General features: G+C 37.6%; 8 protein-coding genes and 1 long non-coding RNA gene across 14 annotated transcripts; 4 read left to right on the top strand and 5 right to left on the bottom strand.

Moving 5' to 3' along the window:
• The first annotated feature begins 17,917 nt into the window (after positions 1 to 17,917).
• LOC119772954 lies at positions 17,918 to 33,388 on the top strand. The gene is made up of 3 exons (XR_005279321.1): positions 17,918 to 18,139; positions 25,506 to 25,692; positions 31,132 to 33,388. It is a non-coding gene; the product is annotated as an uncharacterized LOC119772954 (long non-coding RNA).
• Positions 33,389 to 44,547: 11,159 nt separating this feature from the next.
• On the bottom strand, positions 44,548 to 45,551 carry LOC119774347 (C-C motif chemokine 20-like). The gene is made up of 4 exons (XM_038271808.1): positions 45,301 to 45,551; positions 45,080 to 45,185; positions 44,882 to 44,956; positions 44,548 to 44,754 (listed from the first exon to the last, which is right to left on the bottom strand). Exons 1-4 carry the CDS (start codon positions 45,377 to 45,379, stop codon positions 44,736 to 44,738), a joined length of 279 nt encoding a protein of 92 aa, XP_038127736.1. The 5' UTR covers positions 45,380 to 45,551; the 3' UTR covers positions 44,548 to 44,735.
• Positions 45,552 to 50,844: 5,293 nt separating this feature from the next.
• Positions 50,845 to 51,792, bottom strand: LOC119774338 (C-C motif chemokine 4 homolog). The gene is made up of 4 exons (XM_038271797.1): positions 51,635 to 51,792; positions 51,420 to 51,528; positions 51,270 to 51,344; positions 50,845 to 51,149 (listed from the first exon to the last, which is right to left on the bottom strand). Exons 1-4 carry the CDS (start codon positions 51,708 to 51,710, stop codon positions 51,095 to 51,097), a joined length of 315 nt encoding a protein of 104 aa, XP_038127725.1. The 5' UTR covers positions 51,711 to 51,792; the 3' UTR covers positions 50,845 to 51,094.
• A 5,168-nt stretch (positions 51,793 to 56,960) lies between these two features.
• On the top strand, positions 56,961 to 57,875 carry ccl20a.4 (chemokine (C-C motif) ligand 20a, duplicate 4). The gene is made up of 4 exons (XM_038271988.1): positions 56,961 to 57,145; positions 57,312 to 57,423; positions 57,513 to 57,590; positions 57,705 to 57,875. The coding sequence occupies exons 1-4, from the start codon at positions 57,085 to 57,087 to the stop codon at positions 57,715 to 57,717; spliced, it is 264 nt and encodes an 87-aa protein (XP_038127916.1). The 5' UTR covers positions 56,961 to 57,084; the 3' UTR covers positions 57,718 to 57,875.
• A 1,074-nt stretch (positions 57,876 to 58,949) lies between these two features.
• capn10 (calpain 10) lies at positions 58,950 to 74,125 on the top strand. The gene is made up of 13 exons (XM_038269668.1): positions 58,950 to 59,243; positions 59,524 to 59,709; positions 64,083 to 64,214; positions 64,319 to 64,515; positions 64,675 to 64,907; positions 64,989 to 65,130; positions 66,590 to 66,756; positions 66,844 to 67,100; positions 67,171 to 67,373; positions 70,399 to 70,654; positions 70,840 to 71,033; positions 72,640 to 72,685; positions 73,366 to 74,125. The coding sequence occupies exons 2-13, from the start codon at positions 59,578 to 59,580 to the stop codon at positions 73,393 to 73,395; spliced, it is 1,989 nt and encodes a 662-aa protein (XP_038125596.1). The 5' UTR covers positions 58,950 to 59,243; positions 59,524 to 59,577; the 3' UTR covers positions 73,396 to 74,125.
• Positions 74,126 to 76,921: 2,796 nt separating this feature from the next.
• eif4e2 (eukaryotic translation initiation factor 4E family member 2) lies at positions 76,922 to 82,539 on the top strand. 3 transcript variants are annotated; one of them, XM_038269655.1, is made up of 8 exons: positions 76,922 to 77,048; positions 77,801 to 77,903; positions 78,545 to 78,679; positions 78,793 to 78,897; positions 78,996 to 79,148; positions 79,224 to 79,360; positions 81,416 to 81,493; positions 81,581 to 82,539. In XM_038269655.1, exons 1-7 carry the CDS (start codon positions 77,029 to 77,031, stop codon positions 81,462 to 81,464), a joined length of 702 nt encoding a protein of 233 aa, XP_038125583.1. In that variant the 5' UTR covers positions 76,922 to 77,028; the 3' UTR covers positions 81,465 to 81,493; positions 81,581 to 82,539. The 3 variants fall into 3 exon arrangements, with proteins under 3 accessions (XP_038125583.1, XP_038125568.1, XP_038125575.1); XM_038269640.1 differs by having other exon boundaries at positions 77,021 to 77,159; XM_038269647.1 differs by having other exon boundaries at positions 77,021 to 77,159; positions 79,224 to 79,364.
• LOC119772911 (phospholipid scramblase family member 5) lies at positions 81,034 to 93,495 on the bottom strand. Of its 2 annotated transcripts, none has more exons than XM_038269628.1 (8): positions 93,272 to 93,495; positions 91,261 to 91,609; positions 89,687 to 89,764; positions 89,397 to 89,589; positions 87,661 to 87,772; positions 86,201 to 86,300; positions 85,318 to 85,380; positions 81,034 to 82,720 (listed from the first exon to the last, which is right to left on the bottom strand). In XM_038269628.1, exons 2-8 carry the CDS (start codon positions 91,598 to 91,600, stop codon positions 82,704 to 82,706), a joined length of 903 nt encoding a protein of 300 aa, XP_038125556.1. In that variant the 5' UTR covers positions 91,601 to 91,609; positions 93,272 to 93,495; the 3' UTR covers positions 81,034 to 82,703. The 2 variants fall into 2 exon arrangements, with proteins under 2 accessions (XP_038125556.1, XP_038125547.1); XM_038269619.1 differs by having other exon boundaries at positions 85,322 to 85,380.
• Positions 93,496 to 96,299: 2,804 nt separating this feature from the next.
• chrng (cholinergic receptor, nicotinic, gamma) lies at positions 96,300 to 105,751 on the bottom strand. 3 transcript variants are annotated; one of them, XM_038269589.1, is made up of 12 exons: positions 105,657 to 105,751; positions 103,012 to 103,148; positions 102,886 to 102,930; positions 102,683 to 102,807; positions 101,236 to 101,391; positions 100,109 to 100,206; positions 99,808 to 100,008; positions 98,829 to 98,943; positions 98,634 to 98,748; positions 98,316 to 98,529; positions 97,169 to 97,302; positions 96,300 to 97,025 (listed from the first exon to the last, which is right to left on the bottom strand). In XM_038269589.1, the coding sequence occupies exons 1-12, from the start codon at positions 105,718 to 105,720 to the stop codon at positions 96,837 to 96,839; spliced, it is 1,593 nt and encodes a 530-aa protein (XP_038125517.1). In that variant the 5' UTR covers positions 105,721 to 105,751; the 3' UTR covers positions 96,300 to 96,836. The 3 variants fall into 3 exon arrangements, with proteins under 3 accessions (XP_038125517.1, XP_038125534.1, XP_038125526.1); XM_038269606.1 differs by having other exon boundaries at positions 100,003 to 100,008; XM_038269598.1 differs by having other exon boundaries at positions 103,012 to 103,145; positions 105,657 to 105,750.
• Positions 105,752 to 107,119: 1,368 nt separating this feature from the next.
• On the bottom strand, positions 107,120 to 119,427 carry prss56 (serine protease 56). Its single transcript, XM_038269576.1, has 14 exons — positions 119,079 to 119,427; positions 116,749 to 116,907; positions 116,400 to 116,654; positions 116,117 to 116,306; positions 115,062 to 115,170; positions 114,813 to 114,969; positions 114,029 to 114,171; positions 113,695 to 113,854; positions 113,401 to 113,589; positions 113,137 to 113,316; positions 112,787 to 112,986; positions 109,142 to 109,679; positions 108,941 to 109,047; positions 107,120 to 108,861 (listed from the first exon to the last, which is right to left on the bottom strand). The coding sequence occupies exons 1-14, from the start codon at positions 119,179 to 119,181 to the stop codon at positions 108,688 to 108,690; spliced, it is 2,664 nt and encodes an 887-aa protein (XP_038125504.1). The 5' UTR covers positions 119,182 to 119,427; the 3' UTR covers positions 107,120 to 108,687.
• Positions 119,428 to 120,970: the final 1,543 nt, after the last annotated feature.

The raw sequence follows: 120,970 nt of genomic DNA, 5'->3' as shown, positions 1-120,970 counted from the left end.
TTAGGAAAAAAAAAAAAAATGTTGTGCAAACGGGAACAACTCTCCAGTCACGTGGTTTCTGACTATAGGCGACAATGCACGCGTGTATTTCGTTGTCTTAGCATGCATGGCTTCTGGTCGTGGGAGAGAGACTGAGGGGGGTCACAAAAAGAGGCTTTGGGGCAGATGAGTGAAAAGGAGGCCCTTTCTTGGACAGGGACTGGGGATTAGGATGAAAGACTTATGAGTGGGGGATGCGCTCTCCTGTGGCACCCGCTTGGTGCATCTCTCAAGCACATTCTGCACATCCATTGTAAATGAGCAGCAAGAGACAGAGAGGTGCTCAATGAAAGATGCAGAGGAGGGGATGAAAAAAAGATCAATGCCACACCGCAGTAAATCGGAAACTTTGATAAAACGTGTCGGGATTTCAGGTGGCAGACCTGCACAAAGTAGCACATATGGGAAAGTCACAGAAAGCCGATTAAAAGAAGACTTTTACGAATCACAAAAAATCAAAACAAAATGTTTTAATTTCTTAAAACCTTTCCAAAGACTCAAATGGAAAATATACATGCACGCATGCAAGCATCCACAGAAGCAAGAGCATTGAACCCCAGCGCCAACATTTTAAAGGACACCTGCGGGTCAGTTAAATGCAAGACGACACAAAAACGAAATGTGTGCATTGCTTTAATAAGACAGAGGTCATCTATAGACACAGCTTTGGCTATCCTAAATATATTCATACAAGCAGAATGTGGCAAAGCAAAAATAATCTACGATATCACGTACCCAGGCTAGTTTATGCTGTTGACAAAGCCGACCAACAGATTTGAGCTAATGTGACAGTTAACTGGGATTAATTCAGGAGCCAACGTAAATGAAGTGGGCCTGCGGACAGGACAGGGGAGGGCAGAGGGGATGGGAAGACGTGTGTACTGTACCACACCGCAGCATGCTTGGATAAGCATGTAGGCCACGCCAACAACAACGCATAATACAGCCTCTGGTGATGGGGGGATGGAAACACACACATGTGCGCACAAATAAAAACTATCAGCGTTTCTACCTCGTCTCACACAATCCAACACACACACGGCTCTGCAAACACACAAACTCACACCCATGCGCAGACATTGATGGTGATGGGGCATGGAGCAGTTTATGCTCATATCAAGGAAAAGTCTTTGATCAGTGTGACAGGAAGGGCACTCGCCCCCGAGGAATTAGCTAACTCTTGCTTTGAAAAAGCACATCCACAATAAATCAGCCATGCCCAAATCTGCAGCACAGGGGAAGAGGATGTCTGATATTTAGCTTCATTAATATGCTAAATGTATGAGTATGATTTGTTCCAGTTCAGTGTCCAGAGTGGTACGATGAGCACAAAGAGCAGAATGTGCAGAAATTCCCAAAGTCCCTATGATCTGCTCAACTTAACCATCAATTAATTAGCATGCAAACCTCATATGTATCCTAAAATACAAAAAAAAATGGCATGTTTATTGTTGTCATTACTTATAGAAGATTAAATAGGACTATTGTATTAATCAGAATGGTCAGCTATGTGGCCCGTCCCTCACAGTGCCTTTTAACTGCAGTTGATATTATATTATGTTACAATATCAAATATTAGAATGTGTAATTAGAGTTTATAGACCAACACAGTTTAGCCATGTTTTGGTAGGTTTATTATAATATTTTTATATTTACATGATCGTTTGAACAGTTTGAGAAATGTTCAAAATTTGAAATACAATTTTTTAACCTAAACTTGATTTAAATTTCATTTTTCTCCTCACTCCATCCACCTTATTTATTTATTTTTTATAAGATGCTTTTCTTTCTCTAACATTCCTCCACCAGACCTCTGGCAAGTGGACCAATAATGCAGTTTGATGCAGTGGATTTTTTTCAGGGATTATCAGACTAAAACGGTCTGAATGCAAAAAAAAAAAAAAAAAAAAAAAACAATCAAGAGATTTTGTATATCTAGATTTTAACACAATTTCACTTTACATCAAAGCACTATTTTTTTGAAGATCTTCAACATGAAATGCTGATTAAATCCATCAATGTTTCCTGTTACAACAAACCAAAATGTGGAAAAGTTTAAAACCGGGTTCTGTACATCCATACTCTTAAACTTGTGTGTTCCACATTACACTGTTTACAAAGAATAGAGCAGTTTGGATATTTCAATGTCCCGTGAGAACAGTCCCTAGTTCTGTATCTAACCAAGCAATTCAATCAATCTCGTCTCAAAGGAGAAACATGGGAAAAGCATCTAATTTATTGATCTGGTAACAAATTGATGCGTGACATAAAAAAAAAATCCCAGGATGAGCTGGAGTCACAGGTTGCTTTGCCTAATACGTTTAACTCCTACATGCTGACTGCTGCCCATACAGGGTGGAGTTCATTACGGCACACTAAACAAATCAGTGAATGAACCAAGAAGAAACAAACGGCCTCATATTGCAAAGAAGAGTAGTAAACATAAAAGACAATCCCTGTTTTGATAAAATTAAACCTGAATCTACATTTCTGTCACGCTCCGATGAGATGTTTAACGATGTGAAACTTTCCGTTTGCTGAATTGTCTTGTTAGGCATTTGAACTCCGAGCTATAAATTAGGGGTTGCACAATATCAGAAAAAACATCTAATAAATTGGAAATTGTCCCTGAAAATGATACAACATCTAATACATAGAGAAATAATTAAATAGTCTGCATGCATTTCTACTTTGCAATTAAAACAAAGATAATGAGCGGCCTTTCCAGTAACGGAAAAACACTCAAACTGATTGTTTTGATCTAAACAGCAAAGGATTTATTGAAAAAGTTGCTTTTGTCATGTGTCAGCCGTCTAAATTAAACAAATTAGTAATGGCTCCTTTAGAAGTTGACTACCTTTCTCACTTTTTCTGTTATTTTTATAGACTTTTTAAGGTCCACATTTGTGTGACCACTTTTTTGCTATAATATTTTGCAGTTGTAATGCCTAAATTTCCCCATTGTAGGACAGTAAAGGGATTTTCTATTCTAATCTATTCTATTCTACTGTACTCTAAATCTTTACCTTCTGAAACTTTTTATGCTGCACACAATAGTTATTGAAAATATAAAAGGCAGAGATAACCTGAATATAGGACTTAGATAACTGTTTATCATTTAGTGCAGGTTAGAAACTTCTTTGCAGTGTTTATATCGTATACAGTACAGCTATGATGCTTTAACCTCTTGGACACTAGGCCTGTTTTTGAGAAATATGCTTGAAAATAACATGCCCAAAATTAATTGAATATATCTCAAGAACTACAGAGTTTATTTTAATTGTTTTGGTATCAAAATAAAGGCAAGACCCCAGAGAATATGTTACAGGTCTAAAAACCATCTTGGGGCGAGTGCTGAGGACCTAAATTTGGGTCCTCATGTCATGAAAAGGTTAAAGGTATTTTTGCATCATTTTGTGTAGCTTTACTGCACACAGACGTGTCTGCTTTTAGGGTTTATTTTTTATGTTATGCTTAGAAATTCCATTTTGTCAGAAACCTTTTTTTGTTCTCCTAACCATCACCTTCAGCTTCTTTCAAGTCTTAGCCAATATCTGGATTTTAAAAACTCACACAGACTGAGAAAATGCGTGAGAATGAATATAAACATGCAGGACTAATCCAACTCCAAACACCACATGGGCTTCACGCTTCAGTCCAACTCTGAGATGTTTGATTTAATCGGATTTTTGGGTCCAACAAATACAGCATTCATATGTAAATAAAAAGTCAAGTTTTTGTGAGGTTAACACATCCAGTGGATTTCTTAACATCATATTCGGCATCCTATGATTTGTCCTTAGCATAAATTCATATTTTGCTGTAGGAGGAGTTTGCAAAGCCGGCTCGTGTTGATATATACAGCATATGAAACCCCACAGTAGCCCCCACACTGGAGAAGTGGCTCCAACAGATACCTGGAGAAACATCAGACACCTCAGTCCAGAAAGGTTCAGTTCTAGGGACAGCTAAGATAATAAGAAAAACCCTCATGCTCCAAGGATGACCCGCTCTTAAAATGAAGAAGCCAAGCAACCTTTCAAGGATTTTGATCAAAGGGTTGAAATACCCAGAGAAGAAGAACCAATGAAGAATATCAAACATCCCGCTCACTCAAACAACTGTTTGTTTTTTCCTTATTATAGTCCTTATTATAGTAGTTTGACTAAGAGAAAATAATGTTTGTGAGATGTCCTATGGTGTTATTACAAAATGTATTTTTATAATATTTCACAATGTAATACAATACACTGATTGAGATGTGTTAAAGAAGGGATGTATCAAAATGTGGCAGCTCTTCAGGATGTGACAGTTCATCAATGAAAACACTGTATTACGCACTTAAACACAACTTGATTTACCTAAGAGAAGTGCATATAAAGAAATGATAACTATGCAGTTACAGTTATTTGACAGTAGAAGTTACAAAATTTTGCAGAGGACTTAGACTTTGAATAACAACATCTTGACATGTTTGCCACCATCTAAGGTAGATTAGTCATGATTTAGCCTCTCTCTACATTGTAACTGTAGTGGCGACAGTGGCGTTGGATGTAGGAGTTTGCCCTGAAATCGAAGGGTTGGCGGTTCAAGCTGACTTTCACCGTCATTGTGTCCTTGGGCAAGACACTTCACCTGCATTGTCTACTGATGGTGGTCAGAGGGCAGCCCTGCTTCTGTCAGTGAGCCCCAGGGCAGCTGTGGCTACAATCTAGCTTGCCACCATCAGTGTGTGAGTGTGTGTGTGAATGGGTGAATGAATGTAGTGTAAAGCGCTTCGGTCAAGTCTCCTGACTTGAATAAAGGCGCTATATAAGTACATACCATTTAACTGTCATCGTTTTGGTTCTTTTTGAGTTTTCATTGGTTTCATTTCCATTTGTGTTGTTTTCTGGTTGTATTTGAGGTTTTATTTATTTCCTGTTTGCCCTCTGTCGCCCCCTTTTGTCGGTCTCCTCCCCCTAGCTCCCTTCTAGATGCTTCCATCCACACCTGCTCCCTATCAGCTCTTCAGCCCAGTCTTTGTTCAGTTTCCCATTTATACCCCTCTTTGGCAGTTTCCAATTGCTGTTTCTCGTTGTTTCTTGGCTCCTCATATGTGTTTTCCCTGACGTCCCCTGGTTTTATGGTTTTATGTATTTTGTGTTTGGACTTTGCTTCTCTTGCCTTGGATCTGCATTAAATCAGCAATCTGCCTCCTTCTGTCTCTGCATTTGGGTCCTCTTCAAACCTCCACACAACCTAACACTGACTCCTATTTCTATATCTACTCATTGTCCATCAATAAATGCCCTTCTGTTGGGATCTGTGTCTTCTGGAATATTGCAGCACCTCTTTTTCTCCTCCTTTCCAACATATTGTATATCTAACAGAGGCCAAATGAAGCGAAGTTATGAAAGCGAACCCAAAGTGAAGACTAAAGGAAGTGTGGAACTAAGAACGTGGAGTACAGGAATAAGAATATCAATTGTATCAGCAATACAGACAATCAAGAGAATAAATGGGCCCATTCTGGCAGCACTTGGAGCTGGAAAGGCTGCCCATCCAAAAGCCAGAGCCCTATCCACTGTGTCACTTTTGTCCGTTTCCAAGCTCCACGGATGCTCTGCTTTTACAGCAGATGCGCAGAACCAAAGGATCGAGGCATGAAAGCAATGGGAAATTCATTACGTATTCCTACCCCCCTCCGCTCTCCATAATCACCACAATTAGTAGACATCTGCAGTGTCGCCAAAGCCGGGAGTGCATTCAGGCAATCAGAGCAGCTTCAGCGACAGCACTGACTGCAGCCCCCTCGGAGATGGGCCTCATCCTGTAGGGAAGCATTCCATTAGAAACCCAGAGATTAATTGAGACACAGAACTTGCTTCTGGCATCCGGCAAGAATGAAACCCAACGGGCGGCATCCACCATGTCAGAGCTGAGCGCAGGGGTGGACAGGGAGGAGGAGGTCCAGAGTTGGTGGGGACTCACACCGGGTCCAGTAATTAGCTGGATTGGAATAGTTACCAGACGATGAGTATGTGAGGAATATCTGACCCATCAAGTAAACAAAACCTGTGTGTGCCTAATGATAAACCAGATTTTATAGCTGCTTAAGGATATTGCTGTTCTAACTCTGTAACAGTTGATGTCTGGATTCAGTAATTACATCAGGGCCCTTAAGCTGATCGAGAGGGTTGCTATTAATGTTTTCAATAAATTCTGCTTGTATAAATGTAAAGAAACTGTGTTTTTAAAGCAGACGAGCTCCTTTTGTCTGCTGTTTATGGCTTTTTTCTAGGTTGGGCTTCATCCTCAATGTGTCCTCTTGGTGTCACTTGGAGGATTCGCAGTTCTCAGTCTGATCCCACAGAATATTAAATATCCTAAAAAGAAAAGCCAGCAATGCTTATTGGGAAATGTCTTCAACTGTAATTGATGCCATCCTGGAGTTGCCATGATATTAGACTCATGTTTTTTTTTTTTTTTGACAGAAAATAGTGAACATTTTTCTAATCATCATTTCTATTATTGTAAGACCTACATCATCTATTTTATTTCATACTTGCAGAGATGGGAAGTAACAAAGTACCAATACTTCGTTACTTTACTCAAGTAGATTTTTCTGATATTTTTACTTTACTTTACTACTTTTTTTTATGGGGACTTTTTACTTCTACTCCTTACATTTTTACACAAATATCTGTACTTTCTACTCCTTACATTTTAAAAAATTGGCTCGTTACTTTAGTTTTGAATCATTCCAATGGAGTTACCGTTATTATTTTTCACGTCATCAATACCAAATTCAATCTAATTGGATGGGAATCTACGTTGCATTTGACGCACCACTACAAGATGAATCGACAGATTCGGCGGTATTCATTGGCGGCGAATCATTGCAGCTTGGTGGCGGTGGCGTTAGCATAGTAGTATGGACAACAAGATGATTGAAAATGAACACAACGGAGATCTAGTCCTATTGGCAGACATCCATTTAAAATGTAGGCAACGGCATGAAAAAAGTGGTTTCTACTTTAACTTTTATACTTTAAGTAAATTTACAAGCCTGTACTTTGTTACTTTTACTTGAGTAAAGAAGTTTAATCAGTACTTCCACTTTTACCAGAGTATTTTTTAACACAAGTATCTGTACTTTTACTCAAGTACGTAAAGTGAGTACTTTTGCTATCTCTGCATACTTGTAACCTAACCCTGTTTGCTGTTCCTGCTGTTCACAGCTGTTAAAATAATCAACAGGCCTTGATAAACCTTTAGCTTTAGGTTTAGTCTTTTTACTTTAATAAAAACATTTTAGGTGCACCTTGCTACTACTGGATTGGATCTAGGGTCTCATCATTGGACTGAGATGAGATGCTGAGTGGTGAGCTTACTGGTTTATTTAAGGAAGCAGCTTAGGATAATTTAACCGTTGTGACATAGTGCAGATTCCTGCTGAACCAAGACGAGTATTCATAAATGTCTGGATGTGGTCAACAACATACCCTGTCAGGGTTGGTGATCAAGTGATAGGTACAAATAGTAAAACACATCCAAAACCATTATACCACCACCACCACCAGTATGCTGAGCTGTTAGTAGAAGGAAAGATGGATCAATTTCTTCAGGCTGTTTCACTAAAATCAAACCTTACCATCTTTACCCATTGGGCTGTTGTTATAATCAGTTTCTGAACCATTTTGGTAATCAAGAGGCAAGCGCCAGTTGTTGCCGCCTGTTTTTGGATGACAGGTGGAGGGGCCTTCTGCTGCTCTAGCTCATCTTCTTCAATGATAGACATCCTGTGTGTTTGAAGGTATTAAATATAATTCAATTTAATTCACTATAAAAATACTTTTATTAATCTAAAAGGGGAACAAAATATGTAGGTAGGATAAAAAATAGAAATATTAAGATATAAAGATAAGTATTTCACCTTTTGTTTTACACATGTTTATTTTATTTTTTATTTGCGTTTATTCAGCTTTTATTTTATTATCTAATTCATGTAAAGCATGAACTGGATTGTGTTACACAAATAAACTTGCCTTGTCTTTCTTTGGTGTGACGTATTTAAGTTTTAACTTCCAAAAATATTCTCATGTTTGGTGAGCTGTTGTTTTCTGTGGTCATTGTGTTGTAAAAATATTTCTGTATTTCATTTATGTTTCTAAAACTAGATTTCGTAACGGTAATTGCATTGATTCACCAAAAATAGGAGTGAAACCATTTTTTTTTCTGTGTGTACAAAATTCTTCTCCCACAAAGTCAGCTTCGTCCTGCAATATCGGTTCCAACCAGATAACTACAAAAGCTTTGAGGGGCCCACTGTACGGCTGTGTGTATATTCTCCATCTGTGGAAGACGACAGCATGGTAGACAGCTCATTACTGGAGCAGTTGGAGATGTCACTCTGACTAGGCACAGTATGGCACAGCCATGAATTTAAGCCTCAGCTTAACACGTTGTCATGGAAATTAACAGTAACACATTGTACACTTATCGTTTGTGTAGCGACCGGCGTTGGCAGGATTGGGATCGCACATGGACACGAGAGTGAATCCTCAAATCAGTGGAGCTTACAGGAGCTTTGCAGCAAAAGAACCCCGGCCCCAGTTCGCCAACTTTTTAGAAGTTAAACAGAGATGGTTGTTTGCAAACTAAAAATCTAGAATTAAGTAAAAATTTCTTAAATTAAGTGTATTTAGCCTTAATTTTAGCAGATAAATAAGATTATTTGGCAATGGAATGAGTTTTTTTAACTCTTAAAATAAGATAATTAGATAATATGCACTTAAAATAAGAGACTGGAGCTGTTTTTACCTTTTTCAAATGCAAATTGTCTTATTCCATTGGCAAAGTGTTCTTTTATTTAAATAAAAATTGACTTAATGAGATTTTCATTTTTTGCTTTATAATTGTTGTCGAATCAGTTTCATTTTCCAATAATAGCTTCCTTTTTGTGTTGGGAAACAAGGAGACGATTTATTCTAACTATTTATTCTTAATGGTTGTGTTTAGTCTTGTTTCTTTTTGAGGAAATAAATCTGTAAACTAACTCCCATCAGAAAAGGTTTTAAATGTAAACCAGACATTTGTCTCCAGCTTTTGCATTGAGTCTGGCTTTTACACGTTGTATATGGGATGACTTGTGAGTCATGATGGGTAAAGAGGGCTTTCTTTGTTGATAAATACATTTAACATCAAAGTCTCCATACAGTGGGGAAAATTACAGGGTCGGAGCTTGTCTGCAGAAATAAGCATTGGTTGAAAAACCAGCCATGCTAGAGTCACTTTGGGTCAGAGAGTGGTAGGGACACTCCGGCATAAATGAATAAATTTATGCCAGGAAAAGAAAAGTTCATTTAAAGGGCATTTCCTGCCCTGAGATATTACAGTCTTCTGTGACAAAAAAACAACAAAACAAAAAAACAAGAAAACAACTCAGTATAATCAAAGCTTCCCCTGAGTTTCAAAAATATCAAATCTAAGAAAAAATACACCTGCGCATGTCCAGCCATGAAATAACTCAATAATACTCCCTTTAAAAACCACTACAAAAACAGGAACTACCAAAAATAATGTTGAAAAAACAATCTACCCTCATGTGCAATGCACCCCTGTTTCTTACAAACCCGATTATATCCTTTGATGCATTCGGTAGAAGAAATCAGCCCCATGATTTCTACACTTTCTACCAAGTCATGCATCTTATAGCTTTATTAAAAGAAGATGTAAACAAATCTTTTCAAACCAGACTTGAAAGCAAATCATTAATGAACCAGACTATGACATCCTAAACGTGATAGCTGTAATGAGGAGTTTATATTTGTTTAAAGGAAATGTATAGTTATGGGTCATAGCATGATATAATGTGATGTGGATAAGGGTCTTCAGGCCTCCTTTTCTGATAAAGTGAGAAAAACGATAAGGCTCAAACGATCTCACAGACAGATGCAGCCGTGTGTCATTTGCATAGGAACAATGACGTAAACCAAACTGAGTGAGAGTTAAAAAGACACACATAGAGGCATGCTTTGGTGGCGCAGTGGTTTTTGCCTATGACCAATGTACGGAGGCCTTAGTCCGCCACGTGGCCGACCTGGGTTTGAATCCGAACTGTGGTCCTTTGCTGCATGTCTCTCATACCGCTTAACTGTCAGCCTTTTGTCTAAAAGACGAGCCACTAGTTCCGTAAAAAAAAAAAAAAAAAAAAAGAAAACAGATACACATAAATGTCATAATTCAAGTGGGACAATATGGAGTTATCAAAGTCATCCTTATTATCTCAAAATGATGCCAGAGAATAAAGCCTCATCGCTGTAGCTTTGCTTTAAAATATTGATTGTGCCTTTATATGTCTTACTATACAAGTTTTGTGTCCTTTGTTATTCCCTTTGCATATGAGTAATGGAGCCTAGGTGGAAATTCAACTGAAGAAACTTTTTTATACATCCACCTGCGACACAGCCAATCAGCTTTGAACCACGCCTCCACAAAAGCCAATCGCCATCCAAAGTTCATCCTAAAAGGCCTCCGATACACACCTGTCTGCTCCTGTGCGCTGACAGCGGTTGCGCTGTGATTTCATTCAGATGACACAGTTTCGACCCACCTCCAGCCCCTCCTCCACCATCGTAGCTAAAGCTTCATTAGAGTGTCATTCCTCCCGGACTCTTACTGCATTCCCTGTGTCATCTTAATCCGTCCAGCAGAAGGCCGCCAGGTTAAGCCAGGTTCTGGCAAAGGTTTCTTCCCAACGGGGGGGTTTTCCTCTCCACTGTCGCTTCATGCTTGCTCATCATGGACAGGTTCTCTCAGCCTGTGTTATCCAACTGGACTTCCATCTTCCAGGTCCCTGAGTGAAGCTCTAGTATCAGCTCACGCAGTCCATTGGATCTCCCCATAAAGCTCAGCACTCGTCTCACTAACCAGCAGTCTACAGACTGACCAACTTCATCTATCTCCACTCAGCCACCAGTTTCAGGCCTGGGGGGAAACAGCCCTATTCTTTGTTCCTTTTCATGCATATCTATCAAAATTAAGTGCTATGTTTCCTGTCGAGGTCTGAGCACCGAAGACAAAGTAATTGTATCAATAAATTTCTCCTAATTGTCTTTTCTCTTTGTGTGAGTTTTTCAGATTGAATTGAACAATCAAACTATATGCAGCCTGACCTGTAGACACTGTGGTGAAAAACTCTTTGCCCTTCTGTGCCAAACACCAAGTGACATTATTGACACTTTCTGCTTCATAGTCCTCTGCAGATAAAACTAAAGCTCCTCTTAGTAGTGAGTTACTTTATCTTATCTGACAGATTCTATTTAAGTTATTATCTGGTCAATAGATGCTATAAATGGGAAAATGCATTTTATGAATTACTTCTGAAAGGATCTTTTTTAATATCTGGAGTACACTACTGTTATTAAACTTGGGTATTTATCACAATGAGAAAAATACAGACAAACATTAAATCACAATTTACTTGATTTACTGCATTCCATTATTTGTCATGTGTTTGAATTGAAACATCATACATTTTTATTTATGTATTAATTCAATGGGACAAGTGTTGGTGCTAATCATGGCAGCTGGGTGGGGTGTCCCATGGAAATTTAACAGAATCTTGTGTCTGTATTGAAAGAATAGACTCAAAAGACATCGAATCAAACATCCCTGTGCAGAACATCTTAAAGTAAGCCTTCCTAAGGAAGAAATAGAGGGAGTATTTAGAGTCATAAAGACTGTTACACCGGCCGGTATAGATGAACATTCATACAATGTTTACTCTGAGCCCTCCATCACAAACAGTTTTCTGGATTTTATTTAAAGTAACACAAGTAATACAGGTTCTATAAATTGTTTAAGCCGTTCATGCACAGTGAGGGGCCTAAAAAGTAGAACTCCTCATGAATATCAAAAATAATGGTAATATACAGTAGGACTTATATGATTGTTAAACTTTTGAAGTTAAGACTTTGGAGAAGAAAAAATAGAAAGTGTCGAAAAAGGGCTTTACTGGGTAAAGTTCGGGCCATAGTTATTTTTATCCCCTGCAGATTTAGGTTAAAAGTTAATCTAAATCTGTTAACTTGTTTAGGTTAACAAGTGTTTACCATCTTGTTTCTATATCCTGAAGGTGGTGTTGTTTAGGAATCACCGACCCAGAGTCTGGAGTCTAACAGAAGATCCGTTGGGGACCTTAAAGATAAAGTGATGGCGAGGAGGCTTACAATCTCAAAGAATTTAAATCCATCACTAAAAATAAATTTTCAAAACACACGAGGAAACATGAAAATGTGGCAACAATTATAAGGGTTTCATTTCTGTAATGCAAAATAACTTTTTCACTGATTATTAAAGTGATGCCCTCTTTTCATCATTTGAAAAATCTTTTTTCAAAATTGATAATATTCTTATTTTGTGAAATAACTAGAGCCAAACTATAGCTAATGACTTTTTTTTTTTTCATTTTTATCTGCACATAAGACAATTATTAAAAACAAACATAGAAACAAAAGGAAAAAGAAACAACTGAAAAAGAAAAGTATTTGTGCAAAAGGAGTAGGAAGGAGACAATGATTAATATATTACCTGGGAATTTGACCTTAAATTTTGACTCTTGGTGTGAAGATGGTGTTCCTTATTAAAAACAAAACTGATTAGCACTTTATTCTGCATCCAATGGAAAATATAATGTTGTCAGATTGCAGTTTTAAATCTTTTAGAAGAGCCAAATTTTTATTTCATAAGGTTGATGTACAGAGAAGAAATAAAGACATTTGGGTGGGTAGTTGACCTGATGGATGAGTCAAATAAGGATGCTGAGAGTCACGGGGCAGATGAACATCTCTGAAAAATAACTGGGATATAGATGTAGTCAGAAATTGATAAAATTACACTTAAGTAAGAAAAACTGTCTTCTACAGCAAGACTGAGTATTTGATAAGAAGTTACTCAAGCATCGAGTAACTTTTAACGTTTGAAAGATGTAATCCGATGGGCAAAATCTACAAAGAAAATTACATTATTTCAGAGTTACAAATTCAGGCGGATGAAACACATGAAACCAATACATACAGCAGTTTATATAGATTTACACCACATTGCTATAAGTTGGTTGAGGTGCTTTTAAATTTACATGAGCGGTGATGGTTTCCTAACTGGGATCCTTTGTTTATGGATCCCAGTTTTAACAAATACAAGTTTAAGTTTTCTGTATATAAAATAACAAAGCTGGTGCAAAAAGCAAGAAGTCTCACTTGAACATAAACTGTAGGGCTCAATTCTAAACCGGCCCCTTAGCACGAGGGTCTGCAATATTAAGGACCTTCCAAAACCTTACAGTAGGTTGGGTGAGTCGGCTGTTAAGCCCTTAAATAGCGAGTCTGCATCAGTGTACGCTAGTTGGAATTTAGGAGAGGGTAACCTGATGGCAGAGGAAAAATGCATTATAATGTACGTAGTTCCGCTGGTTTGCTGCATTTTCAGCACACAGTAAAATCAGATAGGAAAAAAGAAAAAAAAACGTTTTTGATCCCAAAAGGGATGGTCCTCATTGAAATGGTTTTATTTTACCATATAATTTTTTTTTTTAAGTAAGGAGTAAATTTTGGATTTCATGTCAATCTGTGCCACAGAGCCAAAGCCATGTGGGGCGTCACTGTGCTGTCACGGCAACAAAATTGTTTTGTGGCCATCCCAATGCTTCAGTGGGATTTTTGGGGTGAAATTGTTGTGTAAAAGCAAAAACCACAATTTGGAATAATTTGACAAATTTGGAGAGGTTTGGAGACACTGGTGACACCAGAAGTTAAAAGTCCCATAGCTCTGGAACTGTTATACCTAGAGGTCTGAATTTTTCTGCAGCTGGGGTTGACTTAATTCAGAATAAATGTAATACAATGAGATATGCCTATTGTCAAGTATGTCTTTGTTGCTGCTATTCAGAAAAGACCCTGCAAAAAGGTGAGAATTACTTCAAATTAAGTTGGTGTTAAGGCTTAGTGGTTAGGGAGCAGTTTGGGATTGGGCCTATGTGTGTCTCTGTGGTGCATTATTCGTTAAATCAAGTCTGTTATTTTCTTTTTTTAGTTAAGTTTCTCAGGAGGAGTTTCCATAAATTATACTCAAGAAAGAGTGATGATAATTCTTCATACTATTAGGCTCTATATGAAAAAACTAAAATTAGTAAAATAGTTGGCCTCGGCAGATGGTCGCTCACACTGGTTCTGCTGGAGGTTTCCTCCTGTTTAAAGGAAGTTTTCCTCTCCACTGTCGCTACGAACATACTAGATGTGAGGGATTGCTGAAGTCAATGGGATGATGCAATCAGTTTGTTTTTCATAAATGGAAAAGTCTGAACCAGTTTGACTGTATGATCTGCTTGAATTGTCTCTCTAAAGTACCTTGAGATGACATATACTGTCAATTGTCACCAAATAAATTGAATTGAAAATATACAGTACAGCAAAACTACCCCTAAAAGTACATTTTCTTTCAAACAGTTACTCAAGTATTTGTAACTGAGTAAAGTGTGTTTTCACCTCTGTTTGTAGTGATGTTGTAGCTGAAGACGTTGACAAAGCTAAACGCCTAGTATATGATGCAGAGGAAGCTGAGAAGTTTCCACCCTGGTAGAGCTCCAGAACAATTTCTATATCTATAAGGACAATATAGTATGTAACACCTTGAATATAATTTACTTTTTCATTGATTCACTATGCACAATATTTCAAATGGATTTAGATTTTTGCTCATGAAAACGTTTCTGATACGCGGCAATGCTAGAATCAGATGAATGCATGTAGGTACAAATGCATTTTTATTAACTATGCAGAACAATGTCAAAAAACGAGTGTTAACCTTATTTTATTTTTCTTATTTTCACTTCATTTTTATTGTCAAGTACGTACACATTTCAAACTCTAAATACATGCAGAAAATACTTTGTTTTTGAAAATAAATCTTCAGATCTTCTAACATAGCTGGCAAGTTTTGCAACATCAGGATGCAGAATGGTAGAGGAATGAACGCAAGGAAATAAAGCCTTTTTAAAACCCACTGATAAGTGTGTGGTGCTAGAGCTTAGAAAAAAGAAAAGGAAGTGCAACAGTTTGAAAGATACATATTTTTAATCTTTAGCATTTCTTTAATAAATGCTTAAAGAAATTAGCATTTTTGTGCCTCCATAAGAAGTACAGTGACGTTTCTAGTAGGCAACAGAATAAACACTCACCTGGATTTCAGATCATCAAATAAACGCTTAAAGAGAAACAGTGAATTTAAAGAAGGTGGGGTAAAAAAAAAATGTATTTAATGCAGGCAGATGGAGATTAGATTTAGTATGAAATTAACTACAAAGTGCACCAGCATGGAATTATGAGATTTTCACAGGATAAAGGTCTCACACATGAACACCCACTCGGTCAGATTTGTGAAGGAGCTGTGATTGAAGCTGCCGGCTAAATTAAGAGGAAAGAGAGATTAGAGGCTTAAAGGAAATCAAGCCAAGGCTGTTGTTCCCATTTTGGGCTGTTTGAAATTAGACTGAATACTCAATGAATCTAGGTGCCATACTTCTGAGAGAATCAGTCCCACAGGTAATGCAAATTAGCCTCCACATTCACACAATAATCAGATGATGTGCTGCTTTTTTTGAAGCCAGAGCGTGCAGTTGCTGCTGCTTTTTGCAGCACAGAGCATCTTGTGTCTTAGAATAAAGAATTCATTTATGGTTGACAGCATTTTTGGGTTGTTGGACGATTGTGAAATCAAGTATGATTCACATTTTGGGGATTTATTTCCGACCAGTTTGGGGATTATTTTAATCAAAGAAAAGATTTTCTGTTTAGAAAGAAACAAATGTCTGCTTTCTGACAATCTTTCTTCATTTATGCCATAAAAACTCCTGTAGCAGTTATTAAGATTCATCTCTGCTCAGGTTCACTATACACTGTCTATATCATTAGAGTGAGTAATGGAACCTACACAAACTTATAAAAGTATTCATTTCCCCCTGATCTTTTTCTTGTTTCTTTTTCACGTTACAACCCAAAAACCTCCAAGTATTTTATATACTGTATCTTTTACATAAGAAACCACAACACACAATAATTAGAAAAATAATTGAACTTTATTAATCTCACACTGGAGAAATTAACTCTCTGCCTTTAACTCATCTCCTTGGGGAGTAGTGGGCTGCCACTGTGCGGCACCCGAGTAGCAGTGTGGGGTTAATGGTCTTGCTCAGGGACCCAGGGTGGCAGTCCGTGGGAGTGGGGCTTTAACTCAGAACCTCTGGATCCTAAGCGTAATGCCCCAACCACTAGACCACCCCTCCTCCCATCATAGTGCATCATTATGAATACGAAGACAAATTATATATTGTTTTCATATGGTTTACAAATAAATGTGGGTGATGTTGAGACACCTTAAACATAGAGCTTCAAGTCTAATTCATATCTAATATGGGTCTAATGCATATTCCCTCATGTATTACTAGTAGCTCAGCCTGTAGTTGTAGAGAACCTCCACCATCTTCTAAAGACTCTGTAGCGCCTTATGTTTGGAGTTTTCTGAGAGCAGCTCTGACCACCTTCAAAGCCACAGCCTCTTTGCTGAAGAAAAACATAATGCAGCCTCCACTATTAGTCTCCAGAGTCATGGTATGTTCATCTAATGTCTTCTTGTCTCATCTCAACCAAAAAAAACAAAAAAAAAAACAAACCCAGAACCTATAGCATATTTTTTTTATAATGCACCTCTAAAGGTATTCCCATCTCTGAAGCTCCTATGGTCCTCTTGGCTAATTCTCTGATTAGGATGATGCTCCTCTTACCCCGTCGGTCTGTTTAGGTGGAAATTTTTGTCTTGTGAGGTTTGCAGTCACATTTTCCTTTGATTGGTTGATCTGGCTGCATGAGGCATGCAAAGGTTGCTGTTTTATGATCCATCTATGCTAATTGCAAACTAAATGCAATTGGTTGCTCAGGATTTCATTGAAGGGTATTTTATAAAATAAAACAATTTATTTTCTGCAATATGTGCTGCTTTGTATAGCCTTACAGATAAAAGAAAAAAAGAAAAAACAAATAAAACTGTAAAATAAATGAACATTTGTTGCAGTAAGAAGAAATAATTGTGAAGGTAAAGGACTGAGCACTTTTCTGAGGGTTGTTCATCCCGAATAAAGAACGTTTCAGAACATTATTACCTAAAATGGTTCTCCTTGGACTAATGTAAGAGTGGGAACATGAGAAAGCTTTGAGCGGAATCGATTCAGTCAAGTACTCTCAGAGTGAAGATCTGACGAGAGAATTATCCATGCACCATTTCCCATCCTGCTCCTGTTTGGAAAATGTCCGCAGCTTCAGCCCCCTGGTAGCTTTCATCCTGCAAAAAACAAACAAACCAAAAAATAAAATAAAAAATACACACACACTGTTCTGGGTAGGACGTTTTTATTGTAATTATTCTACATCTGAATGTTCCTTTTCCTGTCAAAACAGATTACAGGAATAAAAGAAACAAAATAAAATTGTAGAAAAATGCATTCCCTAACATTCCCTGAGCTCACACTGAACATCCTGGGGGTCTCTAAGAGCTGCCATAAAGTTTAACTCTAATATGACCGTTATTTCTTATGAGGAGATTATCAGAATTAACATAAAAGATGAATAATAAAAAAAAAAAAAAACTGTGACACATTGCATTGTCTTCATACGCGCTCTGCCCTGGGAGGACACTCCTCCTCCCGTTTCTCCGCACCCGAGTTCTCCTGAATAATATAGGACAACTCCCCAATTCCCTCCCATTCCCACACGCAGCGGCGCCTCCATCCAATGGCAAACAGACCTAGGCCTATTTTTTTTTTCATCCAGCTATCCCTTCAGAGCCAATCCCCGTTGCTCCAGTGATCCCTGTAAACCGGATGCCCTTCCCTTCGGCCCCTCAAATGCAGCGTAATCAGTGGATCAGATCAGGGGGAGGCAGACGCACACAGACCTGGTCTCAGATCAAGGTGCTCAGGAGGAAAAAAGAAGACATTGCATCAGTCCCGCCTCGACTGGAAAGTGAATCCTGATGCGTTAATGTCAAAAGATGAAGGAAAAATGATGTGAGTATGAAATCATACCAAAAAAGAGAAGCAACCCAGAATAGATAGATTACTTTAAATGGGGGAGAAAAGTCCAAGGAAACAGATGCAGCAGTTATAGAATATACTATTGGTAATTAAAAGATGTATAAAAGCTTTGGATATGCGCGTAAAATGAAGGTTAATCTCTGTGCGGCTTTGGCGCTCTAACCAGTGCGTTTCTATTTGTTCCACCACCCTTAGTTTCTAGTATAACCGGGAATGAAAGCTTTTCTACGTGCGCTTAACTTTTCCATCCTTTGTTTTTTAAAGATGTGTGTAGACGTTGCGGATCTCCCTTCTAAGGCAAAGTTTTTTGCGCAGCTTCAGAAGCAAAGAGCAGGTCTGATGGCTCCAGAAAAATCTAACTTTGATTCATTCTTTCTGCCAGACAGCGTCATTGTTCCACTACTTGGTGAGGGCTGATAAATGGTGGCTATCATATTTTGCTTTTGAGCTGAACAATGCGCACTGGCTTTGTGTGGACCATCTGTCATTATATCGACATTACAGCACCCCCCCACCTCCATCCTGTTCCCCTCATAGACACCTGAAGAGCTACGGAACAGACAGCCATCATTCAGAGCCACCACCGTCTCCCTCCCTGCCTGAGTCATGATGCGATCCGGCTGGGGTGGAAGCGTGCGTAAAACCCGGACGGAAAACCCCCAGAATAGACATTCCTCCGAACAAAGTGGCGAATGAAGAGATAAATCACAGATACATCACTCGCAGATATATTCTTCAACAAAAGGTTTGGAAGAGGGCGAGCAGCAGGGTTTTGCGCATCTTCAATTCTCGGAAACGATCTCTGCGCATCTGACTTCCTGCACGTTCTTAAAAAAAAAAAAAAAAAAAAAAAGGAAGAAAAAAAGCCAGACTGCCATTTTCAGGATGGGCACTCAGAGAGGATGCAAACGCTCTAAATAAACATACTTCAATCAGACGCGCAGAAGCTCCAGGGGAAACCAGCCCACTTTAAAGTAGCTGAGACATTATTTTTGTTGCTGTTAAAATTACCCTGCTTGGGTTCTCACTGTGCAGTGCCAGGCCCTAATATGCTCTAAGGTTAATGAGGCAGTCTCCATTAATTCTTCTGCCATCTGGATACATTAGATCTAGTTGCTTAAAGCTGCACTAACAATGAAATCTGTTGTGAGTTAGTAAAAAAAAAAAAAGAGGTAAAGTGTGTTCTTTTAGAAGCAATTCTTTTTATGTAAACATCTAGAACCATTTATACATATAAAGCATGTTGAAAAATGAATGATCTAGAGCCAGCCCTGGGTATAAGCAAACCTAGCTGCAGTTTGGGGGGCCCAGGCCAGCAGGGGGCAGCCAAAAGCAGGTGCAACAGAGTTGATGAAAGTAGAAACGAAGAAGTTAAAATACATAAATAACATAAATAAGCATATAAAGTGCTATTATATTGTAATTTTTGTGAAGAGCCGTATAAATTTGCTTTAAAGGTTTATAAACAGTAAAATGTAAGATGATAGATAGATATGCATCTGTCGATATAGATAGATATAAATTGCAGTTTTTAATGTTTGTTCATAAGTAAATCAAATTAAAACCTTTACTACTGAACTAAGCCTTTATTGAAACTTACTATCTTGAACATGACTGACAAAATGAATAATTCAAAGAAATAACGTTTAATTCAATGCATATTTATTGTTCTGTTTATAATCATGTTATATGATGACTTACATGAGGGTCAACAAAAATATAACCTCCAGATATATAATCAGTTACACAATGTATAAAAGGCATAATCTCTTCAAGCTTGACCTAAATAAAAGAGATTGTATGGTACCAGGGTGGCTGAATTGGGGGCCGTTATTATATTCTGCTTAGGGACCTGAACTTTCTTGGTTCGGCTCTGGGCCCTGATGTGATGCAGACTGATGGTTTCCAGTTATATCTCCTCCATGACCAAGTTCTAAATACATAATTTCAGCTTAGTTAAAGATCTGTGTCTCCTCAGTTTCCAGTTGATCAGATGGCGCGGTTAGAAAGAAGTAAATTAACAGAAAAATCACATTTCCTTGTTGCTGCTTACATGTTGGAGAAAGGACAGTTTGATGTCATATGTTCAGCTGAAGCTATGATCATCATTCCTGTGTAATTCACTATAACCAATGATGACGAGCATCGGCTCCAGTCTGCAATTCTGTGTGACTACATGGAAGATGCTAACATCTGTGAATCGCTGCTTAATACTGAACTCTTGAACATCGATTGATGTTATACCTAATATATGCTTTATATTATCTCTATGTTGAAAATGTAAGCAACCTCAAAGCAGCCTTTGTATTTATTTAAAGAAAATCTAAAATGCGACAGTCTTTTTTATAATGATCTAAATTTGCTGTTTGCATGCATATCAAGGCATTATGCAGTTATTGTTTACGTATTTTAAATGAACTGAAACATTTCAATTGTGATTTCATTTATGGACAGTAATCCTCTGAATCCTCTTATTTAGAGTTGCCCTCTCAAAGAGATTGAGATTTTCTCCACCTTTAAGAGGAACGTTGATCTGCACACTGCTGATCAGCTGGCAGAGAGGCCTGCCCTTGTTTTTATGGAAGACCAAATCAGCTAAGAAATAACAAAAAAACAACAAAAACATAAAAAAAAAACTAGTAGTGTGAAAAGAACATTAAATGGTGCACTTAACAACCGATTTATGCTTTTATATGGATTTAGATTACTACTGATATTGCTGCTGGTTAATGATATTAAGTCCACCAGCTGGATTCCAGCATATTTATCTGCACCAAGCACCTTTATCACACAGAAGGTTTAAAAGCTTGCAACAAGTATTTCTCCTGTTATTGAAAGAGAAAGCGTTGCAGGGACCCCAGCAGCAAAGGGTAACGTAGAGCTGCCTCTTCCAAACTTGTTTACTGTGCATTGCTAGTCAGCTTTATGAAAGAAGATCACTCTTTGTTTCCCTTGCTTTTAAGAAAGGAAACTGTACCTGCTTGATGTGGCAGCTTAAAACCAAGATGCCCAATTTTAGCTAGAGTGCGTTCTTTATTTTTGTTTCCATGTATTAAAATCCAAACAAAAAACTAAACACAGAAGATTGTTTCATTGTTATACCTGACATATTATTGCAGCAGTATTGTAGTTGCTTTCTGTCTCAAGTAAAACAATTCAAACCTCCTTAATTTTTAAATACGTTTGTCTAAACATGTTTTTTTTAAAGCCTTGTTGGCTATATTTTTGTGACGCCTGGTACTTTCTTGTTTTTGCATCTCAAAATGCACTTCATATAATTTACAATATTATTTTTTTACACATATGTGGATCAAATGGATCATAAAAAAGCCTGCATGAATACACAGAGGCAGCAGGAACCGTCGTGGGAGTCGTTGTGTGTTTGTGCTTCCCTGTGCAGCCAAGGGTAAATGGAAAGGTTAGGTAATGGAGACCCCTGGCCCCCGCCTCGGGCATTGCGACATACTGCCTATCTAGATGAGTGGTTGACCTCTGACCCCCCGTCTAGCCGAGGGCCCGGGTCTGTTAGGGTCAAGCCAGGTGGCTTTCAAGAGCCTATTGGTCCGTTTAGAAGCACATGGCATTTGAACCCGTTGCACTCTAGAGCCAAACGCACTCCTCTGGTTAATTAGGAAACCCTCACAAAGTCTGTGTGTGTGTGTTTGAATGTGAGTAGGGATATTTAAAGATAATTAAAGATAATCTAATTGTATTTTAGCCTTTTTATTAATGCAAATTGTTTTGTTTTTTTTTGGGAAATATGCAAACAGCAAAACACCACTTGCTGCAGGGCATACCTTTGATCAGCACCAGGTTTCATTTAGTAAGGCTCCTGTCTTCGTGCCTTTAATCGCAGAATTCTTGCACTTGCGCTAGCTAGCGCCGGTTATGTCGCAGCTGAGAGAAACAGCCTGTCTCCATTCTGTCACAACATGCTTTCTTATTGTATCACCGCGCTAGACACTCCCCGTGGAAATTTTGGAATCTTTCCCATTGTCCCTGAAGGAAGGGGGGGAGGGAGTGGGCTTTCATATGGAAGTGGGGAACGCCAGGAAATGACAGGCATTCTTTGTGGACAATTTAAAAAATAAACTTGTGGCTCTTTGCCTCTCTCCCTACAGCTGAGTGAATAATAGAAATTAGAGGAGAAGCTTGAAGATTAACGACGCCTTGGTGACATTTTTTCACTTTCTTACATTTTATGCAACAGTCTGCTCTTAAAGTGTATTTTTCTATTGATCGAACCTAAAAGAGGGGCCATCAGAGCCTGCAGCTTTGGAAGCTTTTGTCATGAGATTTTCACTCTTTTTTCTGCAGGTTTTTTGAATGAATGGATTGCATTCTTTATTTTCCTCTTTATTTGTCCTTATTTTACCTCACCTTCCTTCCCCCTGACTTTAAACTCAACCCTGCAGCTGGAACTTTGCTTTATGAGGTGTGACAGTGAGGCGCGGTTGTTGGGACAGACTGCTTGGACTGGAACGTATGGCTTTACATTCACCACACTTTGAATTTACTTGAGTTTACCGTATACATTGGCTTGCATGCAGGAACTTTCCTAGTTCTGCTGAGCAGGCATGAAAGCACAAACTAAGAAAAGAAGAAAAAAAAGAGTGTGAGATAAAAAGAGAGAAGGGCTTTGTTTAACCTTACAGGCTCTTACAGCTGCAGATAGAGTGGGTACATTTATATAAGAACAGCTGCAAAAATAAAAGGCACTTATAAATAGACTAAATTAAAGTTAAACAAGATGTTATTTAAGTTTTTTGTTGATAATTAGAATGGGCTGGTGTAAGATTATTACTATGTAATAACCTTGTAGTAGGAGACCAAATACAAAATGTTTAATGTATTCGCTTTTTTACATTTGCTTTTCCTGCACCATTTGCCTTTATTTGAAAGTAAACAGGAAGAGGGTGAATCATTCCAAATAAGTTGAAAAACAATCCACTGGACTTTGTTTCCATGTTTGAAGACGTTTCGCTTCCCGTCTAGGAAGCTTTTTAAATTCAAAATGTCAGAAATAGCGTTGAGTTCAAAGCTGTATAGAGTGGACCAAGAACAAAGCCTTGTTTTGGATTAGAAGAGGGTGAAGAAATGCAGCACACAGCAACATGTGGGGCAGGGGCAGCCCTCCATTACTCCATGGTCCCTTAAAGCCACTTAAAGAGCTAATTTTATCAGCATTTTCTCTTTCAAATCCTTTTTTTTTTAATCAAATAGAAAACAGACTCTCATACACTGTCCAACTTGCAAAAGAGCACATTTATTTGCCGCGTTTCGGTACTTCATCAGGCACTCACTCTTTCATCTTATCAGAAATACTTTCATATAAGTTTATTTTGTGTTTTTAAAGCAGTAATTGTTGAATAGGGTAAACATTTATACTAGTAACTACTTCCAGCTAACACAACTCTCCTACTAGGTGCGATAAATACACTAACAGAAGCATTGGTTTTTATCTGCCATGTTTTTTTTTACTTGCCTTTTTTCAACTAGAACTCCACTACTCTGTAGCTTTTTCTTTTATAATTTTTCAAGAATTTTAAAGGATTTGAAACTGAAGGACATCTATGATGAGAAATTTGCACAGTTTTGGAATCCTTGAAGCCGGTAGCTAGCTCAAACCTTGTTTAGAGCTCTTCCCATCTCCTTTTTCTGTCCTAACTCCAGCAGAAATTTCACACCTTACCCTCCACCCCTCCATTTCTGCCGCTCTTCCCTCTCTTCCTCTTGTTGTTTTTCCCAACAGGCCTGGGGTAGTTCCCTGGTATTTGACCAGCGTAGCGTAGCTGGGAGGCCGGTTGTTCCCTCCTCCGTGAGACAAAGGCAGCGTGCCTCAAGGAGAGGGATGAAAGGAAATGGGGTTTAGCAGCCACTCCTGTTTACAATGGGAAACCTCCTTAGTGAGGTTGTAGAGCAAATAACCACAATCTCTCCGCTCTGTTTTGATGTTGTTTCTTTTTTAACAAGTGCTGAGACTGTGAGAGTGTGTCTCCAGCTCTTTGTTGGAGAATCACTGCTGGCTACGTAAAAAACGCACTGATCTAAGTCCTGTGTGAAGAAGGGGTATTCTTACATCTATAGAGTGAATATCAGCTTTCTCTTCCTTACACCTGTTTAGTCTGCGCTGGCAGATGGCGCCTCATTTTTTCAATACATTCCTTCTTGTGCAGTGTTGCAGCTTTAGACTGAGAACAGAAGAGTGTGAATTAGTTAGACCAAAAACTAAAAATTTTAGATTTTTAGAGCTATAGGAAATAAAAGAGCATTCAGTTTGATCTATATTTGTGATTTTTGCATGCAGAAATGCTACAAATAAAACCTTGTAAAAATTTGTGTAAAAAAAAAAAAAAAAAGAAGAAGGAGAGATTTTCCAGATGATGCAGTTTTCAGATGTTCAGAAGTATGCAGTAAATTCAAATAAAAATAGCACCTCAGATAATGTGGGACAACATGAGTAAAAAGGATATTCTCCTTCATATATATCAGAAACCATTTGTTTCCAGTAAAATGTCTCTTTTCTAAACTTACTTTATTTTGTATTTTACTCCAATTTTACTCCAGTTCAGACATAAACTCAAAAACCACTAAATTTTCTTTCATACCATTTCAGTAGTTCAGGCTCCTGATGTGAGGCCCCCCTCCTCAACCTGTTTCTTTGCACTGTCTGCCGACTGGTAGAAAAAAGGCTGAAACACTTTTATCACGCAAACAGGAAAGAGAGGATAGAACACTTTCTATATTATTATGCTTGTGAAAATGATGGAGATTTATGGTGTGCAAGCTAAAGGGGTCCACCCATCTCTCTCATTAAGGCGTTTTTAAAACAACAGTTAAGGCATGAACACACCGGTTGCGTACGACTTTTTAATCTCCGATCAGATTTTTTTCCATGTCACACTGATGGATGCTTGATAAAATGTGTTCCCAAGGTTGCTGCACTAGCTGATGAAAACAAACTTATTTACCACTTCATATAATTTTGTTAGATTTAGAGTTAAATGGTTAAAAAAAACAATAAGCACATTGTATGGATATGATTTTAGGCAGTTTAATCAATATTTTACATTAAATTTATTGCATTTCTGTAAAAACAAAAACTATTAAGTCGTGTTGTATACATTTAAAAAAATATATTTTATTGTGTTTCAGCCAATATACCTTTAGACTACAGTATTGGTATTACTTACTTTAATTCCTGCTAATGCCCCTCATGTCTTAGTCACACTTTTTGAGTCAGAAATGAGTAAATTTTGGGGTATTGCTGTATGTCACCTGATAGCCTGGCTTTTTCACATACTGATGTTTTCTGTCTTTCTTTCATATTGAATCTCAGCTGGCTCTGATCTGCTGCTGCTCCGTCATCATCTTGGACCATTGGTGGTGGCCAGGGGGAGGGAGCGGAAGCTGCAGGAGACTTTTATGGTTCCAGCTCTGGAGACAACCTGTTCACAGGCACCTCACTGCTGGCACTCTTTTATGACATCATAAACCCCCCCTCCATTTCCTTTGACCAGCCTTAGGTGGGTATATAGAAGGTACCTGTCTGTCTGTCTGTCTGTCTAGTCCCCTCCTCTGTAGTATTCATCTTGATGATGGGGATTTCCTTTAGAACCAAGGTCTCGTATCTTAGGATGAACAAATATTGACAGTTTACCAATAAAAATAAATAATCGTATAACAAGAGACAGATTTATTCCAGCTCTAGTGTCCTTTCTCCTTCCTTCATCATTCCACTTTCAGAGGAGTGTCGGCCTGCTCCTCTTGATGCATCTGTGCACACTTCACCCCATGCACAACAGACCCGTCTTAGAGTTGTTCATGCCTTTTGTTTGTGGAAATGTGAGGGCTGAAGAACAGAAAAGAAGGGATTAGAGAAGGAAAAAAGTTTTTTTTTTGGAGGGGGGTGGGTAAAGGAGACCCATCAGGAAACTTCATCGCTAACATTCATCTGACGCTCGGCACCGCTGGCCTCGAGGAGGTAGGAACAATAGACGCACCAGCATGACAACATTCCTTAAGGTTAAAAAGTTCAGGGGTCACCCGGTGACCCCCACCCTGCCAATCAGTGGCAGGGCACTAACTCGGTGCCTTTTTGCTTTATGCTTTTGCACTTGTTGAACAGACTCTGCACCTTGTGTTACACGCTGCCCTTTGCTCTCTAATAGACTAAGAGCGCCTGCATCGCTTTTAACTGTTCTCTAATGCTTTTAAATCTGTTTAAACTTGCACAGAGGTGAATCTTTACAACCAGCCAAAGAATTAATGATATCGAATACTCTTTTCACTCACTGAATGCATCAAACCTACAGAGTCCCAACATCTTTGATGTATAAATGCATAAACAAAAAGCAGATGATTTGATGCATAAGGGGAAAAAATACTGTTATTCTTCAATTTCTGCTGAATTCAAAGCTACTGCCTTTAACAGAAGCCTTTTTTTTATTTTCTGCATTATATTCACTAAAATAAAAGAAAATGAAATCTGTCTAAACTGAAGAAAAAAAAGCACTGGCTACAACAAAGCCTAAGGAAAAATGCATGTATAGTAATTTAAACTATCAGGAAAAGAGGATAAACAAAAATGTTAAGTTACGGGAAAAATGTGCACATTTATAGTCTTGGCTCTATAGTATCTGTAGCCTATGGTGGGCACAATAATACAACCAGATGTTTTGCAAAGCCAAATCTATATGTGGCAGAAAAGCCTCGCCTTAGAGTAGCTTGGATGAGATTATTGGCCGTATTTAAACCCAGAAAAGAAAAGATCTATGACAGTTTTATATGATTATTCCACCAGGTTCCATATTTTTTTTACCCTATATAAAAACTTCATGTTCCGTTCACTTCAGCACGCTTCCAATGAAAAGTTTGACTGCTATTAAAACGGAGCATATGCATGTGTAGGCATAGCTCTGCATGTGAGATCCCTACGGGCAGGTCTGTTAGTAATTATGAGTGAACATACAGTGTGCACGGCAGTGGACATTAAAGTCCACATCGGACCACCCCAGAGACACACCACTGGCACTTCCTCTGCCAGCTTCCTTTACCCGGCTGTGAGGGGAGTGTGTTTTGGGATTTCCAGAGGATGTGCTGGACATTAATTACCCTTCCATGCAAGATATTTCTTTTGGTTCCAAAGAAACTATGTTGTTTTAGGTTTCCCATCACTTTTTCACCCCCAAACACCAACCCCACACACACACATTTATTTCCCTCATTTTAGGTGGGGCAGCCCCTCACCCCCCTTTAAAGACCGCAAAGCCACGGCATTTCAACCTGCACAATAAATCCGCTTACAGTCAAGGAAGGAGACAGCGCTCTCTATTAGTCTGCAGTTAGAAATGAAAGCCTATCTGGCTGCAGCTGTGGAGGTTCTCCAAAGATGGGGACGTTTATTGTCAGGAACAAATAGAGGCCTTTTTATTTTGTCTAGCAGCTGACGCCTCTCCCCACCCACTCCACTAAAACCGCTTTTGTTAGTAATGTAGAGTGGGCCGCTCAGGCAAGAGTGAGAGACCATGAGAGTTTCCGAGGAGCAGGAAAAAAAAAAAAAAAAAAAGCTCAGGGTTCGCATGAGATTCGCTTTAAGGGGGGAGCGGCTGTTTGCCATATGGGATAATTATCTGCTATTTTAAAAGATTATCTCCTACATAAGTATAGTTTTTAAACATAAATGAGAAGGTATGTATCGACGTACGTGTGGGTGTGGAGGTGTGTGTGTGTGATTTGATCTCTGGTTTTTAACCTCGATGTAACGCTGAGACCCTTTTAAGCTGTGTTAGCCATGATCTGCCCCCCCACCCCCCAACCTCTCTAACCTCAATCCCTTCCTCCTCTGTAAGCCCCTCCTGCACACACACACACACACACACACACACACACTCATATATATATCCAAGCAGAGTCTCTCAACACAAAAGAAATATTCAGCTGTAGAGAGGGGGTCCCTTCAGAGGGCGCGACATTGAACTGGGATGGGGTGGTGGGGGGGGATTAAGAAGAAATGGGTGGCTGACACTAGGGTTGCCATGGCAAAGCCCTCTTTTCCCCTCTCCGCTAACCCTCTGCCTATTTTTCATTTTACCTCTCATTGTGGGGCGAGGTGTAAGAGTGTGTGTGTGACTGTGATGGAGTAGGGAGGATGTGATGAGGAATATGATTTTGGTCTCTTATCTAAGGCCCCCGACCGAACAGACACTTCCACCTCGGGGGGACACAGCTAGAGAGTATGTTTACAAGGTGCCTGTGAATGTTATACCAGGTTTCTTTGAGGTTATTTACTGACCAGCCAATGGTTTCCCTTTTCTGAGAGCGCTGCAGACAAAAGAATGAAAGAACGCCGAGGCAGTAACTCAGAGATCCTGCACACTCACAAGATAAAAACCATTTTGTCTGTTTTATTGTTTTCTGAATTACAGCTCCAATGATGTGTCACATTACTCATCCATTGTAGCCAGTGTCTTATCACGCCATAGCTCTGCCTCCCCTTACCCCGCCGGAGTAATGGATGCAGGTCTGGCTTGCATAATGACATCAGCAGCCCTGAGCTGATGAAATAAGGCGATGGATGACCGTAGATCAGCATTTGTCATTCTGACGTCAGCCCCCCCCCGCCCAGCTACCCTGCTCTCTGAGCAGCCAGCAGCAGTGCGGTGACACTGTTGGGAGTTGTTTGGCCCCCCTCGCTCCTGACAATGGGAGCTCCTGGTCTAAATGGGGGCCACGCCGCAGTGGGGGTCTGAAAGAAGCTGGGCCGCACAGTTGGGCGTCGTTATTGTTCTCAAGATTGGATGTCCACCGATTTGAAAATGGCTCAGTAACCGTGAGAAGAGCGATGTCTAACCAAAGTAAGGATGTCAGAGTGACCAAAAAAAAAAAAAGCTAATATTTAGAGTTTTTAAGAAACTTTTCTAATTTAAAGGTAATTTTGCTCTGAAAACATAAATAAATGGGGCCTCTGAGATTTTGCCCTCCAGCTTAAAACAACACAACTGGAGAGTTTAGTTAAAGAAAGGTAAATCAATACATCTAGAAGACATTTTTATATTAATGTTATATATTGAGGTAATTTAGAATGAAAAAAAAAAAACTGAATAAAAAGAAAATGCTAAATATTCTGTTCACTATTGTAAGATTCTGCAGTATAAACCTGCATAACTCTGCAGTTCTGATACAGATCAACATTTATGCCACATCAAGATTATCTGCATTTATGCAACCCCAAACTTTATATGATTGTCATAAAAATAAAAAAATTAAATGCATGCTTTTGGTTGATGTGTTTATAGTCTGAGAACAGCAGCAGTTATGATGCACTGAATGGAAATGGGAAAACAGTTATAGTTTTTTAGGATGTTTTTTACCTTCAGATCACCAGTCGGTGCAGATGAGGGGAAAACTGTATGACTCATTTGTGCATTTCTAATTTTAAACTTAATTTGTACAATGCTTTAGAATGTTACAACTAGGGCTGAAACAATTAATCTGATTAATCATGAGTAATCGATATTGAAACAGTCTACAACGAATTTAGTAATTGATTAATGGTTAACTGGAATATAGTAACTCTAAGACATGCCCTTAGCTGACAGAGCAAGCCATTCAGAACAGTAATTATAACAAAGCTGTAAAAAATTATACATAAATATTTTGCATTTAAGATAAAAAAATATTTTTCATCTGTGAATATGCTCTATCCAAAACTCCTCAAGTGGAGTTTTAGTTTCACCTGGTTTAAATTCTGTAAAAAATCTTCTTTAAAACCTTTTACCAACTGATTATTAATGAGGAAAATAATAATTGACAGATGAATCCATTAGCAATATAATTGTTAAGTTCAGGCCTAGCTAAGATAACAGGGTTTAATAGATCCAACCGTCCTTTTTTTCATTCCTAGTTCATCTGTGCGGAGCCATTGGCACAATGGTGCTAAATAGAAGAATAAAAATTCCGAAAAGATCAAAGTTTCTAATCATATCTCTTTATTTAGATCAAAGTTTCTAATCATATCTCATTATTTAGATCAAAGTTTCTAATCATATCTCATTATTTAGATGGCCTTTTAATGCCAGATGAAACAATTACTACCACAGGTTTCTATAGAGCACAGAGCTCGGCGCTGCTCCCCCTCCACCACTTGTTGCTGCACACATTTATGGACACAATTGACTCGGAAAATGGCGGATGTGCTTTATCATTGCTACAGCACGCAATAAATGTTAAACAAAATATATTAGAAAATAGGCAGTGATTCACTGATGGATGTTATGTTAACATTTTGGAAATATGCAAATGCTGGTTAGTATAAAAAAGCTTTAATTGGTATAATGTCTGTTAAGATCTCTCCTTTTATATCGAGTAGATATTTTTTGAAGTAATCCTTATACTGGTTTCCTGATTAAACACCTAAATCTGAAAGGGGTGTAAATACTTTTAGTCTCAACTACACAAACTTCAGTATTTTGAAAAATAATTGTTCTGCGTTGATTTTAAACCTACAGACAGCAGACATTTCAAAGATATGCATAGATGAAGATATGCACAGCCCTTTCTGTGCCACAAACTGCAACATCAGTCCTGCTGCTTTTACAGTATTTTTCTGAATCTTTCTTCTTTTGCCTCGACTCTGTTTTATTTTAACTTTAAATGTTAGCTGAAGAAGTGAAGGATTAAAGTAAAGGGCAACGCACCGAGGGAAAACATAAGCTATAATTGGGAAAACCTTTGACTCTGGTACAGCTTTGAATTGGGTGTTCTTTGGAACTTAGATATGATTATAAATATATCTTAAAATAATTGAACAGAGCCTGTAAAGATGTTTGATTCTTTCGTGGTAAAAGAAATGTATGTAAATGTATCCTGAGATAATATGTGGAAACATAAAACTCCAAAAAGTCTCCTTTTTGTGTTTGTATGAAGCACGATTGCTAATAATCTGACATTGATGTGTGTTTCAGATGCTGTTGCAACCTGTTTTGAATTGGAAGCGAGCAAGTCTTCAAGATGGTTCCACTGCAATAAAGCAGAATCTCAAAGCGCATACCCAAGCCTAAACGCACCTCCTTATACTCTAGGCCTATAACATGATCAGAACTGTCAGTTCCCCAAGGACAGAACACTCTGCCACTGTCTTGTGTCATTATATCCCCCTGTTGTGCAACCTGACCTCTGTGGTCTTGCCCGAGTCTCTATCCTCCTCCACTCCCTACTCCTCTGCACCCTGCCTTCTCTGTCACATCGGCTCAGGGTCAGGGCCGCTGCCCCGCTTGCTTCGGTGAACATTCAACGCTGTCGGTGAGTTTGGTTTGAGTAGCACATAAACCATCGACCGTTGACTGTGCCCCGCGGCTCGCACTGGCAACGTCACATCTGAGCAAAGAAAATGGAGAAAAGACCAAGAAATGAACAAAAAAAGGGCAACATGCAAATCTCTAGATGGAAACCACATGCGCACATGCTCATAAGCGCCACTTTGTGTTCACTGTACCCAAAGACCAAAGGTCACAATCAACATTCATTGCTGTCGCTGGGTTGGACTCTGTAAGAAAGCTCACTGAACAATGAGTGCAACTGTGGCCCAGATCTGCCTGACTCGCGTTTCAGCCAATCAGACGACCGGATGTGAAGTGCTCTGATTCCATTATTTATGTACTTCTTGTTTTTCACTTCTATTTTTTGCCCTCTCTTCCTCCCTCCCCGGTGCCGAGAGTTTTTAGAGGAGGAAGGCAGAGAGATAGACGGCTCAAATAGACTTCTGGCTGCCTGCTTGTCCTCATCCTCCTCTTCTCTCCTCTAATTGATGGTTATGTGTGCAGCATGGGGGAAGGAAGCCGGGTGAATGTGTAATCATTTGGAGTCTCTTCTCCTTTAGATGTTTCATCCCTCTCTTTTTTGTTTGTCTAATTATATACTGAGCTCAGTTAAATGTGTGTCTGTGCTGGCAGGGAAGGCAGATTTGCAGAAAGGGAGGACAATGGAAGGAAAGAGAAGATTACAGCTTTGCAAAAATTAAATTCGAGTTTTGAGATTATTTCTTGCAAAAATTCTCCTGGTGCTTCTGCAGATATGTTTGAATAAAAACAACTTTGCAATGTAAAAAAAAAAAAAGTATTTACACCCTTTTGATGAAAGACTTAAAATGATCTGTTCTTGAATTTCTTGCTGTCCTATCCTTCCCGGTCTGTGTGTGTTTAAGCTGCTCTTCACGACAGAGGACTTGTCTACTGATCTCAGGGTGCAATGTGTAATTTTACTGCAACACTGAAGCCAGCTCTCTCAAGGGGAAAAAAAAAAGCAGTCAATAATCCGCTCTTTCTTTACGGTCTGTGGCCCACCTTCTGTAAGGCTTGTACCGGTTATTCATCTGAGGTAAACACAGCTTAGAGCAGATGTTTATAAACGCCGCTGAGAAAGATTTAATACCTTTAATTCTGACAGAATAAATTATCAGCAATATTTCTATTTTCTACATGACAGTAAAGGGAGTTTAAATTTTTCTTTTTTTCTTTTTCTTTAAATGCAGAAGTTTATATACGTTACCTAATATGTTTGTCACATTTGCTATGATGCCTTTTTAAACTTTATAAATTGGGTCCAACGTTTAGGGTATTTTGCAATCTTCTTACATTAGTTTGCTGGAATTTTGGCCCATTCCTCCTGACAGTGTAACTGAATCTGGTTAACGGGCTGCTTTAAAATCAGGTTTTTATGGGACTTTTAGGGTAACTGTAGACCCACTATGCCCAAGATATCAAGTATCTGGTTGATATATTTAAAATAATCCCTCAATATTTCCTCATAAAGTATTTTTTTCCATATTGTGGATAGCTGCATTCTCCTAACAGCTTTATGAGGTGTTCTGTCATCCTGGGGTTCTCGGCTAATTTAATTTGATTGTTTCATGATGTGAAACAAAGAAGCTGTGCGCCTGAGGTGTTGCCTTAAAATACATCCACAGGCATGCCTCTGATTAACTCAAGTTATTTAAAGGCATAGCTATATAGATGTTTGTCAACCTTTTACTTTGAAAAGAAATAAATGCAACGTTCAAAAACAAAACATGTTATATTCGCAAGTTATAAAACAGAAATAAGGCCAGTTTAATTGTCCTAAAACAAGGAAAGAAATATAAATCTGGTTTCAGCTGCACCTGTTTTTTCAAATCCTGCAAGAATGTTTACGTGTTATTTGAATAAAGTTGAAATCAGACCAATATATCAGTATTTGAATTGTATTTATCTTGTCCGAATCACACGATTAACCCACACAGAGTATTTGCTCATGTCTCCTTCACCAAAGAGCTTTTTCTGTCATTTAGTAACCAAGCTCCATGCTCATGTCCCTGTGACTATAGTCTCCCTGTATTATTCATAGTAATGCACTCTGTGCAATGGTGCAGAAGAGTGAAGGTGATGTAATAGAGGCTGCAAGCTTCGCTTCGGACTGTCATCTGGGATGAATTCATGCGACGGGCAGAACATTTCAAGTTGGTTCAGCTTTGTTGATGCTGCCAACAACTATCAAAACTAGTTTTTTATTTTTTTATTTTGTTGGTTAGGTCAGTTTTCTATTAGATTATTCGCTTTAGCTCACATTTGAATCATCTGTGCATCAGCTGCAAAAGTTGAGGGGTTAAAAGTGAAATAAATAGGGTGGAAATGCAGATGGAAGTTCACTTGATGGTTTAATGAAGCGTCACTGCGTGGGAGAACGTTCTCACTTCATAGAACAGCTTTAAAACCCTAGAGGGACACTAAAGCTTTTTGTAGGGCTTCTGGCGCCATCTAGTGTTGAATCTTTTTCATGTCTTTCATTGTGTTTGAAAGGAGGAGAAAAAGAACTAAGAAAAGAAAAAAAAACAAGCATTTTTATTCCTTATAATCAATTTTAAGTCCATTCAATGTTTTTACACCAAACAGGATTTTAAGGGAATCATATTTAACTTGTGCATAGACTGAATCCTTTCACAACAAATCAAAAACAATTACTTTCATTTTTTTCCTATATCTAGTGAATTAATTGTGAATTGTTGGGAAAACGTATATAATGATAAGAACAATTTTCAGAAAACTAAAATGTGAAAAGTGTGGGGTGTATTCTAGTGTTTTCATGTTATTTATAATTCAAATAAACAGCTGTATGCTGTAGCTCTTGCTGCATGCTGCACATTTAGGGTTGTTGAAAAGTAGTCCCAGTTTCAAGTCCTTTTCAGTCTCTTACATGTTTTCTTCCTTGTATTTTATTTATCTGCATTTTTATTCATATCAACCTTGACCAGTTCTCTTGTCTGTGCTGAAGTAGAATGTTGTGGGTTTTGCTCAGGGACCCAGAATGACATTCTAAGTTTTGAACCAGTGCTCATCTTCTCAAGGAAGCAAATGTCCTGCTCTCTATTCTCTAGTGATCACAGGCACTATTAAGCACTGGTTAATTTAACTGAGTTCAATTAAAAATTTTTTATATTTATCCAAATAAAAAAAAAATTAAATGTTGATGTAACCCAGGTCACGCATGTTTCCTTAAAGAGTTGCCGTATAGGCAAATGTTTGCGGGCAGGGAGGATCTCCAGTAGCTGTCTCTGTTACGGTTTATCTAAGAAAACCAGATGAAGATGATGCACAGGGCTATCGGCAATATTCTGTGTTTAATGAAGCATCCTGATTTACACAGTCATCACAGATCTTTCCCAGCACCCATCTAGAAAACAGTCGGCTCTCTTTGTCAACTCAGACGTTGATGGCTAAGCTTTCTTTAGTAGTTCAGTCTGCACTGTCCCTCTTTGCAAGGGGGCTTTGCTGTTGCATTATCAGTCAAGTTTGTTGCTTAGATCAACACAGAGATATTTTCTCTCCTAAACCACATCCACTTCTTTCACCTCCACCATGCAAACAGTGTTTCATCTACCATAGGTTTCATAGTAGAGATGGTTTGCCAAATGTGATGTGAAATGTAGATCTAAGTTAAAATGAAAAGAATGTTAAGAACATTTGTATTGAAATCATCCTTTTTTTTTCATTTTGTTGTCATTTTGTCACTGGTTCATATTGATTTGTAGTTTTTTTTTTTTTTTTTTATTGAATTGAGGTTTGTGGCTGTGCTGCAATAAACTTGTGCTGCAAAGTCAACAACAACTAACATCCACTTAGAGGATGTTAGTTGTGGACCCAAATGCAGAGCTGAAGAGGCAGAGATGATTGCCTGTAAAATTTAAAGAAAGTTAAATACAGAATCCATAGTCCAGAACCAATCGACAAGAAACTGAGGAACCAAAAATAACTAGGAGAGCATAGGAAGGAATAAACCTAAGGAAAGATGAGGATCAAACAATGACTAACTTATACAGGAGGTAAATATATGGGAGACAGAAACAATAGGAGTGATAATAAGTTGATAGGGAGCAGGTCTAGACAGAAGTAACTAGAAGTGGCTGAGGGGAAAGGAGAGGACACTAGGGGCCAACAAAGAATAAGCAGGGGAAACAACAGTATCTAAGGGTAACTAGAAAAAAAAATTAATAAGACTAAAGGGGAATAATACTAATGATTACAAAATAAGCAATGACCAAGGGGAAAACTACAAGATAAGAAGAGGGACTGAAAACAACCCAGGCTATGGAAAACATGACTTAAGGAAAAATAACTAACTAAAACCAGGGAACAAGCAATACCAATTATGTAGGAAAAAGAGATAACCAGGAAGAGCAAAACCAAGAATACAAAAAAAAGGATATAAATCTAGAGAACAACACAAAATAAAGCAAACTTGAGAACCCAAAGAGTAAAAACAGAAACAAAAGGTCCACAAAGTAAGATTATGATGAAATCACCTGTACGTGTCTGAAGCTCTTTACGTGCAACTTTGAAGCTCTTAGCTGCTTCTGATTCGGCTTGATGTTATGACTTAATAATTTTAATGTGAATGAACAGCCATCTTTGATGTTTAAAGTATGGCAATCGTTTATAAACTAACCTTTAAACTTCTTTATATTTTCGCCATGTACACTGTGTTCCCTGGTGTTCCTGATGCTTTGTGATCATTTTTTTTCTCCCTCCCTCTGACGTCTTCTCAGAACACCATGTCAGTTACCACCAATTTAATTTAGGGTAATCCAAGTAACAGGGGCTGAATACAAATATCCTCCACACTGTTCAGGTTATCCATTAGAAACAGATTTGCAAATCATATATTCCTTTTTTTCTTCCACTTCATATCTCTATATTAAATTGGGTTTGCTCTATCTCATAAAGTCCCTGTGAAGTACTTTGATTGTGACTTAAAAAAAGGTAGAAAGCTTCATGGATTCTATCATTATGTCACAGTAATTGTCCTCATCCCGCAAACCTTGCTAGGATTAACTGTTAATGTTGGCATGTGAGTGAAAGCTTCTATGTGTTTTCAGCAGTTGTGTTTGAATTCTCCATCAGCAGCGCAAACCACTTACTTCTTTACACATAACACGTTCGGCAACCCGGCCTGTTTTTCTGCTTCATCAGCAAGAAGAGGTAACCTGTTTTTCATATAACAGGAAGCTACACATCTCTGAGCTAGAAAAAAAAAAAAAAGTGAAATTAAAATGTCTTACTGCAAGACAGCCGTAGACGTAAAAGAAAGACCAGCCGAGAAAAACTAAACCCTTGATGTTTAGAAGTGCTTTGCTAAGGCGATCAGTGGCTGAGAGGTGCACCAAATGCAGAGGCTGCCGTACATCATTCATGGGGCCGATCTGGTTTGATCCCGTGCCCTGGGTTATTTACTGCAACTGTTTTGCTTCCCTCTCTGCAATTCCTCAATGCCAACATACTAATGTGAGCATGCCATTACTGTAGCTCAAGAAAAAACTGAGCAAATGGTTGAGCTGATACATAACAAAATAAAACTAACCATCCACAGGAGCTGCTTGGATAGCATTAAATAAAGATGTGACAGCTAATGTTAAAATATGTCTTGCTAAACATTCTGTGAAATATTTAGCAGTCTGTAGATTCAAGGTCATTTATGAGCAAACTATGGACCTTTAATTATTTTGTTTCCATAACATCTCTCTCTCTTTCGATTACCATACAAAATTGATTTTGATCTTCTCAAGCTTTTAAAAAATAGGGGTTAGAAGAGACTTATTTTAGAACAATATCTATATTTCCAGTAATAAAATGACAATTCCATCTATTCTCATTAGATTAGTTCAAAAGGCCTCAGATATTTACTGCTTTATTCCTTGTTTATAATAATCTTAAGCATTTCAGGTATGGCCTCTGGACTGATCATCACATTACTCTTTGGCTTTCTTCTCAGGCAGAACTTTCCTTAATTGAAATTTTTTACATTGTGGCCTGTCTTTTTCTTAGTTAATTACTTGAATGTAGTATAACAAAGAAGATTGTAAAAAAAAAAGCAGATAAAGAGTTGGTAGAAGAAGTGGAGGTGGTGTACGAGAGGAAATAACTCTGTGTTCATCTAAACAACAAACTGGACTGATGATGCAACAGGAAAGCACCTGCAAAGAGGGACAGAGCAGACTGAAGTACTAGAGAAAGCTTAGCCATCAATGTTTGAGCCGATAAAGAGAGCTGACTGTTTTCTTTATGGGTGCTGGGAAAACTCTGGAGATTACTTTAAATCAGGATACTTCATTAAACACAGAACATTGCTGATAGCCCCGTGCATCATCTTCTGTGCCTTCAATCAGAGGCTGCTTCAGATCCACCGTAACAGAGTAGCTACTATAGCTACTCAAGACAAAATTCTTCTTTGTCAGCAATACAGCAAAACTTTGCCTTTCCTGGCTAAATTGGATACAATCATATTTTCGCCACAAATGTTTTGTAAATCCAAAATGTTTTTGTTGTAAACTGGTTTATGTGAAAAAGAAAAAAAAAGAAAATGTATACATTACATAAAGCATTAGCGGATGTAAAAGCTTTATGCGTGGAGCTCATAGTCTTTAGCTTCATGCTTATAGGACCCTGTGATGATGGCAACCCTCGTAATCCTGTCTGGACTTGCCATTTTTTAATAACCTCTAAGTCAATTTATTCATTTTGTTGTGATCGTTATTATCACTTTCTACCCCTAAAGTTTTAAGTTATCAAATTTGTAAAAGCTTCTAAAAAACTGTATTTTTTTTCTTTCATTATTAAAAATATTGTTTGCAATGGAGAACAAGAACGGTCTGTAACGAATGCTGTTTATTAGGTCTTTACCTCCACAGATCCACACATTGTATGTTTGAAGTGTATGAATAATATATATTGCATTGCAGTACTCTCCAGTGATAGTCGGTTTTCATAGAAACATTTACTTGCGCATTTCACAACTGTTTCATGAAAAATAATTTAAGTGAACAGAATATTATCAATTGTTTTAATGTGAACTGAAGTGCGATTACAAAAACAAATACACTTGGACATTATTAATTGTAAGACAAATATAAGCAGCTCAGTATAACCATCATTTTAGGAATATTTTCCTAAAAGCTAATAAGGCAGCTACTTGGCCTCCTTCTGTGTTTACATTTAATGAGGCTGAAAAACCTTTCTTGAACATTTTTCTATGGTTCTCTCCTTTTGGGACTTTTATTTCTTAGTTATCAGTTATTCTGCTTTGTTGATCTTTGGTTTATTTTGCATTATATTCCAGCAGTCTTATAGTTACTCTCTGTTTCCCTTTTGTGCTTGTTTCCTTTCCCCTTGGCTTCCTTCTAGTTATTTCCATTCACACCTGCTCCATATTCAACCCATTAGTCCATCCTTTGTTCTGTTCCCCTTATATTCACCACCTCTGTAATCACTCAGTGCTGCTTCCTTGTTGTTAGTTGCTTGCTTGTCTCTGGTTCCCCATGTGAGTTTTCCCTAAATTTTGCTGTTTTTTTAATTCTCATTATTCTATGTTTTTGGATGTTTGTCTCAGTTTTTCATCAAACCAACAAGAACTCATCTTTGCCTCACTCATCTCTGCATTTGGGTCCTCAAGCAACCTCACCCCCCTTGTTGACACATTTATGTTGTTGAAAGCTCACAGTTTGTAGAAGGGACAGAAGTCAGCCTGTGTTTGTCTGAAGACAGAAACTCACGATTGATCAGCCCTTTTCAAGTGATGCGCTAAAGTTTCCAACACAACAAAAACTCTTTCGATTTTTCTCTGGTCACTTTTCAAACATAAAAAGTCACAAGAGTGGTTTGAAAAGTTGATGAATATTACAGCAAATTTGCTGAGATGGCTACAGTGGCTGAGCACTTTAAATGGCTAAAATCAGACATACTGAGAGATCAAGAATAGGTGCCACTGGTTAAGAGCCAGATACGCATGAGGACAGTGTTAATTTTCTAAAGAAAAAAAGCTGTATTTCCCCAAACGAGTTCAAACAATTATTTCAGAAAGATTAAAATAGAAAAAATAAACTAAAGGAAAAAAATCCTAATATTTCAAACAAACTGCTCAAGCAAAATAAACTTAAAGGAGAATTCCGGTTTTTAACACTTTTAGCCCATTTTCTGTAGTGTCCAGGATGAAATCGAATGATCGACACCAAAATTTAGACAATTGGTCCTGTCTCTGCTTTTTGGCTCATGCAGAATCACCCCCTGGCTGCTTCAGAATGGCTTTCATAGTGCATGTCCGATAATGTCCTTAAAACAACCTTAAACGTTCTTTTTTTAAAATATGCTACTCACCGGGTCGTCAGCGCTGTTCAATGACGTTCCAAAAAAAGTTTCGTAAAGAAAAAACGTTCCTGTAGTGTTTGTAGCATTTTGTAAATCCCATTGAGTTCTGTTGGAATAGTCAATATCCCTCCGCCACCGGAAACGGAAATGGGGCCTGTTTACACAGTTGTAGTCTTTTCGCAAGGCCCAAGTGTTTCTGCTTCACTCTGTGTACTCCGACGTCGAGGTGCTAACGTCTCTGTTAAACACTTTAAAAAACTCTGAAAATGGAATACGAAAGGTGGATTCTTGAAGAGGACATATTCATATACATTCCCAAAGTATAGAGACATTGTCGCCAACTAGTGGTCTGGAGTGTGCAACTCTTCAGATTCGAACGGGAAGCGGAAGTTTATAAGCGGTTGTGATGTATCGGAAAAAATAGTTCTGGGATTTACAAAATGCTAAATAAAACAAGACAGGAACGGTTTTTCTTCACGAAACTTTTTTTGGAACGTCATTGAACAGCGCTGACGACCCGGTGAGTAGCATATTTAAAAAAAAGAAAGTTTAAGGTTGTTTTAAGGACATTATCGGACATGCACAATGGAAGCCATTCTGAAGCAGCCAGGGGGCGATTCTGCATGAGCCAAAAAGCAGAGACAGGACCAATTGTCAAAATTTTGGTGTCGATCATTCGATTTCATCCTGGACACTACAGAAAATGGGCTAAAAGTGTTAAAAACCGGAATTCTCCTTTAACACATACACAAAAAACAAAGGGGACTTAAATACTGTCCCATCAGAAACGGAAACAGCATCTATTGTTGAATTTAAGCATCAAAAAGGACTTTAACATAGCTAGTTGGAGGACTGACTTAAAGGCAGTGGCGGCTGGTTGAGTTTTCTCAGAGAGGGGCTATAAATTAAAAATAGACGTATACCACCTTATGACACCAGTATATTTATATGAATGCCAACAACAACAAAAAAACATAAAAAAAAACACTTTATAAAAACAAAAACATAATTTTATGTTCAGGTTTAATTCTTGCAGATAAATGTTGCCCTTCTGAGGCTTTTTAAGGCAAATCTGTGTTTTGCATGGTCTAATATTGTGTCACACACCTAAAAAAATTATGTACCAGTTTAATGATAGAGAGGCTTTTAGTCAACTTTAAGTTTTTTTCAATATATAAAAGCTATTTTATTAGAATGTGATTATTTAAGAGCAACTATGCAAATCAACAAAAATCTAGAAAAATTACACTATATTATTTTCCATGTGAATCCCATGGACTTGACTTTTCTAAAAACTGCTTTAAATCAGTCCTACCTGTCTTTATCCATGCTGGGTCAGATCCTGAAAATTAGAAAAATGAGTCCTTTAAGTTAAAGGACCAATTACTAAATGTAAGGTTAGAAAATTAAATAATAAAAAAACAAAAGCATTTATGCAAAGATTAAATGAGGGACTAAAAAGTATTCTTCTCCCATGGCAGAGCTCTGCATGGTACCACCAAATCAACACTACCTGAATCATACTAAACCTGCCAGACTCCATCCATTTGTCTTACATGGTGTCAGCCGTCAGGCCACAGAAAAAACAGGAAGACACAACAAATAGTAAAAGGTATTTAGCAGAATTTAATATATAGAAATTGACTAAATGTGCCGTAACAGTTCAAAACTAAGGAATGTTAATACTTCCAGATAAGGTTTTTTGGTGTGCTAAATAAATAAAGGCAAAATGAAAAAGTGGGATTATTGCCTGTGTGGCTGATTTTCACTTTTAACTTTATGGTTGCTAATTTCTCCTCTCTTTATAGTAGCTATTTATAGCCTGGTGTTCTATTCAGCAGTGACACCATCTTTAATTGGTTAACTCCCATGTTCTTCTTTTGAACACAGCTTTCACTGCAAATATGGACAAAATTTTTATTTCAGAAGACGGGGTGACACAAGTATTTTCAATCTATTATACATAAGTTCAGTGTGTTTTCTATTAGATTTTCTGTATTTGTTTCTTCCACTTTCTCTTGCATCGACCTCTCCTTATAAAATACATGGATGCATGACATGAAGAATTGGACAATTTGGGGTGCAACAGTCAATGTAGACTAAAAACACACAGCTTTAAATTTGTTATGAACTTGGATATATAAAAACACAATCCTAGATAATATATTTTTTCCTTTTTTGATGATAATAATAATATAATTGATCTGCATGAACCCCAATCAGCCTCAGCAGAGATGGCCACTCACATATAGCCTGGTTCTGCTGAAGGTTTCTTCCTAGTAAAACAGAGTTTTTCCTCTCCACTGTCGCTACGGGCATTCTTAGCGTGAGTCGATGCAATCAACTGGTTTTCCTTAGATAGAAAACTGAATCAATTCTACTGTATGATCTGATTGAATTGTAAAGTGCCTTGAGATGCCATGTGTTGTGAATTGGCGGTATATAAATAGAATTGAATTTATCAGAAATTTTAAGAAAACTAATTTATTTTACAAGGTTATTCAGAGCTTTAAAATGAAGTGGAGAATCTTGAATTGGATATGCTGCTCTAAGGACCCAGTAAAGGTGTTTAGGATGGGTGTTACAGTTCTTTGAATGTAACACTTTGACTAAAGTTTAAATAAATCTCTTATGTCTCTCTTTCTTTTTTCAGACATCCTGGCAGTGAGTCTAATAACCAAACACACAAACACACGCATACACGAGACCAATTCAAAGATTTGTGTAAATGAATACACCTGATATTAAAACCATTCTAGATTACGTGATCCGAGAAAAGAAAAAAGAAAATAATTTTCAGTAGCAGACTCCCTCAACAACTGTCGCTTTTCCAGACAAATGTTTTTCTAAAAGAGTATAACTCCTGGACTATTTAAGTTATCTCAAAAATGTCTGTAAAGTGAGCTTCTTAGGAGTAACAGCGGTGACAACCTTTCACAAAAGAAAAGACGGAGGGCAAATCAGGAGCTTGTGGGCGGTCCTAACTGAGGGAATCAGGCTTCATCTTGTGCTGAAGTTTTATGCTCAGTCCTACTTGGTCTGAATGTCGTGTATTGCAGCATAACAATGTTTTTGGACAGTGAAAAGTGCAGGGGACCAAAACAGACTTTTGAAAAAGTGCAGGGGAACATGTCACCTGTGTCCCATCCAAATTACGTCCATGACTGCAACCAACTCAATTCATCAGCCAGACTTGAATAGTGGCTCAGAGCTCACATCCCTAAATGAAACCAGTAGCTGTTATCATTAAATGTTTTCTTTTCTTAATTACAATGTTCTCCTGGATCAGTGCTTTGTATTACCTTTGTGTGCTCTGTCTGCTAAAACCTCAGTTCACATCATACCATTTAACAAGCGTAAGACCTGTGCTGGAAACTTCTTCCTGTTAGAGGCATATTCATTTTTACAGTTGCTGAATCTATGTTCTTTATACAGTAAGTGATTGCTTTAAAGTCAAGGTAACAATACTTATATATCATAATATTGCCACAAATGCATTTGTGTCTGGAGCTTAGCAACAACGCAGCTGATTACCTCATATACAGTGTCAGCAACAGCAGTAAGTGGAACGTAAACAGTTACTAACGGGACACTGGTAAACTGGGCTAATAACATGGCTGAAAACCAACTTCTAGCGGTTCAATATCTGGGCTCCATTGATGAATCTTCACAGTAACATGTCCTGGATGAAGCCATCTGTTGTCCACATGCCCTTCCAACCCACTTACTTTGAATTTTCCAATCTTCTTTGACTTTGTCTGCTCATAAGATCATAAAACCTCACAGACAGATGCTGGAGTTCTAGATATGATCCTGCAGCCACGTTTCAGTAAAACACATAATGCTGCATTGTCGATATTCTGGCTCAGTCCTTCCTGACGCTTGGAGTTTTTCTGACTTGTTTCCTAAAGATCTCACATTACATATGATGATTGATGGAAGAGATGGCTTAAATTTCTTCTTCCTCTCTCTTCTCCTTGCTCCTGCTCTGCAGCCCCGGCTCGGAAGTAGTTGATGTATTATCGCAGCTTTGGGGATTATAATTAGCTGCTCCCAGGTGTAAGAAATCAATTTGCTATGGTTGCTGCGGTTACACATCATAACAATTATCTAAAAAAGAAAAAAATATTATTAAAACTCCCTCCAGAAACGAATAAACTAAAGTTCAATAAAAAAAGTAAGCCAAGCAGAGCTACTCACCTGTGCAGCCACATTAAGCAGCACAATTCTAGAATTCTTTGGTACATATAGAATTTAGAATTCAGTATCTTAATGAGTTTTATCACTATTGAGAGTATGAACCTTATAAAGAGCTTTCCCAGATTTGCTTTCGATTTATACAGCTGTTAAAATATCTGGTTCCTGAGGAACAGGTATTACCAGTGAGAATTCCCCTGCAGGTCTTTAACATAAACAATTAACTGTCTGCCAGAGGTCACTTTTAGGGACAAAATAATTCCATGAAATTAACCATAAAGTTGAAATATAACACCCAACGTTAAGCCCCATGCTACCTGGATTTTCTTATTGATATGACCAGTTTATATCAGGCTGTTTCCATTTATAATACTATATTTTATTCCTTACCTCCTTCAGAGCAGGCAAGGATGCAACTACATTGGTTTTCTGAAATTTTCAGAATTACTATCCCTGAATTTAAGAGATTGAATTTTTTGTTTTACAGATTTTCCCAAGAGACGGTTATTTCTGAAGAGTGACTTTATTTAGTGATATGTGTACAAAACAGAAACTTCATGAATATAAAGGACATCATACAGGCTATATATACAGTGTTGCTTTATTAGATGTTGCTTTTATTATTATGTTTACTTAAGAAAAAAAAAAACATCAAAATCTTTTCTTTTTATGGAGACTTATAAAATAAATGCAGTAGTTGTCCTTTACCTTTGCACCATAGATCTGGAATGACAGCAGTTTGAACAGATGTTACATATCTCCATTTTTGTCTACAAAATTTTAGCATCATCAGTTTTTTTTATTTATTTTTTTTTATTTACCTATTAATTTATTGATAAGGATTACTCACTTAATTCGTTTGATGTAGTCCTTCACCCATTCCAGGTCTGGGTTGGCGCATATTTTTCCTTGTTTTGTGTGGAAACTGGATTTTTAGAAGGAATCAAAGTCATTGCACGGGCTATATTACAAATGGTGAAATAATAATTTAATAGTCTGGACAGTGAAACGGTAATAATTAAAATGAAGGAATCACTGAGAGACTCACATGATGGCATTTGTCGAACACAGTTCATAGTTCTTCTGCTCAGAGAAACCAGTGATATCTGAAAATGGGAGTATTCCCCTCATGTATCTTCTGCAGCAGACATAAGCTGGAAGCAAAATTGAAGATCATCAAAAAAAAAAAAACTACACTGCAGGTCTCTGTGACATATTAATAAGTATGTATGACAGAAAAAGGGAGAAAAGATGGAGCGCAAAGTTTACCTGCATGCGCGCTTGTTCCCAGGATTACGCAGAGAGTGAAAAGTGTCCCCGCCATCACAGACACTTTGATTGATGCCATGGCTTCAAGTTTACTGGCAGATGCTGCTGTGATGTAAAAGTGGTCTCTGTCTTCTCCTGGGTGGCCGACAATAGCCGATGCAACAAGGTCTGCGCATGGGAAAACAGCAGCATGCGCGGAAGTCGTTTGTTTTGAAATGGAGATCTTGTTGCGTCCTTTTCCTTTGTGTTGGAGGCGGTAGTGATCAGTGAGAGTAGGAAACCAGCTCCTCTGGGGGGTGAGGCTGTGGAACAGCTTCCCATAATCAGATAATTTCTTATCTTAATGCTTTATATAGAGAGTAGGTGGATGGATATTTAATTTGTGTGATTTACTTTCCTGTTTTATTCTCCAAAAGTCATCTTTTTACATCGATATAATACCCTGGTGAAGATTCTCAGTCATCCAGGTCATAGTCATTCCAAAAAAAAAAAAAATTAAAAACAATCCACTGGACTTTGCTTTCAAGTTTGAAAACGTTTCGCTTCCATCCAAGAATCAGAAAGGTTTCTTGGATAAAAAGTCCAATGGATTGTTTTTAATTTTCTTTTTTTGGAATGGATATAATACATTTCCCCTTTTAACTTTAAATGTTGGAAGTATGTGTCATAGTTAGATTAACATTACAACGATAGAAAAAAAAAGAACAGATGTCATAACGTGGCTTTTGAACCAAGACCATAACTCTATCCCAACTGTCCAGCATGGTGGTGGCAGCATCATCATCTGGATAATCTTCTGTTGGAAGCATCTTCAAGACAACAAGCTGATTGATATCTGGATGCAGTTGTTACAGAATGACAATGGCCTCAAACATAGGCCTTTTTTTTGTTGGTTTAAAAAAAAAAAAAGTGTTTCCAAAAGGAGGAACGCTCAAGGTTGGCTTCAGGATTGAACCTAACTAGCTTCACTAAATTGTAAAATTGTATTTTAGTTTAAAAATCCTAATTCTGCAGCAGGGAACCAACACATATAATAAACTTTACACATTTTACATAATGAAATGTACAAATTAAACCGGTGTTCATCATGAAAACACCCATCAGAACATTTACACAGGAATAATTTAAATTCTAAGCATTTTTCCTATCAAAAGTGGGCCCTTTACATAACTTTTAAGTTAAACTAAAATATTTTTCTGTGTTTTTATATACTGTTGTTACCCATTTCTATAAAGATTTCCTCAATTTGAGTACATTTTGCTCAAACAAATCCCGTGTCTTAGAGAGCCTGCTGGTTATACCACTTAAAAAGATGTGTAATTGTAGATATGCTCCTTTACTTGTTGTGAGGTCCTAGGTTTGTGTCCCAAGAGATAATTTTCAGTTACTGATTCAAAAATAAAGATAGTATTCTGAGTCCATCATAATTCCCAGTAACACTTTCCTCTGCTAGACGGTAAATGTTAATACTCCAATTAATCAAGTACAGTGAGAATTTACATCAGACTTGATAGGCTTTACATAATGTTACAGGTTTTATCTGCCAACACTGATGTGACAGCTTTACTCAACATTTTAATGACAACTTTATTAATTAATTTTGTTATCTGTTTTTTTATCTATCTTACAGTAAAAACTACTTGGTTTAGTTTTCTTTTAACTTTCTAACTTCAACTACTTTGTCGATTATAGTTTATTGTATTTATAAACAAACCAAGCTGCAAAGTCATAAAATGCAAAAATAAAAATTTGAATAAAAGACAAGCAATCCTATTAAACATTCTTTTGTCTTTTACAAATAAAATAAATAAATAATGCTAACTTTTCTCTTGTTACTAACACAAATAAATCCCCTTCTTTTGCTTTAAGTGCAGCTGCTCTGTGCAGCATCCGGCGTTCATTTTTCATGATGTGAACTTTTCAACCGCATCCAAATATTATCATTTGGAGACTATAATATTCTTTTCCACAAGTCACAGAAAACTAAGAATGTGCTAACACTAAACCCAGTGTGTGAAGGCAGGAAAATACCTAAACATGCAGGACAGGCTCCTGAGGACTGAGTTGAAAACCACTGTCCTGACATACAATTTACTTAAGTTAATGTTTCCACCTTTTGCCTTGAACATCATTTCAACTATGAAGCACAGTTGTGCTTCATAGTTTCTGGAGTCTTTTACTGGAGTAGAGATGGTTATAATATATGCTAGATTGCATCATGAGGACAGAACGTTTTATGAATAACTGAAGCGACACCAAAAGAAGTCAGTCAGGGAGTCTCCCTGATGGACAATGATCCTAAACATACAGTCTGATTAATTACAAAGTTCTTTCAGGACATCAAAAACTTTAAGGAGGCTTTTTCATTCATTAATAAGCCTGATCTCAGTCATATAATGTGTTGGTTCAGCGTATTCTCATTATCAGTTCGTATGAAATTGTGCGAAAAGTTATGCACCGTAAGATACAAAACAGCAAGCAACGTAGTTAGAGACATGAAGAAGTAATTATTGCACTGTTTTCCCCAGTTTTACGTCCTTCCGCGGATCTGCTTTTTTCGTCTGTCTGGTTGCGCATGCGCACTGATCTGTTTTTTTGAGGAAAAACGTCAAAAACGTACGAAAAACTGTGCATAACTTTTCATACGATTTCATACGAACTGATAATGAGAATATGTTGGTTGGTTGAACTGTACAGATGTGTGTAAATTTAGCAACTTCCAAACCTAAATTATGATTACTGTCCACTGACTTCACTTGAGGAGGAACTTGGATTTGAATGCTGAACTAACACACTCACATATTCTCATCTTGCTATATGTAGTGAGAACCATGTTTTGCCTACAAATTACTTCCATTCATTTTCAGTATGAACCCTTCCATAGCAATACCCTGAAAATAGACCTAAACCTAACCATTATCAGTGCGTACCTCACCATAATAATAATAATAATCTAACCCAAACCCCAGAAAGAGAACTTACAGGTATTTGTGGGAACCAACGACTGGTCCCCATGAGAAAGCTCTCCTGCTAGGGTGGGTGTAAGGCTTAAGACTAGGGTGTGAATTAGGTTCAGATTAGATTTACGGTTAAGCAGCGTTGGTACTGTAATGGTAAGGGTCAGATATAGGCCATAGAAATGAATGCAAAGTGAATAGAGGTCAACGGAAAGTCCCCGCAACGATAGTGCGACACAACATGTTTGAGCGCGTGTGTTTATATATAAACAACAAATTAATGGAACACATTTTTATATGTGTGGGCGAATCGCAGTCTTCTGCTGCTGATTTGAATACAGTGATATTTATAGTAAAGGAAACATTTTTACTACTGTGAGTTTTTCTGACCTCTACTTTTATTAGTTGTTTTTTGTTATTTGTTTGTTTTGTTACCATCTGTACAAAAAATAAACCAGACCTGGGGAAGATAATGGAAACATTGCTGTGAGTTGGTGCTCTGATGATTTTGTTCCCTGATTTACACCAGAGATGGCAAAAGTACTCACTTTCCGTACTTGAGTAAAAGTACAGATACTTGTGTTAAAAAATACTCTGGTAAAAGTGGAAGTACTGATTAAACTTATTTACTCAAGTAAAAGTAACAAAGTACAGGCTTGTAAATTTACTTAAAGTATAAAGGTAAAAGTAGAAACCACTTTTTTCATGCCGTTGCCTACATTTTAAATGGATGTCTGCCAATAGGACTAGATCTCCGTTGTGTTCATTTTCAATCATCTCGTCGTCCATACTACTATGCTAACGCCACCGCCACCAAGCTGCAATGATTTGCCGCGAATGAATACCGCCGAATCTGTCGATTCATCTTGTAGTGGTGCGTCAAATGCAACGTAGATTCCCATCCAATTAGACTGAATTTGGGACTGATGACGTGAAAAATAATAACGGTAACTCCATTGAAATGATTCAAAACTAAAGTAACGAGCCAATTTTTTAAAATGTAAGGAGTAGAAAGTACAGATATTTGTGTAAAAATGTAAGGAGTAGAAGTAAAAAGTCGCCATAAAATTAAGTAGTAAAGTAAAGTAAAGTAAAAAATATCAGAAAAATCTACTTGAGTACAGTAACGAAGTATTTGTACTTCGTTACTTCCCATCTCTGATTTACACTGAAAATCAGTATATATAGGGTAAGCCATCTGACCAAATTAACACTACATTTTCTTCACAGGTCTGCTATGATTTTGAAATTTATGTAAGACTATACCCCTGGTACTGCTTTGGCTGTCTTTAAACATGTTAACCAACTTTCTTTCATCCAAGGATGTCCATTTGGAAGAGAGGACTAAAAGGTGGACTGACAAATAATAATAAATACAAAGCAAAACTGGTTTTGAAATAAAGAACGGACTAACTATGTGATTTTATAACTGAAGGACTCTCACCTGCAACCAATCTGCACATTATGAGTTTCTGCTCCAGCCAATTGCAGCTCCACGCCTTCATAAGCCAATTACTATCCAGGACATCCTTTCTTTCGTGCTTAACAGCATCTCTCCTCCACCTTCAGCTCTTAAACTCCCCACGGCTCCCCTCATTCTCCAGCCTCCGTTTCACCAACAGAGTCAGACTCTGTGCGGACGCCTTTAACATAGACCGACATTTCTATGCAGAACTGCCTTCAGCAGTGACATTGCTGCAAGATCTCTATTCGAGTCTCTCCAGGTTGAAATGCCTAGGGTGGCTATATGGCAGGAAACAAACTAAATCAATCAAACTCTTTCTTACATTTTTTTATTTGCACAAAATATGCATTTAAAATATGAAGGCGCCTGCAAAACATGTGGTTCGCCAGCAGCTCTCTTTAAGACATTCATGCCGTGTGTGTGCTGTTGGATTTATATGTTTAAGCAAGTAGATCATTTTAAAACAGTTCGTATTAGACAAAATTAACAATCTAAACATGCAATGCAAATCTTCTGAAAATTCCCCCAAATTGTTGATTCCATAAATAATCAATCTTACAAAATGAATGTTCAGCGCCTCATGAAAAGGCCATTTGTATTAAGATGATTTAATTCATGCGTATAATGATGCAGGCAAACTTCTCACTGGTTTCCTATGTTTCGTCATGCCCACGCAGAACAGGTTTGGTGTGTTTTTGCGGGATTAAGGTGTGTTAGAGAAACTCATCTAACTGAAGCGATCTCTTGATTTACACTATATTCAAAATTTCCCACAATTTAAAAAGTTTCCCTGGAAGAGTTTAAATAAGGACTTTTTTAAGCTGTTTTCATTGGCAATGAGGTTTGAGAGTCAGCATGCAAAGCCTGATCTGTTGCATGGTTTTAAACAACATGTTTCCTGTAACTTTCTCTATCTTTCATCATCTCGTTTTCAGCTCCGATTACAATACTCGAAAACTCCAAAGGTGGAATTTCCTGAAAGAGATAAAAGGCGAGGAGGGAGTTGGATTTGCACGCAGATCAAATGTGTCACACCTCTAAAAGGGCCAAAGAAAGTTTCTATAAATGATCCTTCCAACAACCCAAAATTATTTCAATTTACACAGGACAGACAGACAGGTGATTCTTTTGAAGGATGTTTTTTATTTTGTATAAAATTAGTACAAAAAGAAAATATTTATCAATATAAAGAACAAAATACATTCAGTGCTCTTACAACTGAGCCAATATATGCATTGCTTTGCAGCATCAGGCTGTCAGTATTGCTTATTAAGCTGGTGTTTTCTACTCTATGAACAGCAAAGCCTTTTTTATTTGTACAGATCTTCAACATGTTTGCAGCTGGCCTCTGAGTCCTCCATAGCTTCTTCCTCTAGGACCCTTGTTTCTTCATTTGCGCCCTCTGGTGAACTTTTTGTGCCTGATATCTGTAATGAGATCAGTTTTAGGAAATGCTACATGTCTTCATTTTTTTTTTTTTTTTTTTTTTTTTTTTTTTTTTTTTTTTACATATTTCAGCATTTTTCTTATGCCATTAAACTACTTACTCTATCCGGCTGACGTAGTCCATCACCCATTCCAGAGCAGGGTTGGCACATGCTTTGCCTCTCTTTGTGTGAAAACTGAATTAAAAAGAAATCAAAGTTAATAAAAAAAAACATTTATGTATATAAAGTAATTTGATCATAATCACTTACATGATGGCACTGATGGGACAGACTTCTGTGTTATTCTGCACAGAGAAGCCCTTGATTTCCTCAAATCGGATTTTGCCCCTTATGTGTCTTCGACAGCAACCAACATAAGCTGTAAGAAAGGATAAAAGATGAATTATAAATTATGCTGCAAATCTCTATGTGTCTCATATGAGTTTGTATAGTCACTAAAACAGAAGAATGGAAGCAAGGCTTACCTGCATGCTTGTTTGAAGCCAGGACACAAAGAGTAATAAGTGTCACAGCAACCACTGTGACTTTGACTGATACCATAACTTTAGCTTTGTAGGCAGATGCTGCTGTGATCTGAAAGTGGTCTCGCCTGTTCCCTCTCAGGTGGATGGAGATTGCTCAGCACACAGGCCTTATATATACTTCAGAGGAGAAACATTAAGCTCTGCCCACAGGAATGGTTTTGTAATAGCAGCAGAAAAAAGCCCCAGCATTTTCCCCAACAAAGGCTTAAGAAAATGACTGTGACTTGTCTCAGTAGTAAAGTAAATTCAGCAGTGAATAGGATCTGCTGCTTTTGTTTACAGATGCTATCAAAAAAAAAGAAACAAGTGAAAGTACTTCTTTTTTTAAAGTAAATATTATTAAAGTCTATACAAATCAGCTGCAAAAAGTTGCAATACTCCCACAAATTGATATGAATGTTCCATTCATGTGATTCCACTTCTTCCACACATGAAATGCTTCATATTTTCCATTGGTTCTCCAGGAATCATCAAATGCAATTATATATGAAATACTTTTATGTTTATTTATATATTTAAGACTAATTGCTCAAATGAATAAATATAATAAAATAGATAAAAATATATATAACGCATATTTTTTTCAATATGCTTATCTGTAATCTTCCCATTTATTTTATTTCATATGTAAATGATGATTATCTTTCAAGTTTTCTTTCTGTTCTATTTGTAGTTTTTAAGCTGTGAATACTAGAGCTTTAAAAGTATCTGACTGCCTTTTTAGGAATTCTGTTTTAATTTAGAACAAAAAGTATGGTTTCTCTACCCACCCAAACACGCAATAGAGGAAAATTAAAAATCTTTTCTTTTCCATTTGTGTAACTGTTTTATACGAGATTTTAAAAAGCTGTTTTATATTTTTCAAATGACAAAATCAGAACCTTTTTTGACTCTTATCACCCTTTTTGACACTGAATCAGACTAAACTATTACTTTATGAGTAAAAATAACTGAAAACAACTGTTTTTTTTTTTCTTTTTTCAATTGCACAGGTTTACATTTCCTCATTGCTTGGTAGAGTTGTCTTATATGGTGAGCATAAACATTTTTAGCATCCTTCCGGCAGCTTTTCAAAAGGGTTTACTGGATGTATTAGTCCTAACTGAACCAGGGTACCTAAGTCCCTTCATTTGCACAAATTTGTGACGGTCTATCTACAAAAGATGGGCCCGAGCTCAGAGCTCGGAAATGGCTGCTGAAAATGGTGCCTCAAAGGTGTTTGTATTGCTACAGTCAGCAACTTTGTTACTATTTGAAAAGTATGTTTAGCGTCATTGTCCATCTAGACGACCCATTTATGACAGAGCTTTAAATACCAGGTTTATTTCAGGTGTCATTTTAGAACTTCATATGATGTTCATTCCTCCTTTGTGCAGTGGTGTCAAAAGTATGCACTTCTGTTACATAAGTAGAAGTATAGATACTGCAGTTTAAAAACACTGGTAAAAGTTGAAGTATCAACTTGACCTCTTTACTCAAGTAAAAGTAAAAAAGTATGTGCTCCAAAAACTACTTAAACTATAAAAGTATAAAGTATCCTTTAAAAAAAACAGCCAGATGCCAGTATATGAATTGAAAGCTCAAATTTCGACTATTTTGAAATATTCAGATAGGGCTAAATTGGCCTCTTGTTGGTCTCTTTTCTCCATCTCCCGATACGTTCTCACTAGTCATTACACTAGTTTTCACCAAATGTGGATGGCACACATGACATTAAATAAATATTTATAAATATTAAACCGAAGCCAAGAGTAATGAGTAACATTTGTTTTAAAAATGTAAGAAATAGAAAGTACAGATTCTTGTGTGAAAATGTAATGAGTAGAAGACAGAAGAAGGAAGAATAATAAGTAATGGAGTAAAGTATAGATACCTAAAAAGTGCACTTAAGTACAGGAACGAACTATTTGTACTTCGTTACTTGACACCTCTGCTTATGTAAAGGGGCAAATAAAACACCCTAAAACATGAAGCTGCCAGCCCTGTACTGCAGAGCTAGGATGATGTTAATTGGTATTTTCTTAAAATGCAGGAACGCTTTTCATGGCAGAAGATTTAAATGAAAATAAATGAAAAATTATACTTTTCAAAAGACAGGTTATCAGACTTTGAAATTGTACAAGCTTCAAGTTAGAGAAGACTATCCTTCCACACTGCTAACATTTTCTTAAACGTTCACAACAATCTGGACCACTGGACACAGGTGGTGAACAGAGCATCAGCTCTAAAAAGAAATGAGGAGTTCTTATTAGTTCTGCTTCTTAGTAGAGAATAGTTGCCAATATTATTTTCTTCTATTCATAAAAGTCACTGGAATTTTTCATAAGATTGTTGTTTCTAGCTTGATTAATGTTTTTATTTCACTGCATAACGTTATTTGCTCCAGTGATGGTAAACTAACTAATAAAGTACTTACTAGCATATAGTCAAGACCACACCAACCAAGACCAAGGGGTACGGAGACCAAGACCACCACCAATACCTATATGGTCTTGGTCTCGGCCTCTAAATGTCTTGGTACTCCTTGGGCTTGGTTGGTGTGGTCACTAGTAGTTACACACAGAAAATGAAAGGATCCTTCTTCAAACCAAACAACTTTATAAAAACAGAAATAAGTTTAAAAAAGTGAGAAAAAAACAAAACAAAAACAAGATTTGATCAAATAAGAAAGCTGAAGTCTGTTATAATACAGTTGAGCACTAAAGGTGTCACATGAATGTGGGCAGATAAAAGGTGGAATGTTAAATCACGCATCAAGTCACATTTCATCTCTCATCTACTTTTTTATTGTAGTTTTATTTTAATAAAAAATAAATTGTGATGTTAAAACCTTATTTGAAAAGGGTGAAAGAAATACGTCAGAATACTGACACTTACTTCTGTATCTTAACCATCCTCACAGACACAGAGTCTTCCGGCAGTTACAAGTGTCGTAATAAGCAGGTACTCTAATATGGGATCCAGTCTGAGTAATCAGCCGGAAAGGTGTGTGATTTAATTAGTATTTTATTAACAAAAAAACTGAAGGAAAAAAAAAACTAGCTACGAGTCAGCACTTACTTAAAATAGCTATGGGTGTGTGTGCTTGGTGTTTCCATCAGCCTAGCATGAGAATACCCTATGCTTCCATTTAAAACAGAAGTATCATGGCTAATGAAAAGAAGACCTAATACCTGACATATAGAGTTAGTGGAAAAAGTTCAAGGAAGATAAAACACTGAGAGGACCTCCGTGCATCTGCTTTATGTGGGTCGTTCATGTGGGTTACAGTGGGGTTCCACACAGGTTCTTTTCTAGGTCAGAGGAACACTTAAGCTTATACTCAAGACCCATGCATCAAAGGCAAGAGTGCATTTAGTGCAGTGAAATAGGTCACAATAGCCTAAAATCTCGTGTAACTAAATTTCCGTCAAAACCACAGGAGTCATTTAGGTACTTGAACTTTCCTACGCATACATTCTCATGTAATTAGAGGCGCATTATGTTATATAAACTGTTTAAATGTCTATTTATTTATAGTAACAGTTTGCATTGTTGCTTCACAGCAAACAAATATATATATTTGACATAGTGAGTGGTTCTTATACCCCATGGATGTTTTTGTGATGTTCAGTTTATTACGTAACATTCATAAAAAACATTTAATCAAACAGTTAAGAGGGTACCAAAAATAGTTTATTAACATAGTTTTTATTTAGATCAGATCTTAAAAGGACTAATATGAAGAATGATTTGGATGGTATTTTAAAAAAGAGCCCCAATCCAGTATCTTTTTATATTATACTTTGCTTGTGTAAGTCAGAATTAAAAGATAAAAGGGCTAATTGAAACTTGCACTTATCACATGAAATTTAGGTTAAGTTAAATTCATTTTAGAACCCTATCATTTTGTAACTTTGTCTTTCAACAAAGAGGATCCAGAGAATCTCAAAGCCTGACTTCCCTTTACTGATATAGATCTACCACACAGTACTTGCTCTGACAAATGTTTGATCTTTTCGATCTTTTCATACCTCAGATTAGAGCGTGTGCCTGCATAATACTTCAGTTAAACCTTTTGCTAACTAAACAACAGACAAGACTGTCACATCTACTTTTAGGGCAACAATGATTGTGTAATTTAGGCCGGGCTTTTTTAATAGGAACTTTAAATCCTCTCACAAGGAATTAAAACATGGCAGTGGAATTTTGCTTCCTGGTTTCACTCTAACAATAACAAAACAAAGATCAAACAAATACAGCTTGATTAATTAGACAAATGGAACTGAAGGACAACCTCAGACAATTCACACAAAGGATCAGTCATTCTAACTAATGCATCTTACTGACGTCATAGAGCTACTGACTGAGAACACTTGCTTCTACATGTTGATTGATTGCAATCTTATAGAAACACTTTCCTGTCCAGTACATGACTGGCCGGCCTTCAAAATCTGGTTTAACCAACATTTGAATCTTTACCTGGAATGAAGCGACCCTTTCAATACTGCATTGCAATGATTTAACCCAATAAGCTGACATTTATTCAGTCTGTGAGATTTAGAAACTTTATAAAACTAGTCAGCAAAATACAGTAATGAGTATAAAGGACAATAAATGAGGTTATGAAGAAACAAAATGGCTGTCAAACATTGCAACATAATGCTACAACAATAAGGTCAGGATGAGGTTTGGGGTTGCAGTACGTTTTCTTGTGTTCTTTCTCTTGTAAATTGCGGGTAAATGATTATGCAACCTCTCATAAGGCTTCAGATAAATCTATTTATCAGTTCTTGAAGCAAAGATAAACAAAATATTGCATTAGAAATGTTATTTAACTACTGTAATACAGTCACAATATTTGCTAGAAAGTTAACTTTTGAGTAAGCTTTTGCAGAGTGAATCATTGTAATTATGGTTTAAACCCCACCTGAAGTATGTCATTCTATATATATCACACTAATAGCTAATTTCATGCATGACAAATGAAACACTTTGTCCTATATAGTTGTCATAAAGTGTGTAGCTGAAACTACCTTTGTTTACATTTTAATCATTGACTAGTGGGATTGCACTATTTACGTTGAGTAATTTCCTATGAGGAAGACGTAAAAAGAATACTTCATAAAAATGTTAGAATTTCTAATAGCCTTTTTTTCTTGACATAGCATGATATCACACATTGGAGCCCTGTACTGGGGGGATTTGTTGGTAAAAAGTACACGGAACGTCACACTTCCCACCTGACCTAAATACATCACAGCCTAGTTTTTTCCAACTCATTCTTGGTGAGTGGTTGGACGGCTTCCTTCCGTGTCACAGCCTATTTAAACTTCACAGCCAGAGGTAGATCATATCTCTAAATCCCATCTTTCAATCCATACCAGCTCTCTGATTTACCACCGAGGAAGATGGCAAAGCTTACTGTGTGTGTCTTTGCACTGCTGCTGCTCATAGCTCTCAGCGAAACCAGTAAGTGGGATTTTAAAGGAGCCTTAATTCTGAGTATTTTAGCTTTATAGAGATATTATATTTTAACTTTATGGTATTATATTACTTTTGAGGCATCAAAGTGTGAAACATGAAAAACAAAAATTTTCTCTAACATGTCAATGTTTTTTTTTCTCTCTTTACAAAGGTTTCCAGGGACCTTGTTGCACAAAAAATTTTAACAATCCAATAAGATTACAGAACCTGAAAGCCTATTGGATGCAATTCGACACAGGCAACTGCAACATCAATTCAACAATGTAAGTTAAAGGTTTTTCAACACGACATACATAATGGGTATTACGAATGTGATTGCATGCTCAAAACTTCTCCATTTTTCTGATTTCAGTTTCCTCACTGTGAAAAACAAACTTGTCTGTGCCAATCCTGATATGCCATGGGTCCGCAGAGCCATCGAGTATCTGAAGTAAGCCGTTATCTTGGCTCGACATTTCTTAGTAGACCAGAATCACCATTAATTCAAGATTTAATGTTTGATTTAAATATTTAATATTGCTTTCTCTTTTTCTTTTTTTTTTAGCAAACGAAGCTGAACACCTTCACTTCTATGACGGTTCTTCTGAGAAAATATGCTTTAACATATTACTATAACCATCGCACATATATATGTTTTTAACTGCATTTATATAACTATATATTTCTTTTCCCTTTTGTACTCACTTATTTTCAATAAATCTGATATTTTCCTAAATGTTTCAGTCTATTGATGTATTCATTTAATGGGCTGGCTTTAATGTTCATATTTTTAGGTACTGTAGATCCTTTTAGACCACATTAAATCTAAAGGGAATTAATGCAGCTCTACTAGTATTCCCCCCCCCCCCCCCCCCCCCCCCCAAAAAAAAAAAAAAAACATTCAGTAAGAATCACCTTTATTCATTATGTTAAAGAAATTCGACTTAATATTTTATGTGAGAAATCTACAGACCTGGATTTAATTGTTGTCTTTGTTGAAAAAAAGCCATGAGAATTTTCATTGCAAACACTGAAGAAATTCTTGTGAGATCAGACCGAATTGAAACTTTGCTCTAGATACGATACTCTGACACCACAGTGAAACATTTCAGTGACTGCATCATGTTAATGCAAATCTGTTCTGCAGCACTGATACAAAAGCTGAGTCAATTTTAAAACGGATTGAACTAAATACGGCATGGTAGTGGAAACAAACAAACAAACTTGTCTGTCTGTCTGTCATATATATTTCTCACTATGCTCTATTCAGAACCTAAGTTTAGCTTAGGCTTGTGAAACATATCATATAAGGCAACCTCTTCTATTATCTGTTGTTTAATAAAAAAAAGGTCGCCAAATAAATCGATCCACCACGTGGTTATTAGTCATAGCCCTAGTTAGATCAAAGCAAATGGATTTGCTGTATATGATTGTACAAGCCCAAAACTGTGGCAAATGTTTTTATTTGTAAATTATAATTTTATTTGTAAATTAAAATAGAATAAGAACAAAATCTCCTTTAACCTATACTAAAAAAGAGCTACTGATACAACAGTGATGATGTTTAATGTATTCTCCTATTTCTTAAAAAAAAGTAAACAGATATGTTTATTTTATTCTACTATTTCTTCTAAAAAAATTATACAACAGTTATGACGTTTATTTTATTCTCCTATTTCTTAAAATAAATAAATAAATAAATAAACTAACGTTAAAAACAAGTACATCCACATTTTCATTGCTGGTGTTAACGTGAACCCTAGATGCGTTCAGGGGACATTGTAATATAGGGTCCCGGACAGTGGGCGGCAGTGGCAAACAGCAGCACAGGAAGGATTCACCTGCATTAATAGTTAGCTACAGTTCCATTCTGAGGGTGCATTTTATAGCAGAGAGGTGAACTCTGGTACAAATATAAATGAAAGTTGTCATTGTGGTAAGACATCCTTGCGGCTATAGATGTAAAACCGCGATAAGATAAAGAGATATGGGAATGTCAGAGCACCCATGAACATAGCACAAGCTAACTGAAGCTAACTGAGCTAGCTCCGTTGTTGTTGAGGATGACAGCTGCAGAGGGAGAGATGCAGAGAAGACCAGAGCGGTAAGATAGAGAAAAATCTATGAAATAAATGTATTAACCAGCCTTTGAGACTGTTTGCCGCCTATATCTGCATACAAATATTATTACTGTTTTTTTTATTTTTATAAATATAATAATGAGAGCGAGATAAAATGCACTAAAACTGAAGCGTTTTGGTCAAATTGAATTATCTTATTTACTGTGAGTGAACACCTGCATGAAGCCGCCGATGATTCATTTTGAATACTTTCATAGAAATAAAGTAATAATTCAACCCATGCTGCCACTCTTCTCTGGATAGATGTAATCTAGATGTTAGAGGCGCACTTGCAAAGCCAGCAGACCCACAGGAGCCATGAAGGAGGACTGTGAAGGTGCAGCTTTGTTCCAGGACCTGGACTTTCCCACAGCTGCCTCCTCCCTTTTCTTGGACAGCTCCACACCCATCGCCAGGCTGCAGCGGGAAATCACATGGCTGCGTCCACAGGTAAACCACCTGGGAGGGTTCCTGCTCAGATTGGAGATGGAGCTTTTGGCTGATTGGGTTTAAAATGTACAGAAGAGGATTAGGGCCGCTGAAAAAATAAAAAAAGTCAACTGATTTTTAAATTTTATTTCAGTATGATATGGGGGAAAAATGTCACAATTCTGACTTTAATCCCAGAATTGTGGATCTTAATTTAGATGGGCACCATGAAGGAAAAGATGTGGGAGCACTCAGCTGCACTGACAATGATGTGAGCTGTTTGAGAGGGCCAGTGACACATTGGTGGAAAATGACTAAATGCTATTACATTAATGGAAGAGCAAAAGGTGATCTAGTTTAGTCTCTAGAAAAGACATGGCTATGACTTGATGCTATTATGTCTGTTAGCTGTCAGAATTCTGTAGGAATTCTGAGATTAAAGGGACACTATGCAACATTTTTCAGTTAATTAATGTGTTCCATAACGTTATGGATGACTAAATGAGTCATTTCAGGTTGAACAAAGGTATTCTCGGCCGCCCTGGTGGTCTGTGGGGGAAATACTGCACTTGCAACTGCAGGAGCACCGACCCGCACCCACAGGCTCAGAAGTCTCGTGAGAGTCAGTCTTGCTTTACGGCGAGAACTGCTACACCCCCCAGTTAAAAGCATTCTCGTTGCTAGCACAGTGGCAATCTTTGTGCAGTTATGCTACGTTCACGCAGCAAAAGCAGCAAAATCGCATCTGCTGCTTCATTTTTGCTGCTTGTACCAGTTAGTACTGACGCGCGGCTGAAGCAGCTTTGCTGCTCTGGCTGCAAAAGTGTGTCTGAGGCGCGTTGGGCGGAGCTTCACTATCCTTTCTCTGCCTTGCAGCTATATTTGCTGTGATCAGTGGGAATAAAGTAGTTTTAATATGTGTTTAAGTGAGAAAATACACATGAAAACGTAATCAGTGCAGTCAGTTCATTCAGATTATTATCCTGCCTTCAATATTTTTTCTGTCGGAGCCGCTCAGACCCCCACATACCAGGGATGCGCCGACAGTATGGATCCCTTCATCAGCAGCGGTTCACCGCAGCAGCTGGTAGGTGTTTTTCATCTAAATAATCCAAACTGCATATTCTGCCGGCAGATTTCTGCATTTTAAGTTAATTTAGGCGTCAATAAACGTTTTAAGAGCAGTGATCATCAGCGCTGTGTCTCTCTCCCTGTCTCTCACCCGACGCGCTGCTGCAGCCGCTCAGACATGCTACGCCTGCAGCTCAAAACGCGCCGCGGGACCTTTGCATGTAAACTCGCTGCTTCTGTCGCGCCAGCTACATCCAGTGTGAACGCAGCGTTAGTCATTCGCTGCTAAGCTCAAAACAACCGCGCCTGGCTTGACGGAGAAACCAGGAGAACAGCTGAGCATATTTACGACAGTGCACTTTTACTTTCGCCCTCTGGAGGGAGCCTCACTGGAAAATCAACACTGGTTGCATAGTGTACCTTTAAAGTCAGAATTCAGAGAAAAAAGTCAGAATTCTCAGATTGAAGTCAGAATTCTGAGATTAAAGTCAGAATTCTAAAAAAGTCATAGTTTTTAGATTAAAGTCAGAATTTTGAGATTAAAGTCAGAATTCAGAGTCCAAAGTCAGAATTCAGAGACAAAAGTCAGAATTCTCAGATTGAAGTCAGAATTCTAAAAAAGTCTTAATTTTGAGATTAAATTCAGAATTTTGAGATTAAATGCAGAATTCTGAGATTAAAGTTAGAATTCTGAGTCAAAAGTCAGAATTCTGAGTCAAAAGTCAGAATTCAGGGAAAAAAGTCAGAATTCTGAGATTGAAGACAAAATTCTAAAAAAGTAATTTTGAGATTAAAATCAGAATTTTGAGATTAAAATCAGAATTTTGAGATTAAAATCAGAATTTGGAGACAAAAGACAGAATTCTGAGATTAAAGTCAGAATTCAGAGACCAGAGTCAGAATTCTGAGAAAAAAGTCAGAATTCTTGGATTGAAGTCATAATTCTGACTTTTTCTCATACTAAAATAAAAATTTAAAACCTATTTTTGTTGTTTTTTCAGTGGCCCTAATTCTCTTCCAGAAAAATGTGATGCTGGTTCATCCCTCAGTCAGGGAGTGGTTAGTTGGTAATTTCAAACTGATGATGCATCACAGGTCACATCAGCTGTTCTTTGCAGGAAGTAAATATCACCTTACTTACCTGTTTATGTAATCATAGGTTGTTTCAAACTTGTATTAATTGTAGACAAAATGTCACATTCTCACAGTTTGGTACCCTGAACAAGAAAAAAGTCTGTGAAAAACATCTAAACTAATTTATTTAACACGGAAAAGCAAAACTTTTTCATACAGCTGTATAAACTAACCTGATAGCCTTATAACAAGCTGAGCTATTCAAGCAAGTAATATCATGAAATGATAGAGCCTTATTTGAGAGCCCCAATTTGTCTCTCAAATAAAAGAGAACTTCCGTATATTTTAGATGTGTATAGTTTCCTGTAGCAAACACGCTAAATTACTCCACTAAACTAAAGAGGGACGTATAAAATGCACAGTGTATTTTCTGAGTGTTTGACTGTATCTGTTGAAAATAATCATCATTAATAATCATTCATTTCCAGCATCTGTGTGATATGTAGGAATAATGGTATAATTTCTGCTGAGTTATCAGTGATAGTCCAGAGGTTTCCAACCCATTACCTCTGCAAAGCTTGGATGAATACTTAAGCGCAGATTATACTTCTGCAACCGCACACATCAAATGTTTCTTGGGCCTGGTCGCGAACCAGTTTAGCTGATATGCTTCTGCAATGTTGGTGTGGAATTTCTAGGGAAGCACAGCAGTTTCCCGCAGTTTTTAAATTGGCCTTCAGGAGACACTACAATCATACATTAGGAAAGATGTGTTGAAGCGTGGATGCATCTCAAAGTTGCAGGACGCTGGCTCTCAAAGATTGAAGCTGGAGACCTAGGGAGTGTGTGCTTGGTTAGCCAGTATGCAGTTATCTGCCCTGTAGCCTGGTTAAGCTTGTTTTCAAGCTTACCATCTGTTGTTGGAAATAATTATAGCATTAACTCGAAAAAAGAGCTGGATGGAGCTGGTTTCGTTTTTTACAATTTGTTTATTCAAAGTAGAAATATTCCCAAACAGATTGATTTATCTTTCTTGGAAGTCAGGGAAGTGTACGGAAACGGGTGGGGGAGGGGTAGCTCCATGTTCCTCAATGTTCCAGCCTGGCAAACACCAATCCCTCCAATAATGGCTCTGGTTTCTGATTAGAAAACGCATTTCCTTATGATTTCAATTCAGTTCAATTCAGTTTATTTATATAGTGCCAATTCACAACACATGTCATCTCAAGGCACTTTACAGAGACAACACAACCAGGTCATACAGTCAAACTGATTCAAAGTTTTCTATCTAAGGAATACCAGTTGACTGCATCGACTCATTGACTCAAAGGAAATCACACATACCAAGCATGCTTCTAGCAACAATGGAGAGGAAAAACTCCCTTTTAACAGGAAGAAACCTTCAGCAGAACCAGCTGTCTGCCGAGGTCGACTGGGGTTCAAGGAGACAGAAGCAGAGATCCAAAAGGCAACTGTAAAAGGCGGCCCCGTCCTGGAAACACACAGCCAGGCAGATAAGCTCTGAGCCAGCTACCATGTTCAAGGATGAAGAGAGCACATCCAGCCAATCACAGTCAGAGAAACAGGACTACACTAAAAAACAGGCCGAGCTCCAACATACAAAGGTGTTGATGGCAGCAGCACAGCTGATATTTCTCTCCAGGATGTTGTCACAGTCAAACAGGAAAAGACCAGATGAAGCTAGTATGAGAAAAAGCAGAGAGAGCATAACGTTAGAGATTTAACTAACAAACTCTGCAAAGTGGGAGAATAGAGATAGAATGAAGCAGAATGATGAAGTGGAGGTCCCTATGTCCTCCAGCAGTCTAAGCCCATAGCAGCATAACTATAGAGATAGCTCAGGCTAACCTGAGCCACTCTAACCATAAGCTTTATCAAAAAAGAAAGTTTTAAGCCTAGCCTTAAAAGTAGAAAACTGTTAAACTGGTAGTTGGTTCCAAAAGAGAGGAGCCTGATAACTAAAATATCTGCCTCCAATTCTACTTTTAGAAATTCTAGGAACCACTAGTAAACCTGCAGATTGAGAGAAAAGTGCTCTGTTAGGAACATAAGGAATGATCAACTCTGATATAAGATGGAGCTTGGCAATTTAAGGCTTTATAAGTGATAAGGAGGATTTGACACAGAAACTTCTAGTTTAGGCTTGACACCAGTTCCCTTCTCTGTTCATGTCACACTACCTTTCTGAAGGCTCTTGTTGATTCTTTTCATATTTATTTTGTATAAAGGAGATCTGCCAGACACCTTCCCTCTTCCCCACCAACCTCAACCTGGCTCATGCTAAACAAGGTTTGTTGGGAGACTGCTGGTTTCTCTGTGCTTGCACCTTCCTGCTCAACAACCAGCACCTTTTAAACAAGGTACACACAAACACAAACATCAGGTGTTATTGTCACTTGTCCTCGTTGTTATTAAATCCTAACCTTTGTGTTTGTCTTCTGCGCTGTCTTTGCTCCACATACAGGTACTGCCTCCAAGTCAGCCCCAGTGGGGTAGCAGTGGGTACAAAGGCTCCTTTCAGTTTCTTCTCTGGCAGCACGGCCGCTGGATAGATGTGACCATTGATGACCGTCTCCCCTGCATTAATTCCTCTCTCTGCTTCTCACGGTGCCACTCCCTCTCTGCCTTCTGGGTAGCTTTGTTGGAAAAGGCTTATGCCAAGTAGGTAACCTGAGGATTTTTTCATGATTCTTTTTTTTCCCGTACAACCATAATAATCCGTCAAGATTACGGTTTCATATTCTCGTTTCTTTTGTTGTACATTCTGGGTAACATTTCAATGAGATCTCAACAATTTGATTCCCGCTTAACCCCCTCCAGGCTTCATGGTTCATATGAACAACTGTGGGCTGGGCAGGTGTCGGAGGCCCTGGTGGATCTGACGGGTGGTGTCGCAGAGCGCTGGAGTCTAAGGGAAATTGGGTCACAAGAGGGAAAACTGCGAGCAGAGCAGGACAGTGATGAAGTCACGAGGAAAAAGCTGGACCTGAACCTTCTGTGCCGCGTACAAGAAGAGTGTGCACTGAGCTGCTCCACCCGCAGCCCCTCTGGAGGTTAGATAAGGGTTGATTTGTAGATAATACAACCACTAATCCCCTGTCCAACCCCATCTCTGACACTCTCACTCCTATTAGGACCCAGCGAGCTAGATCAGCACCATGCTCTGACTGTGATGGAGTGGTTGGATGTAAGGAAGGTGTCAGGGAGTGAAGTGCGCCTCCTCAGGCTCCGAAATCCGTGGGGGCGCTGCTGTTGGGCAGGAGCTTGGACTTGGAGGTAACTTTTTGTATAAAGAGAAGATTCAGGCTTACATTATGGTTTTAGGAATATCCAACTATATATAGCATCGTGAATAGAAGAGCCGTTAAAACCAGAAAAAATTCCAGCATTTCTGGATGATGACATCAGAGGAAAAAATAATCTTACCAAGCTGAAGCTGATTATGCAGTCAGTCACGTTTCTCAAGCTGCTCAATAAATACATTGAAACCATTTTTTTTTTAGATCTGCAATCATAGATTATAGAGTAGATAATAACAGACTGAGACAGTGTTTACTATGACAATACTGGGCTGGGCCATGACTTCTGCTCAGCTGAGTGGCTGAATTAAAGGGAGGGAAGTAAATTGGTGAGTCAGAATGTAAAGACTGAGCACATTAAAACTAAAAAAAAAAAAAAATTCTTTTTTTTAATTATTTTTGACACCACTATTGCATTGTAAATATCTGTTACTGCCAGACACTTATGACAATAACAATTATTACTATCTGATAAATCCTGTACCTAATGTTGTCTTTTTATTTTATTTTTTATTTTATTTTATACATTTCCTGGACCAAAATGTCTTTCAGTGATTTTTTTTTTTTTTTTTTACATAAAGTCTATTTCCATTCAGTAACAACAATAAAAATCGGCAGCCTAAAAGGAGTTAATCTTTTTTTTTTCTTGCACAATATATTAACACTTAAAACAATCTTTTGTTGTTTTTAGGACATGAACTGGACTCAGTGGAATTTATCTGCTAAACAATAAATAATAAATATGTCTCTTCTTTGTAATAAGTGTTGTTTAATTAGGATGATGGGGCACATAGCTCTGAGGTATAAATTAAATGTTTAATATTAATGTAGGTTTACATTTTAAAAACAAAGTTAAAGCTTTAAGTTCTAATAGAGCTCAACTCTCTAGGATCTTAGTGGGTCTTTTTATTTCAGAGGTAGAACTAGTTTTTTAGAGCCCGAGTCACTCTACGGATGCAGAACTTCTTTAAGACAGATTTAGCTTTGCTATAGCGCCCCCTGGTGTTATGGCTTACACAGGTCAACAGCAAATTTGAGACTTGTCAGAGCAGTCCTAAGCATCTTCTGCTGCTGTGTGGTTCCTCTTGGTGCACATGATGAGGGCCCCTCATTAACTGCTTTGAGCTGCAGACACAGATTAAGATAATCCACAGCTCCATCTGCAATAAAAACACAGCACACCTTTTGATTACGTCTATCTTTGCATCTTTTTTCCGGCAGTTCCTTCGTATTTTCTGTACCACAAGTCTAAGCATCTCCCCTTTGTTTTGCTTAAATCACATCTACATACTTTTTCCTATCAGGCACCTTGTCAATTAAATCATCCATGTTTGTTCAGCTTTTCTGTCAAAATGTTGTATGTTTTTTTTTGTTATTTTTTCTTTTCATCATTATTGTTCCTGCTTAATAAATATTTAAAACTATTTGACTTACAGCGGTGATGGTTGGAGTTCCCTCGACCCTGTTTGTGCTGCAGAGCTTCAAGCCAGAACAGCAGAGGGTGAATTCTGGTTAGATGAGGCCGAGTTTACGTCCCAGTTTGATGACATCACAGTGGGATATCCTATAAACAAAGATGGACGCTTGAAGAGCATTTACACAGGTTATCCCTTTTTCTTGTTGAGCAAATCTTCAGCAGTTAATTGGTTCAGACCTTTGATGTGTTCGACCATCTTTCTACCTCTTACAGGAACCGTTCTCACACACAGCCATCAGCTGGCTAGCCGCTGGATAAAGGGCTCCTCTGCAGGCGGCAGCCGAAACACCAGCATCTACAGCAGCAATCCCAAGTTCTGGCTCAAAGTGTGTGCAGAAGGCGAGGTGCTGGTATCCTTGCTGCAGCACCGAAAATGCAGAAACATGGAAAAATACTCACAAAGAACCCTTGAAGACAGAAGTAACACAAAGCACCAGCATTACCAAGCCATTGCTCTACATATGTGGAAGGTGTGTGCTGTGTAAAACAGGATGACAACATGTGTGTTATTGTCATTTACTTGAAAATGTTTCTCTCCAGGTGGAAAAGAAGCGTTTTAATCTGAGCCGGATGTTAAACAAACCGCCTTGTGCTTCTACTCACTGCCATTCCTACGAGAGAGAAGTGGTCCTCTGCAGGAAGCTGGAGCCTGGATACTACCTCCTCATTCCTAGCACCTACCAGCCAGGAGCCGAGGCCCACTTCCTCATCCGGGTCTTTTCCTCCTCTCCTATATCACTCAGGTAGGAGTCACCAATAAGGAACAGAAAGAGCAGCTCATATATACAGTAGTCCTTCCTGAATCTGTTCTTTCTTTTGTCAAAGTAGAACAACAAACTTCATTTTTAATTTTAAAAACTGTGATAGAGCAGCTTAAAAGGTTGATTTTTAGGCTCCTGTCTGTTTTTCCCAAGAGCTTAACTTTCAGGAGCCTGTGTGTCTTGATGGGCTATTTCTTGTTTGTGTTTTCACTAAAATTAGTCTGTTTATGTAGATTACAGCCCTTCTTGTCCATCCTACAGTTCTGCTGCTGTGATGTGGGGACACAGATCTCCCCCAAGAACAGAAAAAAGAGAGTGAAATAAAATACACACAGCAGTGATCTAATTTAGTTTATTTTTAACATCCATGGATAAATGAGCGGTGACAATGCTGACTGCAGGCTGCGAAGAAGAAAAGTTAGACCACCAATCAGAATTAAAACCTGCTATATGTAAACAGAATTCATAACACTTCAACAGCAGCTAATCTCGAAAACTGATTTGCAATCAGATTTAACTCACAGACTTAATAATTAAATGGTTAGGCCTATGAAATGTGTCCTGATTTAAAGAGTACACACATGCACCAACCTACAGCAGCAGGAAACCATTTAATCTGTCATTTGAACAACTTTAAATCCACTAAAACACGATTGTCCATTTAAACTGGCCAGCTTGTTAATGTAAATAAAAGCCAAGAGGCTGATGTTCATTCTGCAGGAGCTACAGAGATACACAGTTGGAAAACACATCAGACTTGACATGTGTAAGCTGGAAGACATAAACTTGTTTTTAGATATTTCCTAAGAGAAGCTGCAAAGATCCCAGTGGTCTCCAACCAGCAACTGGCTAAAAATGATGTAAAAAACTAACTAATGCACTATAATAACATATTCCAGTCTTAACCCTATAATGCCAAATGTATCATATTTGATACATACGGTTTCTGAAATGTTTTGCATCTGACACCTTTTGCATAATTTATTGGTAAAAACTTTGCTCAAAATCCTATCTTACACAATCAGATATACCTGATAACAGCCAGTAGAAGACTACACAAAAAATAATCTTGGCTTATCGCATAGTAATAAATTATTAATATCAAAAATGTATTTCTGTTTTTTCTTTTTACATATTTTTTTAAAAGGGCAAATAAGGAATTCAAACCAAAAAAAATACATTTTCTGTTTTGTTTTATTCTTGGATCAGGCTTTAAAGGGTTAAAAGCTTTGATAAGTTTTATAAAGAATATTAGAATTGAATTTTCTCAACAGAATTAAAAGAAAGTGAAATACTTTTAATTAGCTTGGAAATGTTGTGTTTCATTATAATGTATCTTTAGATGGGAGGTCTTCAACAGGGGGTCCGCGACCCCTAGGGGGTCCTCAGAGGTACTGCATGGGGGTCGCAAAAGTTTTGGTTGATTAGACTTTTTTTTTTTTTTATATTCCCCCCTGGAATTTTTTTTTCCATTAATTGAAATGTCTTTAAATACACATTAACATGAATTCAACACACTGTAATAAACAGATAAATGGAGGCAGAAGATATCTTTCAGTCATCAATGCACACAGGAGCTCTTTCAAGCTGGGCACCGTTTCATTCACAACATCTGTCCCATCAACAAGGAATCAGAATCAGACTTTAATAATCCCAGGGGGAAATTACTATCGTTACATGACACTATATGAAATAGACTGACTATAGGACCAGTTTGATATTACACAATTTCATGCAATATATATTAGGGTTGTCACGATACTAAACTTTTCAACTCGATACCGATACTAAGGAAAATATTCGATACTCGATACCATTTTCGATACCACAAGGATAAAAACAAAGACTCCAAAATTCAACTGAAATTTTTACATTAAAAATAAAATACAATTAATAAATAAATACAATAAACAATAAGAACAATATTTTGAGGTTGTATGCTGTGCACAATATTAAGCAAGCTTGATAAAAAACTTATAAAATTAAAATTAAGTTTTCCTTACTTGGCTATGCTTTGCACACATGACACTAGCCAAACCGGTTAAGAAACAAAAATAATTTTCAGCAGCTGCACCTGTTACAGAAACAGTGTGAAACTGAAAAGTGCGCAGAATTATTCAATCACACAGTGTTCAGAAAGTGCATTTTCCTCTATTCTGCACTTTAGATGAATGACTGTTTAGGTGCCACTGGTGGTAGCACTGTATCGATACTTTTGAAAATGAGTATTGTATCCGGATACAACGTTTCAGTATCGATACTTTTTGAGTATCGATAATTTTGACAACCCTAATATATATAAATAGGGGGTCCCCGCTCGATCTGGCCATCAGTTTGGGGGTCCTTGGCCTGGAAAACATTGAAGACCCCTGCTTTAGATCAAATACTACCCTATAAAAAAAATCCATGCTTCATCTTTATGAATTGATCCCACTGTTCATATTTTAAAGTCTAAGAATATAAATAAACTGTTGGTTGTTTAAAATGGCAACATATTTCCTGGGGCTGTTTTATTAAACAGTCAGGTTATATTTTGTGGTTGTAAATCACTTTTATTTTATTTAGGAAAAGTTGAAGACCCCTGATATAGATGAATTAATATAGGATTTTATTTGTTGAAAGAAAAAAACCAACATGCATTTTCCTTTAACTTTATTTATATTTGCTACTTAATGTTGGCCCATCACATAAAAATCCACTTTAAACATACAGAAGGTGGCGGTTGTTATGTGTAAATGCTAATATTTATGTGAACCTGCAAGAAAAACAATATTTATTGTTTATTTTTGAGTCATAGGAAAAATGTGACTAAATTACAGCCAAAATAACAACGTAGAAGTTAAAGCCACCCATGTTTACCTCTGTGTTTCCTATTTAGAGAACATGTATTTATTTATTTGAACGTGGATTTTTCTATTTGAATATCACACTTCTCCCATCTCTCTTCTCACTTCTCTCATCAGTCTCATGTTTGTTCATGAAATAACAAAGCCCTTTTTATCCTTAGTGCCCTAAAAAGTCCAGCATCCTCACTGCCACTGATGACAGACGGCGAGTGGGAGACAAGTATCTTCCATGGCTCGTGGGTGGAGGGAAGGACAGCGGGAGGAAGCAGGAACTTCCCGTCATACTGGCAGAACCCCAGCTTCCCTTTTGCAGTGTGTGATGAACCAACAGTGACATCTGGGGTCAGTGTCAGGATCTCTCTGCACCAAAGCCGCCCTGACACCGATTTACATCCTATTGGCTTCCATGTTTACAAGGTCGGTCAAAAATCAGAGATTATCAAAGCTATATGGTCATGTGTGAAACGAAATACACTTTATTTCTATTCTCTTTCAACTATTAGGGTGAGATAAGTTGATTTAATAAACATCACTGCTGTTAACAGACTTAGACAAACTTAAACTAATCTTTGTTTTAATGTTGGTTGTCTAATTTACCTTAGGTACTCCAGGAGGATTCAGAGCAGACAGTAGCCAAAGATAAGGACCCTGTGGCCAGCTGCACGCCCCACTGTTACACACAGCATGTCAGCCTGGCCTGCTCTCTTCCTCCTGGATCTTACACCATAGTGCCGTCTACCTATCAGCCCGACTGCTCAGCAAACTTCACAATCAGCCTGGCTCGCAAAATACACAGGTTAGCTGACTTATATTGCTCCTATCAAAGAGGATTTTGCAGAAAAGTATAAAATAGATCTTTCTGACTGTCTATCTATATATAGCTAGCTAGCTACACTACCATTCAAAAGTTTGGGGTCACACTGAAATGTCCCTATTTTTGTAGGAAAAGCACTGTACTTTTCAATGAAGATAACTTTAAACTAGTCTTAACTTTAAAGAAATACACTCTATACATTGCTAATGTGGTAAATGACTATTCTAGAAAATGTCTGGTTTTTGGTGCAATATCTACATAGGTGTATAGAGGCCCATTTCCAGCAACTATCACTCCAGTGTTCTAATGGTACAATGTGTTTGCTCATTGGCTCAGGAGGCTAATTGATGATTAGAAAACCCTTGTGCAATCATGTTCACACATCTGAAAACAGTTTAGCTCGTTACAGAAGCTACAAAACTGACCTTCCTTTGAGCAGATTGAGTTTCTGGAGCATCACATTTGTGGGGTCAATTAAACGCTCAAAATGGCCAAAAAAAAGATAACTTTCATCTGAAACTTGAAAGTGTATTCTTGTTCTTAGAAATGAAGGCTATTCCATGCGAGAAATTACTAATAAATTGGAGATTTCCTACAACGGTGTGTTCTACTCCCTTCAGAGGACAGCACAAACAGGCTCTAAGCAGAGTAGAAAAAGAAGTTGGAGGCTGCGTTGCACAACTGAACAAGAAGATAAGTACATTAGAGTCTCTAGTTTGAGAAACAGACGCCTCACAGGTCCCCAACTGGCATCTTCATTAAATAGTACCCGCAGTAGCCTGTTTGTGCTGTCCTCTGAAGGGAGTAGTACACACCGTTGTGTACTATCTTGCTTTGTAGCCATCTATTTAGCTCCTCCCCCATAGCCATAAAGCTTCTTACACCAAGCTCTATTTAGAGTTACCACCTAACAATTATATACTTAGATCGTGGGAGGAAGTCTTGGTCCCTGGAGAGAACCCACTCATGCAAGTTTTGAACTTGCAAATTAATGGCTGAACCCATGAACCTGATACATTTGAACATCTGGGAATTATCCTAAATAACGCTGTGGACTCCCACAGTTGTTCTCCTGATGGCTTGTCTGATTTCCTTTGATCACTCTAATATCTCAAAGGAACCTCTGTGGTTGGGGTAAATTTAAATGTGGCAAATGAACTGCATCAGAAGCTAACAAAGCCATGCCATCATTATCTGGGCTTTACCAAAGTGTCTAAATGTCGAGTAATCTTACAGTAAGCAAACTTCTCACCATAAATAATTTATTAGTCTAGTTTAGTTTATTAGTCTTTCATTTAGAAAATGTAAATAATTTTGGTAAATCTAGCAGACCTAAAACAGAAAACATAGAGACTACCTCTCTTATCCTTCTCGGTCTGCTCTGAGCGTGTCAGACTTCTGCTCTTGCTCAAGTTGAGATTTATGGCGTTAAAGGAGGCTGAGGGATGTTACATGTAAAAAAAAAAAATACAAACCTGAAAAAGAAAAGATAATGTGGTCGAAAATAAGGTTGTCAGTTACTTCTTGGGGGGGGGGGGGGGGGAAGAAATTGCATTTTTGATCTAAAATGTTTGTTAAATGTTTCCAGGAAAGTGGTGAAAAGCCAGGAGAAACTTGGGAGCGCTGTTCATGAGGTTGGTTCATCTGATCACATGAGTCACCTATGATTTTTATGTGAACTGATTAAAAGAAGGTGATGACAGAGTTATTTAACTTTGGTTATTAAGAATTTGATAATTTTGTTTCTAAAACATCTATAGATAATGAACTTTGTTTTTCTTTTACATCACAGCTGTGTTTTTGGTTGCAAATACAATACTCTAATAAATCACATATATCCATCAGTGACAAATCTAACCTTCATGGGAGCTTTTGATAAAGTACTTAAAATCTCTTATATAATGGTTCTGGTTCTAGCTGTAATTGAATAAAGTTTTAAGTTATTCAACGGTTTAATGAAATCTTTTAGATTCACCAAAATGTTTCCTTTTATTGGGGAATGACCAGAACCTGATGATAATCAGATAATCTCAATAACTATTATCTAATTTCAAGTATATTTAGAAGGGTATAAATGGTTTTCAACATTTAAATAAAAATGGATAGGGAGGGTATGATAATTTAAAACATTATCATAACCAAACAATATCTAAGCAATTATATAATTAGAACCAAGGCAGATGTGACAGGTAATATTTCAGATATATTAATTAGGAGCATCACTTACCACCTTCTGACAACGTTTAGCTTGTCGTCAGAAGGTGGCAGCACTGAATAATCCATCTGTTTTGTTTATTGTGTCTCTGGGTGGCAGGTCTCTCACATCTCTTTGATGAAAACCTAGCTGCCCAGGACTGACGTCAGCCCACCACCCCGTGCCTCTTGGCCCACGATGAAACGAGCCATTCCACCGTCAAGCGGCGCTGACCACAGAAGCCATGACTGTGTTTTTATATATGGACTAAGAGTGCAGCCGGGCAGGGAGGGGGACAAACCACAGAGGTTTATGTGCAGCTCCACAATCATCTGTGATTAGGACATCAGAGGTTGTCGCTGGGCTCTGCTGCTAATGAAGTATGACGGCACTGGCTGGTGTAAACAAACAGCGGCCACTGAAGAGTACCGCCACCGCTCTCGCTCATTCACTCTGTACGCCCGCCGGCCCAGAACAAAGAGTCTTCTCATGAAGGTCCTCAAAGAGGCATGGGGGGGGGAGTCAGGGATGGTCTGCAGTAGCAGAGCCAACCAAACCAAACCACACCACACCGTACCAACCTAGAATTTTCCAGACATTCCTTCCCCCAAAATACGTTATTGTATTGTTTGTTCCGTAAGGCAAACACGTTTACAATAAGCAAACCAAAAAATGTAAAATAAAACCTTAATTGTTGAACCAAACTTATAGATCTAGTTCCCATACTCACCCTTCACCTCCCTTTTTAGTCCCTTAGATTTGGTCCAGAGCTCTTCCTGCACGAAGCTGCTGTTTGAAGTTACCGCAAGGACAGAGGACAAGTGTAGGGGGTGACAATAGAAATGCAGCATATCAAAGGATGCTGGTTCTTCTTTTTTTTTATATTGGGGCAGCGCATGTGCAGAGGTGTGTGTCCGTCTGCTCGTAACCATCGTTATCTGTGAGCTGATGTCACCAGATTTATGATCACTGCTGCCAGAGCAACACCAGACTTTGATAAACAGCATCTCACTGATCAGTGGTACTTTTCTGCTTATTTATATCATTAGTTTCTTATCCTGTGGGAAAAATATATATATGTATGTATAGAATAAAATCTTTAAACTAACCTAACTGTTCTCTTGATGTGATTCTCAGATATATGGGGGTTTGTTTGTAAATTGGCCATTTCCAGGGAAAACTATTGTTTTGTGAGGTGAAATTAACAGAAACTTGGTTTTGCACAAACTTTGGTTTCTTTTTTGTTGCTTTTTTTAGGTACATTTATGACATATAAAAGTTTTTTGTTTTTAAACCAGCTATTCATTATTCAAGACTTTTTCAAGGAAAAAAATGCTAAAACACTGAACATATGTCATTATGAAATCTGTTTAGTTGATGTTTAAGTCTGTGTTTTAGACCAGGGTTTCCAAGCTAGAGCAATGAAAATTTGTTAAGGGGCAGTTAAATCAACTCCAACTTTACATGTAAAATTAGGAGAAATGCCATTTATGTTTCAGAAGACAACAGTTAATGGTTAAATATTGGATAAATTTAAAAGGACACAATGAAGATCATCCAGTTAAAGTATTTTGTTGGGAAAGAGGAAAGGAACAAAGTAATAGTTTTGGGTGGGTTGGGGATGACGGAGCAAAAACATTTTATGTATTTAACAAAGAATTTAGTCCAACAGTATTGTGGCCTTTGAGACCTACCTGGACATGGAAATATATTAATATAGACAGATCACTATTAAATATTAAGGAAAGAAATATAACATATCTGTCAAAAATTTTATAATCAAATACAGATTAAATATTTGAAAATTTATACTGATGTTTTAAAAAATCCCAAAATTTTAGCAACTATGGTAGTATAGCAGAAGTAATTCCTGAATTAAAGATTAATATTTTAAAAAGAACATCTAATTGTCTCAGTATATATGCACTAGAATTATGTGCTACATTATTAGCTTTAGAATAGGTGCAAGATACTAATATAAATGGAATAACAATTTGTAGCGATTCATTATCTGCATTATTGAGTATTGAAAAGGGATGTACAAATAATCATCAAAATATATGAGGCTATGTTCATCATAGAATATGTGAACAAAATAAAAATTTTATTTTATTTGGGACTCCTGAAGTATTTTAGGTAATGAAAGAGCAGATAGGTTGGTTAAGGAGGCTATTGCAGAAGATATTGATATGCCAGTAAAGTTATCTAAATCTGAAGGAAAAAGTATAGTTTGGAGAGAAAGCAAGAGGACATGGAAAATGAGGTGGGGATATTATTTAAAGGCATAAATAAATAAAAAAATCTGTGCCCCAGGCACCATAGATCCACAACGGGGCACGTGCCCCTGTGAAAGCGTCTGTCTACGCCGATGGGATAATGAAATAAATGGAAGGCATTTGTATACAATAAATACAGTTGGTGAAGTAAGGATTAGAGGAATAAACAGGAGGGAGGAGTTAATTATGAATAGAATAAGAACCGGTGACAGTTGTTTAAATTAAACTCTTTCTAAGATGAGGAAACATCCTACTGGTTTTTGAAGTTGGTATGATACTGTAGAAACAACGGAACATGTTCCAAAAAAGTTAAAAACAAAAACCATCCACTGGACTTTGTTTTTCCAGTTTGAAGACATCTTTAAACTTGGAAACAAAGTCCAGTGGTTTGTCTTTGGAATGACTGTGACCTGGATGACTGAGAATCTTCACCAGCAATGAAACATGTTTTTATTAGTTGTAGAAAATGTTTAAATCACATATTATTATAAATGTAATTAAGTCGTAATAGGGAATTGAAATTTGACAATGTGGTTGATAAGTTAAATAGTATTGATGGGAAAAGGAAGATTTTTCTTAAAAAAACAAAACATGGGATCATTATGAGAGTTTGAGGAATAGATATTAGGATCCAATAGATGTCAGTAGTGCACCAATAATGGATACCAGCTGTTGTTAAAATCTAAAGAAGAAGATCAGGGTTGGCCCTCAGGGGCCCATTGTCCTTCATGTTTAAGATGTGTCTCCACTCAAGCACACCTGATTCAAATGATTGCATTACCTCCTCAGCAAGCTTCAAGTGCTCCAAAAGCCTGTTTCTCTCATTTTCATTCAGGTCAGGTGTCTGGAGACAGGGGAGCACTGAAAACATGTAGGAAAAAGGGCCCTGAGGACCAGGGTTAACAAACCCTGTTTTAGACCACTGCACTAAGACGGTTGTGCCTTTTTGTACAGGGCCCTGCTATACTGTAAGAGCCATATCTTGCCATCAAAAACCTCTGGATCTGGACTGATTGATTTGTTTTCAACGTGATTTTTGAGGGGGGAAATCAAGGGAAGGGAAGAACAGGGGGGCACTGAATCAAAGTGGCTTGAGGTGCTGCAATGTATGGTTTGCTCCTGGAGCTGTCCTCTAAAAGTGTCTGTTTTTGTGTTTTATTTAGTTCTAACATTTAAGGATTCCATCTTGCTGATATGCTTTATAAGGAGGCTGATTCTGTTCTTAGCAGGACACTTTGCAACCGGCCAATTTGTCAGAATTACAAATACTTGGTTTAGTAAAACATTTATTAATCTGTCCATTTTCTCTTGGCCTGCGTCACATAAATATGTAAAAGAAAATATTCTGCTTTTCGAAACGGATCAAGTATAAAAACTGCTAGGTGCGTTGCGCCTGCGCAGTTCATCACTGACCCTGCGCATGCGCAGCCGCGATGACGTCAACGTTGCTGCGGAAATCAGGAGGCTGTTCTCGGACTCCGAAAGCAAGACTCCTTCTTAGAAAATAATGAACAACAAATTTGATGCGTGAGTTAATATTTTGGTAATGCATGCGCATCTGAGCAATCTACTGAACGCCTTTAATCATTAACCGATTAATTAGATGGTGACCGACGGCTACGCTGAGTTAAATGAGAGGTGTGTCAGTTTTATGGCGTGGTTCTATATTGTCTATATTTATTTTTAAACTCGCATGGGAATGGGAACCCTTATATGGAAGCACGCATTGCAAAATAAAACAATGGTGTCAATTACAAGCAGTTTTATAGGAGCGATTACGCTAGCGGGTTAGCTGTAGCTTAGCACGTCGGGAACCAAGTTAGGCCTTCAGCCTCGGCGTAGTAGTAGTGGAAGAGCAGAGGACTGTTAGTGGAAACGCGGAGGAAAGTAAACTTTCAGCTCCCTCTTTGAGAGTTAGGTGGTCTATAGCGCTGCGTCTACAAAATGGATTCAATTTAATGTTACGGAATAAGTTATGGTGGATATGTGATGTTTGTTGGTTCATTACAACTTTTGTATTAAGATTTGTGCGGAAAAATTAGCTCATCAAAGTCTGCAAACTATAGTAATCAGCAACGGATCTTGACGCCACGAGGTCATACGTAACGTTTAGGTTTGGTTTCTCCATTTCAGCTGAACCTCTGTTTTATAAAAGTCAAGTAAACATGGACTTATTTGTAACTGAAGCTTAATAAATGAACCGCTCTGTTAATAATTACACCCTACATTATGATCTTAAACTTGATTCAAGCTGTTTTTTTGTTTTTCATTCAATCCAGGCTAAAAGACGATGACAGTGGAGAGGATCAAGCCTCACCTAAGGACAGTGAAAAAGAAAAACCTGAAGAAGACGATAAAGACCAGAACATTGTAAAGAAGAAAGTAAGGCTTTTCGGTCACACCAGCAGTCAGGCAAATTTCAGGCTTTTCTGGCTGATGCCCAGAAAGCCCAGTTTTTAAGGTCAAATGTTTTTTTTTTTTTTTCAAAAATAAGAACTTAAAAAAAAAAAAAAAGCACTAATCATTTAATTTAATTTTGTTTTATTGTGAAAGAAAATTAATGGAAATACAAGACTGTTAACACTTGCATTCAATTCAATCCAGTTTATTTATATAGTGCCAATTCACAACACGTCATCTCAAGGCACTTTACAGTTCACCAGATCATACAGTCACATTGATTCAAAGTTTTCTATTTCAGGAAAACCATTTGATTACATTGACTCTGATGCAGTCCCTCACACTAAGCATGCTTATAGCGACAGTGGAGGGGAAAAACTCCCTTTTTAACAGGAAGAAACGTCCAGCAGAACCAGGTTCAGTGTGTGCGACCATCTGCCGCTTGCATGCCACTTTTAGCTAAAAACTGCTGTCGACCAATGTTTTTACTGACTGATTTAGGATTTAGCTGTTTATTTTTTCGGCAACGTAAGAAAAGCAGCTCGTTTCCTTCCACTGAATGAGCTGTTTGCCTTATGTCGATGTATTGTGCTCATAAATAACCTGGTTTTCTCCTGTGTTAGATGGTAGTTCCAGGGCCAGGAGAGCATCCCCTTCAATACAACTACACATTCTGGTACTCGAGGCGTACTCCAGGGAGACCAGCCAGCACTCAGAGCTACGAGCAGAACATCAAACAGATCGGCAGCTTCGCTTCAGTATGGAGATCATTACAATTTCTCTAAGTGCTACCGTTAGCTATAATTGATTAGCGGTCATACTAGATTTGTGGCCTCATTTAATTTATGTAAAATGTCTTTATGTTTTTAAGGTGGAGCAGTTTTGGCGTTTCTACAGCCACATGATCCGACCTGGTGACCTCACAGGTCATAGCGACTTTCACTTGTTTAAGGAAGGCATTAAACCCATGTGGGAGGTGATTGTCCATTTCTGAGGTCATCGTATTGATATACTAGTTATATTTTGGAGCCTCATTTTTTTCCCACTTTGCTTTGGTTCCTTTTTTTCCCCCAGGATGATGCCAATAAGATGGGTGGAAAGTGGATTATTCGCTTAAGGAAAGGCCTCGCGTCTCGATGTTGGGAGAACCTTATCTTGGCCATGCTGGGTGAGCAGTTCATGGTGGGAGAGGAGATCTGTGGGGCTGTTGTGTCCGTCCGCTTCCAGGTAAATCACTAAACACTTCCATTACGTGTGATCACTTAAATTCACCACTTAGACTTTTGTGTTTCTTTTATTCAGGAGGACATCATTTCTATCTGGAATAAAACGGCAAGCGACCAATCGACGACAGCTCGCATCAGAGACACATTGCGCCGAGTCCTTAACCTGCCTCCCAACACCATCATGGAGTACAAGACACATACAGACAGCATTAAGTATGTATGTCTCCTCCTTTTTTATTATTTTTCCTTCAAACTGTTTTCTAATCAATTTCACAATTTGTCTGCTTGTAAGCCTTTGAATTCCCACAGCTTGTTCTGCATTTTCTTTTTGTATGAAATCCAGTGATTTGCATGATATTCCTTACCACAGATCTTAGTTTACAATTATTACAATTTTGTCTGAATTATCAAACTATCTCTAGATCAACCAATTACCTTAAATAATCACATATAATCTTAAATGAATTAATCTTTAAGCATGGGAGGTTTTTTTGGTATAGCACAATGCAGTACAGAGTCGATTCAAAGGGCTAAAGATAAAACATAAAAGCAGGTATTAAGACGCAATTGAACTAATCTTTAATAAAAGAAGTTTGAGCGTACAGCTGTTCTGTCAACGCTTGGACATCACATGACTTGCATGTTCCAAAAGCAGCATGAAGACCAAAACAACTCAGCAGAATATGTTGATGTTAGTGGTTTTAACAAGACCTGAATGATTTTATTCAGGTTAGGAAAAAATTTTCAAAGGTGCTTAGTCATGTTATATGCTGATATGGAAAAGACTCCAAAGAAATGTGATCATGATCAAATAAGGTTATATACAGCAGGTGTGTTTTTCTATTCTTTGAGCATAAATGGAATTACAGCACACAGTGTGATAAGCAGACATAAACAGACGTGGCGCCATCTGCAGGCAGAACCCAAAAACCTATCGGAAAGCAGGTGCAACAATTTGTGCAGCTAATTAATGGAGCCTAACCGTCCTGCAATGCCTTCCATTAAAGTAACAGCATGTTATGGTCAAAGACCCACGGATATCAAACTGATCTACAGCCACCAAGCTCTAGGGAAAATTCAAGTGTCTATGAAACCTAAACAGAGACACCATATCAAGTTAAGTACAGATCAATCGGTTTATCATGTTGTCTGTACTTAGTATGATAAAATGTTTGCAGATTTATACATCAATTCTGCTTTCTGCTTCAGTAAGCACCAACATTCATACTGTATTCTGAGCATTGTTCGGGTGCTGTACCTGAACACAATACCATGAACACAAAGGGCTTTATTTTCCTAAAAAATTGAGCACAAAAACAAAATGACAAATATTCATCAGCAGAATACAGCTATCGTTCAGAAAACATTTTATACAACCATAAAAGCTGCTAGCATATACATTTGAAAATGACTTAAACTTTAAACATTAAACTTTGCAAGCTGAGTGATATTTTTAAGTTACCCAGTTTCAAATTACCTTTTTAAACTAATAATACAATATATGAATTGTATTTGAATCAAAAATTATTTTATATAATTTAAATGGTTGGCAATGAGATTAGTTCACATAAGAATAGCTCCATTGACATCACGGGTAGTTGAAGAAGCAAAGAAGATGTCAGCAGTATTTAGGAGAAAACGGTCTTTGACAGATGCTACATGCTGTCCATGTTGCTAATTAAGTCCGCTACAGTGAAGCCACTCAACTCTGGAATGTATTTTTCTGCTCCTCTTGCCTGAACACTATCTTTGTTTGTATTATGCAGAATGTTTTGATCTGTTCTTCACAATAAGTAGATTCTTATGATTTTGCCTCTTTAGCTCATCTCTTTGGAGATGAGAAATATCAGACCTGTTCTAATGCTGCAAGATCATGTCTTCCATTCTTTTTTTTTTTTCTCAGCTTTACATTGAGTTATAAAGGGGATGTTAGTTTTTCCACAGTACACCTTATGTGTGTTGATTGTTTCCCCTCTTATGTCCATTTTTTTCCTCTTGCAAAAGTCTGTTTTTCTTTAGTTTTGAATTGTGAGCTCTTAGAGAATGTTTGTGTACATTAGCCCCTCTTTGCTAAGATAGCAATGCTTATAATGTGTTTCCTATGTGGTCCATTTGCCTGCTAGCCCTAACATGAAGTTTAAATCTTCCAAAATGTTGCACAAATATTAAATTTTTTCTGGGTTTTGGGGATTTTTGTCATATTAAGAGTTTAATAACACTCTTAAACCTTTTTATTTGATGATGATGCACTGGATGCTCCTCTTTCAGAGCATGGGAAGACTTCCATGGACTGGTGAATGCTAGCGGCGGACGTTAGCCCCTCACACGGAGATAACTCTGCGAAGAGTAAGGGCTGCTGCTGCCGTACTTGATCAGAGCTTAATAGATTTCCCCCCTACATGTTTCAACCCTCCTGCTGTCTTTGCTGCTCAGGTTGGAGTGTATATGTGGCGTGTTGAGGGGTGGACTAGTCCAGGGCTGGATACCTCTGCGTGGATCGGCACTGTGCAACACGAGGACCGAGGACGTATCCACAGGAACAGAGGACCTGGAGATCATTCCCTATTTTTGTCCAATTTGATGTTTGAATGGAAAGAGATGTCAGCGATCGGTAAGGGAAACCAAAGAGAGAAAAAGTCGGTCAACCAGTGATGAAACAAGACCTTCATTATTGCTTGCAAGTTTTAACATGTTAAACTTGACAACAGGGGGAGCTTGTTTGACTGCTGTCCTCTTATCTAGCTGTTTTTACCCGACAAAGTTTACTTGACAAAATGTGTTTCATATAAAAATGGACACCATTTATTGACAGATTTCATCCAGACTGTTTACACAAGTCTGTGCTAAGGAGCTTTAGCAGGACTCAAAACCAGTGGATGATGATTTATTACAGTGATGTTTTTTAACACCATTCCTCATTCTTTCTGAACACAATGACCTTTATTTTCATGTTCATTATGTCTATACTGCATCATCCATCATATCCTGTGGTGAACAGAAAGTTGTACGAGGGCTGTCTTGCAAGTTCACAACTAGCTGCCAAATAACAGTGGTGGAGACCTGTGGACATCTTGATCGGTTCAAGGTTAACGATGTCTTCAAATGGTTCTTGGAATAGACTTTTCCCCAAAGGCCCATTTTAAAGGCATGCTGAAACCAACACTTATCACCTTTTACAGTTTATCAACAAAATATATGAACTTTGCAGAGGATCGGGTTTGTTTTTCCATTTCATGCTGGACAGTATTTCTTTTAAAACTTCTGAATATGGTGTTGAAGGCTGTTTCTGCCCAAACTGTTGGTGCAAATGATTGAAAATAAAAACACTGATTGGGATGTGCACCTGATGGATTCTAGCAATAAAAGTAAAATATGCATCTGCTGCTAAAGCTGTCTCGATTGTTTCATTACTGCTATCTGGAAGAGAAGTGTAACCATAGAGGTAAATAAACCAAACCACTGCTGTAAAATTTAATTTTCTTAACCTTTTCCGTCACTGTCCAGAGCTCGGTGCATCTCCTGCAGAGTCTGTATGTCTTTTAGTTTTCAGCTCATCTCAAAGAACATGTGATTCTGCAAAGATAGATTATAGATAGTCAATGAGTACATGTCTTAAAGAGAGGCTTTGTATTATATATATATATGAATTAGTCTATAGTGCAAACATGGTATTTGCACAATCTAAAAGGAAATGTATATGATCTAAATACCTCTATCTGAAATGTTGCTGTTGCAAAAATGTATGTATGAATCTGCAGATTCAGGAGCAGCTTTAATGTTAATTGTGCACAGTGGTTTAATTCTGTATTGTTTTTAGAGTTACTCAAACTCGTAATGGTTAAGGCCTGTTCCACAAAAGCTGATTTTAGAAATCCAGGAAAGGCGATAAAACCAAGGTGGAAGCAGCTCATCAGTTACACGACAGCTAAGCCATGCTCAACATGTGCAGCTATGTCTGACCGTCTGCAGATTTCCTCAAGTACACAAGGTTGATCGGATTCATGGGTATCGGCAAATGATAGATCAATTAAATAGCCTGAAATAAACATTTACCACTTAGCTTAAAATATAATTTAAAATGTTATCAACTTACACAATAACCATGGAAACAAGTTCTAACAAGCTGAACCCAAACGTGATGGATTCATACAACTGTTCTGGCATTCAGTCCCTCTGTGGGTTAATGGTTTAAATCTTTGACATGAATGTGGGGGTACATTTAGAATTACATCTGGTATAAAAACTATCAAGTAGCAGGTAATTGACATTTTTGGTTCCACATGCTGTAAATCTTCCCACAGATCTAATATGACTTGACCAAAGAGGCCTGCAGCAGCTCAACGTTTCTGGTATCTAAAATGTTGACTATATTGTGCTAAGTTCCAGCACTCATATTTGATCATCTTATTTAATTTAGGTGTTACAATAAGCTCATGTTTCTGAGGTAGAGGGTGCCGCAGCATCCCTCTGAATTCATGCCAGCAGAAGAGCTGGACCTTAACTAAACCAACGGGAGGGACGGGTTCTGGAGTGATGGACTGGGCCAAGCCACTTTTGACTTCACTTCCCTAAAGATGTCGTCTGCCTCACAGACCATTTTAGGCAAAAAGAAAAAAAAAATGTGATCAGTTGCTTTAATACACATGTTTATGATGGACAATGAGCCAAACCAAAACTCCCTCTTAGCAGAACGTTGGGTTTTTCCGTTAACAAAATCCCCTTCATTTGCTAGTGTTGTATCTTCATGTGTTTGATCCGCCGCACCAATAGCATTAGGAAGGCTGTATCAAAAAAGAACTGTTCTGCTTATTTTGTGATTTTTAGCTTCATTTATGTCACCTGTATTATAATATTTCTGCTTGATGTAGTTTATGTGGTTGAGGAAAGTTATGGAGACAAGCTTATCATTTTTAAACAAAATACACACTTCTGATGGTGCAGCAAATGGTGGCCCTCCTACAGGAACATACTAGTGAAACAGATGATCTGTGTAACAGCAACATGGATCTGTATAGAGACCCAGTAGTCTGCAGAGGTAACTGATGCCATCCCCAGAAGTGGTAACACTCTAGTAGGTGATTGTTGGAAAACCAAATCTGTACACCAGGAGGAACTCACGTTTGGAGCTCCTTCTAAGGCCTGACTTTATGGACACTACTTTAGCTACTTTATCAGGCATTTTTTTTTACACCTTCAACCTAACTACAGCCTATTAAAGCCATTTCTGTCAAACTCAGAACAGCAACAGTCTTCAAAAACAATTGAAAAAGTGGAAATTATAAAGTTATTAATGGTATATGCTGCCATTATAATAAAGTACTTTGCCTAATATGTTTTAGTGGTTTTTAATGTGGGCTTGAGGAAAAAATAAAACAACACCCACTGATATCAGTGTAAAGCTGACTAAACAGACAAGGCACCAGGATTAACTAAGACTGACCGTTAGCCTAGTCTGGAGCAGGGTGACTGCACAGAATAAATCACCATGGTAAATTATGCTTCACTGCTTTTTGTGAAACTGAGTCGACGTTTAATAAACCAGGATATCTGGAAAATCCCAGCTTGATCTCTTAACTTGATTTTGTGAAACAGGCCTCAGGAATCGCATATAATTGGCCACCTTTGGTTCTAGAAACATGAGAGGCCAATGAGCATCTTAGCCTCCACACAATTATGGTGTTTTTCACAAACTAAAATAATCGTATAGAAGTGCAAAAGCCTTTCAGCCAGTTTAACAGCAATGTGCAGCAACAGGTGGGTGAGGGGCAGCTCTTAATATATGCTTTGTGAAATGGCAGATTTACTTTTCTCTGCATTTCACGAAAAGGGAATTTTCTCTGTAGGACGTTCAGGGTAAAAGGAAATCCGAGATTTTCAAAGCCAAGGCTTTTTAAAATGAAAATTGTGAACTGGTGCCTAGATTACATTAAATGCCAGCTTGAGTACCATCAAAGTTGGAGCATGATTAAAGAGAGACCATTAGAATCTGCTCTGAATCAACATGATTTTCTATAATATAGGTGTATTATCTGTTGGTGGCTGATAAGACGCTGTGGATTAACCACAGATATGACAAAGCATAGCAGAATATATATGAGTATAATCTGTAAAACTATGGAGGAAACACACTGAAGACACTTCAATCAGCTACACCAAGAGAAGATCCATACTTGCCAGTAAAAAAGTAGCTGCTAGAAGCAGGAGTTTAGTATTTGGCTCCAAACTCTGTGTCACTGCAGAAAAAAACCAAATCCACATTAGAACAGTTCAGAGATGGCAGGAAAGACCTTAAACAGTTTTATTAAAATGCTTTATCACATGTTAGTACAGCTGAAGGTTTCTTTGCTGTTTTTTTCAATCAGTGTTGAGTCTGTTTAGTGATTATTCTGTAGTATTTTGCTGGATAACTCAAACATGTCAGAATATTGTATATCTTCTGCATTAGGAAGTATAGCATTTATACCCCTTAATTTACATTAATTAATACCCCTTACATTAATTATTTCCTTTTTTTCTCTAGTGCCTAATCCCAACCTTTTCATTACTATAAACTTATATAAAAACTATTTTAGGGGACAAAGCAAACGTGTGGACAAACCTGCCCTGGTCAATTTTGACCAAAAATCTTTCCCTTTTGGACCAAATGAAAAATATGATGGAAAAAGCAGCACTGCAGACAACCCTGGATACACCATTCCCAGGATGCAACTTTTTTTTACAATAGGAAGTTAAAGCAGAATCAGCGGCTGGTCTTGACATTTTCAGACACCTCTAAGTGTTATTGCTGGTCTGTCTGACAAATCAAAATACTGTTCATGCTGCCACAAGTTATTTATTTTTTTGTTTGTTTTTTGCAATGGTTAAAAATGCAAAATCAGGCAGATGTTTCCAAGAGGCACATGACAGCTTAATTTAAGGGTTTATGATAATTTTTCTGTTGACATCTCAGTTACTGCCAGAGGGAGAAGAGTTTAAACTTGTTTCACTAGAATTCAAAAGAACGAAGAGCTTAATGGGGTAAGAAAAAATACAATTTCTTAAAGCACAACTCACCCTCCAACCCAAAATATTCATTATCCATGTTACGTTCATTGCTGAAGCTGGGCCATTTCTTCCAGATCGTACCTATTTGCTCTCCAATCTTGGAAACAATCTGTTAATCGGTTAGATTTATATTTGAATACAGTCAAAGTTAAATGAAACAAAATTTAGTTGCCTTAAATAAAATAAGATAAAATATATAAGATAAGATAAATATTGTGGCGCAGCACAGTGGAGAAATTTTGGCTTGTTTGAAGAAAAGCAAAGACAATGAAAGCATACAGTACAGGTGCACTAACTACTAATTATAAAGTATGAAAACAAAGAGTTAAAATAGTGTAAAAAAACATCTCTGCAAAAAAAAACTTGTGCAGGTATTAAAAAGTGCATACTTAGATTAAATGAAAACTGTTGACAAAAAAGAGAAACATCTGCCCATTAATAAACAAAATGAAAAACAAAATGGATTTTGGAAAAAAAACTCAAAGCAGGTTAAATACTGTGCAGATAGCAGGTAAAACTGCAATAATGTTTTTGAGGTGCAAAAACATTCACTGAGCAGGTAAATATTGGAATTACCGTAACAGCATAGTAGTAAACAATTATTGGGACTGGGAGGAAGGATCTGTGATAGGGTTCCTTTGGGCACTTAGGGTGCAGGGTTTTTTCCATGAAGGTTTGTGTTTTTTCAGTTTATGAGTTGGGGCAGTTAGACAGACGGGCACGTGTGGAAATTTGCAGTGATTTGCAATATTAATCATGTCTCTATTCACAACAAAATAAATCTATGTATTATATTAGGAGTTTTAAGCAATATATTACAAAGTTGTGCATAAATATGAAGCAGAGGGCATGTTACAAAAAAGTGGGGCGTACTCTTAAAAGTCATATTTGCTTTTTCTTCACGTTATGTTAGGGAATAGGGAGAAATATGTCTGGTATGACAGCAAATGGTGCATTTTAGTTTACATGAAAAAAGTTTGTGTGCTGAAAAACCATATGGAGCTGAAAACGCAGACTTTACATAGAAGCATGGTGGTGGCACCATAATGCTGATAGGATTGTTTTATTCAACAGAATTAGTAAAGTTGATCAGAGCTGAGAGGATGATGAATGGAATTCGAAATGGAATTACATATGCATATATATACATATAAAGTTATATATGTATATATTTATATTATTTTGTGTGGTTTCGTTGTATATATATATATATATATATATATATATATATATATATATATATATATATGTTTGCATATCTGGAGTGTGTAACAAAAGTAATTTCCCTCTTGGATTATTAAAGTATGTCTGAGTCTGAGTCTGAAATAACCAGAGGAGAAAACATGCAAGCGGCTACAAGTGATATAAGAGAAAATCAGAGATATTTGAATAATTCAACACGAGATATGTTTAACAGCTATGCATACTATTGCTAGGTACTCTGTGTACGGTACTATAAATAGGATTACCTGAAACTGTTGGTTGGAAAAACAGCGGCACGGGCAGCAGGGGCCCTGGATTTGAATTCTTGAGGCTCCTTCCAAGTCGCACACCTCCAGGAGAGGAGTGAACATGCTCCACCTGAACACACAGTTTGCCAAATGCAGAAAAAAGCAATCTGACAATCTTGGTGGTGCAGCTCACTCTGAAGACCAGATTTTCAGCACCAAAACCAGGGTCAGTTCAAGGCCAGAATGGCTCAAATTGGACCATAATTTATTTTCACATGACTGAGAGATTATTTATATCAAGTCATTTCAACCTTTCCCAGGTCAGTTCCAATTAAAACACACTATAGTAGATCATGCTTTTATGAAAAGGCATTCAGCCTAGCCCTGGTGTCAAATTTGTGCCATTTGAAGAAAGTATTTTGCTTTGACTCTTCCCATTACTAAGAGCTTTAAGCATCTCTGTGGGTGTATTTCAGTGCAGACAGCTGCTTTGTGCATAAACTCTACCAGGTTTAGACTGCAGCTGGGTTGTGTGGAACATTAGAGACTCTAATTGCTATTTACAGAAAGGCTCAGGAATTTAAGCAGCTCCATCTTGTCAGATGATGCAGCGACAGAAAAAAGCTGTTCAGTTGAGGTTTTATTTATATCTAAAAGGTATCATTTTAAAAACCACAAAGCAGGCTTAGATCGTTTTGTTTTTTTTTAGAAGACTTTTGCTCAGTTTTTCTGATAACATTTCGACACCTATCCAGGAGTCTTTCTCAGTTCTTAATTTAATTTTCAAAAAAGGTTCTGATGTGCTATGACCACATTTACATTTGTAAGTTTATTTTCTAGTATTAGTTTTTTTAATTTTAGATCCTACCTGATAATACATTCAGATGTAAGTCTTACAAATTTGTTTATATATTTTATATTTTTAATAGTTACTGTATTAAGGGAAGACATGTTGGAGCTTTCATCCTCTTTCTACTTGGCTACAATCTTGGAAGTTTTTTAGTGTGGGGTTTATTATTTGAATAAAACAAGGACTGGGGATAAGTTATACATATTTAAACATATAATGCCCTTCTCCATTATAACTGTTGTATAGAGACACTGATGTCATTGCAATACCATCTGCTCCCAATTATTACTTAATGAATGTAAATGATCATTTGCATGCTGTGTTTGACTTTGGTGACAAAAAAAAAAAACTGTCGGGTTTAGTCAAATTATGTAACTAAATATTTATTTTTGCAGAAACAGTAGATTCTGTGGAAATATTTTTTTTTATTTTAGAAACGACAGACCTAGTTAAAATCACAATTTCTGGTAAACTGTGATGCTGGACGTCCATTTATTAACCCTTACTTTTAATTTAATGTTGACCATTTCATTTGAATTAGAACATTTTACTATAGGATTGGCAAGGCAATACTAAAGGTTTATGATTTGTTTGAAGAAGTTTTTTGGCACTTGTGCTTTCTAACAGGAGGGGGGCAACCTATAGACGGATTCAATAGAATAGAGACTGGTTAAGATCTTTATATGGGGTATCCCATTCACATCGGCGAAGGATTTAGGAAAATAGCATCTGGTTAGCTGTTTGTAGCAGCACCCACGGTGCATGAAAATGTTCACACTTCATACAAGGCCTGCATATCATCTGTTCTTCCAACATGCAAATCTTATTATGTGGCATGAAATAAACGACTATTTTATGATCCTATGAAGACAAGAGCTAACGAACGGTGTTCTGGCTGACTGACCTCTGACATACAGTGCCAATGAGATGCTTTTGAGGTGTATATGCCCGAATCTCCATCAGGCAGCAGCCAAAGCAGCAGGCATCTACCCTGAGGGGCCTTTCAAAATAAAAGACCTGCCTTCCCTGATAGTCATAACCCTGCAGTGAACAGGCCCTGGCTGGACCGCAGCACTGGAGACACACACAGGAGCTCTCTAAAAGAAAGGAGAGAACAGCGAATAAGAAAGGTTGCTCAACGACTTTTGCCTCTATGGTTAATATGCTGATTTTCCTTATAGCTGAAACAAGTACCCTCCACAGCCACAAACATCTGTGACTTGCAACTTCCTGTGGAGATGCTGTAAATCCTTCTGGAGACACACTGTGGGCCTGGAATGGAAGAGTGCAGCTTAACACAAGGAAACACACAAATAACACTGAAGTCATGTTATAAGGCAAAAGTAAACTGTCTCTCTGTGTTTGAGCGTTGTGCAGGTCAGGGGATAATAGCAAAGCCCTGCTCCTAACCTCGGTTTGTTGAGCATCATTACCTAAACACATAATGAGAATCCAAACATTCCTTGATAAACAAAAAGAAAACTGATCTGGAAAGGCTGTTTGTGAAAAAGCCATAGCATACTAGGACATCTTTTAGCTTTGATGTGTAGCATATGTCAGCAGGACTTTATAGGTCTGTTATATTGTGGTGCCCATTGTTAAACCAGTCCTTTTTAGAGCATTGTTTGGATGATACAACCATAATAGTAGACTGTTGCTGTTTTTTTTATTTTTGAAAGAGTGACAGGAAATGTGGTACAGTGAGAGGAGAGGATGAGTTGGGACTCATTCTAGTGTTCACATCTCTTCCATATTAGTCAAAACTCCAACATCTACAAACATCTGTGAAGGACAGGGTCCCTACTAGAAGATCAGCTAATTCAAGGCCCCATAAAGGGATAAAACCTTAGCAATAAATCCAGTTGTGAAACTTTTTTACTACTGAATATTTCACAGTCAACTGTTAGTGGTATTATAGGACAAGGAAAGTCACTAGGAATGACAGAAACCCAGGCAATAAGTGATGAGCCATATAAGATGACAGAGGGGGCAGCAAAAGCTGAACTAAGCAGGTGAATATTTACAGCTCTCGGTAAAGGTAATTGAAGCTTATGGCTGATAAATTAGCTCCGTAACAGAGGATTATTTCAATGGAATCAGTTTCTTTGCCAAGTAGCTGCCTAAAGGTCAGTGCATCGGATGCAAGGGCGTAAATCACAACAACACTGGACTCTAGAGCAGCAGAGAACTCTTCTGGAGGAGTCTAGGTTTAGCCAAGAGAACAATGACAAAGAAGAGAAATTAAAATAATTTATAATTATAATTCAGGGGGCATTTGGAGTATTTAATACCCACAGCTCTAATTGGACAGTTTAGGGATGGCATCTTTCTTTTCCAACATTGCTCTGCAAGAGTCCTGATCTTAACTCAGCAGAACAGTTTTCAGATAAATTAAAGACAGGCCTTCCTACCCAACATCAGTGTCAGACCTCACAAATATGCTTCACAAATAATAAAAACAATGTCTATAAAGACTCTGAAACCTTGAGGAAAGAGTTGAACATCTAGCTGCAAAGGGTGAACCGACACCTAATGAATTAATTTGGATTCTGAAAGGTATGTGACTCTGTGTGTGAAGACAATATTTTAGGGTTTACAGTGTATAATGATGGTGATTACTTTTTTCACACATCCCTTTCTATATTTAATAATACCACTGTGCCACTGTTGTGTAATTCTTATATAACTTCATTTGTGTTTAAATATTCTGGGGTTTAGTGAAGTGGTTGAATATGTCCTTTCTTTCTACCATGAGTGTATTTACTCACCCAGCAGCTCAGGTCTGACGGTCACATCTATCTGCTTGACTGTCTCTAATGCTGACAAAAACTGCAATCCTGCTTCATCTTTAAGGTTCTGCTTCATGACCTCGAATGTCTCCGGTACTGGAAGCTGTGTGCATATGTTCCTCAGCTGAGGACTGAGATCTGAACTGTGTCCTTCAGCTTCTCTGTCAGGAAGCACTTGGCAGGCTTTGGCTCCAGCTGAGGGATTCTGGCACTCACAGGAAGGGCCACATCGGTTCTTGAATGCCCTGAAGATCCCCTGGATGTGCTTCTCTCGCTCAAGTGGACCATAGGGAAGAGGCTGACTAGTCACTGCTGACATGATGCTCACCTGAAAATTACATATACAGTCAATATTTGATATCTTTTCTGTGTCTTCTTAGCATATGTGGGAAATATCTTTAAAAATGTTCACAGGACAAGTTTTATGATTAAGAAATGGTGTAATAATGATGAACAAAGTTAGAAAAGGGTTTGTGAATATAAATTTTCTAGTTTATGACCAATTCATTATTTTATTTAGTCTTTGATTTTGACTTGGCGATTCCAATACAAAACATGTATTATAAACCATTAGTTTTTAACGTATATTTAATGCTGTGGTATGTGTGTATGTCTTCTCTCCACTACCATGCTTGCCCCACAGCAGCTTATCATTCAGCTCCATTAATCTCATAAACTCTAAACGGCTTAATTGATCCTGCAGAATCAAATTACTCCCACAGTACCATGTAGCCACCACCTTGTTTCACTATGGACACAGAGCGTTTAGGGAGATGTGCAGCATCAGTTTTAAACTACATATGTTTGAAATCTTTGTTGCCAAGTGATGATATGAGTACAAATATCGTACTCATATCAACACTTGGCAATAAAAGCATTAGGTTTTTCAATACTTCACTATGGGAAAGTGCAGCTGACATCAGCCAATTATGTGTACACCAAAACCGACTACAAGTACATACAGCATTTTGTCTCCATATTATCTTGAACCACCAACAAAACCAGCAAGGAAGAAAGGGCTCAGTCCCCTCATTTAGCTTACCGGAGGCTTGTTAACTAACCACTTATTTGATTCAGGTGTGTTTAAATAGGGGGTATGAAATAGTTGCATGATAGTAGCTCTTAAAGACTGCAGTTGAGCGCCCCTTTTGTAGAGTTTTTTTTTTTTTTTTCATTTAGACAGATGTGGAAAGAAAAAGTGCAGATTTTCATCTTTGAACAGGCATGCAGGGTTTCCTCCAATGTATTACAAACTTTACTCGCCCTCCTGTTAGGATAAAACAAAATAGCTGCAGGTATCTTAACCATTATTAGCCTTTAGTGCTTTTACCTCAAATTAAGTGAGATGATTCACCTATAATGATCTCTGACGGATGGCTCACTTGAAAACAACCTGGCAGGTAAACAGAGGGATTCTTAACTCCACCAAGAGAACTGTTTGCAATGTAACGTTGTTTTAACTCTCTATCTAAATGTTTAACCCATTTAGATGATGTTTGGTTGGAAGATTCTCCACTTATTTCGTATTAAATCTCTGTGCATGCATGTGTTTTTATGCCATCCAGCATGGCAACGTAAACAGACAGCAACTGCACATCCCCTACTGTTAAAATCATTTCTAACCAACCAGTGATTGGTTTGAAAACCCTTAATTTAACAGATTGTGAATATATGTTGTGGAATTTAACAGAAAACATTTCCCCCCTCTGATCCAGTGTTTCTCACAGCAGAAATAAGTCTCTGCCTTTGGCAGCAACATAAACACCACTCCTGCCATACAGTCAAGCCTGTGGCTCTTTATGTATTCAAGTCACACACTGCCACTGCTGTCTTACAATTTGGCCACTAGGAAAACAACACTAATGTCCTGCTTAACTACACACCCCATATGTAATATGATCTCTAAAGGATCAAAAATTGAAACTTAACACTTCTCATCTGATCCCATATATGAAAGGAACAATTAGAAAAACATCTCATGTTTTCTTACCAAAAGTGGTTAAACTCCATGCATCTGGTCCAACCAAGTGAATCGAAATGATCAGGAGTTCAGAAGCAATCTCTTCACCACCTGTGTGTAACTAGTTATGCAGGAACGTCTTATTCTTTCTATGTCTCACGACAACCGACCACCCAAAAAAAAACTTGACTTGACTTTCGTTTCCATCTCAACCAGCCGGATCTCCTCTTTGTTCTACTATAAAGGCACCACTCAGCCATGCAATTGAACTCCTGTGTCCAGAGATGGGCGGGCCATACGATGGAGATTGTGTTTCAGAGGGAGGGAGACGTTCCTGCTCTCTTGGCTTTTAAAGATTATGTTGGATATCAGATAGCGGCTATGTTATTCATAATAGAAAAAAAATAAATAAAGGCAGAAGTTTACATCAGTCTCGTAGCCAATATGTGTTTTATAAAAAACACATATTTGTTACATTAGAAAACATACATGTGGAACCTCGATATGGTATTTCTTAAAGTTAGCTTGATTGACTTGCAGGAGATGTTGTTGTATAAAAAGCTGTGAAAAAGTGTCCCTTACAGATATAATTTTTCCATTTTATGGATTCTTCAAACATGAGGAAGTTGTTCATGTCCTACATCCACATCCCAGCTCTCTGTTTTTTTAAACATTCTTGGGACCATCAACCTGTTTTCAGCAAATATTAGGAGGGCATTTAAGCCCTCTGCGGTCAGTGGTGATTTTCACCTTAAAGAAACCCTATAGACCCTATAGGGTTTAGTATAGAGGACTTTTTTCTCTCTTAGTATTGAATCAGTAATTCTCACCTGGCCTGAGTCAAGGAGGTTGCAATGCTTTGGCCTTTTTTTGACCTCCTGTATGAGTCGAATATACGGTGACCAGATGTCCTCCCGATTTCTGAGGACAGTCCCCAATTTTGGACCAGCTGTCCCTGGAAATGTCCCTGCTTTTAGTGTTTTATGAATGAGGGGGGCAATGTTGTGTGTAGAATGTTAACATCTGGTTGGCAGCTGTTAATGTATAGATGAGGAGCAGAGCGCAACACTTAAAAAAAAAAAGATGAGCAAGTTTGCTATCACAACAGGTCTCAGCTGCCCTGTGTTATGGTGAGGGTGTTAATCAGTTAATTTTATTTGAAAAGGGCTGATCATTGTGATAAATGTTTGGTTTGTGCCCAGGTTGATAAAAAAAAAGACTTTGATGGGTTTCATTTTATTATAGATCTATCCATCCATCCTCTTCCACTTATTCGGCGTCTGGTCGCCTGGGTAGTCCCTCTCTCCAGCCACTTGGGCCAGCTCCTCCGGAGGAATCCCAAGGCGCTCCCAGGCCAGCCGAGAAACATAGTCCCTCCAGCGTGTCCTGGTTCTCCCCCTGGGCCTCCTCCCGGTTGGATGTGCCTGGAACACCTCACCAGGGAGACATCCAGGAGGCATCCTAACCAGATGCCCGAGCTACCTTAACTGGCTCCTCTGGATGTGGAGGAGCAGCAGCTCTATTCTGTGTCCTCCCCGGATGACTGAGCTCCTCACCCTATCTCTAAGGGAGACACTTTATTAAAGATGAGGACCGGATATGGAACATAAATCAAGCTAATCAATAAAAAGTAAGACGGACCATTGGCTGCAGCTGGAAAGAGGAAATAGACTCAGATAAAATTAAACAGAATGATTGAAAACTCCTTGTAAGGCGCTAATCTGGTTCTGTAGTTCTCCAGGGATCAACAAGGGTTCACCTAAAGATGTTTTTAGTGCTGATTGATGATCATTAGTTTATATCTTCAGATGGTTCGTTAGTGTAAATAGGGTTATATGTTGTTTTGTTGTTTTATACACTTCCAGGCTTAGGTCTACTTTTCTACCACTCAGTTTGCATGTATGAAAGTTCCTCATTATAAAAAATAAGAGGCAGTAAAGGGAAAACTGAATGAGACAAGATCTGCATGATCTGAGAATGATGGAGGAAAAGATAACCACCTGGTAAATGTTCATTTATTCGGTTGTTTTTGCTTTTAGCTCAAAATATTATGGTGATTAGCCTTTTTATTATTTAATCAGGTGAGATAACAACAATAATAATAATAATCAAGATCATCATAATGAATGAGAACGGAGGAAAATAGGAACACTGAAAGAAAGATGATTTGAAGAGAAAAAAGAAAAAATCTACTTCGAGTAAAACAGAGATCAGGCAGAAGTCAGCAAGAAAGAAAAGAAGATGGAAGAAGACAGAGAAGACTGATTGACCAGATGACACAAATAAACACTATTGATTTATTAATTTTATTAATGTTAGGAAATAGAAGAGGCACATTCCTGGATTTAACACTTGATTTTTGTTGTTTAAATATTAATAAATATGTAAAAATGGATAAAAGCATCACTGTTTTCATTTCCTGTTTTAATTTTGATGATATGTATTTATTTTTATCTATGAGCTGGAAATGTCCCCAGATTGAAATTTCAGAAATCTGGTTACCTTAATTAAATGTACACTTGAAGTTATCTTTCCAGGCCTGCTGTAGCACGTTTTCTCTCTATTGTGAATATTTTTCGTTTGAGGAGTTTAGTTGAAACAAAGTGCAAACAGGTCTCTATGACCAATAGATTATTGGAGATATAAATATTTAATAAAATAAACCAGCAAAAAAAACTTTCAGAGAAATAAGGGACTCAAGACCTGCAGAGCTGAAACAAAGTGCTTAATGGAAGATTTCACAAGGAGCATTTTTTTTTTACTGGTTAAAAACTGGGAGAGGAAGATCAGAACAAATGAAACAGGGAAACAGCTAAAGAAGATTAAAGGAATTATTTAAGAGAAGTTTTTCAACTCACAGTATTCGTACCTAAATACTCAAGTAGAAATAAACAATAGTAAACCCCCAATAATGACTAAAGTAAAAGCATAAAAGTATTTGGTATACTATGCTACTATTCAATCATAACACCTGGTTTGATATTTAAACATTATTTATTTAAACAGACAAGCAGAAACAGTTACTTGCAAATTATGGTAAAAGTAAAATTTAGAAAATGAAAAAAAAAAAATAACATATTTACAAAGTGACAATTTCAGGCTTTAACAACCAAAACATAAACAACCCTTGTTTTTTTATTCATTGTATTTTTCAGCTAATATGCCTTAGAGAAAAAAGGGTAAATATTAGATAAATACAATAAACCTTAACAAAAATTGCAATGTCAGATAATTGCCATGTGACTTTATTTATAAATATCCAACATGTCCAAATGAAATGAATACCGCCTCGCTAGATTAAACATTTTAGAGCAAACACTCGATTCGGATGACTCTCCATTCCTATGAAAGACGTGGGAAAGCAGAAAAAGGTTTGGAAAGAAATGTGTGGGTTCAACAGCCATCTACAGATTACAAGATAATACATCCATACAAATATAGTTTCTTGCCATTATTAGGTTCCACCAGAGAACCACAATTGCCTTAAAGCATTACTTTATATTCTTTTTGCCAGAGACATTTGTAATGAACCTGCACAAACATTATCATAGATTTATGGACCGTAATCAGGTTAAATCAAAGAGCTTTTCCTGGTTCAGCTCAGAAGGTGACTCTCTACTGGGGGGAGATACTCCCTTGGATCACCATCAAACGGGGTGGAAGGAGGCTGGTTGAAATGGCCCATCAGGAAGATACCAATCGTGCCGATGAAAAACACCAACGCCACGACAATAAAGCAGACCCTGTCGATCACACGGGCAACCAGGAACCATTCTTCATTTTCCTAGGATAATAACATGTTGAATGTTTTTTTGCATCACCCAACTAATAGTACAAACATGAAATCTGACACACAGTCAATAACTGTTCTTGTCTGACTCTTTGAGACCATCAGCGATAGTAAACTTGGAATTTTCAGGAACTTACTTTCTGGAAGTTGTTCTGCTGCTTCGCAGTCTCCGCTATGTGTTTGCAGGAGGCCACACACTGCCTGAGCTCTGGTGAGGCCTGTGCTAGACTCACACTGAGATCTTCAGCTGTTCCTCCTTTGAGTCCACCATCTGGATAAAGAACAAATCGCATGTATGTTCTGTGCACACATTTTCAAAATGTTGCGGTCAGAGCATAGGGAGCACGATTCCATGAGTTTGATACTAGATAATTCTCTATTTGGGAACATTGTTTTGACATTTTACTGTAGAGTCCCAAGTTGTGTCCAGGTTTCAATCACCACTGTTGTTTTTAGATAATGCACTAAACTAGAACATGTGGTAGCAGAACATACCCTTAGTTTGAGACTAATACCACCATTCTTAAAATCTGGTACAGTGTTGTTTAGTTTAAAACCTCACCGTGCCTTTCTAAAATATCCAGCTTGTCTGTGTGGCAGTACACTTTATCCTTTGTTACATCAGACAAGAACAAAATAACAACAGTTAAATAAATAAAACATTGTACTTTTCCCCAGACAAGGTTGTATGGAGGCTGTGCAGCTTCGTCAGCCAATCATCTCCTCCTTGGTGGAACCAGCATGTCTCAAGTAATTCTTATGTGTTTATCAAGTCCTGAAATAAGTCTCAAGCACAGACATATCCTTTATCCTTCATTTAAAATGAGACAATGCCTATTCTTTAAGGTTTAACTTCCCAGATTCAGCCAATAAACGCAAAAAAAAAAAAACAAGAAAAAAAAAAAACTATTTTCTGCAGTCAAGTCACGGTCATCTCTCAGGTCAGGACAGGTAAAAAGTGGCAAGTCCAAAAATTCAAATAGTGTAGCTTTGTCATAAATTCTCAACTTAATAAATGATTAAGGTATGTGTAATTCAAAATCTGTATGGTTAATATTGACCATGGATTAGAGAAAATACAATAAATTTAAACCTGTGCTACCAATTTCATAAAAAAAGTAAGACATGTATTGGCTAATTATTCTAAACTGAAAAAATAGTGGTTCCAATAAACCAAAAATATTAAAACATTGATAACCATCATAAGTGTATGCAAACATCATATCAGAGTAGTATTTTTTCTCTGTAAATAGGAACTTTTTGAGAAAATTTCAAAATACTTACGAAGCTTTTCTAGAACTGACTTTATCAATCCGTTCCTCTCTTTGAGTTTTTCAAACATCAGTTCAGATCGAGCCACTTTAACTAGATATTCCTCTGCTTTGGCCATGAAGGTAATGGAGCTGCAGCGCCGGCAGCGGGCTCTCTCTGGTTTGATGTTTGGCGTCCAGGGTTTCATCCTCATCTGGAGCAGCTGAGGTAACGTATTCAGAAAGATCTAAAGAAAACACAGAATCACGATTATTTTATAAAGCAATACAAGCTTATTGTTTATTCAATGTAACATTAAGATTCTTAAGCTGTGATCTGGAAATGTCCTACCTCACGAACTTTGTCTGTCATTTTGTGAGTGTTTGGAGTTCTTAAAGACACGTTGAGAACGATCACACAGTTTATTATAACAATGGTGGTCACTGACATCACAAACATCAGGTATCTGCAATAAAAAGTTCAGAAATAAAGCTTCAGAAATCTGTACATGGGCAACAAACACACAACTTAGGCATGTGAACTTACTTTCCGATAAGAGGCACTGCTTTTGAAGTCTCTGGAACTTTCTTGGCGATCAGAAAGAGGAAAACAGTCTGACCCAGAAGCGAGTAAATAGCCATGTTGCACTTCTGGCCACCAGCTATAGATATTAAAGTCTAGTTTCACTCAGAGCAACAAATGAAGCCAGAAATATATCTACTGTGTACAGTAATGCATATTACCTGTTTCTCACTGTCAGACAATCAATTATCGAAAATTATTTCAATGTGCTAAACACCAGATGTGATAAACAACAGACAATTTTTTAGAGCATTTTTTTGTACATTAGTCAAAGAATATTATTATCCGCAATGGCATGAATCCTCTACAAACATGGACAGAGATGTCACTCACAAAATAAAAAGCCAAATTAGAGTTTGGGATCTTAAGTGTTTGAGGAGCCACTGCAAATGCTGTTATAAAAATAAAAGCCATATGTTTTGTGGGTGTTTTGCTGCAGGAAGCACAGATGCATTTTACAAACTAGGGGTATTCATGAAGAAGGAACATTTTGTTAGAATGTTAAATAAACTTTTCAAGCACTGACCCTTCTTCTAAATCAGAGACAAAGTGGCTTATGGACAACAAAGATAACCTACAGCAGTGAGTCATCCCAATAACCTGATCTTCAATTAGTCTCCAAAACAGTTCTATAAGGTTAATTTGAAAAAAACATTCCAGCAAACTATTGTGGGATAGTTTCAGAAGGCTATCCGCAACATCTGAGCCAAGTAATTTGGTTTAAAATTATATTCGAACACATTTGAGGGAAATTCATGTCAACTTTAAACTTAAAGATATTAGTTGAACATTGATCAGAAATCTTTCAGCTCTGGGTGGCTGCTATAATTTGTTTTTAATATGATTGGCTGCTGTATTTCTGCACTTTGTTGTTATTGGCTGCTATTATTTCCCTGCTCTATCTAAAATACAAAAGGAAGCAATTGCTGAAAAGAATAAAAACCTTTGGCAGGTAAAAAGTAAACCAGCAGGCTAAGGGAGGAGAAGAGGACACAGGGAACAATAATGTTGATAATGTAGAAAACAGGTTTTCTCTGGATGACGAGGAAGAAAACAATCTGCTGGTTCTCCAGGTCATCCTTGGTATACTGTGTGTTGATCACCTTCTTGGCCGCTCTGTGTCTTATCGCCCACTCACCATTCTCTAAGACAACAAGCACCAAAGATTTTAGATTTGTGGTCAAACATCAGCCTTTAACTCAAAGAGAAAGTTGTAAAGTTGCTTGTGGAATGAGTATTTTTACCTGTAAAAGCTTCTTTGTCTATTTCCACCCACTCCAGTGTATAGTTATCCTTCTTTTGGAGCTTCAGCTCAATCTCGTTGGCACTGTAAGTCTGGGATCTACAAACAGAAAAAAAAAACACAGTCTGTGTTCTTGGTAAGTATAATCATAATACTGTGCATTTAATACAAGTCTTATTCACATTAGAAATTGATACTAAGGGTTCATAAATGTAAATTGAGTTATTTTTATGCATATTTATGCGATGAAATTTGATCAGAAATGGTCTTTGATTGTTTTCTTTTGATTATTACTTATGTAATTATGATATCAGGAGGATGCTTTTCATATTTATTCTATTACTGGATAGTGATATTTGTTTTGCATCCTATGACACCTTTGGCTTTTTCCTGTCAGTTCCTCGGAATCATTGATGCATATAACATATTTTCCTTAGATAGAAAACTTTAAATCAATTTGACTGTATGATCTGGTTGAACTGTAAAGTGCCTTGAAATGACATGTGTTGTGAATTGGCGCTATATAAATAAACTGAATTGAATTGAATATAACCTGAAATTGCATTACATTTATATATTTAGTTTTTTAATTTGCTTCTTTCTCAAAAAATACCTTTAAATCTGACTAGTTCCTACTTATCCTGACACAAAGTTTTTATTTTAAAGTTTTAATATTTACATTAACAAAACTAGCAGCTAAAATACTTTTGATATAAAAAGGAAAATACATTGCCTTGGTAAAATAAATTGTGCTAGAGAAATAATAACAGCAACTAGTCCAATAAATAATGTGCAAAGAAAACCTTGTCTACCATATGGGAAATAAAAACAAAAGGCTAGATAAAAATATGCTGAATCAAATCTATTGAAGAAGGGAGTGGCAATGATGCAAGATAGAAATAGTAGAAAAGGACAGTAAACTGCAACAACGAATATGGAAATAGGACAAATGCAAGTTAAAACAGAAGATATCCATGTCAATATATCTGTTTATTGAACCATAGACTGATATCAGAATACCCTTGAAACATATTATAAACTTTTAGGACACCAACTGATAAAAAAAAAAAGATCCATAAAATCAATTGTATTAGAACTGTGATTCTGTGATTGTCTGGGTATACCTACCGGAATATCATAGAGCAGTTTTGCCAGTCAAAGGGAAAATAGTTTACTGTGATTGCACAGGCACTACGGTAGATGGCAGGAGGCAGCCAATACACGCAGCCATCCGGGGAAACCAGAGCGTTACAGTAGTAAGCTATCTCAAACTGTCCATCTACACTGGAAAAAATGGAAAGGAAAGCTAGATAAAATAGAGTAGATGTTTAAAAAAAAGCACAACTCAAATGTAATTCAACAACATTTGTAAGTGCAAAGACAAAAAACAGTCATTGAAATATTTAGTCAATAGCCAGTGAGTTAACTAACTCAATAATGAAAAAAAAGTTTATTCATTTGTAATAAATTGGCTAAACAGTAAAGAAAATAATCTGTTATAAATTTTAGATAGTCTTAAAATGTTTAAATCTTAATCTCTTTATGTTTGTTGGATTTCTTTGTTTTTGTCTGATAATTACCCTAGTTTATGTTCTTTTATAGTTTAAAGGTATAGTGGAGGATTTTTGCGAATTTTTTAAAAAAATTCTTAAAAAAAAAAAAAAAATGCACACGCACAACCCTGTACTCAATCCAGAGAGGGAACGCCTGTTAAACACGTGCGAGAGTGTGCACGAGCTGATTTCTACTTGTGAACACTCTGTTTAAAAGTTGTTGCTTACTTCTCTCATACAAGCTTACTTTCGAAAAGAAGATTTGCAATTTTTCCACTATGTCAGACTCACCACCGGTAAGTGAAAATAGGGATGAGCACGTAGGACGGCCTTACATAAACATATCACCAGAATGATTGACAATTAGGAGGACCACTTATTTAGATGATCCACCCCGGAAAAAGAAAATCCTCCACTATATCTTTAAGATTTGATTATTTCAATAGTTATTCAATTTAAAGTGGAAGTGTTAAGTGTGACTAATATAAATAATAATAATGTTCATAGGGTTAGGGTTCAACATTATTCTGTCTTCATTTATAAACAATTAATGTAATTTCTCCAGTTAGTTTTGGTTGAAAGTTTTTAGGGAGAGGTAAAATGTGAATGTGGACGGCAACCCTGATTGAGGCATTTAGCAAATAGGTGTGATATCTAATCCTCATTTAATTGAAAACATGTTTATTTGCGTGTTTTTTTTAGTCTAAGAGGGAGAAAAACAGGCCTTTATGTTTGTAAACATATGTTTTGATATTATTTTTGCATAGATTCGGTTTATCATTACAGTTTTGAAAGGTCTAACTGAATCTGTTACATTGAGCAATAATGCTGATAATGTATCCATGACGTTTGAAACTTCAAATCACATAGAAAGACAATTAAACTTTCAGGTCCTTAAAGTTACATGATTATTTTAGGTTTAGGTTCCATATGCCTTTTGTATTTAGTCGATTTGATGTTGCTTATAAAAAAATAACAAACATTCCTTCCCCTCAGAGTCATAACAGTTTAAATGTACTTACTTATTTTCTAATATAATGTCAGGCAGCCAGATGTTTCTGGAAGGAACCCGTAGTTGAGATGTAATGTTCCCATACAAAGCTGATCTCGGTGGTTTGTCCCACCTCAGTCGGTAGTCACACCATACCTGTAAGTCCAACGTTTTCATTTCGACTAACAGCGGAGGTAAAAATGTGTCATGAGGTTTAATTAAATGTAGAGTTACCATTTCTATCCACACGCTGGTTGTTAGGACTTCCTCTTTTTCATTCTAGAACAAGTGACCATGTTAGCTTAAAGTCTTTTCCAGCATCTGACAATAAAGAAAAACATCAGACGGAGAGTAGATCACCAGAGAGATGAGGTTGGTGAGGGTCATCTTGATGGAGACTTGGGTGACATTCCCATTTCTTTCATTTGGTTGGACATTCTTGTTGTAGCCCTTCATCAAATCAGTTAGAAGTTCTCCCTCAAGGTTGGCGGCACGTGCTTTCAATAAAACAAAACAAAAAAATAATTAGAAAAACTGAAATTCTGACCACCTCAGCAGAAAAATATTTACCGGTATACAAACAACTATTTGGACTTTACAACCAGACTGTTGTAGAGAGACGAAATGTAAATGCTGAGGCAATTGTGCTTGTCAGGCCTACAAAGTTTGCTTTTAGTTATGCTAAGATACCAAAAAGGGACAACCATGTATTGCAATCTTTGATTGTGAACATGAGAAGATTACTGTAGAAAATAGTCATAGCTGTTTTCTACAAAAACTGTTCAGAAGCCTCTAATGTCACGTGACATACAAGTGTATTGATTTTAAATAAGGTTTGACACATAAGTCCCATTTACGCTCCCCTCTGAAACCGATCAGTGCTGAAATCAGACCGAGCTCGGATCAGTTAACCGTGCTCGGTTCTTTACGACCGTTTACACACCGTGCTACCACGGTTCCTCGCCCCCCAGTGACGATCTACGGTACTACAGTACTACTGCACAGTACGGTAGTTGGGGAAACAATCAAACCAACATGACGTCGCCCTTAACATTCAGGAAGTTTGGTGTTAATTGTGATATTTCATTGTTTGTGGAGAGTCAGGCGAAGAAGGGAACCTTTGGTGAATTTACTTGACAGAGTCAGCTTTTGGGAAGTGGATACAAAAAACGACAGTCAAATCAGGGCTTGCAAACGTAGGAAACAACAACAGACTTTGAGGTTCATCACACTGCTAAGCAGAATCCTTACTTTAAATTGTGTGGTACGGTAGGGAAGCTAGTATTTTTATAAATGTCTGAAATTTCATGATTACTGAGGCTAACTGTAAGGAGGTTACTGTGCTCGGACCGATTCAAAAAGGTATTGTAAATGGGGATATAGAGTTTAATTTCTTACAGCCATTCTCATTGATGCACAGTAAAGCAGCTTTCATTACTTCAACCCTCTTGAGCAATTTGTTGGGATATTGGAGAAATAATGGAAAGATGAATAACTTTTGGAAACATGGAAGTTCAAGTACTGTAAATATTATAGAAACATTAGGGACTGGTGTTGTTGGTAGTGAGAGGGCTTGGAAAAAAATGAGCTTTTATTTGATGAAAAGCTTTTAATGGAAATTCTGGTGATACTGGAGCTTAGTGCATTTGATCAACAACAAAATCAAATGATGTGGTGTTTTTTTTGCAACCTTTATAGAGACAGAAAACATTTCTCTGTCCTGTTTACAGGAAAACAACCAAAATGTCTTGCTGTCTTATATCAGTTGTTTGTTGTGCAGACTAAGACTAGGGGCGTTTCTCAATATGCGTTCTTGAGCGTTCTCGTGTACTCGTGACACGTCATCAGCCTCAGCCCGAGTACCGTTCCAATTCTCGAGAACGCCAGATCGAGAACGCAACAAATCCCCGGATGTTGTTCTCGCCCCGCCCTCTTTATCGAGCACTCATCAGAGCAGACTTGTGCGTTCTTCATACTGACCGCTTCCCCAGAATGCCCCGCGGCCGCAGCTTGATTCAAGACAGCGCTCACAGTGTTAAGTTAAACATTCCCTTTTCTGCTGCTGTTGTTCTTCAAAAGTACGTTTTGAAATCTTTCGAGGCGATAACATTATAAATTGAAGCCTCCCTGTGTGGTCTGTTTACAGAGTTAGTGCGAAATTTAAAAAAAAAGTCAGACGTTGAGCGGACCAGAGTGACCAGCAGACCTCCGAGGGTAACCGCAGCCAGGGCTAAATTTACCCCGTCTGTAGTGCACTTCTCTCGGTCTAGTTATGTGTGAACTACCGCAAGTTCTGATGGCGATTTTTTGCGGTTCGGTAATTTTTTTAAATGTTTTTTAAGCTTTAGAAATTAAAAATATTGTTTTCAAAATGTTTTGAGTAGGGAATAAATAGTTCTGACTGTTAAAGAAATGCTAAAGAACGTTGCATGTGATGACGTCACGAGTACACTTCTGTTCCAATACAAATACGTGCTTGCGTGCTCGCGTTCTCGTCAAGTCCGATCTTCCTGCGTTCTCGCCAAGAACGGACTTCACGAGAACGCGAGTACGTACTCGCGTTCTCGTGAATTGAGAAACGCCCTAGATCTAAATACACTTAGCAGACCTAACATAATAAACACTTTTTTAACTTTTTAGTTAATATTTATATTTCCTCAGATAGATTATGCATTATTGACGAGGAGCACTTACTGACTCACATGATGTATGCACGTGGCATAAGCACTGTCTGGTTGTTAAGATATTTTGTAACCGCTTTAACGTAATTGAATTGTAATTGAAAAGGAAAAAACACCAGTAACACAACAAACAGTATAATTCATACAATTCATATAACTGATTTCATTATTAGATAAATGCTAAAATTAGAACATAAACTACAACTACCTAAAGCCAACTTGATCAATTCACAGTCATTTCTTCACCATTTAGCCAATATAAACAACATCATGCAAATTCCTAAGACAGGGTGATTCATGGCACTCTTCACTTTGGGTCCGTACCTGCAGCAGAAATCAGGAGCACTCTTAGAAGGTGTAGCTGAGAGCATCCAGGCCCAGAATCCATGAATGTGTTTATGCAGCACAGTCTGAAACAAAGCACATGAGCATGGACTCTACTGGTTGGAGTAGTTCTGGTGATTGAGTCAGGGATGAAAGTGAATAAGGAGGGGCTGATAGAAAAAAAGGAGAGGGACGCTGTTGCTGGTTAGGTTTAAATCCAAAGTCTATTTCAGTCATAAGCAGCTGGTACACGCATCCACAGGAGACACGACATGCTAACAGCTTGAGTAAAGCACTCTGTACACGTCTGTCCTCCAGTATTGCATTTATGCTCAGTGCACCTGGTCATTGTCATTCATCGGCTGAAAGAGACAAAGTAATATCAACTCTCTGATGGTAAATTTAGCACTTAAGTGATCCAAATTAGGATTTTTGTGCTTTAAAAGATGCTTAAAATCATAGTTTATTGTGTTTATAACAAAGCTTATATTAATTACTTAGTTAAATAATATGCTGCTGTCATTTTTCACATCTCGGATGTTGCTGCTATTTTCAAATAACTGTATATTGGTTATTTATTCTCCAGGTTCACAGTTTTATATTGTTAAAACACTTTACTGTACAGTATTTTTTTGTTTATCTTTTAGCTCTTCACTATTTTGTTATTCTTATACATTTTTTAACGTCCACAATTGTGTGGCCATTTTTTGCTGCATTAAACACCAGAATTTCCCCATTGTAGGATAAAAAAGGAATTTTCTATTCTATTCTATATTATAACTTTTATAAAGTTACATTATTTTGTCTTTGAAACATATTGTGAACAAATAGCCCATGGTGGTCAAGAGAACAGGTGGTAATTACTGCTCAGATGCAGCGTAGCCTGTGTGATGACCGAGGCTACTTTATAATGTGGGTACAAAAATTTTTCCGAAAGTAACACCTACTTCTTACTCACATCAACATGAAGGCATTACTAGGTAAGTAAGTAGGAGCTGGATAACTACAACTGATTCTTGTCAGTACTCATCCAAGAAGAAACTTGTCTCATTTCCTCTCCAAATCAAATATTACTGTGTTCTGCTAAAACAAAGTAACAGAGTTGTAATGTCAGGCATTGTGCACAAGCACAAAAACAATTCAATGCAACGGGAGCACTCACTGTAGTTCTTTGTGCAATTTTGATTCTCTCTTTGGGAAATATGGTGAAAAAATAGAGAGGTATGTGTATCCACACTGCAGCAGCTGCGGCGCTGATAGTCATACTGATTATAAAAGGTTAGACAAGTATCTCAAAATGTTGTTCACCTGTTTTCCATAAGGCCAACTTTGGTCCTTCTTGATCTGCAGCACTATAAAGTCTATAAATGGTATAAAAGCTTTCCAATAAATATCTCAATATAAATTGTCTAATATAACTTCAACACAGCAATATAAAAATATTTACAGCATTTTAGGTATAATTACTTTTTATTGGAAAAATACAACTTTTTCTATACAAATAAATATTTTAGGGATAAAGATATGTGCATCATATATACAATTCACGTGCTTCACAAGAGGCTCCACCTTTGTAAAATACAATAGGAATAATTTATCTTTTTATACAAATTTATAATTTAAAAAAGGCTGTATCTACAACCACATTCAGTGCTTGCAACATTTCTTGCAACCCCTGGTAAAGATGTATTAACAACCTTCATATAAATGTATGTTTTTTTGCAGCGCCACAATGAGACATCTTTAGAAAAATCCTGACTTGATTTAAGCACATCTATTTGGTATTTTGTAATCTGTTTAGCATTTAATAATGATGTTCCTAACAATCCTTTAAAGTAAGTATTCCCATTGAAAAAAAATTAGCTATCCTCTTTACAAATAAGGGTTGATTCCTTTATAGTTATAATATGATTCCCATTCTATTAGCCACCAACCATTGTGCTGGACAATTACCCAGTTTATTTTGCTCACTGGGAAAGATAAAAGAACTTCTGCAAAATGTTTCTTCTGACAGTTCTGGTTCCAGAATGTATCATATATTTACATCACAAAATCTAATTTACGAGTTTACAAAGCTGTAATGGGACTTTAATACAAATTTAAGAATGAGCTCTAAATCTACCAACACTTTTAAAGAGTATGATTTGAAACAAAGAATGAATATTTAGGAAAAATATTAAAACCCAGAAGTACGGTGGGGGAACTGTGGTGATGTGGGCCTATTTTTTCTGTTGTTCCTGTAAAATGTTATGGCATAAACTTTTTTAAATACCATTTAGTAGAAATAAAATATGTTGTGCTATACTAAGGAAACTAAAATGGTTTGTAAAGTGGTATGAGGGTCTTGTTTTAAAACCTGATCAGATGAACAGACTGAAAATCTGCCTTTTCCAAAATAGACACAATCCCGAGATTCTTTTATAGAAAGCTTGTGCTGTGAGAGATTATTGTACTAATATTGAAAGTAATTTGATTTAAATTTAAAATATATATTACAATATTGTATTAAATAAGTATTCCCATTTAATATACTGGGCTGTAAGATCGATTTAGTTACCTCCGCCAAGGAGGTTGTGTTTTCTGTCATTTTTGTATGTATGTATGTGTTAGCACGATTACTTGAAAAGCTATAAATGGATTTTAATGAAACTTTTTCTCAGACCAAGCAACAATTATTAAAAATTTTGTAATGATCCAGATCACGTGTGAGTTCTAGCTATAGGTATAAGTCACGATTCTTTTGTACTTTTAAGTTCTTTTACACATCTTTATCAGGGGGGCAATAAATATAGCTAAGAGGAAAAGTGTATCATTGTCGACAGTTCAACAGTTACATTCACGTTTGCATTGGGAGTGAAAATTAGACTCATCAAGTCTAAATAATGCCTTTAAAGGCATTATTTAGACTTGATGAGTCTAAATAATGCCCTTTAAAGGAGATTGAGGAAGTTTGTAAGTGTGCACCTGATGAGTATCTTTTCGCACTTTTCGCACTGATCTTTTAATGCTTTGAGTTTAAGGTAATTCAAGGTTAAGTCTTGAGAGAGTCTAGAGCCACAGCGATGATCCTTGGCACACTGCGATAGAACGACTCATTCTCAAGCCCCACAAGACTGTAGAAGGTTGAGGGTCGTCCAGCTACCACGGCTCGGATCCGCGCCTGGTAAAGTCCTCGATCATTCTTTGAGTTCAGATCAACTAAAACCTGAGGAATGGCAAATAGATTTAAACTGCGATGCTAACGAAAATATCTTATAATACCAACAAAATTTGCAATATTTTACCTCTTGGAAGTTCATCTGCAGATTGTCGCTTGGTATGTTTAAGATCCAGCTGTATGACTCCTGGATTTGGCTAACTTGTTGGGCAGACTCTCTCAATCCGGGACAAACTACCAAGGAAGACAAATGCATTACTGTTTAATTAATACGATAAGAAACATTTTTAAAACAAAGATAGAAATGTAGGATAAGTACTTTTCCCACTTTTTCCAGGGATCTGCCTCTTTTGAGGAACACTCCTGGGTCCTCTGCGAACACCTGATGACTTTCTCCCTCGGCTGCGGTCAGGGGTTTCTGTGTGAGCCATATCAACAGCTTTCTGGACAGCAGAAGTCAACACATCCATGAGCGGAGCTGCTGAGGGTTTAAATTGCTCTCCATCCTGATTGACACCAAAATCCTCTAATGCAGTGTTCCTCTCACTAGAAACATCTCTACTTGAATGTTCTTCAGTTATCGATGCACCATCATCCATAGTTTTGTCTTGCATTTGTAATTTCCCTAGTTCACCCAGCAAAACTGACAGAAGGGACCAGGGCTCCAGGGATTTTTGGGACAAGGATGATAGAGGAGAGTAGCCTGGTGTTATAGTTGAAGAAGGATTGATGGAAGAGCCCTCTTGAAAACGAACTGCGTCCAAGTGCAGAAGAGGAGGAGCTACTCTGGAGCCCAGCCTTGAGTGAAGACTTGAAATAACAGACTGATAATGTCCAGCCAGATGCTGCACCAAAGAGTCCTGTGTCTGTAAAGTAGAAACAAAGATGCCAAGAATTATGTAATTCCATGTGAAAAGAAGGTAAAAATCCTAAATAAACAGTGCAAATTAGTTCATTCAAACTTGTTTAAAAGCACTAATTACATGTTATGTGTTATAAAATGGAACTTTAATTCTGGTCTTTGGTGAATATTTTACACAAATTAACCTAAAAATTATGTTCCTGAAGTTTTAAGAATCCCTAACAGTGCATTCCTTTATGAATTTATATTTAAAATGTCTAAATATATAATGTGTTTATCGGTATGATGTCATTAATTAGGGGAGCCAAGCCCTTTGAAGTCAGTTAAAGCTGTTCTATATGAACTATCAGCTGATCCTAGACTAAAGTAACTGGAGGATCTACCTTATTTACACCATGGAAGTTAACACAAGACTGTTAGATTTCAAATAAAAGCCATCAATTTCCATTGTAATAGAGTCTATTAACATTATAACAGTGAAAAAGAGTAATTGAACACTTATAAAACGCGTATATCACTGCTCAGTCTCACACTTCTCTTAACGCACAACCCTGCTAGACTTTCAAAGTAAGACACAAGGGACTCTACATAATAAAAGCCTATCCATTATACACACTAATTTATTGCAGCATACAGCTCAACATTATGACCCAAACTCATCCAGTTTCTTGAAATTAGACTACTAAGTCCTTTTCACAACACACCTTAGTCCACATATCAAAAAAACTCTTCCATTTCCAGAGTAATAAAGCATTTACTAACAAGATAAAGAGGAAAAAGAGTGATTAAACAATTGTAAACAGATACCATATCACTCATGAGTCTGACCTTAAGCAAAAGACAGACCATTGCTAGACCTGCACAATAAAAGACAAGGTACTCTACAAAATAAAAGCCTTAATATTACACTCAGCAATTTTTTGCAGCAAAGGGATCTTATTCTTGACGCTAATCGCCACATGTCTGGCGACAGAAGTTGCCACTAGGTGTGGCAATGAGACACCAATCACCACCAGGTGTTGCCACGGCATTCCCCATAAGTGGAAGCAACGGCAGATTCCAACAGGTATGGAAATGCCAGTCGGTAATAGGTGTGGTGATGTCAGTTGCTACCAAAAGTGGCGATGCAGTTTCCCACACCAGTTCCCACAAAGTGTGGCAACATCAGTCACCATCAAGTGTGAACAAGCAAGTTGTTGTGTCAACAAAAGGTTTCACGCCCCTGCTGAGCTGACCCGAACCAACCCATATAGCCTTTACTGGAGTAAAACAACTAAGCACCAAAGGGCAGGCACCTCTAGAATTTCCTTGGGGAATTTTCTAGTTAAAATTAGTCTGAAGCATTTTAAACATTTACATTTTACTAATATCACGTTATTATTTTCTCAAAAGTTACTTATAGTATCACAATATTTGTGTATATTTGTATGTATATTTTTAGACAACTTTTTACTCATGTTTGAAACCTTTGCAATGAAGACCACTCCTTTCTGAATAACATATTTTCCTGCATTCCTACTGTCAAAAGTGTTTCTACAGTTCTATAAATGTGGTAAGAAAAAGTTAGCAAATTTATTTTAATATGTGTTTCCTTTTGCATATATTTCATTATCAAAAGTCTGTTTTGGATCAGAACTTTGTAAAATGTCCTTCCTTAAAAGCTTTGGTTCCCAGAGACCTGCTGGACTTCTGACCTAGTCAACAGAACAAATACTCCTTTTCCACCAGCTCCACATGGTTTGTTCTACCCCACCTCACCAAATTTTAAACGTTATCCATTAGTACTTCTTTAGTAGCAGAACTGCCTTTTCTCTGCTCTAATCAGGAGTTAGTACTTGCAGAGACGAGTAGGGCAGGAAAAGCCAGTACCAGTCCTGAAAAGACAGTAACAGATATGTTTAAAAATTAGTGGGATGGAGGAGAGCTTGGCCAAGTAAAGCCGGTGGAAAATATGGGGGGTCAGTCCCCAAGAGATTTAAATAGATCCAGTGGAGACACAGGCTGCCAGAAAGGGACTCAGTACTCTGGGAGTCAAACAGGCAACACCTCATCCAAGGCAGGCAACCCCTCACTGGTCATCCCCATGCTCCCATCAGAGACCCCAGGAAACCAAATACCCCTGGTTCCCGCTGAATCGGAAAAGGATACACAGAACAATCGGCGTTTGTGTGTTTGTCTTTGTTTATGTGTTGTTGTTTTTTAAATGTGCAATGTTGTTTTCTTTATTACAGTACTTCATGGAAGTGTAAGATTTCTTAGATTGTGTCAATCAGTTCTTGAGCAAACAATCATACAGAAATTGTCTGCTGGCTAAGAGGGAAAAAAAATTCTTCCATCAGACATTTTTTCTTATTGGTTATTGCACTGATATGAGAACAAATGATGCACATAGATAGCCTGGCTGCCTATTGGCTTCCATATTGATTATAAGATTATTTTGCTCACTTTTTAAATGTTAAAAGGTTTGGCTCCAAGTTATTGAACTGTTCTTTACGTTTAAAACTCCAAAATAACACTGTAAGCTTCTGGTCAGATACTTTTAGCTCATCTAGCTAAATGGCCAAATTTGAACAAAAATAGGCTAAATGCTCTCTGATATCCCAGTAGTAGAAAGTTTAGATATCTATACTTTCCTGGTGTAATTATTTTTTAGACAATTTAGAAACCAAATAGTTAGTTTTGTTTCATTTAAGCTAATTTTGTTATGTCTAAAGCTTCTGTCCTTAACATTTTTCCTAATATTATGTTTACTTTACACTTAGTTTTTAAATGGTATTTTTACACTTTTACTTGAGTAAAAAGCTCAAGTTGATTCTCTAAGTTCTACAAAACTGTTTTAAACAGTAAGATTTATGCTTCTAATTGAGTGATAAACTATATTAACTATTGTACTAATACTTTTGACACCTCTGCATATAAATTAAATTGATATTTATATAGATAATGCTTCATGCATTGTCTTCCTTTCTTAAATAATGACACTATTTATGTAAATTTTGTCAGTAGTTGTTGTTTTTTTAATCTCTCCACAGAGAAAATATTGCTGTTCAGCAAAAAAAGAAAATTGAAAAATAATTTCCTTCGGTATGTTTTTAAAACAAACAAAATTACCTGTAGAAAAATCTTTTCTTCATTACTTTTCACTGCAGATGAAGTGTCTGTAATTCCATCCTGGTATTTATCCAATTCATCAGCTATGCTTCTCAGGTGTTCCTCCCATTCATCCACTGAAGGACCTACATATCCAAATAAAGCTGGTGGAGAATGAGGCGGTTCCTGCGTTGCTGGTGTCACAGCTCCACCTAGCTGTTCTGCAAACAATGAATTATGAATTACAGACCAAACATGACACATGCATATTCAATGTAATATTGTGTTTTCCAAATTTAGAGTAGATGCATGAGCTTTTTTATTCTTGATGAAACAGATTGGTGCTATAACATGATCTTTCACACCTGTACCTTTAATCCAAGTAAGACTGAGGTCTCTCCTCTCTCTGTTGTGTGTAAAAGCTGCACTGTATATATGCTCCACAAGCTGAGGGAGAGTCTGAGTGAAGAAAGTCAAATCCATTTTGTCTCTAATGTAGTCTTCTGCCCTCTGAAGCAAATCCAATAGTGTTTGAAGGAAGGCGCGTAACTCTAAAAGTAAGAGAAGGAAAAACATCAGGATATATGACAAGACAAATACGTATAATATAATGAGTTTTTGAATGGTGCACTCACGGCATTTTTTGAAGCGGGTGAGGCATTTCTCCTCAGCTATCTGACTGCATGCACTGGCAGACTGACCAGGAGGACAGGGCAGAGTGTAGAAGTGACAGAGAGAGTTAAACTCAGACCTCTGCTGAGCTTCTGTCATGTCTGTTGTTTTCAGTAGTTCTGGACATGTTGGCTCCCTGCTTCTCAATGATTCTAGTAGGATTACAAAGTGTTAGATAAAACAGACAACCCGGTAAATGAATCTCTTTGATGATATTAGCAAAAAACAGTGGCGAGTTAATGCTGCTCAAGACTCACTCTGAATCTCTGCCTGAATCCAGTCAGAGAAAGCGGACACTCGTGTGTACACCCCAGGTTTGCCTTTTTCTCCACAGCCGTCCCCCCAGGAGGTGATGCCAGAGAGCTGGAAGCGACCTGAAATACGATCTTGGTAGATAAGGGGGCCTCCAGAGTCTCCCTACAGATGATAAAAAAGCAGGTCTAAATATTAAAAAAGGATCTTTCAACTTTCTTAGGGTTCTATTCAATCTGTTAATAGCATATTAACTAAGCTTTGGATGAAAGTATACAAGGTATTAGAGAAGCCATACAGAGGGATATTGTAGGATAAAAAAACTGTGACTCTGCCAACCTGACAGGAGTCTATGCCTCCAGAGAGATACCCAGCACACAGCATAGTGTTGGTAACCAGTTCTTTGCCAAGAGTGCTCTTACAGGTGCTCTGAGGAAGCAAGGGAACCTTAGCCTCCATCACCACATCAGCAGAAGGCCCGTCTAAAATACAGACAACCACGCTTTAGATAAAATAGCATTTAAAGTAAGGAAGTATGTTTTCTTCATTATGCTTTGTTATATTTAATTACTCCAAATAATGTTTAGACATTTCAAAGTTCTGTTGATAGGATAATGACAATTTATATTTGGAATTGAGTAGATGACTTGCTTCATCTCTATTTTTAGTATAAGCCCAGCTGAAGCTGAATTTACTGTCTTGTTACAACTTCAACCTAAAGGTCATATAAACTTATTAGTAGAGGAAGGAGGTTCATCATCTATTCCTGATTTTCCAGTGTGAAAAACATCCCAGATGTGAAACATGAGATGTTTGGCTCCCATTTTAATTTCCCCTCATTTTTGAAAGATTCATTAAATAGCATTAGTGTAAACATCTTTAGCATTTGTTTTTTAGGATGTTTTTTTTCATGTGTTGAGTCAGTAAAAGTCATGTTCATGTGGTTATCATCTGTCTCCAAGACAACAGATCTCAATTTAAAATGCTTCTTAAGAAATACTGAGCATATTTTAAAAACATATAATGATGAATGTTCACAGAAAGCATGAAGAGATGGAAAGCAGACTTAGAATTTAAATATTTCTCTAACCTGGCCAAAGAGACAACAATGTTGTACACTTACCTTCATAGAGGGACCCCCAGCCTGCCACAAGACATGGGCTGCCTGTTGGGGGGTCCGTGGCAGTAGGAAGGCACACTGGTGTCACATATTCAGACAGGACGACAGGAGATGTCAGCTCCACCAGGGCTATGTCGTTGTTAAACGTCTTTGGATTGAACTGTTGGAAATTTAGATCATTTAATTTATTACAGGGTTCTGGTGGCTAAACTTATTGTTCATTATTATATAAGGAGAGTTAATTGTTTGCACCTTAGGATGGGGGATGATTCGGTTCACTTTAAGAACCTGCTCATCAGGGTCCTTCTTGGTGATGTCAAACTCGCCTACGACGGCTGTCCAGTAGCTCTCGCTGCGGCTGCTAGAGAGAAAAGATTGGAGCAAAGGCGATGTCAGTAAGGCACCATTCCATCATATTGTTGTGTGTTTTATAGGAAGCAACAGCAAAAAATGCAGGGATTAATAGAATAGTACAGCTTAGGTTTGGTGAAGAGAAGGAATAAAAAAACAAAACATAACAAACATTAGAAAACCGCTAATACGTGATACAAAGTATCTTGTTAACAATATCTTTAACTAATAAGTGGAAACTTGAGATAAAAACAAATGTTTAGAGGTACAGGCAAAAGGAAACAGCAGTTTCAGCACATTTCAAGTTTTCAGGATGTTTTAGTTTGCAGCAGCGTGGAAACTAAATGTCTCCCTTTGTAAAGTCCTTCTTCTTGGACCACTGAAGTAAAGGGTCTTTGATAACCTGAGGCTCAACATGGTTTATACCCAACAATCAACTCTAAAATGTACTTACATTCTAAATAAGATAAAATGCAGCTCCAACTTAAATTGATTGATTGAATTGGTTTTCCCAACTTAATGTATTTAAGTTTTCAACTTATAAACTTAATAAATTAAGTTGGATTAGCTTTATTCAATTACTTGTTAGAATGACGTTTTTGAAGAAATTTCTGACAAATCCAGTTATTTCTATATTGGGCAGACTAAACACTGAGTGTATTGGAATGGATAGAGAAATATAAAGCAGAGTATCAATAACATATACATGGTAAGGGGTGGTGGTGTCAAAAACCAGAAGTAGGGGAGAAAGTAAAAACCAAATAAAAGTGGTCCAAGAATAAAGCCTTGAGGAACTCCAAAATTATTATTTTCTATTAGACTGATTTTTTTTTGATGGGTAACAAATGATCCGAAGTTGTCTGGGTCCACTGGTCTTAACCAATCCATCATCCCTTTCTGTTAGTAACTCATGATCAACAGCAGGATGGAAACCAAATAAAAATCAAAGCACCTACCCAGCAAAGCAATGAGCAGCAGTTGCCACCCAGGAGCTGTCCACCAGGACCCCTCCACACATCAGCTCACCATTGAGCTGCAGGTTCACCAACCAGGGCCAGCTGCCCAGAGGTGCAGGGGAACCACCAACAATCCTCGACCGGGGCTGTGTGATGTTCTGCACTGTGAAAGACCTCTGACCACACGCTGCTGTGAAGACAGACAGATGCTTAAATATGTATTAACACAATGTACTCTAATAGTCCAGGAAAGGGATTAAAATCAGCGAAACACATGTTTTACCTTGAGCATGTGACTGCATATCAGGTTCTAGATTCTGCATCGTGTTCAGCAGGCTGCACTGGAGAACGCGGGCACTACAGCTCTCACCCATGATCCGGATGCAGCTCTCAGTATTGAGCTCATTTGGTAGACAACGATGCTGATAGTACCCACAGGCCTGACTCAGAGCCCAGCTCCGCTCGGCCTCATCCTGAAGCTTCTGGGCCTTACTGATCACCTCACAGGTGGGCTCTGATAAGGCACCAGAGGGTGTAGCTAGCAAATATGGAAGTATAGACAGCTCAGTAACAAAAACATGCAGGTGAAGGTTAAAGAATAGCAGCTGATACAGGTTAGTAGGTATACTCACAACAGGATCCTGATAGCTGTCCACAGTTCTGAAACAAGCAGGGAACACAACCTCTGCAGCTTGCCTCAGCCCGACTTCGATCTGATGATGCACGCTCAAGAGCAGACAGGGCGCTCGCCATGGCAGCTTCCAGAACAACTGTACCTCGATCAGACAGAGCTGCAAAACAAGACAAGAAGTTTAAGTTTTAATGAGATTTATCACTTATCATCAAACAATTGGTTAAATTGTAAATAAAAACAAAAATTTAATCTAATTTAATCAAAGGCAGATCAATGTTCTGTATATGCTTCGCCTAAATGCAGAAAATTGATTTAATGTATCCCTATTTTACAGTTAGTCAGTAGCTCTGCTCAGTACGCATTAAACAATTTAAGTTGAAATTTATATAAAACAAACCCACTTATGAAATGTTTTATAAGTTTACAAACAGTTCCACAAATGTTAGTTCAGAGAAATATTACCAGAGCTGTATAGGAAGAAACAGCATCTGGGCAATCCATTGAAAAACAGCCATTAGCTAGGAGAACATTGTGTACATGTGAGCATCAGCATGGATTCCTGCATATTTGTGTGTGGGTGTGTGGCCCCTCTTTTCTCATGCTGCTTTTTGAGCTCATTGGCAGCATTTTGAGGGGAGCTAGCTCACGCTCATCCCGCCACTGAGGCTTCTCGTACAACCTTCAATCGCGCCGCTGACCCCTCAGCCCTCCCTCCTTTTCTGTGCTTTGCCACATCACAGGATAGGACCACTAACAACAACAATGCTGACTGAGGACTTAATTAGAAGGCCAGGGCTGAGTTTTGGGACAGGCCTAAAGGGCACTGGCTGGCAGGCCTGAACCCAACTAGATCCCATAGACGGTGCATCTCTCATTGCTGCAGTCATGTTTGAAGCCTCGACGGTATCCCTGCAGAAAAACCTGAACACTGAATCTAATTGTTGGCTCTGACAGGATTTTCTAAAGATTATGAAATGATAAAAGTTTTAGTTCCTCCTTGGAGGGAAAGGAAAGTGCAAATGTTTCAAATAGGTGTGAGTAGATTAAGTAGTTAGATACCACTAAAGAGAAAAAAGATTTCCAAACAACTGTCCTTACAGTAATAAGTGTTCTTAACGAGATTCTAGGTGAATTAACAGAATGAACGTCCCATAACATTTTAGTAGAGAATAGAGTAACATTGCTTTCTAGAGCACACTTGTTGCTGTGCACTGCTGGGCAGCTAGCTGAAAGAGCACTTTCAAATGTTTACAATTGATTCCAGCAAAGACATTTTCAGCTCTATAAATATATTTACCTCAACCAAGAAGGTTATGTTTTCATCGCCACTGGTTTGCCCATTTTTCTGTTTTCAGAATAACTAAAAAATGTATTGATGGATTTTGCTGAAACTTTCAGAGGAGGTGTGTATAATGCTAGCAGTAAATTACTAAATGGTTGGGTTGGTCCGAATCACCATCTGGATCCAGGAATTTTAAAAGATTCTGTGCATACAGGTATTAACTTAAGGTGAAAATCCCAATATGTTGGGGGAAACAAGCTACTTGGAGGAGGTCTGCACTCTACGAAAAATCATGTTCCCACTAAATCTGAAGCTGCCATATGGTTTACTGGTTGCATCTGTATTGATTAACATAGCTTAGGTTAGGGTGGAAATTCCAGTTCCCGGGGGGCGGTATCCTACAACTTTTAGATGTGACCCTGGTTCAACAAACCCCAATCAAATAAGTAGATTATTGAGAGGACTCTGGAGGAAAGGACTGCTTACTAATTAGGTAACTCAACTATTTGATTCAGGTGTGTTGGACCAAGGATGGATCTAAAAGTTGCAGAATACCAGCCCTCAGGAACTGGAACTGCCCACCTCAGGGTTACACTATGGATTTTTTACATACCATGAGAATCGCATAACCACATTATTATATTTTCATCTACATTGAGATGTCATATGTTATGTTTATTCAACACTAAATAATTTGACCAAACACATACTGGTTCAGTGGTTTATTTTCACTTTTGTGCACATCCCTGTCAATCATTTGACTTGAAAAGTCAGAACACAAAAACCAAAGCGATGTCACTTTGGTTTTATAGCATTTTCATAGGTATGGTTAATGTTTTGTAACACACAGCATCAATATTACTATCTTAGCTAAGCTACAGTATATATAAACCCAGTTGTTAGTGTGTACCTTAAGTTAATTCAATATCAAAATTCACACTCCTCAGAATGAACTAACATTTAGATTTTCTACCGACAGAATATAACAAGTATTACTTCTCACATGGCATTGTACATTTTATAACTGCTGAATTAAGAAAAAGTACCTTTGAGAGCGCTCTGGGGCATCCTGTAGACTTCTTTACCTGTTGGGGCTCCCTGCAAACAATCCAGCCCCATAAGCAGCAGTGAGATGAACAGCAGCAACATAGCGCCAGAGCATCAGACTTCCAATCCACCTTGACAGCAGGCAAACAGATTGGATATTGGCAGAATGAATGAAGAGGAAGCAGAGGTGATGGAAACTAGGCTGGTCTGTAGAGTTTCCACGTCCTTATGGTCTGGGGGCTCTGTCTCCCTCCTACTGACTCTCTGGGCTCTCTCCCGCACTGTGATGCAGGGCATCTGTCTGTAAGGTACTCGGAGGAACAATAGGCGCCTGAAGTGGTCCCTGGAATATATATGGAGTCCCCGAGGGAAGACCAGAAAGAAGGGGGGATAGGGAAGGGAGGGAGTGATGCTCCCATGGCCAATGCACAAACAGATGAATTCATTAAGACTATGACAGCAAATCGAGCACAACTTGCCAAGGCTGACCATCACAAAGCGGTTTGGTTTTATGAAAGGAGACAGAGGGAGGGAGATGCAGAGACGCAGAAAGGCGAGGGGAGAAGGGGTGAGGACAGGGATTGGCTGGGCGGAAGGGAATGGGGAGTTGTTTGAAATAATTAGTGTGAGAGAAAGTTTAGTAGTAAAGGATATGCAATGATGTGACATGGAGGAAAGTGCTCCATAAGGAAACACTAAAGCAAAGAGCCCCAACTGGATTTAAAGTGAGCTGGATCCAGAAGGTGAGTGAGTTTTTTGAGAGAGAGGAAAGTGTCTGCCATTCGTGTCCCTCAAAGAGGGCATTGTCATTTGCATCTCTCTGAGGATACCCACATCAAAGCCGGCCCCCGGGCATCACTTGGCTGCCGCTTCCATTGATCACTTACAGTCTTTTGTTTCTCCCATTAAAATATTGTCAGTTCACATCACTTTTGTCTTTCTCTGCTGAACTCTGCTTTTGTTACATAAAGGTACTGTAATGCGCTGCTTACAGACATGAAGTGATTTCAGGAAAAACATTATTCTATAAGAAAAAACTTTGACTTATTTTTAAAGTCTGCTTTAGGATTGTCTCAGCTAATGTGTACAGGATTTAGAGCTATTACTAAGTGGCTATAGTGAAGTTTCTGTTTGTAACTCCTTAAAATAACTAACAGATTGGAAACTTTATACTTTGAGTTGCAGTCGGATTTTTTGTATACTTCTGCTTGAGAAATATTTCCGCATCATGTCACCTTCACTGCAAGGGGAAACTGAGAAATCTTTGTAGCCGTGTCTGTATATTTATTTTATCTTCTTTTTATTTGTTCAAAAATGTTAGATTTCAAATACAAAATACATTTGACCCATTTTTGGATCAAAACAGTACAACTGAGAGTATACAAATAAAGTCATACAGTTAAATACTGATATAAATCAGCAGACATTCTAATAATAACATTCTCTTAATGTTTAAACTGCAGAAATATTTGGAAAATTAATACAAAAAATAGATTGATTTGCTTGCAGGCTGCAGATCCAGTTGTTCTCAGTATGGAAAAAAATAAGTAAACAAAAAGCTCTACTTTCCACAGACTGAAGATGAATAAGCAAAGAAGAACAAATAGAGTATGTGACTCAGTTATCAGCATCCACTTTACAAGAGCGTGATACAACAGTGTCTTAAGTCAGGGATCCACTGTGTACAGACCACTACAGGGTTCCTCCCTGCAACTCTTTGCAGAAACTTGTAAAATCTAATTTACGGACTTTCCTTTCCCTTTGGGATTTGTAAAGTATTAATGAATGGGAAATAGACCCATATTCTAGCAAAGTGGATGTTATAAAGAATGACATCGGAATCCAATATAACCTCTCAGCAGGAATGTGATAAACTGTTTGCAAAAATAGT

Source organism: Cyprinodon tularosa, unplaced genomic scaffold (genome assembly GCF_016077235.1).
Source record: "Cyprinodon tularosa strain WSP-4 unplaced genomic scaffold, ASM1607723v1 ctg12, whole genome shotgun sequence".
NCBI lineage: Eukaryota > Metazoa > Chordata > Actinopteri > Cyprinodontiformes > Cyprinodontidae > Cyprinodon > Cyprinodon tularosa.
This window is presented reverse-complemented; position numbering and strand designations above follow the sequence as displayed.

Coding starts and splice junctions, on each gene's coding strand:
- LOC119774347 (XM_038271808.1), bottom strand. CDS start 45,379: ATGGCATCAATCAAAGTGTCTGTGATGGCGGGGACACTTTTCACTCTC. Junction 45,186..45,300: donor GGGAACAAGCGCGCATGCAG/GTAAACTTTGCG, acceptor TTTTGCTTCCAG/CTTATGTCTGCTGCAGAAGA. Junction 44,957..45,079: donor TGTTCGACAAATGCCATCAT/GTGAGTCTCTCA, acceptor CTAAAAATCCAG/TTTCCACACAAAACAAGGAA.
- LOC119774338 (XM_038271797.1), bottom strand. CDS start 51,710: ATGGTATCAGTCAAAGTCACAGTGGTTGCTGTGACACTTATTACTCTT. Junction 51,529..51,634: donor GGCTTCAAACAAGCATGCAG/GTAAGCCTTGCT, acceptor CCTTTCTTACAG/CTTATGTTGGTTGCTGTCGA. Junction 51,345..51,419: donor TGTCCCATCAGTGCCATCAT/GTAAGTGATTAT, acceptor TTTTTAATTCAG/TTTTCACACAAAGAGAGGCA.
- ccl20a.4 (XM_038271988.1), top strand. CDS start 57,085: ATGGCAAAGCTTACTGTGTGTGTCTTTGCACTGCTGCTGCTCATAGCT. Junction 57,146..57,311: donor CATAGCTCTCAGCGAAACCA/GTAAGTGGGATT, acceptor CTCTTTACAAAG/GTTTCCAGGGACCTTGTTGC. Junction 57,424..57,512: donor TGCAACATCAATTCAACAAT/GTAAGTTAAAGG, acceptor TTCTGATTTCAG/TTTCCTCACTGTGAAAAACA.
- capn10 (XM_038269668.1), top strand. CDS start 59,578: ATGAAGGAGGACTGTGAAGGTGCAGCTTTGTTCCAGGACCTGGACTTT. Junction 64,908..64,988: donor CACCCGCAGCCCCTCTGGAG/GTTAGATAAGGG, acceptor CACTCCTATTAG/GACCCAGCGAGCTAGATCAG. Junction 66,757..66,843: donor CTTGAAGAGCATTTACACAG/GTTATCCCTTTT, acceptor TACCTCTTACAG/GAACCGTTCTCACACACAGC.
- eif4e2 (XM_038269640.1), top strand. CDS start 77,125: ATGGTGACCGACGGCTACGCTGAGTTAAATGAGAG. Junction 77,160..77,800: donor TACGCTGAGTTAAATGAGAG/GTGTGTCAGTTT, acceptor CATTCAATCCAG/GCTAAAAGACGATGACAGTG. Junction 77,904..78,544: donor AGAACATTGTAAAGAAGAAA/GTAAGGCTTTTC, acceptor CTCCTGTGTTAG/ATGGTAGTTCCAGGGCCAGG.
- LOC119772911 (XM_038269619.1), bottom strand. CDS start 91,600: ATGTCAGCAGTGACTAGTCAGCCTCTTCCCTATGGTCCACTTGAGCGA. Junction 86,301..87,660: donor TTTCCAACCAACAGTTTCAG/GTAATCCTATTT, acceptor ACCGATTAACAG/ATTGTTTCCAAGATTGGAGA. Junction 85,381..86,200: donor TGAATATTTTGGGTTGGAGG/GTGAGTTGTGCT, acceptor TTTTTTCTGCAG/TGACACAGAGTTTGGAGCCA.
- chrng (XM_038269589.1), bottom strand. CDS start 105,720: ATGGATTCTGGGCCTGGATGCTCTCAGCTACACCTTCTAAGAGTGCTC. Junction 98,944..99,807: donor TTACTTTTTACCTGCCAAAG/GTTTTTATTCTT, acceptor TAATATCTATAG/CTGGTGGCCAGAAGTGCAAC. Junction 97,303..98,315: donor GTCAGTTCTAGAAAAGCTTC/GTAAGTATTTTG, acceptor TTCTTTATCCAG/ATGGTGGACTCAAAGGAGGA.
- prss56 (XM_038269576.1), bottom strand. CDS start 119,181: ATGTTGCTGCTGTTCATCTCACTGCTGCTTATGGGGCTGGATTGTTTG. Junction 116,908..119,078: donor GCCCCAGAGCGCTCTCAAAG/GTACTTTTTCTT, acceptor CTTGTTTTGCAG/CTCTGTCTGATCGAGGTACA. Junction 116,655..116,748: donor ACAGCTATCAGGATCCTGTT/GTGAGTATACCT, acceptor CATATTTGCTAG/CTACACCCTCTGGTGCCTTA.